The sequence below is a fragment of the Rhipicephalus sanguineus genome, chromosome 5 (genome assembly GCF_013339695.2).
Source record: "Rhipicephalus sanguineus isolate Rsan-2018 chromosome 5, BIME_Rsan_1.4, whole genome shotgun sequence".
NCBI lineage: Eukaryota > Metazoa > Arthropoda > Arachnida > Ixodida > Ixodidae > Rhipicephalus > Rhipicephalus sanguineus.
In genome coordinates, this window is record NC_051180.1 from 169,893,997 (window position 1) to 170,031,790 (window position 137,794).

At 46.5% G+C, this 137,794-nt stretch overlaps 1 protein-coding gene and 1 long non-coding RNA gene across 2 annotated transcripts in view; one reads left to right on the top strand and one right to left on the bottom strand.

Moving 5' to 3' along the window:
* Positions 1-41,869: 41,869 nt before the first annotated feature.
* LOC119394428 (macrophage mannose receptor 1) lies at positions 41,870-116,184 on the bottom strand. The gene is made up of 13 exons (XM_049415780.1): positions 116,043-116,184; positions 96,170-96,292; positions 92,962-93,078; positions 91,877-92,019; positions 83,079-83,178; positions 76,768-77,018; positions 65,966-66,143; positions 61,202-61,348; positions 60,595-60,702; positions 59,789-59,953; positions 57,810-57,833; positions 48,234-48,259; positions 41,870-43,581 (listed from the first exon to the last, which is right to left on the bottom strand). The coding sequence occupies exons 1-13, from the start codon at positions 116,080-116,082 to the stop codon at positions 43,396-43,398; spliced, it is 1,608 nt and encodes a 535-aa protein (XP_049271737.1). The 5' UTR covers positions 116,083-116,184; the 3' UTR covers positions 41,870-43,395.
* A 19,209-nt stretch (positions 116,185-135,393) lies between these two features.
* The window catches only part of LOC125758475 (uncharacterized), a 32,200-nt gene continuing 29,799 nt past the window's right edge, over positions 135,394-137,794 (top strand). Inside the window, exon 1 of the long non-coding RNA XR_007416112.1 lies at positions 135,394-135,440. This is a non-coding gene — a long non-coding RNA (uncharacterized LOC125758475). The remainder of the gene's footprint in view (positions 135,441-137,794) is intronic.

Genomic DNA, 137,794 nt, shown 5'->3' on the forward strand with positions numbered 1-137,794 from the left:
AAGCTGTCCAATGACAGCTTGACAAAGCCCCAGCCACCCATCGGCGGTGAAACGACAGGGTACAGCACTTGATAAAAGTGAAAAGAAAAATGCATAATAATAGTTGCTCACAGTTACACATTGATACCGTAGTGCATTCACTACGGGCGCAGGTACACTAGTTTTACAAGGTTTTACAAGAAGAAAAAAAAAGTGGGAAAAAAATTCAAGGAAATATACTAAGCACTTCAAGTACGTTAAAATGTACAATGCGCAGTTATGTACAGATATGCATGCGCATAATATACACATAGATATATATATATATATATACATACAGCATATGAATAACGAAGGAAAACACAACTTGCGAAATACGTGTATACTCCAATATTGGAAAAGGCAAGTTTGAATTGTTACGTCAACAGACCTCTAATTTCTTTTTTTGTGTGTGAAATAAAACATCTGTTCCTTGCGTTTCGAAGTAGTTTAATGTTCTTGGGACGATGTCTTGAATGCGTTGCGTTCCATAGTGTGTGCGTGAGAACGGAACGTGCCAAGGCGGTTGATATCGAACATGATAGGAAATTACGTTTTCTTTAAGGTTCGCGAGTTTAAGAAATGTGTCCGATTTCCCGAGTGCTGCCTTTTTGTAGCAGCATAGCAATTTGTAAGTATATAGATATGATATTTTCACTATTTGGTGCTGTTTGAAAAGAGGGGCGGTATGTTCTAGAAAGGGAGCATTTGAAATAAGTCGAACCATTTTCTTTTGTAACACGCTCAGTTTTGACATATTAAGAGCTGTAGTTTTACCCCATACCAGGAAGCAGTAACATAGGTGGGAATTAAAAAGCGCGTCGTAAAGCAATCTCTTTATTGTAGCTGGCAGTATGTGTCGATGACGGCTAATTAGTCCTACACACTTAGCCAATTTCAACGTAACCGCGTTTACCTGGTCATTCCATGACAGGTGCTCGTTGAAGATGATGCCAAGTATTTTAACGCATTTTTCAATGCGAACAGTGAACGGACCTAGGACAAGCTCCTTAGGTACTAAAGCCAGCGCTCCGCGAGCATGATATATAACACACTTAGTTTTGGCTTCATTCAATACAAGGCTGTTTGCCTTGCACCAGTCATTCAGCTTCGAGCAAAACGCACTTGCTTCAGCTTGAATGCTACATAATTCATGGCCTTTAAAAAATACGGTGCAATCGTCGGCGTAAATGATGAAGTGACACGTGGTGTTTAATTTTATTATATCATTAATGTAAAAGAGGAAAAGTATTGGCCCTAAAATGCTGCCTTGTGGTACTCCACAAGAGATACGCCGCAGACGTGATCTGTGAGTGCCTATTTCGGTAAATTGAAGTCTTTCATCTAGGTAGGAGCGAAGAAGTTGTGATGCAACTCCCCTAAAACCATAGCATTCCATTTTCTGTAAGAGAATAGCATGATTGACACGATCGAAGGCTTTGCTAAAATCGAGATATAGTCCTACTGTCAATGTCTTGTTTTCTATGTTTTCTAATATGAGCTCTTTTTGAAGCAAGAGTGCATCCTCTGAGGAAAGATTTTTTCTAAATCCGAATTGATAGGTAGTTAAGAGATTAAATCTTCTACTAAAGCTCTGGATGCGGGTGTTAATAACTTTCTCAAGGCCTTTCGAAAAAACTGGCAATATTGAGACTGGACGGTAGTTGGAGAACCTATTTTTGTCGCCTCCTTTATGAATTACTGTGACTCTAGCAACTCGCATGCTACTTGGAAAAACGCCACATGAGATTGCTTTGTTAAATATGTGTGCGATGACAGGGGCAATCAAATCTAGTACGTACTTAACGGGTTTGATTACTAATCCGTCAGCATCAGGGCTACGACTATTCCGAAGGCCGGAAAAAAGGGTAATCACCTCAGAAACAGAAGTACGCTGAAAAAAGAAAGACTGTGATGTACTGAGAACATCTACAGAAGTAACCGGGGAAGTATCAGTGCTTCCTATCTGTACTAAAAAATCATTGAAACTGTTCGCGAGTGTTTCGCCGCTTAGTAACACATTATCAACCACCATACAGTCAACGGCGTCTGAAACTGGCTTTCTATTCAAGAGAATATTTAATTTTTTCCAGACTACGTCACTCTTTCGTAGGCAGTCATTGTCGAAAATTGTTCTAAAATATTCTTCCTTTGCTTTCAAAATAGCTTTGTTCAATTTGTTTCTAAAACATTTAAATTCCCGCAGCGTTTCGCTGTTGCGTGTCTTAAGGAATACCTCAAACATCCTGTTCTTCACGTTGATTAATTTTAGCAACTCTCGAGTGACCCACGGTTTGCGAGCCCTCTTGCACCTGTGGTATGTTTTAACTGGGAAGGAAGCGTAATAACACTGTTTAAATATGTGTAGAAACTTATCGTACGCATTATTCACATTTGTAAGGGCCGTTACCTCACTCCAATTTATGAGCAAAAGTCTTTGCCTAAAATCCTCAAGTGTACGTGTTGATATGTCTCGGTATGTTTTCTTTTCATTTCGTTTTCTAAGCGTTGATTGCTGTTCAAGTATTAGCATGATAGGCAGATGATCGCTCAAATCGGAGATTATGACGCGGGAAATTACGTTTTCAGCAACTCTGTTTGTGATGAACAGGTCAGGCAAAGATGTGGATGTAGTGGTAACACGGGTTGGCGCAGTGATATCATTGCGGAACCCATTACATTGCAGTGTGAGCAGCAAGTCAACAGCAGGCGCTGAATCTTTCAATACATCAATATTCAAATCGCCACCTATAGTTAGGCTATATGCATTGTTGCTCGCAAACGAGAGCAGTTTGTCGAAAAAAACAAGAAACTCGCGTATGCTACCATGCGGTGGTCGATAAATAACCCCAAACATTTGGGAGTCTTTCCTAACGCACAAAATTTCATAGTTTTCGGTGGCAACAGTGTAGTCACGAACCAACTGAAATCCAGAAAAATTAGTTTGCAAGGCCACACCACCTCCTCTACTTTCTTTGCGATTTAAGAAGAAGTGGTTGTACCCGGGCATCACAAGATGCTCAGTGTCATCATCGTACCATGTTTCGGTAAACATAACTACATTGAACGCTGTATTACAAGAATAGATAAATGTCATTATGTCATCACTTTTTGATCTGATCGATCTAGCGTTAATATGCAAACGTTTAACCGATTTACTGGTTTTTATATCTGCTGTAATTTGCGCAACGTGCGGAGGGAGAATTGCATCGTTCGCCATCGTTCGGACGCAGCAGTGATGGTTAGAACGTCACGGGATGTTACGCGGTGATCTTGTCAAGATCGCTTTCGCGCTGAACTAGCAGGACAGGTGATGTTTCAGTTCGACGAGCGTAAACGGATCCGTTTTTCGACCATGCGTATTTACACCCACATTCGCGCCTGCGTGCAGTCTTCTTTCCCAAGAGTTTCTTGAGATGTGGGCAGAGGTGCTCATTAATGTAAATTGGTGGGTCTTCGGGGGCTTCTCCTGATGATGACAGACCAAGATGATTTTTGGTCAATCGCTCCTTTCGCGCTTTTTCTAGCACTTGGTCGCGCTTGCTCCGCCTTTGAAATTGTACGATAATGTTAGTGTTCTTTTTGTCTCTGGTGTTTACTCTGTGGCACACTTCTATATCAGCACTTGTGATAGCTTCGCCAACAGCATCCCCCAACTTCTTCAGGACATCTGGAATGCTTTCATTGGGACTTTGCAACACGCCCTTGATTTCCAAATTTCTGTTTCTGGAATATTGTTCGGCTTTGACCAGGTTTGCTTGGCATTCACCAAGATTCTTTTCAAGCAAGTTTACTCTCTGGTGAAGTTCTTCGTTTTGTTTCATTAAAGCTTTGTTTTCGGCAACCGCGGTTGAAACCAGACGGTTGGATTCCTCGAAGCTTTTACTAAAGAATTCCAGGCTTTTCTTCATTTCCTCCAGCTCCCCGTGAACTTTGCGTTCCTCTGTGCGCATGTTTTTTTCCATAGCTTCTTTAAACGTTCTAATAGCTCTTCCTTGAAATCCTGAAGAAGTCTTACGTATTCTTTTGACATAGTGACTACGTAGTAGCGCTAATGCGGTACACTAGTACACGGAACACTTGTATAATGCACTGGTACAATAGTAGTGGCAGTGGTGGCAGCGGTACAGCATCAAAAAAAAAAAAATCACAGCATATCCACGGAGTGAATGATGATGAGCGGGCGAAGCTGCGGAGGTTCATCGGTAAACCGTGAATCTTCCGTGAATTCTGCCCAGTACATCATCACCGACGTGAGATCGGGCGCGTTTATACTAAAGGTTCGATGAGTTATGACGACTTGCAGCGCACTTTAATTTTACATGTACGCTGTGAATTTTCATTGTTTAGAAAGCCATTGCTTAGAAAACATCTGGCGTCTTTCGTTAAGCAGCTGGCGTCTTTTCGTTTTGCTTTAGAAACATCTGGCGTTCTTTCGTTTTGCTTTTACAAAACATCTGGCGTCTTTCGTTGGTTTATTTCATCAATCAACGGCGTTTTGAACAAAATTTTTATTGTTTAATCACGCACAGGAGAAATCTCACCAGGCACTACCTTGGAGGTAAAGAATGGCTGCTAATGGGAATGAGAGACAGAAGAAGTCGGCTTTTAGCTAACGCTGCGAATTTTTTATTGTTCAACAACGCACAGGAAAAATCTCCCACCGGCACCACCTTGCAGGTCAAAGCGTAAGACTGGTTACATACTACGCTACGAGGGACGAACGGGTGCCGCTATAAGGAGCTTCGCCCCTAAAACAACCGTAGAAGTGAAGACAGTAAAGTTCTAACCTGTAACACGAAGAGGATGCGATCAGGTACTGGCCGTAACGCCGCCACCACCGCCAATTGCCGCCTGAGTGAAGTGCGCCGTGTTATAAACGCAGCTGCAGACACGTGTCCTGTAGTGGCGTCTTGAAGCGCGTAGTTTTTTTTGGCACGTAGATATGGCACAATGGCAGTGAATGTGCGCAGGAGTGGGCAGTTGAAACTTCCAGTGATGACGGAAACGGATCCGTTTTTCGACCATTCGTATTTCCACCCACATTGCGCCTCAGATATGCGTAATGTTTGCTTTTTGATCAACAATGTACACAAGTCCTAGTCAGCCGTTCAAGGTGGCTGGCCCTTGGGCAAGCGGTTCAACTTTGGCCGGGTGGCTGAATCGTGTGACGTGCCGACAAACAGAAAGACAGACAGACCAAAATTTCTGCGTTTAAGTTCCCCAAGAAAGACTATCGTCGTTAAAAAAGAACCTTCTGTGCATCAAGAGACGTAATGAAATGCTGCTTGTTCGTTTCTGTTTGATTCATGGAAAAAAGAACCTCTTTGGCGTTGCCATCGAGAAAGACGCGCGGCGTTCAAATGTTCTGCTTTCGCCGAACTGCGCTTCGCCCGGCGCCCTGCTTCGCTCACGCGGTCGCGTCAAAATGCCGCATGCATGTGATGTTGCCGGATGCCCAAATGGTCAAAATGGCTGACTGGGCTAGTTGGTGATTCATTCGGCTGACGGCGTGGCCAAATGGTGCACGCCGTCACTGCACGCCACTGCGCAGTAAAGGTGGGCAACGTTGGGCACGGCCACAGTGACGTGTGAAAAAGCGCTTTCAGGCGGGTGATTTGAAGTGCGTTAACGCGATGCGGACCACTAAAACGTGATTTTATTTCAAAATAAGCACTTCCTTGGCATAAACGCAGCACTACGAGGTTTCTGGACCACTATTTCAACGATAAACGTCGACTTAATATTGGCCTTTAGTGTCCCTTTAAGGTACTAGAGTCCTAGCAGGTTATTCATACTCATCGTATCTACAACGCCAAACTAAGTCTGAGAAGTTTGCTGATGCAATGCTGAGATGATCAGGTTAAATTTGGGGGTACTCTTTAAACTTCACGGTAATATTTCTAAAATGTGATTCAACACTGCTGTATAGGGCGCGACCCCATCTTTTATTCTAGAACAGAATAATTTGGCAAAGCAGCTGCCTCCTCAGAAGCCGCCCAACCCGCACACCACCGGTTAAGAAACTTTCCGGTCTTACCAGCGAAACAAAGAAGACGGAAATAATTGTCCGGCATCTATTAACAGGCCTCTCGACAAAGGAGCTCGCAGCCGAAGATAATTGAGTGCTGCCTAAGTCCAAAATTTCAGTGTTATGACAGATTCCATATTCCGAAGGTGGTCATCGCACTGGATAACGTCATCAAGTGAGACTTAAGAGAATCGGCATAATCAGCTCTATGCACAACTGCAAAAAAGGAAAGAAACCTGTTTTCAAATGAAATAAGACAAATGAGCAATATCAAAAAAGACACAAGCATTCTAATCTTACCAGCTGACAAGAGCAACTCAAACGTTCTCCTGGAAACATGCGACTACGACGACAAAGCACCAATTATGTTACGCTCTGGTGAATACAAGAAGCTAAATAAGCACACCACCAAAGGAACACAAGTACAGAACAAGACACAAAAAGAAATATTCTTGGACAAACAAAACTTTCAAAACCTTTAGCTCCAATTAACATGCAGGAACAGGCATGGACCAGCATTCTACTGTCTCCTCAACAGAAAAGAGAGAGAGAGCAGAGGAAAGCAGGGAGGTGAACCAGATTGCAGTATCCGGTACGCTACCCTGCACTGGGGTGATAAAAAATGAACAAATCAGAAGTCCCCCTAAGGCCAATAATAGGCATATAACGCTCACCATTGAGTTCACTGACCACGCACCAACACCGCATAATTTTATGCTAACCGGAAAGACATCTCATTTAGACAACGCGGAGGACTTTTTCAGGCTGACATCTAAGCTACGGTTAGTGGGCGCCAAATGGCTGGTATCGTTTGCTGTGGTGTCTGTGAATCAACAGGTTAAAGATACAGCTTGTCGCTGCCGTAACACGAGACGTCCTATAACCTGACAATGCTCTAAAGGGGCCTTTGAACGCAGACGTGATCTACTGCCTCATGGAGCTGTACCTATCAAAACGTATAACGCATTTAATGCGCCATCAACCAGCCCACGGGCTTAGTGAGAAAACACATCCTGCGGTAAAAGGAGACAACTGTTATGAACATCTGAGCCAAATTTTGCAGTAGTATGCGCCTAAAAGAGTGTAGAATCGGAGCGCGAAGTTGCCATTTTCTCAGGCGCCCTATTTTCATATAGAAAGCTGTGCTCAGCCTCTTTGGAGCTGCTGGCGAATGCTGTTTCAGCTCGAACAGACTGCATACTGTTGGCCAATTGCCAACATAAATCAACAGCGGCGTTTGGACCAGACGCGCTTCTTGGCGCACGGTGACGCCACTTGATGGCACCGCGCTCCATATTCTGCTAACATTTCACCGTAGCCACACTCGCGCATAGGAATCGCAACGTAAGAGAGCGATCGTTTCATCACGCGTGCTCAAGATCACACGCGCTAAGATCACTTGCGCTAACATCACTCGCGCTCAAGGTTGCGCCCAAGATGGCGCTGGCACAGCTCCTTTTCCCCGGGCCATCTCTCCCGCGCGCTCGTCAGTACGAGAGAAGTCAGAAAGCGCTTAAAGCCTGCGATAAATCCCTGTAATTTCGGTCGTTCTTTACCGATTAGAGAAATTATCGCGGCAAATGATTCGCCAGGAATTCAACTCCAATACTGAAGTCATTCGACGATAACTGGGAAAAGTGGTGCGGGACCACGTTAAAGGCGAAAACGACAGGAAATCAAGAGAGCACCAATGGAAGCATCAATATCAGTGACCTTAGTGAGCACCACTGTGGAAAACATCAAAGAAAGAGTCCTCAGCACTTTGGCACCGAAACCCAGTCTTCCTCAGGTGAGTGGACGGTTGCTTCTGCGTTATGAAAACGTCGAAACTGACCAGTCTACTCAGCCAACTAAACTCCTAAGAACCGTACATCAAGTTCACTTGTTAACGCGGAAAAGACGGATACCATCCATTCCTTCTTTTCCTAATTGAATATACCCCATCCATGTAGCCATGGGAGGTCCCCCTGTCAGTTTCTCTGAAACTTTGGGACCTCCTGCTGTAAAACGCTAACCATGTAACTCAACTGAACTATTTAATAAACTTGACTTGACTTGACTTAGCCTACCTTTCTTAACCTACCACAAACCAACGCGTACAGACCGCTACCTTCGCTTTAATTCAAATCACCGTGCTAGCAGCAAAGCAGCGGTAGTTAATGCCCTATTAAGAAGAATGAAACGCATTGGGCATTGGAATAGGACATGACAGAAACACCGTTTTCATAGAACTAACTGAACCATCTTATTCGGAAAGTAATCCGCCAGCAAAGAGGAAAAGAACATCGAACAGAGCCTTCAACCTCTCCACTTTTCTAGAAACGAATCGCTCTTCTCTACATCAAAGGTGGTGGTTACGCCATCAGCAGAAACTCAAAGGAAGCCATAACGGTCGTTGGGAAACACATGAACACCATAAATGTCCTTCTGGCTATGACGCACGCACCGTCCACCTAGATAGAATGCACAAGGCGTCGTGTATACAATAAAATTTTCCAACTGTCAAGCCGCATACACAGGCGAAATAAAAGGCTTAACGGAGATAATTAATGTTGAATTCCAATAGCGGAGTCGAAGCAAGCTTTTCTGCTCCTTTTGGAGCAAGTGTGTTCCAATGGCCGAGTGAGGGCGGGAGTCAAGTGTTCCAATGGGTGACGCGGAGTGGATTCAGAGCGGGAGTCACTCCGTGGAGCAGGAAGAGTTGCTCCGCCAAAATCGGTGGAGTCAACCGAAACTCGGCGTTACGTACTTCCTTTAACACGCTTGCCTGCTTGGGGGCGCTGCCGCTGTCGCGTGTTTTGACTGTAATGGCGGACGACATGGGCGTCTAGGCAAATCGTGCCGCATTGCTTCCGCTGACCATAGCGACAGCTCCGAGTCAGAAAACTCTAGTTCTTGCACGAGCGAATCATCGGATAGTGACAGCGACGCTGAAACTGCCACGTACGAGCGGGAATTCCACAGTGCAATAAGCAGAAGGGAATAATTACACGCAAGGTATTCTGGGCAACTCAAGCACTTCCGCTTCCTTCTTGCTCCCATGCTTGCTCCGGCGGCGCGGATTGTTTTCCAATCGCGGATTTGGGGGCGTTGCTCTACGCCAGAGTTGAGTGCTCGCTCGCAGAGTCCATCGGCTGCTCCGACTCTGCCATTGGAATCCAACATAGGAAGCTAAAAAACGATATCAGAACCTGCTCCAGACAGAAAACACCCTTGCAGAACACTCAGATGACGCAAGCCACGGAATTGTCTTTGACAAATGCGAAATCCTAACAATAGAAACTAACCAACAAAAACGACTGTTGCTGGATTCATTGTTCATTCAAACGATGAATAGCAACTTCAGCCATTGCAATAGGTACCTGCCCTGAGTTTACGTTCACGGTCTGAGCACAGCACGAAAAGCAAGGAAAACCGAGCCCGATGTGAACTCAGACGTGTCCGGCTGCCCCCAGCCCATTAATTCCACTCAACTACAGCAAAGTACAGCCCTCTCCACTCTCTCATCACCAAAGAAGACGCACCGTCTGTTATTTTACCCACCAGGTCTGTCAAGAGAATGAGGGAGGCTGCTACCTTTTCTCATAACTTTGAACATTTCAACCGCATATTCACGAAGTTTTGAGACCATTTACTGGAAATGGGTCGTGTCGAGAATGAACATTGTGGCATCGGACTTGGATTGGCGTGCCTTTACATTTGACAGCGGGTGCCTATTTTTATAGAGCAGGTGTATAGGCTAGTAGACCTGTCAGTTTGTCCGTTCTTGTGCAGGTCAATGCCTGCATGTGCCACAGAAATCGGGCACACCGCAATACTCAACACTGGTTCATTAAATATTAAATGTCGGAAGGGAAAAGCGTATGTGCTACATGAATTGGGCAAATCCTAGTGCTCACCAGTGTCCAATAAAGAGAAAGAAGAGAAGACACTGGCTGCGAACGCCAACATTTTCAGTATATGGGGACATCTGTATATGGCGCCATCTCTCGGCGGCAACGATGGCGTCCTGCCATGACTGAATGGAAAATAGGCAAAAAAATCATATCTGAAGAAAAAGGCCAGTTATCAAAAACGACGCCCGATTACATGCAGCAGAGACCCACTGCAACATTTTGGTAAAATTGCGGTATCGCACTACAAAGCGCGTGCTTTCCTAGGACAATTGAACAGCGCCCATTAGAAACACATGTGGCCCAATTGTAAAATATTAAGCACCCTCAGAAGCCGCGCGGTTTGTAGCGCGACACTGTAATTTTACCAGAATGTTCAAATAAGTCTCGGGTGTATAAACCGGGGAGTCATTTTTGGTAACTAGCCTTTTTTGTCAGATATAATGTTTTTCGCCTATTTCTCATTCAGTTACGGCAGGCAACCGCTGTCGCCGACGACAGATGGCGCTACGTGCACATGTCCCCAAATCCTGGTCATGTTAAGATGGTGCACGAAACGCCAAACGCATGCCGCATGCCAGACAAGACGATGCATGTGGCGGCAAATAGGCGTACACTGTTCAAATGAGAAACTTAAACGGGGCACACGCTGAATTCGAAAGGCACTTTGTGGATAGACATTTCGGTCTTAGCTGCAGGGTGTGTGATCGGCTATGGTTCGAATTCATGGGTAACCTCTGCGTCGTGTGCTAAACAGTTTGGCTGGAAGTCTAACTTCACACAGTGGAATGGGTCCTCAAATTTTTAACAGAGAAGCCGTTCTTGATCGAGCCTTTCGTGTCAAGGATGCATGGTAACGCTTGTAGGCACCGTAAACGGGTATGCGCCACAGACATAGGGTAAATGCCACTACAGACAAGCAAGCGTCCGGCACCGGGCAGCAATGAAGCAAAAGCGAGGGCGTGAGGCACAGCAGAGCAAGTGTCCTCATGTGTTTCGTGCCGTCTCCTTTGAAGACCGAGGGATGCGCCGCCTATACCAGCGTCCCCAAGAAAGTGACGCGATAAAGTGCCAAGGAGGCAAAGCCACAGGCTCCCCTGTCACTAAAGGCCAACAAAAGCTTTAAGTGAGCAGAATCGCTACCACGATTACCTTTCCCATCTGTGCAGCGACACTCAACGTACGTGGCCTGATTAATGTAAGGTGTCAAGCATTGACATTTGCTGCAGGGCAAGATTCTAAAATTTCGTCTACTTGTGATGCCAACCTCGCACTAGAAATTTTTCAAGATGATGTGTACATTAGCCAAGAACGTGGTGCTTCTACTGGATGCGTTTCATTAGTTAGACAGCGCTCGAATCATTTTTTAATGCCCTTACATGTTGAAGGGGAAGGCCGTCTTATTTGTTGTGACCTTTGTTTTCATTGCCATAATTGGAGGTTTATTTGCGTCTGCGCTCCCTTAAAAGTACACGACAGGAAGGCTTTTCTTTTCCTCTTTGTAGCTTCGCTGCTGAATAGCAGTGTTGTTTATAATTTTGACCTCGTCCCTCAGTGAATGGAACTTTTGGATGCTTGTATGTGTTTGCCAGACTTTAGAAATGCCTCCTTCTCTATGGAACAATGTGGGCGTTGTGGATATGTTAATTCTAATGATATGATTTATGTTGTGCGCAGTTCACAACAATTACAGGTAATATTTCCATGTATTAAAAAAAGTCTGGATAGCCGAGTGGTTACGGTGTTGTACGCGGGTTCGAATCCGGCCTCGTAAGGAGTTCTTTGATTAACAATTTCTGTGTTTCTCTTTCTTTCTCTCTTTCTCTTTCTCTGTACTCGTTATATCCCCCATGAGAGTTATTCCATCCGTGCCGGAAAAATTGGCGCACGTATTCTGGGGGCGAAGCAGAAGATGAAGAAGATATAGCACGTGCCGATTCATGATGACGATAGTGTTCTGCTCGCGAATTGAACTGACGGCTTGCATAGAAAAATGGCCGCGTATCTGCGTGCTTCGCTGCAAATGTCTTCGAAACACAATAGTCTTCTGCCGGCCGTTTCTGCGCCGTTGCAGCGCAGCCTAAGAAATGCTAGTATTTTCGACACAGCCTAAGAAGCACTAAAGTCTTTAGAATTACGTATCTATGTATTTTCCAGGAAAGGAACGCACCACCTAATACTTACGTATTGATGTTGCGCCTCAGATATGCGTAATATTTGCTTTTTCATGGACAATGTTCACAAGTACAAATGCAGCTACCAGTTCAAGATGGCTGTGCGTTCAGCAAGTGCTCAAACTTTGGCCTGGTGGCTGAATCGTCTGACAGACAGACAGACAGACAGACAGACAGACAGACAGACAGACAGACAGACAGACAGACAGACAGACAGACAGACAGACAGACAGACAGACAGACAGACAGACAGACAGACAGACAGACAGACAGACAGACAGACAGACAGACAGACAGATAGATAGATAGATAGATAGATAGATAGATAGATAGATAGATAGATAGATAGATAGATAGATAGATAGATAGATAGATAGATAGATAGATAGATAGATAGATAGATAGATAGATAGATAGATAGATAGATAGATAGATAGATAGATAGATAGATAGATAGATAGATAGATAGATAGATCAAAATTTCTGTGTTTAAGATCCCCAGAAAGACTATCGTCTTTAAAACCTCCGCTGTTAAAAGCGGGTACTCGTAGATGGGGTAAGACGAGCGAGACCACGAGAAAATAGCCTTTGTGACCCCTAACGGCCTCTATGAACTTCGAGCGCAACTTATGAGCTTGTGTTGCAACTTTCCAGCGAACGATGGACAATGTACTCACTGGACTGAAGTGGCAGGCTTGTCTCGTGTACCTCGATTATGTATTCATCTTCTCTGAAACGTCTGAGCAACATATTCACCGCCAGCGGTGTGTGCTAGGGGTTACACGATCGGCAGGTCTCGCACTCAAAGCAGAAAATTGTCACTTTGATTCATGAAGAACTCAAGTTCCTCGGCCATGCAATGAGCGCCAGAGAGGACTGGCCCGATCGTGACAAGCTTAGCGCTGCAGCCGAATTTCCAGCTCCTACTGACAAGAAAGCTGTCCGGCGCTTCTTGGGCTTGTGCGCCTACCATCGACGATTTATTCAAGGCTTTTCGAAGATAGCGGTACCCTTGAGTGACCTTATAGGACACGACACGCCGTTTGTCTGAGCAAAAATGCTTGAGCCCTTGCATGGCTCTGTAATAGAACACATGACTCCCACCCAGAAGTCCTGGCTTCAAGTTCCGCTCGAGTACAATATTTTTATTATTTATTTATTTGCATCTGTCGCGACTTCTCGCTCATGGACAAGGCCGATTTTCGAGCACAACCAATGCCGCCGTCGCCGGCACCGGAAGTTCTGCGGCACAGGCTCTTTAACGCTATCGCATTTCCTGATCAGGTTCACGAAGCTTTTACTCCTTTAATAAATATGCTTCATTTGAATAAGCAGTATAACGAATCTACCTTATACTCCTCGCAAATAGGAGGACGCGAGCATTACGCATCGCGAGCGAGGAAACACTACTCAATAAGCTCCCTAGATTCGATCTCTCGACCTTCGGGTCAGCATTCCAGCACAATGACCCCTAGGCCACGGGGGCGGATAACTACAACATGATTAAAAATGTCTCGCATGCGAGCACGAGTGTACAGAAGCCTTGTGAGTGTTGAACACGCGGTCACGTGCCTGACTGGAGCACTATGTGTATATATACATATACAGGACGTTTTTTTAGACAATTCAGATTTTTTATAAAAATCTTATCACAGTAAGCTTCTTGCCGTTTTCGCTCAAATGAAACTGTTGCCAATAATTAGCAAAAACTCGTGAATTAACTTTTTAATTATTGACTTGAGGGCAGGTGCTTATATCAGAAGCCTGTAGTGCGGGCCAATTTATGGCACACCCATATTTTAGAAATGAAGAAAGTTGCATGTAGTTCGAGGTATTCATCATCTAATTTCAAGGGCGAAATCAAAACTGATCGCGCCCGGCGCGCACGAAGTGTGGCGGGACACCGAGACGACACGTGACAAGGAAGCGACCAAATTCGAATGAAAGCGCGCAGAAGCAGAATCTGGCCAGACAGAAAAATCGGCAAACATTCTGAAATACACAAGTAGGCAGCTTAATGTTTGTGTGTGATAGGTAGTGCTTATGTGTTTCTTTCTTAAACTATAAAGAGGCGCGAATAACTATTCCGCGCGTCTGCAAGTGGCAGCCCCTGAGTTTTATACTTACTCAAAGAAAATGTTGATATCACGGTTTTCTTGTGCACAGTTCGAAGAAAAAAACGGATAAGCGCCAAGCACTACGCGCGAAAATAAGGCGATGCGTGGGCACAAGTGAGATGACTTGCAAGAAAACATGCGGCTGCGGCGCGTCTTCATTCAAATTTCGTCGCTCCCTTGTGACAGGTAGTTCCGGTCTGACGTAGCAGAACGGATGCGCTTTGCGCGATCAGTTTCGATTTCGCCCTTGACATTCGATGAAGAATATCTCGAAATTTTGTGAATTGAAAAAGCAGGTATGCCATAAATTCGCACGCACTACAACTTTCTACTATAAACACTTGCCCACAAGTAAATAACTAAAAAGTTAATTAACGAGTGTTTGTTAAACTGTGGTAACAGTGTCATTTTAACTGCGGCAAAGTTTTTCTGCCTAGACGTGGAGTGCGTGTACGAAAACGACAAGAGCCTTACTGTCATAGGATTTTTATAAATAAATCTGTATTGTTTGAATAAAAACACCCTGTATATACCACGCCCATCAAATTGACGCTCCCTCCGTCAAATCGAACTAGAAATTTCCTATCTCATCAGCACTCTGAGGGTGTGACCTAAGGCACATGTTTCTATCACCTTTTTTATCTTCGTAGATTTTGCTTTTGACGTTCTGCCCTGGGTGAGGGTAGGTGACATATGCGACATATATATGTGAGCTTTCCTTTCTAAAAAAAACGTAGTTGCGAGTGAGCGCCTGTGCTGTTTCCTTCTTTCTTCTAGTGGCCATGTCTGTGCGTGTGCCATGTTCACTCAAAAATGAAAAATCGACAAGAAATCTATTATTTCTCAGAGCACGTGAACACCCGGAAATTTCTGAAAGCAGCCGTCCCACAAATTTGCCACATATACGTGTGCGCGAAGAGGCCACAAGTAAATACCACTCACCATTGGGGGCACCAAAGATTGTTTTCCAGACCAGCCTAACCGGCATGCTCGCTGTAAGTGCACCTGCGGTAATTAGCGTGAGCTTGTTAGTTATTACAGTAGGAGAACAGCCGCATATTCCCAGAGACACCTTTCTAAAGATACACTGCCCTCTCTGTGCACGAAAACGTAAAAGTAGGACAATTAACGGCGCAATTTAGCGCGACATCAAGCCATTATTCCACAACTCAACCTTGAAGCGATATAGCATTCAATATTAGAAAACGCCGCCCTCATTGATAGCTTAAGCTAGCATTGAAGGTACGCGAGAACTTTATTGTTTATCAGGGACGACGGCGCTTCCTTGCTGCGCGCCACCGTCAAAAATTCTGACGCACTGTGAAGCCGATGAGTCACGCACCTCGCACACAGTTCTTTCGCGCGAAGTGCGGTTAAGAGGGCTGGATTGCGATAGCACATGAGCGCAGTCGCCTTGTTTTACTTCATATTTCGCTATCTTCCTTTAAACGCTGGAAAACATTCGCCACACAGCACGTACTACGTTGCCACAAAAAGTTGGATCGGTCGTTTTGCCATGCTCTCTACAACGCAACGAAACACACTTGGCCCAGAAGTGAACATTAAAAATTTTACGTAATTGATCTTAGTTAGGAAAATAATTAAGAGAAATGTAAAAATCACCAAGAGACTTCCACACTGATCGAACCGTACGTTGCTGGTTTCATTCAATTGCGATTAACCGCTGTTTCTAAATGCTTGGTTCTATTTACGTGAAACACTCAGTATGCTATTTATGTTTTTTAGACACTGTTACCGAGCGATGCGAATTCTGCGACTTTGTTCGAATTTCATTACTCTACAATAGTTCTCAGAGGCCGCTGATAGGCTTTTCACAGGAAGTACTTCAATTCTCCCATTTGACCCGAGCGACTGTATCCACTAATTAAATTGCTCATTAATTTAATTTGTTTCACCACAACAGTAATTGATATTTCGATGGCTCCCTCTACAGAAAAAGTAGTTACGAAGGTAGCGAGCCAATATTCTTTCTCCCGTATTTTTGATGATTTTCGGACACATATCCTGAGACACCCCGTGAAGCGCTACGGTAAGAATGCTCTTCAGACGAATTTACCATGCGCATGGCGTTAATTCGCAGCGCAAAATTGCCCTGCTCGCGTGAAAATATCATGGTACTTCGTTTTGTATTTTGCGCTAGTTCTCTGGCCTTGGTTAGTGTATTAGCCCCTAGGAACAGTCGTTACCGGCTGCACAACCTCTCGCCGTACGGTTATGGCGATTTCTAAAAAGAAGAAAGAAAGAAGCGCCTCGTGTCGGTTCTGTACACGTGCAACCGTGACAGCATTATTAAGGCGAAAGGTTTAGATGCCTCATCACAAGTGAAAAGTGACAAGACCACGTGCCTGACTGGGGGTAGGTGGGTATCAATACAATCGTCTGATAAGAAAAAATAAGATAAGAATAACCTTCGAATAAAGTAAAAATAAGAATAACCTTCGAGTCGTCTTAGGCAAACGTATAAGGGACCATGTGATTTTTCTAAGTGTCACTATAGGAATGCCACTAACTACTAGAAACTTCGACAAAGCTCGTTGAGTAACTACTATTCGACTCTTAAAGGGAAGAAGAGCGCAGCTCTCGCCCCGACTTTGCTCACCCATAGTCCACAATCCATACGCCACGATGCAAAACCCTGCGAACGCTGAAATCCAGACGAATGTTCTGGACATCTTGAGGGACGCATCTTGCAGCGCCATCCTGCCACTCTTGTCACCGCTGAGGCTTGCTTGATTTCTTGCCAGGTTGTCGTTGTTTTGTTCGGCTGGTTGATCGGTTGGTCCTCAGTAATGTGGCGCAACCCACCGCGGGGGATCGGTCATGAAACGAACGCCAAGGCAACTCGAGACCAAAGCCGTGTTCTTCTTCTTCTTCTTGTCCACAGTCACTTATGATGGTGATTATAGGAACAATACTTGGCGCATGTAAATGTTATTTGATAAATCTCAGTTGCTAATGAAAAGTGTTAAATCAAATTGAATGAATAACTTTTTATATAACGTGATGGAGTTGCGGCTCAGCTGCCTTACAGCCAACTGTAGGGCTCTGCGGCCGAGCTACTGCATTGCTGTCAGCGCCACAAGTGGCTAGTCAAAGCGGTAATGTCTTCCGAGATTTTGGACGATCATCGCTATGAAGAAATAGATGAATAGATGAAGAAAAAAAATCACAGCATATCCACGTGGTGATTGATGATGAGTGGGGCGAAGCTCCGGAGGAAATCATCGGTAAACCGTGAATCATCCGTGTAACGCCCCATCAATCATCATATAAAGAATGAGAAACACTTTGTGTATATTACAAACATCAAACTTTTATTTTTCTTAATATGACGCTTGGCTTGCGTTGTCCCTTCATTACTAGGGCTTTATGGTCCGTGAATAGAAGGAATAGCGGTTCCTGTACGGGTTGCAATTGGAAATTTGAAAATACCAGGTCTATGCACGTCCCTCGGTTGGTCATTGGTTTCATATTATGAAAGGACATGCACGTGAGAGCTTATTTGGCTGCCATATGTTGTATTAAGCACTCATTGTTCTTTTCGGTAATATCGACATTCAGGTCACCAACTAACACAAATGGTCTATTCTTGTACTTGTCATAATTACACAATGCCGTGTCAATGAGTGTCTTGATATTCCCACTCGACAAATTGGGTGCAAGGTACATGGTCATGATGATGCATCCATCAAAATCGATGGCAGCATATTCACCGTTGTGGCTCTGTGTCGTTGGTAGTTTCAGATCTTGTGCCTTTTCTGTTTGTTTGACGTATACAGCCACACCACCTGCAGGACGCTCTGCATCATCGATGCACACGACTGGAACGTATCCTTTGATATACGGTCTTTTGGCGTTCCACGTCTCGGTAAGACAGAGAACGTCCACCGCAGTAAGTATGGGGTCCCGTTCCACATTGTCTACAAGCTTGACGTAAAACCAGCAAGCCTTACATGGTAGGCGGGAAACTACAGAAGGCAAAAAGAAGTAAAGAAAATATAAGAGAACGCCAATCTTTTGCCAAGATGTTCGACGACTGCAAAGTTAACGGCTATCTCGTGGGTGGGTCTCTGTAGCCTTGTCTTCCATCCGGCGACTCGGAGCGAAAGAGAAAGCGCGCCAAGAGGGAGCCTTATGGCGCGTTACTTCTGAAATGTTGTCTTCGGGCGTCGTTGAAAACACGAGATGTGAGTGAGTGAACAACTTTATTGAACGATCCGGCAAAACAAGGAGAGGGGAAACGTAGTAAAGAAGAAAGAACGCCACACAGGCGAACACGCACGAGAGTCTCACTCGTCAGCGTCGTCTTTTTCTACTGCATACCAGAAGGCACGCTTCTCACGAATTAGATGTGGCTACTACAAACAAACAAACGGAGGATGGACAGACCCATGGCATAAGGAGCTTCGCCCCTAAAAATTCATTTCCGCTGTTGAGGCCTGAACCCAGGCCTTCATGCTCCGAAGCTGAGTATCTTTGCCACTGGGCTGCTCACCCATCCTTGATGAAATGTGACTGCGTGTACATCTGAACAACAAGAATGCGTTGTACCCGCCGTGCAAAACGAATGCAAAGGCAGAACAGTTTCTACGCACGCTTCACTGATTTTGTGGAATTCTATTAAAAACCCTCTGCAGGACATGACGTAGAACCGACATGGATAATTTTACACATCAATAAAAGTTTTCATTTGTGAAAATTTGTTTCCGGGAGCACTTTCGTTGGACCACTGAGGCGGCTGACCAGTTAGAGACGCTGATTAACGGGTGGATGGATGGAATATGGATGGATGCTACGAGCGTCCCTTTATAGCGGGTACGGCTGCTCGATAAAAACGAAGGTGCGGCCTGTTGCGTTGCGCTGAAACCCATGGGCACAAGTGGGAACGCTGTGTTGGCACTTTCGTCTGCGTTGGCGCTAGTAGACGCACCATACAGTAACATAGTAAACATGAAGAGTGGTCAATGGCAGCCTTCCTCGGCCCAGCCACGTAGGGTTCATGTCGCCTGCTAGATGGCGCAATCAGAAAACGTTAAGCAATTGATCACAATGTATCTAATAAATAACGTATACATTAAAAGTAATACTCTGAAATGCTTAGTGAGCGAATTGGTTCTTTGTACTTGAAAATGGCGGTTGCTGTGGCTAGTTACGTGGAGTAACTAGAGTGTACTAGAACGGGGGAATGCTCGGAACGAGCTTCGAAAAGTGAAGCCCAAACACGGTCAATCTGCTTGTGGCGCTGTGATCGGTAGCCTGCAATGTGTCATCGTTTAAGAGCTGCGCGCGGCTCCGCCAAAGTGGTGCAGGGGTAGCATGCCCGTTTCCCACCCAAAAGGTCCGGGTTCGAATCGCAGCTGTAGGTGGTAGGTTTTTACTTAGTGTCACCTTTTGTAGCTGTATTCGTTTTCCTTTATTTCGCCTGCTTAGGCCATGTGGCCTAAGCAGGAGGCGCAAGGTAGAACATAAGAAATATACGTACAAGGCGCAATTGGAAATCTGAAACGAAACAAGGCAAACAAACAAACAGCTCTAAAATGAAAATCTTGTTTAGGAAATAGTGAGAATGTAATTATGAATGTATTCAGGTGAGTCTAGATGCTGAAAAGTATGAGGTTCCATTTCTCAATAGTTCGGGAAAAAAGAAAATTTGCAAGAAATTAAAGAGAAAAAGAAAATGAATAAAATATCTGTTAGTATCTCAAAATTTTGCCCTTCTTACTCAAAGTACATTAGTTTCCGTCCGAAACAACCTACTGAGGTTTCTTTTATCTTCTTAACAGGACAGCTCTTAATACACTTCGCTGACAGCGCTTCTAGCCTGCAATTTTTGCATTTGATGGGAGTCGCTGCTCAGCTTGCCAACAAGCTAACGGGTTGCCATCCAGTGCTGGGCAGTGTCGAAGATACATGCATCTTAGATACTATCTGAGATGCTATTTGGGTGTCTTGTATCTGTATCGCGACACGTCTCGCAAAACAAGTATCTGTATCCGTATTTCCGATACATTCGATAATGTATCGTGTATCTTAAAGGGGCCCTCCAACACTTTTTATGAAGCGCCTACATCGCTGCCGACCGCATCAACGCGTAGTGGCCCTCGCCAGAACTATTGCGGGCGGAAATGACGAAGATGGGCGCTGGCCAATGATTGGATAAATGTAACGTTAGAAGTAATAACGGCGTTGCATCACAAAAGGGGTTATTATTGGGTTTAGTTTTTCTTTAGCATGCTTTTTTTACTGAACACCTACCAGACGAACGTTCTTAGACTTTTTCAGCTCTAGAATAATTTATTCTAGTACACTATACTCCCGGCAATGAATGCTACGAACGCCACGGCGCTGGAGGAAACGTGCTGGGGACGCTCCCGGCGCCGTTGTTTGAAGAAACTCAAGGGAAAAAATGTAAGAGCGTTGATATAGACGCCGTCGCATCAAAAAAGATGACTCAAACTAAAAAACATGATAGAGGCGTTCGCAATCTGCCCCGTTTCGCACATGCAGTTCACTCTTAATGCACCACATTGTTTGTTACTATCGCAACGGCGTCGTCATTACGTTGGACAGAACGAACAACATTGTACGCAAGCTTCCCGTACGTATGATCTTTCACTTCATTTCATTGGGACGCCATCAGACGTCACAGAGCGAGTGAAACGGGGTCAAGTGACCCCGCGAAAATCGAGTTGAGGTAGGCCTTCATTCTATTGTATTTTAAGCGTTCTAGGATGAATAACCTCGGACTGCGTGCCCCTATCGCTGCCATTCTTGCTGTACTAATCTCATCAGCCTTCAGTCTACGCAACCCGAAAGTAATAAATGTAGAACAATGAGGTCTGGAAAAGTGTTAGAGGGTCCCTTTAAAGGGCCCCTAAACAACCAACAGACGCTCGCGTGCTCCTCTCCGTGCCTTTACTCTATCGTTAACAGCAGTCATGACGTCACCTGTATGATTAGGTGACGTCGCGAGCAAGAGATGCTGTCAGTTGGCGAAAAGAGCCTGTTTTCTGCTAGCAGATGCGCGCAGATACTGGTATCGGAACACAACCATGCGAAACAATGATCGCTGGCCAAACTCCGCTCCTCAAGCTGGTACTGGCGCCACTAAGGCACCTGAATAAACTAGAGGCAGTGATGAAATTTTATCTTTCCGCCAGTGCCTATCAGTGAGGGAAGAAGATGAGGTCTGCGCGTCCGCCAATCCCCCAGAGTGGGTGTGAGCCATGCATCAAGGAAATCATCATCATCATCATCCTCTTGAACCAACTTCCTATTCGCGCGAACGGGGGGTTCAGGCGTTCCTCTTGGCGAAGAAAAATCCCGGTGGCGCCAGTGGAACATTTAGATGCGAAGCATCTTATAGCGGAGTTCAAACCGGTGGTGGTGGTGGTGGTGATGTGCGGCGTGACCACCCTTACTGCGCATGCGCAAACCCTATTCACACACCTCCTCACCACTACCCCTCTCCCATTTCCCCTCTCCACTTCCCCTCCCCCTCTCCACTCCTCTGAAACGCGGGCTAGACATGCCGAAATTCTCTCCTGCGCAACGCCGCGATGAGCGCCAGCGCATGCGCGTCTCCTCCCCTCTCTCTCTCTCCTCTCCTACGATGCCCCTCTCCCGCGCGCCTGTCAACCGCGTTCCCCGCTCGCTCTGTGAGAATTAACGGCCAGGCTAGAGGGAAGACACGACGCGCGTAGGGCTCTTCACGTTCCACGACGCGAGGTCGGTAGCATGCCCAGCGAACGCCAACGGAACGCGGTCGCGCAAGTGCTCCGGCTTCGCATCGCCTCATGTTCCCCTTTAGCGAATAATGGTGTAATTTTAGATGCGAAGCATCTTATGGCGGAGTTCAATCCGGTGGTAGTGGTGTGCGGCGTGACCACCCTTACTGCGCATGCGCAAACCCTCTCCCCACTTCCCCTTTCCTCATCTCCACTCCTCCTCTCCACATTCCCTCTCCACTCCCTCCTCTGTAACGCGGGTTCGACATGCCGAAACGCTGCTTCGCATCGCCTCATGGTCCCCTTTAGCGCGAGATGGTGTAATTTTTTAGTCGCACCGCCCCTTCTGCTGTAGGCGCTTGCGCGCGTTTCTTGTGTGCATTTCTGCGCGTTCTGCGCCGTTGTAGCGGTGCCGTGCATTAATAGACAGTTTCAGTTGAGCGCCCGCTACATATATGTGTACGCAGCCTGTCATTGAGAATGGCTGGCAGGCTGCGTCCTCAGAGCTGCTGCGGATGCACAAATAAAACTCTCTACGTCTTTAACAGAGAACGTGTATGCCGTTCGCTTCGAGTAACTTCCAAGGAATATCGTACTCAGCTGTTTCAGGAGGCTGAAACAATGTACACACGTAATTGTACCCGCAATTGAGAATAATTTCATTCTAATTTTAAGCAAATCGCACGCAGCGAGTGCGTGAGATCGAAAAGTGGACAATACGGTGGGGATGATCGTTTTTGTGTTTAATATTTGCAAGTCAACACATTAGAAGAAAGAAAAATTAAAGCGCTTGTTTCCTCAGCCTTTACAACTCCACGATATCACGGCAGCGGACACATTAACCCATATATGCCCAAACTCAGATAAAATGACAAAACAAATATTTTTTTTCACAAAACGTCTACTTCTACACTCAAAAGAAAGCACAACCTAATTTACTGCGAGGTAAACGCAACACTGTTTTAGATGCGAAGTATGGCGGAGTTCAATCCGGTGGTGGTGGTGGTGGTGGAGTGCGGCGTGACCATCCTTACTGCGCATGCGCATACCCTCTCCACACACCTCCTCTCCACCTCCCTCATCATTCTTCCTCTCCCTTTCCCTCTCCACTCAACCTCTCCCCTCCCCCTCTCCACATGCCATTTCCCCTATCCCCTTACCCCCTCTCCACTTCCCCTCTCCCATTCCCCTGTAACTTCCCTTCTCCCCTTCTCCTTTCCACACTTCCTCTGAAACGCGGGCTAGACATGCCGAAATTCTCTCCTGCGCATGCGCGTCCCCTCCCCCTCTCTCTCCTCTCCTACGCTGCCGCCCTCTCGCGTGCCTGTCGTCCGCGTTCCCCGCTCGCCCTGTGAGAATTCACGGCCAGGCTAGAGGGAAGAGAAGACGCGCGTAGCGTTTCTCTTCGCGTTCCACGACGCGAGGTCGGTAGCATGCCCAACGAACGCCAACGCAACGCGATCGTGCAAGTGCTCCGGCTTCGCATCGCCTCATGGTCCCCTTTAGCGGGAAATGGTGTAATTTTTTTCACGCCGTCCTATACATATAGGACATTGGGCATTAGGGGTGCTATGTGCGGGTGTGGTAAACCTTGAACTGGCATTGCACTTCTTCCTCTCCATGACGTCTTTCACACAAAGCACGCGTTTGCCCAGAGAAATCGGTCAGCATTTCACATGTACCGCTTCCTCTCCATGACGTCTTGCACACAAAGCACGCGTTTGCCCGAAACAATGATCGCAAGCAATGTCTAGGCTTGCACACGTCGATTTCCACGGTACGTGGGATCTGTCGAATTTTTATCATATTTTTCTTTATATTTAACTACAGCTGCTTCGGCGCAGTTACCATATTTCAGACGCCAGTGATACACCAGCTCACGGCCTCTCATCGTTCTTCAACGGCGGCGCCGAGCAGTGCTGTCAGCACTGGACGCTTGTCAACAAATAATAATCAGTCAAATCAAACGTTTATTTAATGTGCCCAGGAACAACCGTAAGGTCTTTGTACTGGCGCACGAAACAAAAAACAAAAAAAAAACAAAAAGAAACAAAGGAAACATTCATAATAAAATATCAGGGATAAAAAACGTTACAAAATTGCACATATACAACTATGCGCAGGCAGAAAAAAAATATCAAAGTGTACAAGGCTATGTAAGTACAGTGCAAAGCTCGGAGCAGAACAACGACTGGGAGCTGTGAAAAACATCGAGCTCCAAAAAGTAAGCATTGTAAAGACGTTGTATCCTGCCAATGGTCGAATGTTCACAGAGGCAGGCGGTTACATGAAAAGGTCTATTCTCTCTGGTCAGCTTACGTGGAATTCGGAAATTAATACAGTTGATCAGTACAGGGCAGGATATGATACCGTGCACAAGCTTGTAAAGAAATAACAGATCAGCGCGATTTCGTCGGCAGCAAAGTGATGGCAATGATAATAATCCAGCAGCGTTAGAACGAGATCCAGAGTCATTTCTAGCGAAACGATGGTTGTAAATGCTTAGGAATTTTTTCTGGACTCGCTCAATGGTGTTGCTGCTGGAATTAGGAATGCCATTCCAGATCACAGATGCATACTCTAGTTGAGGAAGACATAGCGCGGTGTACAATTTTCGGAAGGGCCTAGGGTGCGAAGACCCCGCAAAGCAACACGCTTAACAATAATAATAATGTGAAGAGGTTTATTGGTCGTTGAAAGGCGTAATGGTCGTCAGCGGCAAGCAAGCGAGAAGAAGCGTCCAGAGGCACAGCGGCGATCCGAAACACGAGCCGAGCGAGCCGAGCGTTGGCGATGCTGCTGGATGGAGGCGCATCTTCTTCTTCACAATAATAATAATAATAATAATAATAATAATAATAATAATAATAATAATAATAATAATAATAATAATAATAATAATAATAATAATAATAATAATATAATAATAATCAATCAAACGTTTATTAAATGTGCCCAGGAACAACCGTAAGGTCTTTGTACTGGCGCACGAAAAAAACAAAAAAAAACAAAAAAACAAAGGAAACATTCATAATAAAATATCAGGGATAAAAAACGTTATAAAATTGCACATATACAACTATGCGCAGGCAGAAAAAAAATATCAACAGTGTACAAGGCTATGTAAGTACAGTGCAAAGCTCGGAGCAGAACAACGACTGGGAGCTGTGAAAAACATCGAGCTCCAAAAAGTAAGCATTGTAAAGACGTTGTATCCTGCCAATGGTCGAATGTTCACAGAGGCAGGCGGTTACATGAAAAGGTCTATTCTCTCTGGTCAGCTTACGTGGAATTCGGAAATTAATACAGTTGATCAGTACAGGGCAGGATATGATACCGTGCACAAGCTTGTAAAGAAATAACAGATCAGCGCGATTTCGTCGGCAGCAAAGTGATGGCAATGATAATAATCCAGCAGCGTTAGAACGAGATCCAGAGTCATTTCTAGCGAAACGATGGTTGTAAATGCTTAGGAATTTTTTCTGGACTCGCTCAATGGTGTTGCTGCTGGAATTAGGAATGCCATTCCAGATCACAGATGCATACTCTAGTTGAGGAAGACATAGCGCGGTGTACAATTTTCGGAAGGGCACAGGAGAACGGAATTCTCTAGACATTCTGCAAACACAGCCTAGGGTGCGAAGACCCCGCAAAGCAACACGCTTAGCGTGAGCAGAAAAGTGTAAGGTGCTATATAAAGAACACCTATATCATTGATATCACATACCTTACACAACGACACAGAATTGACAGAATATAAAAATGGCACACTAGATGTTTTTCGACTGAAACTCATTACCTTGGTTTTTGAAATATTTAGGGAGAGGTTATTGCTCCTGCACCATTCAGAAAAAGAACACAAATCAGATTGCAGCAAGCGACAATCGATAACTGAATGAATTTCCTTAAATATCTTTATGTCATCGGCATACAAAAGGAAAGAAGAATTCCGAATGACAGAAGAAACATCATTAACATAAATTAAAAAGAGGAGTGGGCCCAGTACCGACCCTTGAGGAACCCCACTAGTAGCTTTATACAAAGAGGACGTTTGGCCATTAACGGCAACGTAACATAATCTATCAAGAAGATAGCTATGGAGGAGATTCACAATTGAAGAATCAACATCAAAGTGTGCAAGTTTATCCACAAGCAGCGAATGGCTGACAACATCAAAAGCTTTGCTAAGGTCACAGTAAATAGCGTCAACCTGTCCTCTCTGCGAAATAGGCGTGGAGACTTGCATCATGAAACTGGCAAGATTAGTGACAGTTGAGCGGCCAGCGAGAAACCCATGCTGATTCACAGTCAATGAATTTTTAGATGCGAAGTATCTTAAGGCGGAGCTCAATCCGGTGGTGGTGGTGGTGGTGGTGTGCGGCGTGACCACACTTACTGCGCATGCGCATACCCTCTCCACTCACCCTCTCCACTTTCCCTCTCCCCTTCACCTCACCACTTTCCCTCTCCCCTTCACCTCTCCCATACACCTCTCCCCTCTCCTCTCCACTTTCCCTCTCCCCTCCCCTTTCCACTCTTCCTCTGAAACGCGGGCTAGACATGCCAAAATTCTCTCCTGCGCAACGCCGCGATGAGCTCGAGCGCATGCGCGTCCCCTCCCCTTCTCTTTCCTCTCCTACGCTGCCCCTCTCTCGCCCGCCTGTCGACCGCGTTCCCCGCTCGTCCTGTGAGAATTAACGGCCAGGCTAGATGGAAGATACGACGCACGTAGCGTCCCCTTCACGTTCCACGACGCGAGGTCGGTAGCATGCCCAACGAACGCCAACGGAACACGATCGTGCAAGTGCTCCGGCTTCGCATCGCCTCATGGTCCCCTTTAGCGGGAGATGGTGTAATTTTTACATCAAAAGACAATATTTTGTGAAGAGCAAGCTCAAAGATTTTGGATGCGGCACAAAGAAGGGAAATAGGGCGGTAGTTAGAGACGTCACTTTTACAGCCAGACTTAAACACTGGGAAAACACGAGCAGTTTTCCACATGCTAGGAAACGTTGAAGCATGCAGACACTTATTAACCCTTTCAGCCCTGGATTTTTTATTTTGGTCGGGGACATTTTTTGTGATTGTTTTCCTAATAGTTATGACCTCAGAAGACCACAAATGAAAAATTGAGCCAGTGGTGCAAGTAATAATGGATTTACAGACATGACATCAAATTAGGTCATCAGGGCTCAGCGGTCGCGAAATGAGAAAAATGGCATCGTTTTTCATGCTATTCACTAGAGTACACAAAATGTGAACCACGTCTCATTTTTCAGTGTGATACTCATTGAAACAGCCTGGGTACGTCGACCCGAAAATTGCGCTTAGCCGCCTCAGCTGACCCGCCTCGACGTCAGCCATGACCTCGGTCGAGTTTCTTCTTCTTTGTGGGTCCCAGCTCCGCAAGCATGTCACCATTTTGGTGTCATTCGCAGTGGGGATCATTGAAGAAGTATTCCCCCAAGAATGGGCAGTTTTGGTTTCATTTCCGAGGTGCTAGAGGATATGTTGTGTGATGGTGTCAATTGACACCGCCAGGGCCGAAAGGGTTAAATATGGTAGTCAATACTGGGACAAGTATACTGCCATAGGCTTTTAGTATGATAATAAAAATAAAAATAATAATAATAATAATAATAATATAATTATAATAATAACAACTGCGGGGTGGCAACAAAAAGTGCAACGCATAGTGAGTCCACTATAGGACTCAGTATGCGGAATCACTATGCGGACTCACTATAGGACTCACTATACTCTTAGTTATAGTGAACTAGAACATATATCCTAGTGGTGCGAACGAAGGAGCCTGGCAATGCAGCGGCTGAAACCGAACAGTCTACTCGCCGCAAGGATCGCGGGTGCACTTTTTTCTAGCGCTCCGATGCGTTCGCCTAAGTGGACGCACTATACGTTGCTCTTTTTGTTGCAAGCGTCCAGTGCTGACAGCACTACTCCGCGCCGCCGTTAAAGAACGTTGAGAGGCTGTGAGCTGGTGTATCGCTGGCGTCTGAAATATGATAGCTGCGCCCATAGAGTTTCTTACAATACTTACTAGAGGGAACTCAGGCGCTAGTGTCTATGGGAGCTGCAACGCATGACGCTTCAGCCTACTGTGCTTCAGCCAGCATGGGAATGATGGGTAGTACACAAATTTGTCTAAACTTCGTTCTTTTGGCTCCGTTTGGCTGCGCGTCGCATGCATCCGCTATGTCGCAAAACAAAGTTCAGCATACGTCCGCATTTCCACTTTTTTAGGCTCACCAAATCAAAACCTGGTCACGAAGTTTACAACGGTCTATTCTTTTATCCGAAACTAACGCCAAAACACAGCAATAAACGAAGCCACAAGTACGTTTGAAGCCGCAAGCACGAAGACTAGGCAAATTTGTGTACCACCCATCATTCCCATGGTAGCTGTACGATCGCAGTGCCAGAGTTATGCCAGAGTCCCCTCTATAGTCGGTGACAAGCTAATAATAAAAAGTAAACTCTACCGCTGTCCATTTGTGTTATGCGCGCCCAACTACGGCCGCTCTTTACCATGACGTAACGGTTAAGACGAACCAATGAAAAATGCAACATGGCGGCGTTCGCGACGAGAGACGAGGTACCGCTGCACCGATACCGAGATCCATCAATTCGAATTTCCTGAGGTGTTTGTTTCTTCCAGAAGAAGCTGTTTCCTACTGTTATTCGCACGTACCGAGCATCATCCTCGCCGGTCGTCATCCGATGCAGTAGAAGCTTGTGACTGCCGCGTTTGGAGTTCACCGAAGCGGCAGCAGCTCGGAGTCTTTTACAACGCTTTAGCGCGTTCCGTCGTTTCGGCAGCTTCAAGTTGCAACACGGCGTGTGTTCCCTCCATCGCTCGGATACACCAAGCATATCACCAGAGGGTCACCACATCGACGATTGTCGTCGCGTTCATTCGTGTGCAGTGAGGTGAAAGTGAAGTCGGAATGTGCGCGTCTGTGTACGATTTACCGCCCGCAAAAGCCATGGCATTAGCGTTGCCACAAGTGCGCGTGTGTGTGTGTATTACTTGGAGCTCGCAACGTTGGAATCTTGGTGATCTATTGTGATATGCGCCGTGCTGTGCGCCTATATAAGTGACGTATGTGCGGACGAAGCGTGAGAGAAAGAAAGCGACCAACATAGCTCGTTAGCGCACACATTGCGAAAGTAAACAAACCAGGTGTGGAGAATATGCAGTGGTGTGTGCATTATAAGAAGATAATTGTGGTCATGTGGTGCGTGTGTGAATATGTGACGTGTGCCTATTGGCGCAGTTGCGTCGTCTTAACGGAATTCAGTTCTATGTGCTAGGTTGAAGTGCCCGTCGCGTAAGTCTCACGCTCGATGCACGAACGCCTTCACTTCATTTTCATTTATTAGTACCCTCAAGGCCAAAGGCATTACAGAGGGGAGTGAGTAAAAATAAAACAAGTAAAAGCAAACAAAAAATGCAGCAAACAGTAAGGAAAATACAAGTTCTTCGGCTCCTATTTATACAGTGTTAGCTAATGTTGTTTTAAACAGTTGATGGTCTTCAATGGCGGCGATGCTTCCGGGAAGGCGGTTCCAATCCTGTGATGTGCGTGGAATAAAACTATGATAACAGTGATCAGTATGACAGGAAATGATTCCAACTTTGTGGGAGTGATCAATGCGAACGGAGTGGTAGGATGGTTTAGCGATTAGTTCATTACGCAGTTGGCTGTTATGGAAGTAAATTTTGTGGAAAAGGCAAAGTCAAGAACAATAACGGCGTGAAGCAAGTGACGGTAGACTGAGAGTTAGTTTCGTGGAGGAGATACTAGCAATTCGGTTGTAGTTGTGGAGAATGAATCGGGTAGAGTTACTTTGAACAAGTTCAAGTGAATCGATTAGCTTGGCAGTACTCGGGTCCCATACAGCAGAAGCGTACTCAAGTTTGGAGCAGATTAAGGTTTTGTAAAGAAGCAGTTTTAGTGATGCGGGTGCAGAAGAGGAATTACGTCGTAGGTACCCGAGTGTTCGGTTAGCGTTGTTAAGTATGTGGTTAATACGAAGAGACCAAGTTAAATCTGATGTTATGTGTACTCCAAGGTAGCGGTAAGATGTTACTGACTCAAGGATGGTGTTGTTAAGCTGGTATGCTGGTGGATTAGACGCAGTGCGGGATACAGGTAAGACTTTGCATTTATTGTTGCTTAGTGTCCTTAGCCAGTCGTTACACCAGTCAGAAATAGCGTTAAGATCAGTTTACAATGTGGTTACGTCCTGGGCGTTAGTAATTTCACGGACAACAACACAGTCATCAGCAAACAAATAAATGTTAGAAGTTACGCGCTGAGGTAGTCGTTGATGTAGATTAAGAAAAGAAGGGGTCCTAAGACCGACCCTTGAGGCACTCCAGAATCGACTGAGCTACTGGGTGAAGTATGATCGTTATAAGTTACAAACTGGGATCGGTTACAGAGGAAATGTTCTAGCCATGTCAGTATTTTCGAACTAAGGTTAAGTTGCGCTAGTTTTGAGAGAAGCAGTTTGTGGCAAACCTTGTCAAATGCTTTTGAGAAATCCAAGAAGATACAGTCGGCGAGTGAGCGGCAGTCAAGCATTAGATGAAGCTTATGAGTGAATGCAATTAGTTGTGTTTCACAAGAGAGTTTTCCGGAAGCCGTGTTGTGCGTGTGAAAAAAACGAGTTTGAGTCAAGAAAATGAAAAATTTCGGAGTGAAGAATGCGCTCCAAGATTTTGCACGAGATACTGGTTAATGATATCGGGCGGTAGTTGTATGGAGAAGCGCTGTTACCTGATTTATGGATTGGAACCACCTTCCCGATTCTCCAGTCGTCAGGAATTTCACCTGTATCAATGGACTGTTGAAAACTTAGTAGCAAAAACTGAGATGAGTATGCCTTTGTACCTTTGAGAAATTTTGCAATAATAAGGTCCACACCTGGACTTGCGAAAACCTTCAAAGACTGGTATTATTTTTTCGATACCATCACTGTCAATGACAATGTCATCCATGGGTAAATAGTTGTGAAAGGGCGGATTAGGTAAACACGAACCGTTGTAAAGGACAAAGTTGCTGCAAAATACATTGTTAAGGATGGTTGGACATTCGGACTCTGTGATAGAGACTCCACTAGAATCAGTGAGTGTTACTGATGATTTTGACGGAGGATTAATAACGCGCCAGAACTTCTTCGGGTTATCGCGGAGCATCGATGGTAGTGTGGTCTGTATGAAGGAACTTTTAGCCTGTTTTAGCGCCATTGCAAGCGTTTCCGCTTGCAATGGGAAACGCCGTGCGAGGTAATCATTTTCTACAAACCGTGAAATAATGCCCTCGCTGTGACACATGGATCGTGATCGTAACTGAAGTAACGCCGCTAAAACTATATTATTGAGTGAAAAAAAAGCTTTGGTTTTTAATGGCGTTGCATCATACTTCACGATATCATATTTGGAATTCTTGTTTTTGTCTAACGTGCGTTTTTTTTTTTCATTTCGCGTGTATTGTGTGCAAGTATAACGCAGTGATATTTTTGTTTATATTAAACTCGTGAAGCTCATATTGCATAGGCCTTTTTGTTTGAGCGCTTATCCCTTCTTCTGAAGCCTCGCCCCCTCACTATGCTTCACGAACAAATGAAGAGGGGGGAGCCGGAGAGGTGGGGCTTGACAATGTACGAAACGGATGTACTTACTAATTGTGTCCACCGTTGTTATCTATATAGACACCTATATGTTTTCCTTCTTTTTCTTCGAAGATGCGCGTGTTTATCTATGTCCGAGTGTATATGTGTGGTCTTTTGCCTACTGATCTTTTTATTCCTACATTTCTTATTGTCTATTTTTTTCCTCGCTCTACCTGCACGGAGGACGATGCTATAAAAGCGCATCGAAGCCTCGTAAATTTTGCCTTGATAAAGATTGGTCTCCGATCAAAACGTTGACAAATAAACTGTCTTTTGAGAAGCGTATATCCTTTTCCTATTTGTCTTACGGCAACCGATGCAGTCTCACTATATATATATATATATATATATATATATATATATATATATATATATATATATATATATATATACATACATATATATATATATATATATATATATATATATATATATATATATATATATATATATATATATATATATATATATATATATATATATATATATATATATGCCTGCCCGCGGCAAGCTATCTTTCGTCCACTTTTCTTTCTTCACAATTACTTTACATTTACTACTAAAAACGTCCCCTATACTTTCCTTGGCATTATTGTCTGTTAGTTCTCATTAATATTGTGTATAACAAAGAAAACGAGCCCTTGAAATTAACACTTCTTTCCTTCATTCATAGCGAGGGTCTCATTCTGGCAGACTTGATGCTTTCAGGTAGTATGCGAGGGATTATTGGTCAGCTGCCAGCTCGTAATAAGTTCACGTGCTACGTGGCGCCAACAGGCAGAAAAAGAGTGTTCCACACTCGCCGCCATGGCTACTGGCGGCGCTGACTGACGCTCCCACGTTTAAATTCACATATATACCCTATAAAGTGGACGGGGGGATGGCCGCCGCGGTAGCTCAGTTGGTAGAGCATCGGACGCGTTATTCGAAGGTCGCAGGTTCGGTCCCTGCCCGCGGCAAGCTATCTTTTCGTCCACTTTTCTTTCTTCACAATTACTTTACATTCACTACTAAAAACGTCCCCTATACTTTCCTTTGCATTATTGTCTGTTAGTTCTCATTAATATTGTGTATAACAAAGAAAACGAGCCCTTGAAATTAACACTTCTTTCCTTTATATATATATATATATATATATATATATATATATATATTCGCACAGACACACACATATACCTAAGGTAGGGGGGGGGGGGCTCTTCCAGTAAAAGTGGGCCCCCCTGCTGTAATGCCGACTGGGGCGACGCAGGTATGTAATAAATAAATAATAAATTACTTAAAAACTTGAACGTTCAAGGGCTTAAGGGGTAATAGCAGTGCCAGTGCAAGTTGTCGAAGCGAGAAACAATCCCACGTAAAGCTTTTAGTCAACTCCAATTTAGACGCGTACATCTCCTTGGCGTGAAAGTAACGGTAACGCACGCAATGACCCCCACAGTTAAAAGCCATGTTTGCTACACGCTTTTATTTCGTTCAAACAAGGCGTCAAATGAAGCCTTGGCGTTTTCCTCAAACGCGATAACAAGCAGGGCGACTAGAGACGCAAATGCGGTATTTACGGCAACACAAGAGTCGAAATTCACGAAGGCAATCTCAGACCACTTCGCCATACTTCCCTTTGAGTCACAGTTGCCATAGTTACAGCAGACAGTGAAGAAAACTGGCGGCGAAAGTTTCGGAAAAATATTGCAAACGACCTTATTAAATGCGATTAATGTCCGTGTTTTGTTCTGTGAAACCATAAAATAACGATTCCTTTATTTTAACTTTTACGAAAATAGGTACTGCTCAGAAACATCACTTTTGAGATGTACATTACTTCTTCGTATAGACACTAGAGGTGTGCACGGGCTCCGGGTAACCCGAAAGCCCGAGCCCGACCCGGCCCGCGGGCCGGGCTCGAGCGGGCCGACGTATTTTCACCTCGGGCCCGGGTCGGGCTCGGGCCTCTTGGAGTTTTATCGGGCCGGGCTCGGGCCCTGCACAAAGCCCGACTCAAGCCCGAAATATAGAGAATGAGCGGGAATCGCTTTCCAGCACGCATACAGCGCCTTTTCCGCCACCGCCCTTTACCGCTTTTCCTTTCCATTCGCTACTTTAAACAAAAGGGGAGCAGGTAAAGCACTGCCTCTGTTGCACTCCGACAAACAGAGAAGTAACACCACCTGAGCTAGTGACGGCGCCACGCGACTGTTCGCGTTAGATTTAAGGCTAAATCCCATATGAGTGAAAATGCACGCGACAGCGACGAGCGACCCGACGTAGATCGCCTTCGTGCAAGCTAACGCTTGCATGGGCATACCTCATACACGTGGGCGAGCGAACTCCATTGTTGCTGGCATGAGGCCGTCTACTTGTAATTTGTAATCTGTGTAATAGAGACTGTTCGTCGTGTGTCGTTTGATCATATTTGATATGCTCAATAAAATGCCAAATTACCGGAAAACGATGTTTTGTTTTCGCAGCGAACCTTCAAAATGCCGGGCCGGGCCGGGCCGGGCCCGGGATTGTGTTTTCGTACGTCGGGCCGGGCCGGGCGGGCTCGTAGCCCTTTGCCGTCGGGCTCGGGTGGGCCTTCGACAAAGTCAGCGGGCCCGGGCCGGGCTCGGGCTCGGAAATACGGCCCGTGCACAGCTCTAATAGACACCGAGATGACCGTGGCGGGGGGTGTGATTTAAACAACAGCTATATTGTTATGCTAACGCTGAACTCCGTGCCTTCACAATTTATTTTATCTAGCTTTGCTTTCTTTATTTCAGTATCAGTGCAGTATGGCAAAATAAGGTTTATATGCGTGAAAATTATTGCCATTGTTTAGGAACTACTTCGTTTGTAGCGCGGAGGCATGCAAAAAATTGGGGGACCCTTAAGCTTCACCTTTAAGAGTTGAACGCAATAGCGAAATCCGGCCCCTAGTGCGCACTTCAACCACTAAGTGCATACTTATTAATGTGTTTTGTTACACACACACACACACACACACACACACACACACACACACACACACACACACACACACGCGCGCGCGCGCGCGCGAATGGCACAGGTTTTTGATCTAAAGCAAGAGTCGCATGGCCTCTAAAATACGCGCCGCGCGTTCGCCATCTCGGAGGCCATGAAGAGTCTCACAATGCCTCACAGATGGCAGCACATTATCTAGCGTTTGCTGTTTGCTTGTTGATATGTTTTCCGCTAGATGGACATAGTTGTCCATTTTTAGAGCTGTTTGAAAGTTCGTGTGTGTTTTTAGCGGCGATGGCTGCACTATCCCGGCCTTTTTCGACGTAGTGTGATGGTCTCCCAAATGCGCCTACAAATCGCCGAATGGGCTCGTTTTCGTCGTGACACCTGTCGAACAAAATGCGTTAAGGAGACTCCTTCCACTACATGGCATTTATGTAGAGTTTTTTTTTTTCGAAGTAGCTGCAAGTAACCTCGTGGCTTCGTGGTAGGACACCTGCTTGCCACGCGAACGGCCCGAGTTCGATCCTCAATGAAACCGAAATTGTTATTCTTTATGTTATTTGCTGCTTTCTCGATTTTTCGCTCACGGTCGATTTTTCGCTCACAACCAACGGTGCCGACACCGACAACGGAATTTCTGCGACACGAGCTCTCTAACGCTATCGCGTTAAAATATGAGCAATGCGGCCTCGTGGGCGGAGCTTTTTATTCTTAGGCTGTCACCGACTATAGTCACTATGGGTGGGTCATAGCAGGCCTTGAGACGCTCCACGTTGACTATGTCGCGTCCTCGACGGCGCATGTCGGAAGATGATTCGATGGGTCCGATCAGGTAGTTGACCGGGGATGGGTGCTCGACGACCCGGTGGGGGCCTTCGTATTTCGGCTCTAGTTTTGAAGAGAGGCCAGTTGCAGTGGTAGGGGCCGAGAGCCATACGAGCGCTCCAGGGAGGAACGTGCACTCAGAAGTGGTGGTGCCACCGCGAATGCTCTTCTGCCGCTCTTGTTCGTGCGTTGTAAAGGTCTTGGCAAGCTCGCGACACTCTTCAGCAAGCCTGGCTGTGTCAGAAATAGGCGCACATTCAGATGGATCCGGCTTCTGTGGAAGTATCGTGTCGATGGTGTGCGACGGGTGCCTTCCGTACAATAGGAAGAAAGGTGAAAAACCAGTAGTGCCCTGAGGGGCGGTAATATAGGCGTAGGTGACGAAGGGCAGAATGGCATCCCAGATTGTGTGATCGGCGGCGACGTACATTGAGAGCATGTCGCCGAGCGTGCGGTTAAAGCGTTCGGTTGGGCCATTCGTCTGCGGGTGGTAAGCAGTAGTTTTGTGGTGGACAGCATGGCACTCTTTGAGAATGGCTTCGACGACTTCCGACAAGAAGACACGGCCTTGATCGCTAAGAAGCTCCTGGGGTGGACCGTGACGCAGCATGAATCGGTCTAGAGGAAGGAGGCAACATCGCGCGCTGTAGCCGCTGGGAGGGCGGCGGTTTCGGCTTATCGCATTAGATGGCCCACAGCAACGATGACCCAGAGGTTACCAGCCGACGTCAGAGGAAGTGGTCCATACAAATCGATGCCCACGCGCCCAGACGGACGGTAAAGACAAGGTAATGGTTGTAGACTGACTGGAGAAACGTGCGTCGAAAGTTTTCGGCGTTGGCAATCGAGGCAGGAGCGGACTATCTCCTGCAAATGCGCTCACGGTGGTTGCTGAGCTCATCTTCCACCAACTTCACATTTCAGAGACACCCACCTCACGGCGCAAAAGACCTCCGACAGCACTTTCAGAACTGCCATGGGACGATCGTCGGAGGCACCTTCGCTCCGCGCCGAACATTCCCTGGTACCCGCTAGTTGCGCCTTCTCCAGATCACGTTGAGTCGCAGCGTGGCCGAGACCTGCGGCCGCAACGAGGCAGCCAATTTCAGCCACCTGAGTCTTCGGCACATCAGCAAGACATGCCGTGGCGTGCAAAAGATCGACCCCTCAGGCACAGCCAGTACCGCCCAGCAGAGACGTTTTCGCTAACGATGGCGCTTCAGGGTCCAGGAGCTGTGGGCCTGCGGCGACCAACGCGGTCGTCGCAGGCCCGCAATGTCGTCCGCCCGCGAACATTTCGGCAGCTCCCCATGTAATTTGGCAGCGTGGCCGAGTGTAAGCAAGACAGAGCGGCGCTCGGGCATGGGCGCGAGATCTGCTGGCGCGAAGACTCGCAATAATATATATATATATATATATATATATATATATATATATATATATATCATTTTACGGCGCGCGTGACTGGGGATTTGAACCTGCGATCCACCCTAGCTTTCGATTTTTAGGCCTTGGGACAACGCGAGCGCACGCGCCCGAAATTAGATTGGGTCTGCGCATGCGCCTTGGTGGCTCGCCAAATTATTCCGTTCCCTACTCCTTGGGTTCCCAATTCTAAAACTGTCTAGTGTTTCGCCGGAGTTGGGATGCGCGCCTACAACTTGTACTTTGACATACGGGGCGTGGTCGCCCGGGCTCGCAGGCTTATCTCTTGAGGGGGGAGGTCTGTACAGTTTGTACTTTCACACTGAATTTTGTGTTGGTGCCGTAGACCACGCGAAGGATACTTCGCTCGCTGCAGAAGCGGCGTTTGCGAAATGAGTAACCTGCTAGCTAGAAGAGCCAAAGTAGGGGCTCGTTGAAGTAACAACTGTGACAGTTGCGAGTTCGCGCTCGTCCTGTGTATATCTGTGCGTTCTTTTCATGCGTCCTTTTTTGTGTTTGAGCAGCGCGCTGCAAGTGTCGAGCTGTGCCAGCTGTTTGTTCGCGCTCGTCCTGAGTGTGTTCTTTTCGGGGGTCCTTTGTGCTTGAGCAGCGCGCAGCAAGTTTTCAGCTGCTTGCCGTTCGTCGTGTGACATTCCAACTTGCTTCTATCGTTTTCATTGCTTCGCTCTTGCGGCAAAACTGTGACATTTTTTCGATATTCCTCTGCGTGAATCAATAGAATTTCTATCTATTTACCTATCTATGTGGCCGCCTGCGTCTCGGCGCTCTTGCAGTCGTCTCCTTTACTCGGTATATACGAAGATTAGCATAGGGGAACTACTTTATACACTTCCTGTGATAGACCAGAACCAAACGTCGCGAGAGGACGAGAGGGAGCGAACAGCGAACAGGCGAGCTGAGGAATTCATAAATGTTTTCAACGCATGAAGAACCATAGAATTATTATAGCTGAGCATCAATATTCGCTGGCATTGTTTTCAGACCTTGAAATTGAAGAGCGCGACGTCTATAACTTGTGTAATGTCTTCATTGGGCGCTAGGTGGTGTCGCGATTTCACGAGGCGTTCAGTGGTGGCGGGCTGGTTGCGATTTTCGCGAATTATCAGCACGGGATTAGAGTAAGCCAGACACAAAGTAGGCTAATTCGATTCTCCGGCTCAAGCGCTTACGTTTCGACCCAATCCAAGTCGTCAGGAGACCGTTCTGATCTGTTCTGTCGGACAGAACGGTGTCTGCGTCCATTCCAAGGTAAATGTAACTGATAGCGAAGCTTCCATAGAAGCCGATACGCTCAGAAAATGGCGGCACATCAGCTGCTTAAGGGGGGTTAGCGCCATCTGTGTAAGCAGGGAACACTCCCGGCGAAACAAGAAATAAAGCCGATGTGACGCAATATTTGGGTAGAGTGTACTAGGACAGGGGAGTGCTCGGAACGGCCGCAGCACCGATGTACAGAAAGTGAAGCCCAAACAGGGTCACGCCGGCTGTGGCGCTTCGATCGGTAGCCTGCAATATGTCGTCGTTTAAAAATTGCGCTGCTCCGCCAAAGTGGTGCAGGTGTAAAATACACACTTCCCAATCAAAAGGCCCGGGCTCGAGTCGCAGCTGTAGATGGTGGGTTTTTATTCTTAGTGTCACTTGTCAGAGCCGTATAGATTTTCCTTTGTTTCCTAAAACTAGCTTCAGTTGATACGCATTGCGACAAAAAGTAACGTAAAATGTGAAGTCTCGTTTCGAGTCTCGTATTCACAAAAATCTCGGAGCCCATACTTTACGTTTTTGTTGAATGCGTGCGGTGGCGCTGCAAATAATTACGCTCACTCTTAAAATTCTTCTATTTCATTTCACATATTTCACGTTACTTTTTGTAGCGATACGCAGCAAGTGATGCTAGTTTTAAAAAACAAAGGAATGCCAATACAGCTTTACCAATGACACTAAAAGTGAGAACTCACCATCTGCAGCTGCGATTAGAACCCGGGTCTTTTCAGTGAGAAGCGGGTGTTCTACCACTTCACCACTTTGGTGGAGCGGCGCACAACTCTTAACCGACGACACATTGCAGGCTACCGATCGCAGTGCCACAGGCGGATTAACCCTGTTTGGGCTGCACTTTCCGAAGCTCGTTCAGCACTCCCATGTTCTAGTACGCTCTAATTCGATAAAGAAGTGACATCGTTTAGCTGGCACTTGCGCGATATTTGATCTAAAAATAGTTTTCGCAGGCACCTCAGCGCTGACTCGCGCTAGCGAGCCGGGGGAGTCCTTGACGAGTCCGCTTCAAGTCAACGCCACCTAAACTAATATCTACTCATGCCTGGACAGTGATGTTCTTCGTTTTACTATGAAACTTAATCTTGGAACTTTTATTCGGCGTTCTTGGCATCTTCGAAGATGGATTACAGCAAGCGACAGCGTTGTTTATCTGCTTCGCACATACGCATGTTCCTTAAAGTGCACATTGCTTGTGTGCTTCAGTTCTGACGAGAAGAAATGACGCCTAGTCACGCCAATATTATGAGAGTTTGGTTTTATTCAATGGTGGCAATACCGCAATTTCATTACACTGTACACAATGAGCACCAAGCGTGGTAACAAGTACAAAAAGTGCGCGGACACTTCGTGTACTATGTTTCACCTTATGCACCAATAAATTGCTGTTACGTGTAAGGTATGCAGGCATGCAAATTGCAGCGCGATAGGTAACTTAGCGATCTGCTTACATATAAGAGGAATAATAGTAGGCGCTTCGTGTTCACGAAGGAAACTGAGCCGCAGGAATACCGATTCATGAAAATCCACTGTGCATAGTACTCGGAACCGTTGCCCCGGTTTCTTATCTAGAAGACATGGGTCGCGAGGCGTACGTGTGTTGCTATTGCATCCTTGCACAGCACATGATTTTCGCGGACACCGAGGCAAGTGCTCGGCGTTAAGTGTTATCCGCTTCGTCCCGCTGCCCGTTGGACACTGTACTCAACACGGTCACCAATAATAAACACACCTCACAAGCCCGCGCACAGCAAAAATTAAATTCTCACCACAATAATCAGAGATTACATGCAAGTGCGGAACACCAAAACACGTGAAGCTGGGGGCGAAAATGTTCGAGGCCCGTGTACTTAAATTTAGTTGCACGTTAAAGAACCGCAGGTGGTCGAAATTTCCGGAGCCCTCCACTACGGCGTCTCTCATAATCAGATCGTGGTTTTGGGACGTTAAACCACAGATATTATTATAAACACGTGAAGGGGTGTGTCGGCGTAGACAAACTTTATGAGCGCGCATTTCCATGCACCGCGCTGTCTCGAATAGTAATAGCTTGCGCCTCTCTTAAGAGGGAGCCAAAAAAAGATTTTGCGTAATAGGTAAACGCTATTTTAAATTCTTTGTACATTGCACCTACATATTGTCTTTAGGGAAATGAATATGTGATATCTAAAACACAAAGATTGCTTCGCCCTTGAATAAAACTGGGTTTTTCGCTATTAGTGTTAGTCCGCTCCACACCTAGTCATGCTTCAGTCACGGCACCCACAACACCCCTCGTGGATGTTGCTGGCAGTAGGTTCTGAACTATTTTTCGCACGAATCTTCGCGACCTATTTGGATCGACCTTGTCCGTTCTGTTCCCGTTTTCTTGCCAAAATGATTGAAAGAACTGCTTTTTCCGGTTACTATTCGCACGTCTAACCATCAGACGAGCGTCAAACAATCCGGTGCGGCTCGATGTTCGCTCCCTCTCGTCCTCTCGGGACGTTTCGTTTTGTTCTATCACAGAACATCTACAAGATAGCTCCCTAGGAAGGCGTGAGTGTATGACGAACACGATTCGTAGGTCATGACATGAATAACGTGACTTCCCCGTCACGTACGTCATGACATCTTTCCACCAGTCACGTATGGCACATACGCGCATACCATTCGTTGCCTCAGGTGTGCGGGCACGAGCCACAACTGATTCGCAGTTTATATCAACCCAGACTTTCGAAATCTTAACGCAACAGCGTGAAGGAGCTGGCGTCGCAGAAAATTCGGTGCTGGTATCGCGGGTGTTGTGGACGGGTGACATATCCCGGTGGTAGTAAGAAAGAAATATCACGGCTTGAGCTGGAATCGAACTCCGGCATTCGGTGTGGCCGTCATATCCTACCACAGAGCCACACCAGCGCTTAAAACTTTTTCGAAAAAAGGCGCTATACAAGCGTTATGTCAGGAGAACTCCAATGATGTTTGAAGTGATGGCTATCCCCTGTTAGATCAGTACATTGCACTACACAGATGAGTCCACCAGATATATTAAAGCGCTGCGCGAATACGCCTATGACCGCTACTTATGATATGCACATCACACCGTAGCGTGCACTTCGTGGCGACGAAACTGTTGCGTCTGCCATAACGTGAGTCCTGACGTTAGCTGCCCCTTACACGCCAGTGTACTCTGCGTACTTTTTAAGCCCATGATATGCACACAACTGCCCAGTCCACGCAAAGACTTCGATTCACTTCCTAAAGCTCGTGTGAAAGCAAAAACACCGGCACAGGCTGTATCTCTGACTCCTTCGCATGAAATTGTTTCCCACATTGCGCGGGATCTGCTGGATTTTTATTTTTCAAGTTTTCGAGTCACAATGCATCTCCTCTATATGAATATCATGGAGTCTCTCTCGCATCCACAAGACACAATTTTTGAAGAAAATATATAAAATATTTCGGATACGATTATTAGAGACGCCGTAGTGGAGAGCTCCGGGAATTTTGACAACCCAGCCTTCTTCAACGTGCACCTAATCTAAGCACGGGCCTCTTGCATTGAGCCTCCATTGAAATGCGGCTGCCACGGCCGGGTTTCGAACCCGCGACCTTCGGGACAGCATTCAAGCACCATAAGTGCTAAACAACAGCGGAGTTCTTTTTTGTAAGGAGAAGAAGAGGAAGCGAGAAAAGGACACCAAGGTCAGCAATGTTTTATTTTGTTACAATTCTTGTCTACCAGGGATAGGCGTGAATTACAAAAACAATTGCATTGAAGTGATAACAACCTAAACAAATTTGACAATTTAGCTCGAAGGCAGTCCAAGGCAGCTCCTTTCATCATTCCCTATCGAGTACGTTTTTTTCTTAAGTTTTCAATGGTACATAGGATAAAAAAATTCGCAGAGCAATTTTGAAGCGGCGTGGTTGCCCGGTGCCTACTTCTCACTTTAAACCTACCTGACCCACAGAAGGCAATGATGTATAATATTTGCTTTCCATTCTCAACTAAACGTTATAATATTTGAATGACTGCTGTTGCAAACATCAAGCTCAAATTTGACTGACGCCTGCTTCAACTCAGCAATAACCTGGGTAAGGAAGCATTAGAGGATAACCTGCTACATAGTAGGGCCTGACCTCCAGCACAGTTTTCCGGAATACACCCTCGGTTAACTCAAGAACCGACATTCCAATAGTTTATAGAATAAACAGGGGGGGGGGGGTTTAGGGCTGTGCACAGCTGGCAGGTCTAAGCTTCTCTGCTGCTGTAGCATTGTCATGCGTCTGATAAGCGCTAATCAGAGGTAGGGACAATCTTTTCCTGGTAGAATTTCTTATTTGTCTGTGCACTGACGTTATTAATTTACTGCGTAGAGTGAAACTCTTCGACGTTCGGAAAATCAATGCACTTCCAAAACCAAAGGGCGAACGAAAGTTTTGTGAACTATGAACGATCTTAAGGTCAGAACGTGTATCAGTCTCCAAAAAGCACTGAAGCTTAGTTTTTGAAGTACTCTCCTTGTCCCGAATAATTATAAGCACAACGGAAAACACCCATTTCTGAAAAACTTATACATTAACCAGTTGAGGCTATCCCTCTGGCATACAAACTAATTGCAGGCCCTATAAGGTGTTTCTCTGATGAGGCGCCAACGTTCGCACAAAAAATGAAAAAGACTGTGGGTTAGCAGTAACGCTACGCAATACCCCCTTCTCATTTATGTTTCGAAGCAGTAATGACAGTTCACCTGGTCTAGAATCAAACCACTTCTTCACCTCAGGTTCTGCAAAAATAAAAGCAAACTTACCCAGCGCCTACCGATCATTCTTTCTTCAAGCAAATTCATACTATTTCCAATGAGCTGACACGCTCATTTACTCCCTCTCGTTGAAGCTCGGTGCTTTTCTCCAAAGGTCGGCCGATTAAGCCATAATATAATACACCACATGCATTCCCATTGCCCAAGTAAGTGAGAAACGACTACCCCATTATCTAGGCATTGAGTGCTCTGGAAGCCTCGCCATGTGCGAACGGGGCTGACATTTTCTTAGCGGTAAAATTTCGAAGCATTCTGTCCATACTGAGATGGCTGCATCAACGATGAAGTCCAGAGGCTGGACGCCGAGATCCATGGGGTTTGTATGCCGTGCATAGCGCTGGTTCTTGAACGCGCTGTCCTGAGATGGAGTGGACACGCGGCACACGAGTGGTGAAGGTGAAGCTCATCGAAGCGAAGCGTTTGTGTCATAAACGGGCGGATCAATGTACACGTTGTTTTCGAACGAAAACAGTCCTCCATTCCGCCGCCTGAATTGGGAGTAACGCACCACCTGCTGAATGGCAAATGCCGCCGCGACGAGCACGAGCAGTGAACCCAGGGCCACGGCCACGTAGACTCCCGCGCTGGTCTTCGTGCCTTTGTGGAAGAGAAACGCAGAAACAGATACGGCCAAATGATGTGAAAATCTTTATGAAAGGACTGGCACGTTAAATCAAGGATCAGCAGGCATATTTATGACTCGGCGAATTCTGCAATTGAGAAAACGAGAGCCGTGAATCGTAGCTTAAGATGACTTTTCGCAGAACAAGGTTACTCCAGGACGAAAGATGGGCTTGAAATGTTCGTTCTTTTTCCTCGCAAGGTGATTTACTGATAAATACGTCAACAGTTAAGAATGAAGGAGTGGAGTCGGATAATGACGGGTGCAGAGTAAAATGTTAGTACAGCAGCGCAGAGTAAACGGGCTCTTTCTCGTTCATGGGGGTATCACGCTACTGTGATTACTGCGGGGAATCATTTCTGTGATTATTGTTGTGATTTACCCAGATGATCTACAGTATGAGAAACAGTTCATGGAGCATGATAAACAGAAAGGCGCGATAAAACAGTACACAAGGAAGAAGATGGACACGGGACGACGCGCTTCTAGCCGATTCCCGTGTCCCATGTCGTCCCGTGTCCATCTTCTTCCTTGTGTACTGCTTTATCGCGCCCTTCTGTTTATCATGAACCAACACCAACTCGCCCAAGTTTTTATCTTACTGAGTTGATGGTGATCTCAGCACCCTGAGATCAGCATCTCATTGTACACGCACGCACTAAGGTTCCCTGCACTGTGGAACTTCACTTCTTTCTATATCTGACTACCAAGATTGGTGAGCACATATTCGCGCATGCCTTGATGTCGCGTGCGACACTGAGATATTAGCGAGTTCCAGTGCTGCGCGCATAACGGCCTTGCGGGCGTGTGCTTGTGCAGACCGCTACAGGAATGCTACGTGATGCGTATGTGGGCGTCACGTAGTCCATACGCATTCGAATTTTGCGTGAGTGCGTGGTGGGAGGTGGGCTGCGTCGCTCAAACCACGGCCCGTCGAGAGAGACTCGCGACGCGCGTCTCCTCTCCTTCTCGTCCCACATCGTCTTAAAGCACCTACTCTGCCATCCGTACAGCACCTGATTGATTGATTGATTGATTGATTGATTGATTGATTGATTGATTGATTGATTGATTGATTGATTGATTGATTGATTGATTGATTGATTGATTGGCTGTAGAATGCAACGATTTTTTTTATCTTGCTAGTCGCGCCTTAGCCAGGTGCCATCACTAAGGTCACGAGAAAAAACAAGACCTTGAGGCTGGCGCTATCCTATGCATCAAACCTAGTAATGCAATACGTCAATAATACGTCGAGCACGTTCTGCAGATTCATATAGCCATGAAAAGAAACGATTGAGAAAAAATAACAAAGTGTTACCTTGCTTTAGAACAGAAATTAGAACCAGCATCTGTGCTAGGCAAAAAGTGACAATAGTATTGCAGGTGTTCAAGACTAAATGGACGACTCTGAAACTCTTTCTAGGTGATGTAATGCTCTGTTTTACAGCATAACGGATTTGAAGAAGTCAAACTCGTGATCGATTTCCCTGCAGAAAACTGGGATTAACTTGACACCTATTTCGAGAGCACATCGTGTAGGCCGTTTTTCTTCAATAAAATTCTTCAATGAAAAGGAAGGCGAAATCGTTCTCATCTCCTTCTTTAAGATGAAAATCAATCTAAGCATCTCGCGAGAATACACGGAAGTCCTATATGAACGGTGAGGGAAGTTTCTTCAGATCCCGCAAACTGGTGAGGAAATACGGGGATCGAGTGCGTCATGTTTTCAATAAACTCTTTTTGAATAATTCTCTAAGTGAATTCTTGATTTTTTCTCTGAGCTTAGCCTAATCGTACGGCTCTCTCATAGAAGCGCATTGTAGCACCAATAAACAAAGGCAGTTTTATACATTAGGGCTTGAAGTACAGTGGCTAATAGTTTTGCACTCTCATAACTATTCGATTCATGTCAATAGTATTTGTTGCTTGCTGCTTACCGAGCCATGGCTCAACGACACTAATGCCACGCCCACTTCTTGTCTTGTTTTGATGTATTCGGGTTTGACCGGCAGGGACGGTTATCAACGCTCGACGCTGTCCGCGAAGTAGTGCTCTAGAAGCGTCGCGATTGTTGTAGATCGGTTTGTTAAGATTGCGCGCCGCACGCGAATGTTCCAGCTTTGTCTAGAGATAACGCCGCCACCAGCGATATTGCTGGAAAGTTCGATAGCGCCTGTATAAAAGCCGACGCGCTTGATCGCTTGTCAGTTGATCGACGGACGACGCCCTTTTCGCCGCTATCATTGTACAGCGAGTATTGCTGTAGTTCTAGTTCTCATTTTCCCGGCCACAAGTTCGGCCAAATAAACAGTTTCATTCTGCAAACGCCGACTGCTGTCTTCGTCGACGTCGCGACCACGTGACATCTGGTGGAGGTGCTGCTTCATGATCCGGACGCCACCGCGGAGCGCTGACCCAAGCCCAAGCCGCGAAGAAGACGACTCTAAGGACAACCCGGATCCTCGAACCAGCCGCCGGCAGAAGGGACTGCAACCAGAGTACGGGCTCCTTCCCGAAAACGCCAGGCAGCCAAAGATCGTCACATCGACCGCCGAGACGATGACTGACGCAGTGCCCCCTACGGCGATCGTGATGCAGCCACCCAGGGAGCCGCCGACGTGGTTCGCCATGTGAAGACCCCGAGACTTGGCTCGAGACCTTCGAAAGGGTCTCAACATTTAATAACTGGAACTGCGAGGACAAGCTGCGCCACGTATACTTCTACCTAGAAGACGCCGCGAGGACGTGGTTCGAGAACCGAGAATCCGCCCTACAAACATGGGATCTCTTTCGGACGACGTTCCTAAGCACGTTCACGAGCGTGGTCCGCAAGGAACGGGCCGCGGCTATGCTGGAGACCCGTGTGCAGCTGCCCAATGAAAATATTGCCATCTACACGGAAGAGATGAATCGTCTGTTTCGACACGCCGACCAAAGTATGCCCGAAGAGAAGAAAGTGAGGTTCCTCATGCGGGGTGTCAAACAGGAACTCTTCGCTGGATTGATAAGGAACCCGCCGAAGACGGTCGCTGAATTCGCATCGGAGGCTTCCACGATCGAGAAAACGCTTGAGATGCGAACGCGGCAATACAACCGCAGCTTCTCGGCTACAAGCTACGCCGACGTTCAAGCCCTAGGACCCGCCGACCTGCGTGAGACGATTCGAGCAATCGTGCAAGAGGAGTTGCGAAAAATTCTACCTCCGTCGCAACCTCAAGTAGAGTCCATCGCCGACGTCGTGCGCCAGGAGATCCAGCATTCACTCGGCGCGCTTCAGCTAGCAGAGCCGCAGCTGCAAGCTATTAGCTATGCTGCTGCAGCCCGCCGTCATACTCCTCCTCCACGCCCCCGCCAAGACGCCACACCGCCGCAGTACCGTCGCCAGACGCCGCCGCCTCCACCGACGCCCTACCGACCACCTGTCGGCCAGCGCAGCACCCCGAGGAAGACCGATGTCTGGCGTGCCCCCGACAACCGCCCGCTCTGCTACCACTGCGGAGAGGCCGGCCACACGTACCGCTGCTGCCAGTACCGACAGATGGGACTACGGGGATTCGCTATCAACGCGCCGCGCCCGCAGCCAGGCGAACGGCCGAGCGACATCGACGACTACCTCACCGGAACACAGTGGCAAGAACGACGACCTTCCCGCTCGCCGTCGCCCGGCCGGTACATGTCACCGCACCGCCGGCCGTACACTGGCCCAAACCGGGGCCGGTTGCCTAGCCCGTATCCGGAAAACTAAGGGCAGCAACCGATGGAGGTGCGGTTGCTGTACGACGAACTACTGAAGATCCTCCGCCGCCGACGACGACGCCGCGACGAAACCTTCAGAACACGACGCGAACCAGACAGACCCCTGACGACGAAATCTCGCAGACTGAAGAAGACCCGACGACGCAAAATGGAAGCAGCGGAACACACCGACGCAGCCGTGACCCCACGCCACGACCTAACTGCAACGCGAGACGATGAACTAGCGACCTCGACGTTCTTATCGACGGCCACAGCGTCACAGCCCTCGTCGACACCGGAGCCGACTATTCTGTCTTTAGTGGACCGTTCGCCACCAAGCTGAAGAAAGTAAAGACCGCTTGGAGTGGACCCGAAATCCGGACAGCTGGAGGCCACCTGATAACGCCGATTGGTGTCTGCACGGCGAGAGTCACCATCAATAACCGGACTTATCCTGCGAGCTTTGTAATCCTACAAAACTGCTCCAGGGACGTGATACTTGGAATGGACTTCCTAATTGACCACGGCGCCGTCATCGACCTGAGGTCTGAGTCGATAACACTGAACTCGGACAAAGCGCTCCCGCCCCACGCGATGCCAGGCAACCATGCATTGAATCTGATAGAAGAGCAGGTGACCATTCCGCCGCGCTCCAGCTTCATTATTTCCGTCGGCACCGAAAAACCTGCTAACCTTGAAGGCGTCATCGAGGGTGATCAGCACCTACTCCTGAACCGTCAAATATGCGTCGCACGAGGTATAGCTGAGCTGCGTGACGGTAAAGCAAAAGTAGTGCTGACAAACTTCAGCCACGAATATAGGCACCTCAACTTTGGTACGACGGTTGCCTACATCGACGAATGTGTAGCCGCCAGCGATGCTTTCGCCCTCTTCGATGCTGCCGAACCTGCTTCGACGAATAGAGGTCCCGAACCGGATTTTGACGTCAACCCGATCCTTTCGAAGGCCAAGCAAGACCAGCTCAAAACCCTGCTCTTGCAATACAAGGACTGTTTCTCGTCGTCGTCGCGGGTCCGACAAACGCCCCTCGCGAAGCACCGCATTATAACAGAAGAAAATTCTCGACCACTCCGTCAGAGCCCCTACAGAGTTTCTACTCGAGAGCGCGACGCGATAAAGAAACAAGTCGACGAGATGCTACGCGACAACATCATCCAACCGTCCAAGGGTCCGTGGGCGTCACCCGTGGTGTTAGTGAAGAAGAAGGACGGGACACTGCGCTTCTGCGTTGATTATCGGCGCCTGAACAAAATCACGAAGAAGGACGTGTACCCCCTCCCACGAATAGACGACACCCTGGATCGACTTCACAACGCGACGTACTTTTCGTCGATGGACCTCAAGACCGGCTACTGGCAAATCGAAGTCGACGAGAGAGACCGAGAAAAGACTGCCTTTATAACACCCGACGGCCTCTTTGAGTTCAAGGTCATGCCTTTCGGTCTTTGCTCGGCACCTGCGACGTTCCAGCGTGTCATGGACACCGTACTGGCCGGATTGAAGTGGCAGACGTGCCTTGTGTATTTGGACGACGTCGTCGTGTTTTCCTCGACCTTCGACGAGCATCTCCGGCGGCTTGAGGCAGTACTTCAAGCAATCAAGACCTCTGGACTGACCCTGAAGCCAGAAAAGTGCAGATTCGCGTATGACGAGCTCTTGTTTCTGGGTCATGTGATCAGCAAGTCTGGAGTGCGCCCAGACCCGCGGAAAACAGCTGCCATCACCGAATTTGCGCCACCCACCGACAAGAAGGCCGTGCGCCGATTTCTCGGTTTATGTGCCTATTACCGACGCTTCGTCAAAAACTTTTCACGGATCGCCGAACCACTGACGCTTCTCACGAAGAATAACGTGGAATTCAGGTGGGAAACGGCGCAAGTGCAAGCCTTTCAAGAACTTAAACGACGCCTGCAGACACCACCCATACTTGCGCATTTCGACGATTGCGCCGATACAGAAATACACATCGACGCAAGCAGCGTAGGACTCGGTGCCGTCCTTGTGCAAAAGACTAACGGGCTTGAAAGGGTTATCAGTTATGCTAGCCGGTCACTATCCAAGGCAGAAGCAAACTATTCCACAACAGAAAAGGAATGCCTTGCCATTCTCTGGGCTACCTCAAAGTTTCGCCCCTACCTCTATGGCAGGCCCTTCAAAGTTGTCAGTGACCATCACGCCTTATGTTGGCTAGCTAACTTGAAGGACCCTTCAGGTCGTCTCGCACGATGGAGTCTCAGGCTTCAAGAATTCGATATTACCGTCGTGTACAAGTCCGGACGAAAACACTCTGACGCCGACTGCCTGTCTCGTGCCCCCGTCGACGCGCCACCGCAAGACGACGACGACGACTGCTTCCTCGGAACTATAAGTGCCGACGACTTCGCCGAAAGGCAACGGGCCGACGCGGAACTGGGGGGCCTTATTGAGTACCTCGAGTGCACGACCGCCGTTGTCCCGAAGGTATTCAAGCGAGGACTGCCGTCGTTTTTCTTACGGAACGGCGTTCTCCTGAAGAAGAACTTCTCGCCACTTCGAACCGACTACCTTCTCGTCGTGCCCTCATCATTGCGACCAGAAGTCCTCCAGGCCCTACACGACGACCCGACGGCTGGACACCTCGGTGTTTCCCGCACGCTCGCCAGAATACAGGAAAAATACTACTGGCCACGCCTTGCTGCCGACGTCGCCCACTACGTCAAGACTTGCCGAGATTGCCAGCGACGGAAGACACCGCCAACTAGGCCAGCGGGACTTCTGCAGCCAATCGAACCACCTCACCGGCCGTTCCAGCAAATCGGGATGGACCTACTGGGGCCGTTCCCGACGTCGACTTCCGGCAACAAGTGGATCGTCGTAGCGACTGACTACCTCACCCGCTACGCCGAGACAAAGGCCTTGCCCAAAGGCAGCGCCGCCGAGGTAGCCAAGTTCTTCGTGGAGAACATCGTCTTGCGACACGGCGCCCCAGAGGTTCTCATCACCGACAGAGGTACTGCGTTCACGGCTGACCTAACTCAGGCGATCTTGGAATACAGCCACACAAGCCACCGCCGCACCACCGCGTACCACCCACAGACCAACGGCCTCACCGAGCGTCTAAACAAGACTATCGCCGACATGCTGGCCATGTACGTCGACGTCGAACACAAAACGTGGGACGCCATCCTTCCGTACGTGACCTTCGCGTACAACACGGCCGTACAGGAAACGACGCAGATGACGCCATACAAGTTGGTCTACGGACGGAGCCCGGCAACGACGCTCGACGCCATGCTACCAAACGTGACCGACGAGGAAAACATCGACGTGACCACCTACCTACAGCGCGCCGAAGAAGCACGACAGCTCGCCCGCCTACGGATCAAGAACCAGCAGACGAATGACAGTCGCTGCTACAACCTTCGACGACGCCACATGGAATACCAGCCCGGTGACCGTGTATGGGTATGGACGCCAATACGCCGACGAGGACTTAGTGAGAAGCTTCTTCGACGATACTTCGGACCGTACAGGGTACTTCGACGCCTCGGCGCACTCGACTATGAGGTTGTCCCTGACGGCATTACGAACTCTCAGCGGCGCCGTGCGCGACCTGAAATCGTCCATGTCGTGCGCCTTAAGCCGTTTTTTGCGCGTTAGGGAGCCTGGGGACTCTATTTTTTCCTTTGTTATTGTAATTTAGTTGTGTATGCACTTGTTTTTTCCTCTTCTATGTTCTTTCACAAGCATCGGGACGATGCTTTTTCAGAGGGGGGCAATGCCACGCCCACTTCTTGTCTTGTTTTGATGTATTCGGGTTTGACCGGCAGGGACGGTTATCAACGCTCGACGCTGTCCGCGAAGTAGTGTTCTAGAAGTGTCGCGATTGTTGTAGATCGGTTTGTTAAGATTGCGCGCCGCACGCGAATGTTCCAGCTTTGTCTAGAGATAACGCCGCCACCAGCGATATTGCTGGAAAGTTCGATAGCGCCTGTATAAAAGCCGACGCGCTTGATCGCTTGTCAGTTGATCGACGGACGACGCCCTTTTCGCCGCTATCATTGCACAGCGTGTATTGCTGTAGTTCTAGTTCTCATTTTCCCGGCCACAAGTTCGGCCAAATAAACAGTTTCATTCTGCAAACGCCGACTGCTGTCTTCGTCGACGTCGCGACCACGTGACACTATTTACGATGGCATTTTTTGACTGCATCCTTTTTTATGTTTTTCCGGTGGGATAGACAACAGAAAAGGGAAATAATTTTTGATGAAGGAAGAATTCAATGTCACAAACATTATTATTGGTTCTTCTATAATGTTCTTGGATTAATTCGAAGAATGCATGCTGCATTTGGTGTGATCATAATAGACGCGTGTTACCGTCCAACACACATGTCCGATGCATCTTCCGATGAGTATCATCGAGTGCTGAGCGAGGTGTGAGCTGTTCTTTCCAATTCAGTAATTATCGTATATGGGGATTTCAATTTTTAAATTAATGATTGGTCGACGCTCTCCGTACCTGCCACGGATGCAGACTCACATTCTTTCATCAGCACTCGTCTTGACTTTTTATTAAGTCAGGTCATAATTTAACCACCACAATCCATCGAAATTATCGCCGATAATTTAAACGTATTCCTTACACACAATCTTGATATTTTTTTTCCAACGTAACTCACGAAGAAGTCATCCCTGACCATAATGTTATCACTAGATACATCAGCTTTTGTGCTAACAGAAGGACAATTACAAACAGAAAATAAGCTATTACGGCAAATTGAAACTTGACCTAATAATCACTGAGTAGACAAGGCGTGTAACCCTTTCAAATCACTTTTTGCATTACCTTTATACGCACTTCATAGAACAGAACTGCACCATCCACCTTCAGTCACCTCATCGACAAGGTTATTGTCATGTTACCCATTACCTCCAAAAGCAGCTCTATTGGCTAACCAAGCGGCTACGCCACCTTAATAACAGAAATAAGATACTGTTCAGCCAGGCTAAACTGACTGGTCTCGCGAATGCACCTGATAAATACAAAATGTGTGGAGCAAAACACAAGGTCTTGCTAAAATCTATCCCCCACAAGTTTTTTCGTCATGAATTGTCATCCGTGTTAATAAATAATCCTATTCACATCAGATGTGTGCTGAACCCGAGAATTCGCGCTGACGTCTGTCTAAGCGACTGTAGTTGTGATCCCATCCGCGATCCAGATGGTGCTTAACTTATCTTTTCTTAACGACATGATTGCAACAATTTTCCTTTACGAAAACATTAACTCACTGACTTTAAACATTAAAACATTGACTCAACATTAAGGGAATTAATGGGTACAACCATGCACGGGGTTAGTCACCAGAAAACCTGGTGTTTTATCTTGTCTAACAAATTTTAAAACGTCGTTGAGAGCCAATCATCCAAGATTCAATAAAAAAGTTTTAAAAAAATATACCGCATAGTTGTTCCATGTTAACCGCCCTATTTCCCCAGTCACTGTCAAATGGTCGCATTCCAGATGGCTGGTGCATAGCCTGAATAACACCCAGTTTCATATCAGGTTATCGTGTTTACCGCTTATTTATCGTCCCATCTTCTTAACCAGCACTCTTTCTAACTCACTTTAACACAACATACGCACTCAAGTCATTAACTATCTTAAATTGAAGACCATAAAATTATTTTCTAACATCAGCGTTGCTACTTATGCGCCACCCTACATGCCCGATTTATTAACACCTAGAGGCACTTATAGGCGCTGATAACAGATTGGAACAGCTTACTATCACACAATGGCACAGAAGCCGACCTAGCCATGTGTCGAGATCTCATTCACATAATACTGCACACTTAATCTAAATATCAATATTTTTTTAGACTTTCTAGTTTTTATAATGGTCTTTGACGCTGTTTTGCTGTTATGGCGTGTACCCCTAGTATATTTTGTTTGTTCTACAACCTTCATTTGTAAACTCATTTGGTACATTGCCTATGTTTCTCTATATATTATTATATCGATTTTCTTTGTATGTATGACGTGTAATCAGTAGGAAATGCTGATGTGCCCCTCCCCCATGCAATAACGTCATAATGAGGCAGTTTGGGGCCATGTTGAACAATAATAATAACGTAAGGTTATGGGTGGCGAAATATATCCTCAATCTAAAAAGACAGGGCGTGCAAACAAGGACACAAGAAAGAAGTCAGGACACCACAAACGCCGACTAACAACTGAAGAGACGCACAACGGCTGAAAAGAAAGAAGGCACGAAAACTTATCTGCGCATGTCCATGCAACAGGCGAACCTATCAATAGGTTCGCCAACAGAAAACTTATCTGCGCATGCCCATGCAACAGGCGAACCTATCAATAGGTTCGCCTGTTGGCGAACCTATTGATAGGTTCGCCTGTTGCATGGGCATGCGCAGATAAGTTTTCGTGCCTTCTTTCTTTTCAGCCGTTGTGCGTCTCTTCAGTTGTTAGTCGGCGTTTGTGGTGTCCTGACTTCTTTCTTGTGTCCTTGTTTGCACGCCCTGTCTTTTTAGAATGAATATTTACCAACTAGCTCAGCTCTCTGTTATTCTATATCCTCAAGCTAGATTTGGCAAAGTATAATACTAGATAGTTAGATAGGAAGACTTACCGTAGCGACTTGCCGCTGCACCTAGAAGTGAAGTTAGATGAAACACAAATTAGTATTGACACAAAGTTCAATGTACAGAAGAGGTCATTCTCCCATCTACGCGAGATGTCAACTGAAGCCATACGCATTAAAGACGAGCCTTAGCTTGAATATTTCACTCAGTAGCTATTATAATGTACTGGAATGTCACTACGCAGAGTTAAAATGGTAAAAGCTCAAGTTAACAAATCAAAAACAAAAAAAGTGATTCATCCTTCCAGAACTAAATTGTGAAGGATCTGCTGCGCACAGTAACTCTACTATATTAGAGATGAAGCGCCTTAGGTCTATGCTTGTCCGTATTTCGTGTCCATGCTCACGGCACAGCACCGCGTAAAATCCCCTAAAAAAAGGTCTAAGAATAGTCTAATATTAATCATAATTGTGACAGAACAATATAAAACACCTAGAAGCACAAACCCTTTATACTAGTCGGCGACTTCAACGTAGATAGTATAGACCACAGGACCTAGCTTTGTCGTCGACGATCACTGTCCGCTGTCATGGTGGTTAGAAAGCCGTTGCTAAAGTCGAAACATATGTGTGTATCCGAATCAAAAAAAGGTTCACAATAGACGAACAACAATCATAATTGCGACAATACAATATAAAACATCTACAAGCAAAAACCCTTTATAGTAGTCGGCGACCTCAAAGTACACATTAGGACCTTAGGACCGAGCTTCGTCGTCGACTGTTTATGTCAGTTTGTCACTAAATTTACATTATATAGGGCAACGCTCGGGTGACGTATGTGAGATACATAAAAAGGCTGAACAGTGCACTAATATCAGCCATAATTGGGACAGAACAACATAAAACTCGTACAAGCACAAACCCTTTGTACTAGTCGGCGGCTACAACAGAGACATTGTGGACCTTAGGACCTAGCTTCACCCAGTCGTCATTATTCACTTAGAGGAGATGCGTTCCATTTTTTTAATAAAACCGGTCCGATTATTGTTTACCTGAATGCATTTCGGCGTTTCATATGTATTTGGGAAAGAATGCGAAAGTAATACTTCTTCTTAAAGGGTCACTAAACCACCAACAGACGCTCGCCTGCTCCTCCCTGTGCCTTTGCTTTGTCGACAACAGCCGTCGTGACGTCACCTGTATGATTAGGTGACGTCGTGAGCAAGAGACGCTGTCAGTGGGCGAACGAGAGCATATTTTCTGCTAGCATATGCGCGCGCTTCTTGCGTTTCCATCTCGGACGCTGAGGAAGGGCACTCGGAGAGGTGGATAGACGAGCCGACGAACGCAGACTAGCGAAGGAAAGAGCGAAACGAGGAAGCGCGTGCAACTCCGGCAGCGTTCGCTGTAGACTCGTGCACAACTGCAACGCCACAAATACATTTCGACCTCTGGGTGGTTTAGGGGCCGTTTAGGTAATTGCGTTACGAAAATCGCACAGGTTACGTACATAAACATCGATATAGCTCTTTTTAGGTTTGTGAAAGCGCTTTAAAATTTTCGTCGCTTTAGGAACGTAAGAAACACTATAAGTCTCAAGAATTGAGCGTGCGGAGTCGATATGATCGAGCGCTATGGGCACTTACACCGTGCGTCTGCTATGCTGAAACCTTATCGTTGACAAATGAATTTTGCGATGTTTTAGATGCGAAACATCTTATGGCGGTGTTTCTGGTGGTGTGCAGCGTGACCACCCTTACTGCGCATGCGCAATCGCTCTCCCCCTCTCCACTCCCTTTCCACCTCGCCACTACTCCTCTCCCCTCGCCTTTCCACTACCATTCCTCCTCTCCAATACCCCTTTCCCCCTCTCCCCTCCCCCTCTGAAACCTGGGCTCGACATGCCGAAACGCTGCTTCGCATCGCCTCATGGTCTCCTTTAGCGGGAGATGGTGTGATTTTTCTTGGCTGGATTTTCTATAGCATATATAAATTCCTTCAATTTGTACTGTGTTTGTAACAGTGGCAGAAGTCGGCGCCGAACGTGAAACGTGCGATTTGCGGTAAGATTAAACAATGAACCATATTCTGATGCTACACACGACCTTCATTGCCCTTCCCACAGGTCCAGATGTGAGATTTTATTGGCTCATAAAGTTATAAAGGAAAGCGCATGGCAATTGTGGCAGCCCTATTTGTAGAGTGTGGTACACCTCACAACTCTCATGCTCGCTCATTCGATGACGCCAGATCGATGGTGAAGGCACTGATGTCCGTTGGATGAAGGCTCTGCAGTTCTTCCTCCTTTAATCTGTTCTAAGTGCTGGTGAATTCATTTTATGATTCACAATACAGTCACCCAGCGAATAAGTTGTGAATTTATATACAGTGATAGCACGCTGACGTACAGTGCCTACAGAATAAAAGGCGTCAATTTAGTGCTAATGAGTTCCCGTACTTTCGTGCTCAAGGTGTACGATTGATGCCGTATCAGCATAGTATTCGCTGCTTCAAGTAGATCAGAAAGAGCATTGCCTTTACTGGTCCGACTCATAGCGACATGACTCATTATTTTTCAGCAAGTGAGCATCACATTTGTTATATAAAGATTTCATATCAGTTATCCTATCACGTATCGTTAGCACTGTACATCGTGTTAAAGCTTGCAGCCAAGAAACGAGTGCAACTTTGACTAGATGATTGCCCAAACACCGGGCACAGCACTTGGCAAGCCGTAAATGTCGCCCAGAGGGTACAAACGGCGTAGCTACGGCGGCCTACCGCTACCTGAGGCAAGTAGCAATGTCGTATGAAGGGGTTTGGCCAAGCGCTGGCTTCTTCAGTCTGGTTTAGGGTGGTCACACGGCGCCAGCGTTTTGCGCTGCAGTTCCTGGAGTTTTCTCGTTTTTCTTGATCCCAAACCTGACTACTTGAACGCTTGCTTGGATTTTGCAGTGACGGTGGAACCGGCAAACATATATTAGAAAATGTATTATTCAGAGACCAATTACCACCGTCACCATACGGTAGCTACCATATCGCGGTGTCTGCAGCGACACCGCCATTTTATAAAACTACTATTTGTTGTAAATATTCCCTAAGGCTTTCGCAAAGACACCCTGTATACTGATAGGCGTACGTACATACTTTATAGCTTTTCAGGAATGTTTCTTGTGATCGCTTGGCACAAGACGCGCCAATAGATATGCAGAAACACTCCCTAGCACTCTCGTCAATTGTCTGACAGAGCAGTCGTGTTTGATGATATACTACGTATCCGCGCGGATGAATCATCCACGAATCTCGCCGATCTAAATCTAAGAATACATCCGGTATCGAGTACCAGCAATTGCGCTAGCCGCTGTTCTATGAGGTCTACACTGCTTGCCGAGTTCAACCACTAAGGCTTGCGGCTCTCAGTTTTCGCGCTTTATTACAATCAGAACGTTGAATTAGCTAAATATATTACTGCGTCTAGGAAAGTGCAAAAGGAGAAAAAGAACGGCTGCCTCTGATGCGTTAAATTACGCCCGAAACGCTACAAGATTGGGAATCACATGACGGCGCACGCACACGGAAGTAAACCATGCATACTTCCCGTCATTTTTTCGCTTCGTTCTCCTTCTCCAGTAGTGTGCGCTGCTGTTGTATTAAATAGGTAAGAAATATGCGAACCACAGCTACATAATTATTCACTCTTTTATAATGGTTTACCAAGAAAGTACCAAGAAAGAGCGAACGAGTGTTATCTACAAGTTTATGAAAAAAACGGAATTGGAAACTTCCTCTCATTCACCAATGTTAGCCAGATATGCTCAAACGTCACCCAAGTAAAAATTTTGGTGCTTACCTTCGTTTTCATCGCTTTGAGGGTCTGGAATAAAAAAGAGCAATATCGTGGTCAGAATTGCCACGCTGATCATGTTCTTGGTTACGGTTCATTTACCCATCGCGTCGAGGTGTAGGTTTTTAGCACCACATTTGTCTTAAAGCACTGTTATTATTGGTATAGTCTGTTCAGTTATTACGGTGCAACAAGCATGAAAACGTTCAAAGTAAAGACTTTCCAAAAAAGAGTATTTCTCCCAGCAAACTTTGTTTGCATGACAGTCACACTCTTTAGTAAAAGTGCTAGGGTGCACGGACAAATTTTCTAACTCAGAACAAGTCACATAAAAATGCACTTCCAATTCTTGGAAATAGATACTAACTAGAAAAAAACACGGGAAAAATTATTGTTCTTTATGGAAGGCCACAGACGTGCAATCGATACGAGCACGTTTTTTTTGTGACACAAACATGCTCTGTCTATTCATGTGCTAAGGTTTATTTCCTTTGCCAGATCGAGTACGCAGAGAGCAGAGAGGCTCGCTTCGCACGTACAGAAACCATAGCCACGGAATGCTGACAAGGCATATTTTCTGCTAATTCTGATTTTGTGCTTCCTGTTTATTAAGCGTACGAGGTTTTCGAACACACTTTCTTTCGCGAGAGAGTTTACAGTGTTAGGAGAGGCCTTGAAAGTTGCATTGATGAAAACTGCAGAGCTTATGCACTGAGAGCTAGTAGCTGGGAAACAGCGAAGTATGCAGCGCAGTTACAACGGTACGGCAGGAATCACATAAAAAATTATTAAGGGCACGCCAGCAATACGAAACACAGCAAGCCACTCAGTTATTTTTAATCATTCGTCATTCATTGTATTGCTTACGCGTAATTTCTCTCCATAGACAAAGTGCTTTTTTTTTATTTCCTGTGGAGAAAGTAAATTCTGCCAGTTATTCTTTTTAGGTATAGGTCGTGCAGTATACGATGCGTCTGCGAAAAACAATATTCAAAAAGAAAGATGCGCAACGCTTCCCCTCAGCTCTTGAATATACGTTAAGCTTATCTTTCTTGAAATATGTTGACTCAATTGCTATATGAAAGGACACACAAGATGCTTGCAAATGCGTACTATATCCAGCTGATGTACACTTACGTCAGAATTACGAAAAAAAAAGCAGTGACCATACGATAGCTTCTTGAATGCATAGAGCGCTAACGTGGCGTCATCGTAAGTGACTGTATGCACTGATTAGTTGCAGGCAACCGTGAAGTGTTAGGAAGTTGTGAATCTCTCTAAACACATTTCATATAAGCGCTTAACTCACAGAGGTGCGTTTAGCGGCTCCGGACTTCTCATGAATACTTGATTAATCAAAGCTACCCATAAAGAAATCAAATCTTGTAAAAAAAAGAAAAAAAGACCGCCAGGTGGCCTGTTCCGCACTAGCCTTAAATCGGCCCAAGAAGTTAGCGGTGTTCGTCGCCAGTTTCCAGCACCGATGTCATTCGAAGGATATCGTCTTCAGTACCGGCCAGCTAAACATCAGTGTTTCTTGAATGCACCATGATTAAGAGTCCCGATATTCTAGGTTGGCTTATTGTGCACGCTAACGGTCTTTTTAGACAAGCACGCTGACATACGAAATAACGTGGGAAAGATAATAGTGAAGGATCTGAAGAAGGCTGTTTAAAATTGGGTAAGTTGTTTAAAATCAAAGCCTTTATCGCATAATTTCTTTGTTAGCCAGGGACGGGCACGCATCAATTTATTTTGGCTAATGTTCTTAGCATATTGACTAAAACGAAAAGCTTCAATTCCCCAGGTCAAGATAATGCGCTAGGTACTTTAATGTAGTGATCAAACAATAATTGTTCCTGAGCCGTAATAGTGACCATTTTATATTGGAATTGCTCAGAAAGAAAAACCCTAGAAAGCGCGCCTAATTTATTTGTTCCACGAAAAACATTCTTACTTCCTATCTTCCTAAACACCCTTCTCACCTTTCTCCACGGCGCATATAAAGCCGTTTTTCACGTCACAGCGAATGTCATTCCACAGTGTGTCAAACTGCCGCATTTCAACGCAGTTCTCGTCGATGCTGCTCGGTTCACCATTTTTCCAGTGCTCGTAATTCAGAGGAGAGCCATCCAGCCATTCGTAGCTGTCTGCAATTAAAAAAAAAAGGTTTATTAGAATACAACTAACACACTCTCCGTTTCCCCAATAAATTGCTTATAGCATTTGACAGGTTAGTTTTGGCAGTACAACGTTTTCAGGTATATGTTTCTGTTTATCTTTCTCAGGGGTCTCCTGTTCGCTCTGTCGGATTTCAAGTGTTGTTATACTCCACCAAATTATGCAGCGGAAATTAAATAAAACATTCTGAGCTAGGTAATTGTGGAAGCGTGTTTATCTGTGAACTACTGATCTATTCTCACCCACTGCATTAACAAAATCATTATATTTTCTGTTATACTGTCACGCGCGACAAGAAACTCGTGTAAACGCCAGATCGCATGCCCCAAGAACAACAAACAACTCAAGATACAAGGTTTTGTAACATACACCAGATATTCCATCATTATGATTTTCATTGACTGTTTAAACGCATTGCTTTGTTATGAAATTGGAAACTTCTCATACCCAGGATTCGTAACGACTAAGATCGAATGATCACTTCCGTAGTTCCTTAGAGAACACCCGGGAAAGTTATCAAAAATGGGTTGCTAGGATACACAACTTCATTGTAGATGTTTGTGCGTCCACCTGACAATCAACGGGGTTTCGATGAGATTTGTGCACGTACCATTGTAAGCACTGACGAGGCCGATCCACAAATGGTGCTGCGACTTACGAAGGTACGGACTGAGCCTTCCGATTTCCTCCTTGGAATGAAAGCTGGCCAACGTCGAGTCTGAAATGAAAATAATAAATACAACACCGTGATGTGGCTGTGACGGCGAAGGACGCATAACTCAAGCCGGTAATGATGAAACTTTTCTGTAGGGCGCATTTGTGCCCAGAAAACGAAAGACTCAAAGTAAAAGCAACGCTTGTGGTACAATCAGTGCAATGTTCACGGCGAGCACAGACGTCGGTCGTCGATAATTTCATCATCGGTGGAACTCGCGTTAGCTCTACGATAAACTCGACTACTGACGTAATTGGCGCATTCGTACCAGAATAGTCTAATAGAATCGAGAAGATTTTCAAGCATTGTGCGCGACGTGCGCCGAACGCTAGTAACAGTTTTTTTTTTGTGTGGGTGAAGCCCGATCACAAAAATGTAAAGAGACAAGCGTATGTAGCAAAACATTCTGCATGCGAAATCAAGAAACCTAAGGAGAACAGCCGGCCATCGAGGGACTTAGTTCATCAGAAAAGCATTTCTGTAAGCGCCAACGTTTGCTTACTTTTGCTGTCGCATATGGCGAAGGACTCGTTGAAAGTCAGGAGGCGTTCCGTTTCGAGCCAATAGCAGTAAGGGTTGCCCACGTCAATCCAGTTACTGGCATGTTCGGGACATGCGCCGTCGTGGTGCTTTACTTCTGGCGGTTTTTCTGGAATGAACACAGAAAGTTTGCTGTCATTGCTATTTTAGTCATCAATGATGATGACGTACGCATCCATTTCATTACTGTAAAAAGCAAAAAAAAAGTAATTCTGTGGAGAATTCTTATTGACGTTCTTGTAATTAGATGGCAACCCACTAGTAGAGCGGCGACACCCATCAATTACAAAAGCGGCAAGCAAGCAGCGCTGACAGCACATGGTATAAATAGCTGCCAGGTTAAGCAGTCAAAGCAGCCCCGATAGGTTGTTTCGGAATGAAACTAATGTACTTTGAGCCCAAGCGTCGCAACATCGCTTTCCTGACTTGTATTGGTCGGCCCATATTTAGGGGAGTCAGGGTACAGGTCAGTTGGGGATTAATGATTAGGAAAGGTAACTGCAGGAACGCACGGGGCGCAGAAAGAGAAAACACGAGATATGTTTTACTACAGACTTGTACATTCTTATGCGCATGTCAAGTTCGTCGACACAGCCACCGCTAGTATTCAGTTGCATTGATTCAACCGGGGACATAATCTAGAATACCAAAGTATACTTCAACCATTCGCTTAGCAGTGGTTTTAGCAGAGGTAAGATGCTTACTTCTGCAATCCATAAAGGGGTACGGCGCGTTGTTATTGGGGGATGGGGAAGGGGAGTGAAACAAGAAAGGAGAAACGAAGAGGCTACCTTCTCGAGAAATTGCCCACAACACCGGGTTACCGGCCGGGTTGTAGATACTGTCCATTAGGAAAGCCGGTGGGCGCTCGGCGGCACTGGGAATCAAACCCAGTACCTCCCTCATTAGAGACGGACGCTCTAACCTCTTGACCACCGCTGCGTATCACCATTTTCTTGTAATTCAGACTTTCCACACGTTCGTGAGTGAGCGCTTGCTTGATTGTATTTTTCCTGTCTTGTTCATATTCCTATACGAAAATTCTATAAAGTTCGCTCGGCTTGTAATCACCTTTTTTAAGCCTCGTTACACAACTGTTCTCACCTGTCTGTTTAAGGCGTAGGTCAGATAATAGGCCGGGGTTGGGTAGAGTGAAGCAGTCCGTACCAAGGAGTTAGAAGTGCAGCTGGGGATGGTATAAGTAAGTTTGGGCGATGAAATTTGAAAATTTGCAGGCATAAAATGGAACCATCTCGTGCAAAACACGGCAAGGTGGAGACCATTGGGAAAGGTCTCATCCTGCAGTGCACGTAATAATAGGCCAGTAATGAAGACGTCATTATAATGGTTGCACCCGATGCTACTGCAAGCACGCTACATGAACGCTAGTGCCGCGCTTCACTTCTAATGCAGTTTAAAAATTATCATTTCGCGATAATTGGTTGGTTGACTGCTAACAACTTTATTGAGTTGCGTGATGATCCACCCAAAATTTAATTCTAGCATTGAAATACACGACCACGAAATGCGATTATTAGGAATGCTGTAATTACGGACTCCGCATACATTTTTAGGACATGATTCCTTAACGTGCCCCTAAATATAACTGTGCGGGTGTTTTGCATTTCGCCCCGTCGAAACGCGCCCGCCGCGGCCCGGAATCGAACCCGTGTCCTGGAGCTCAGTACTCCAACACAACAGCCGTGCAACTACCGTGTTGCTCCTTCGGTAATGTTGATGAAAAGGCTTGTGCCCCGCCACGGTGATCTAGCGGTTATGGTACTCGACTGCTGACCCGAAGGTCATGGGATCGAATCCCAGCCGCGGCGGCTGCATTTTTGATAGAGGCGAAAATGTTTGAGGCCCGTGTACTTAGATTTAGGAGCACGTTAAAGAGCCCCAGGTGGTCGAAATTTTCGGGCCCTTCATTAGGGTGTCCCTCATAATCATATCGTGGTTTTGGGACGTTAATCCCCAGATGTCATTATTATATGAAAAGGCAGGTAGATCCCACGCACTGTTGGACTCGATGTTATGCGCAGCAGTCATCGAGGAGCAGCATACGAGGAAAGCTTAAGGGAACCTAGCTGTGAGGTTTTTATTCTTATTCCTCAACGTGGACACTTGTAAGTGTAACATGAAATGTTCACACCCCTGTGAACGAAAGAAAGGAAACCTTTTCGGTCGGCTCGTTTCTTTGTAAGACACAACCAAACGAATCCAACAGGTAATTAGGCGAAAAAATCATAGAGGGCATTAACTGTTATCTTTCAACTTTTGTGTGGTAATTATTACTTAAATTGAAATGAATTGCAGAGGATGAAAAAATGTCCTATTGTTCAATGGGATTCAAATCCACTACCTTTGAATTATGCATGCCACACACGCCTGCGCTACATGCACCTCCGCTACACACCACCGCTATACCACACCTAAATTGTGTTTTGCTATGCACCTAATTTGTGTTTTGCTGTTAACGTTCCAAGATCCACAATTACGTTCTTGGATACCTATAAAACATTACGATTGGCTGATCGGACGCTTAGAAGTGCAAACGTCGAAGAAATGAAAATGTAAACAACGAGAGAAGCAGGCTCAGGATTAACGTCAGACGCAGATCACCACAAGCACCCCGTTTAATTGTAGAGAATAAAGGTGAGAATAGAGCAAGCTTGAACACTTCCATATTCCACACAGTCGCACATCGACTTCCAAAGATGGACCAACATTCAAGTCGCATAAATGGACTTCATTGAGAGAGAGTGAGGGAGGTAGAAAAGACAGAGAGGAATTACGAAGCTATCGTTCCAGGAAACAAAAATTGACTGCAGCCGATGATAACTTACTGCAGACAAAAAAAATATATCTAAAGCAGAACAATAGACTACTGGGCTAGTTGTTGCGGCATATAATTACTAACGAACTAAGCACGAAAAATTAAGGAAAGGAAGCAAGAAGAAACGGCAAACGAGGGCCAGCATTGCTACCATCTGTTTGTTTCCTTTGACCGGGGTTGGGCAAAACACTTTGAAATTCTATCGCGATGCAAGATACTCGGGCAAGAAGTATTTGAAATACAGATTATTGTATCCGATACTACACTTTCCAATTCTATCTTAAGATTGTTCGATACAGTCGCAAATTTGTTATACGTCTGTATAAGGTATCAGTCTTTGCACAAAAATGTTCGCTTGAACATTTCTTAACTGCAACCCACTTAGTTTCATTTGAATTCTTTCTTGCTCAAAGTATTAGATTCAGTCCGAAACAATTATTGGGTTTGCTTTTAGGTGCGTAACATCAGATGTCCTTATGCACTGCCCTGTCAGCGGTTTTGCTTGTCGCTTTTCAGTCGTGAGAGCGGCTACTTTGGTTTCTGGCGAGCAAGCGGGTTGCCATCTATTTATAAGAACTTCACTAAAGAGCCTCAGCCGGATATCGCAAATCCCGGAGTAGGGATTAACGGTGTCCGTAAACTCATTACCCTGTCCGTGAACGTTTTACAGTTTGCGCAATACCGGATAACTGGACAGGTGTACAGCAGCAACAACGTGTTACTGACATTTTTGGCGATGCATCTTGTATACGTAGACGGCATAAAACTGTTGTTACTTTGCAAGTTCTACTTTTCTGCAGGCGTGAAGCGTTCTTTAGCTACATACTCACTAACGTTCAATTTCTTTACAATTTTCTTCTACGAGAGAACATATGCAGCCAAGAAACTCCTCAGACGTATTGTATGGTTGCAAAAAGCGTCGCAGAACACTACCGCTATTCACATTATTGCCATTTATGGCTCTGGTGATTAGTAACAGTAAAAGATTTAGGCAGGCCTAAGAAAGGAAAACAAATATATCTAAATAACATGGACAGGCGGATCCGTATTAAACAATCACCGTGAATGAGTATAGAAATACGATAGAGTCGGCGACCCTAGTAAATGAAGTGTCGTCCACTTAGCTGTTAAGGTTATACAACAGAAAATTCAGCGACCATGGAAAATAGCATAAAATGGCTCTTTGGTACGCTGATGAGGAAAACGGGGCATTTAATATAGTAATGTTTCTCCAATACCTTTTCTAACAGCTTTGTAATGGTTCCCTATAATTTCAATTATTCCATTATTTTAATTCAAACTCAATTTCGCTCGTTTACTAAATCCTTTAATTAATATCTGGAGTTTAACGTCCCAAAACACGATATCATTATAAGGGACGCCGTAGTGGAGGGCTCCGGAAATTTCGACCATCTGGGGTTCTTTAACGTGCACCTAAATCCTAAGTACACGGGCCTCAAACATGTTCACCTCCCTCGAAAATGCTCTTTTACTAAATCCTAAGCAGAATTTTTGTTGCTGTAAGCCCGGAGCACTTCCATATTATTATATATTCTGGCTTGAAACTGTCGCTTGACTTGAATGGTAGTGCATGGAAGCTTGGGTGCGGCGCTGAGGCAGGACAAATTATGGTTTATAAACTTTCTTAGCACTGATGGGCCCAATATTAGCGGTCAAAAAATAAAAGCAAGAGTGTTAAGCTCAGGCTTCCAAGACTGTCTACCAAAGCCACTTTAAAAATACGGTCAAGTGCTAACTCGACCTGATACGAAGAAACTGGTCGTCCACGGCAAAACCACTCATATAAGGGTAACATGAGTGGTTGGACTTCGTCGTGTTGTTCAAGAGCACGCTAAATGTGTTAAGTGGGTTAAAGCGACAGCTACTGACCATTGTCGAATTGACACAGAAAAGGCAATTGCGTGTCGCAGGCTTCCACACGCCACATCCCCGTGGCTAGGTCAGCAGCGACACAACGACGGTCACCTGTCGAAGCATCCGGCTGCAAGGGAGCCCAGTTGGTGTACTGTACCGGCCAGCCGCTCAACCAGGTGAAAAGACCTGTGGCCTGCCGGAATATTGAAGGAGAGATAGAAGCGAACAGAAGAAAGTAATTAGAGAAAATTTTCGATATCTCGTTAATTCTTACAAACTTTTGCGCAGAAAACAATGATATTATAGTGCATCATAAAAGTGGCGTTAAAATTTACAGAGGTTGACGTCACTACTATGAAGCTAAACCAAAGTTTCTTTTCGAAAATAACAGGCCGACCAAATGAACAGACCTCAGTTCCAGATAGTCAGTACTGTAATTAACATAATTCAAATAACAATGACCTTTGAGTAATCGGAGGCGCGATGAGCAAGACGAAGCAAATGAATAATAATACGTGCAGCATCACAACGCTGAGATTGTCAAAACAGTACTAAAGGACGCCGTAATTTTGGCAGTGACATCAGTTGTTGAGCGCCTTCTGCATTTTTCTTAATATTTAATCGATTCAATCAATCGACAAAGCCTAATAAAGATGGTCCTAAAATAGATGCAACGAAAGAGCCGTCAGGAAATCAGTGATGACGACCCACTTTCTTGGTGTTTGACAATTTAGCGAAGATGAGTTCTAGTAGAATGGCTACAAGCTCCGATGTTAATGAATACGACAGATGACCAAGCCGTCACGCATATTCTTCATGCAGCACAGGAATGACAAATTGTGATGTCGAAGTCTCTTATCACCGAGCCATCAGTGTACACGTGAACGTATACCTTTGGTCAAACGATAGCTGCTACTTGAAGTTTACTGCGAAGGCACTCTATTAATGTTCCAGCATTTGGTAAATACAGGAGCGATGGCGGGTAGCTTAAATCCGGCTGCCCATGTGTCGATATCAGACGCTGTAGAAGGTTATACGTGCGTTCGCGGACGGTGAAATGATTGGGTGTGATGGGTGCGCATGAGTAGGTGCAACAGGTGCCGACCGGTCTCTATACTACGAATTGCATTAAAGGTTGGTTATTGTGCTTCTGCTAGCTTCAGAAATTTATGTTGCCTGTGTAACTTCAACGACGTGGGTGCAGGCTTCATGTTTCCAGCAACGGAAGTCGGTGTAGAGATGTATGGCATATGCGGCGCAGTACTGGTGCAGAGTAGGCAATCTTCTGTCGGATGAGAGCGCAATGGACTGGAGCAGTGGCGCCGATGTTCCACCCCTATTTGTTCCGGCGATGCGATGGAGGTAATTTATAATGCGGTTGATTTTGTTTCCGAAAAGAGATACGTATCGAGTTCATCTGGGCTGGAGAGGTTAACACCAATGAAGCGATATATGCTTTTGCGTGATGCCTATTGTCTGACCGTCCACAAAAATACAAACCTCTCCCCGTAAAGGGAGCCCTGAGTAGCAAGCGAAGCAGCTCATGGGTCGACTTAAAGTTCCGTACGGTTAAATTGTTACGAACCACAACCGGTAGCAAACCTTGCGGCTGTGCCCGAAGCTCCGGTCCAGGAACTCGCGCTTAAACCTCGCGTCCGCGCCATCCGTGCCGGGTTGCAGCAGTTGCTTCAAGCGTTTCGCTGCCTTCGCCGCCGACTAGCGTTGCCGCGCCGCTTTGGGATCCGCTGATCGGCGTTTACGCTTCGCTTCGGCTTCGCGTTGTGCGTCGCTTACATGTTTCCTTGACGGCGTTGACGTTGCGCTTCGGCTACGCGAGCCCTCGTTGCTTCCGTGGATTATTGCAGGCGGCCTTTACGGCGTGCTTCCGCTTCTCTCGCTCGAAGTTCGTGGTCGGCTTGCCGCCTCTGCCATTTCGCGGCAGCGGCTCGAGCCGTCTTTTCCGCAGCAGTAGCAGCAGCATTGCTGCCGGTGGCGCTCACTGTGGCGTTGACGGTGGCATTGCCGGGAGGAAAATGAGCGGAGCGCGCGACGGTCATTTTCATCTAGCGGAGTTGCCGTCGCGCCTCTAGCGGTCTCCTCCGGAAGCTTGGGCCAACTGTTGCGGTGTGGACGGCGCAGGGAGGGAACAGGCTCGACCATAAGCTGCTTCGCATCTAAAGGTTTAATGCTCTTTCGTTCTCGTGAAGGGCAGAACCACAGACCTGGCGTGAGAAATATGCTTGCCTCGCTTCTTGGGGTAATCACCTACTGCATTTATTCTTTGCCGAACACGATGTTTGAAGAATTGTAGAAATTTGTGAGACGTACATATGCATATGTTTTCTGCATACATAGATACGTTTAAGCCATCAGGCAGCACCTCTGAAAGCCTTGCCATTGCAGCGTTCAACTGACGCGGACTTATAGCCTCCACATGGGGTACAACTCTGTATACTTTGTAGAACTCCCTTTCGCCATTACTGGCAGAAACGTAGATTTGTCTATCCCGCAGGAAGTTGGCGATCCATTTTATTTTATTGCCAGGTATCCCAAGGAAGGCAAGTTCGCATAGCACAGATTGGTATATCTATGAACACTGCAACAGCGATGTTAGCACTGTTCATCGCATGTTCAACAAGCGTGACCAGCTCAGGGATGCAGTCCGTAATGCTACCGTCGTCACCGTCGAAAACTAGCAATCTGTTCCGGAAGATTCTTGTTAGACCATTTAATCACTTTTCTAATGTCACTCATTTTTTCCATGACTTCAGAAATGCAGCTAGTGTGGCTTGCTGAGCAAAATCAACTTATTTCCTGACTTCTCTGACGTGGAAGCATGTGTAAAGGTAATGTGCAACAGTTGCGTACGGCAGGAGAAAATCGACCACCAGTTGTATTGAGGCTTATATCAGGGACAGCCTGCGCTTATGATGGATAATAACCGCACCGATGCAAGAGCGCTGCCGTACCGGTCAGCCGAAAGTAATGCTTTTTAAGTAGGGCTGTGGGAATATGAACATGTCAACCTCGAAGCGAATTTGAGTAATCAAAATGATGCGCAAATCAAATCGAATATTTTTCTGATATTTTCCAACATCAATGGCTGAACTAGTGATTTCGCAAAAAAAAAATATCACCGAACAGACCTGAAAAGGTAAGTTCATTCTACAGAAAATAATATAAAGGAAATTCATGCATTGTACACCACTATTGCTTGACAGCGCCACATACGCTGCTGCTTAATGTTTTCCTCAAGGATGGGTATCTGCTGTGAATGTTTGGGAAGCAGCGACACCGCTGTGTCTGTCATCATTCCTCCGTACAACAAAAACAGCCCTTCACTACACACTAATGCGGATGTGTTGATATCTTGTAGTCGTAATATCTCTGAGCACGCTTTCTTAATCGGGAGGAGCAATAACAACTGATCCGCACGATGCTCATAACATTGTCGATATCAGGCTAACCACACGTGATGGAAACCTCATTCCTAGAGTCGAGTCCATACGCATGTTGGGCATGGTTATCGAATCCAATGGATCCAATAGGCTTACGATTACCAGGAAAACGAAAATGGTCATCAGACATATACTAGGGTGCCTAATAGAAGAGGAGGCCTGAAAGAAGACAATTTACTCCGGATTTTTCATGCCTTACTCATGAGCCACATCATGTACGTAGCGGCCATGCACACCTGGCGCAACTTCGAGAAAAAGAAGCTTAACATCCTCATTCGGAAAAGCATCAAAAGGGTGTTAGGCATTCAGATGACGGCTAGCAGAGAACGCCTCTGTCAATTAGGCGTGCACAATACGCTGGATGAAATCATCGAAGCACAAGAATCAGCCCAGCTTGCTCGACTATCCTTCTCTTTGGCAGGGAGACGAATCAGCTATTCTGGGCCTCAATCCAGTGTTGGCAGAGGAGAGAAGCCATCGAATCACCGAGAAGCAAAGAGAAAATATTCTTGTCGCACCGATCCCTCGCAATATGCATCCGCAGCAGAATGAGGGAAGGCATAGAGCAAGAGCAATTGCGATCCTGAATAAGATCAAGGATGATCCTCAATCGGTCCACTTCGGAGATGCGGCAAATATGGCCGCTCATCTCACTATGCCGTGGTCGCAATAGATAATAGAGGTGAAATTATCTCGTCGGCCTCCCTGACTGGCACCACCTTTTCTAAAGAGGAGCAGGTCGCTATTGCTTTGGCACTCTTGGATGACAAGAGGACGCAAATCTACTCAGATTCGAGATCGGAAGTCAGGGCGTTTGCCTCGGGCTCCATAGCGAAAGAGGCACATGACGTTCTTAAGAGCAGGACCATAACCATGCACACGATCATTTAGTTCCCGGCACACCTAGGTCAAAATTTAGATTCGCTCACCAACCTCAACGACATCACCCACTCCCAAGGGCGCGTACTAACTTGCCGCACGAGAGCAGGAGCCTTGTCACAGAGCAGGGTTCAAGAGGTCCGAGACACTTTATTCACATTTAATGAATTCGCGAAGCATTTCGATCTAGAAAGAAGAGTATTTCCTCCACCACACTAAAAGCTCACAAGTCCACAGGCGATGACCCTTAAAATGGTACAAACTAATTCTTATCCGAATCTCGCTTTCATGCACTGTCTATTCCCAAGTAACTTCAGCTCGAAATGCCCTGGCTGCGGGGGAACGTGCGACTTAGAGCACCTGCTTTGGCGATGCCCCTCGTTACGTGGGGATAAGGACCTCACAGAGCAGAACTGGAGCTCGGCCCTCAAGAGCTCGGAATATCAGCATGAACTTTGGGCTGTGCAGAGAGCCTGCGATGCGGCGGTTAGGCTAGGTCTAACTGTCCCCACGTGGGAGCAGCCCGCGGTGTCACCCTAAGGGGTGGCACTTCTACGGATCTTTAAATAAAGTTATTCTTACCGTACCGTACACTCTTGTTTGGTGGTTTTGTTAGTATAATTTCAGCATTCAATTGCAATAACATATCCTGCCTCATACGCATCACACTGGGGTGATATTCAGCACATGTAATTCTTTTTGCTGTTTTCAATACTTGTTATGAAGCTTTGTGGCCTTCGAATATTTCGAATAGCAAAAGTGCCTTAAGGATCGAATCGAATAATTCTGGTATAGAATATCCGCACACCTATTTAAGCTATTCTATTTTCAAAACACCTGCGAGCGTAAAGTGACTTCAAATACTTTATTCAAATTATGTCTACAAGAATCGTCCGTAAGCGCAGGTTAATGAACCAATAACTACGTCCTTTGTAGAGTACAAGGTCTAGCGTTCTAGGAACTGTGAAGGCGGCTGCTCTCCGACAGCGATAATACGAAACAAAATTTATCTATCAACCTTGGGGGTTCAAATAAACAGCAAATGGTAAAAAATATTCTAAGGCCCTCAGCTATATGGCTGTCCTCAAAGCCCTTGTGTTCCTCTTGATGTTCGACCGTCAATCAAGCGGACTAAATGTTTCTCCGCCATTTATTTGCTTGCTTTTCGTACAACAGCGCTATTACCACATCAACTGTGGCATATTACTGTGGCATCAACCGCGGCAGGCTACTTACTGATGGGTGGGTATATTAGATGAAGGGAATGGCTTGTTTCATCGTTATGAAAACAGTTTAGCCGCAATAACCGATTACGGGACAACAAAAAACTTACATAACTCATACACAACGCAAAAATCGCGTCACGCGCACAAACGTCAGTCGAAGAGAACAGCTGAGAAAGGAAGAAGACAGGGCGGGCCCTGAATGCCAACTGAGAGTTTACTGTGCGTGCAGACGTATATAGCTTGAAAAAATATAGGGGAGGAGTGAGGAAGTGCTGCAAGAGAACCAGGTTGCACATGCGCATTTCTCTGAAAATGAAAACAAAGTAGGGGGTCACGATCAGTCCTGGAGAAATCCGTGCTCCTTCTCAGTGAGGAGGAGCGAACTGGCGTGCATCGTAAAAGCCTCGCAGGTTTCGCATGAGCGACTCTCCCTATATCTGAGCAGGACCTTTGCGTCTTCAGGCTACGGTGCGAACCTGCATTTCGCGCCGTGAAGTCTCAGATTGCTCTCATGCTTAATCTTCAAGTTTGTCACACGCTCCCGCAGGGGGGTTCATGTTCACTTATTTGGCATAACAACTGCCTGCAACTCAGGCTACAACTCGAATAAATCAACTACTTCTTGTGTTCCACTAATAAACAATTCACACTTAACAAAAATTTTCTCGCTGCTTTCTTGTTTTAGTTTATATTTGTGATCTGCATCACTTTCAAGTGAATACAGTCGTGCTCGTGTCTGTTCACTCTAAGGCAATCATTTTATTGCGATAGCAATTATATGGACACTCTCGGCGGATTTTGCCGTTGTCGTCGCCTTCATGTCCCGGATATTTATATGTATGTATATATAAATAAAAGCCACAAATAAAAGTAATTCAGAAGAAAGAAATTGCGAAGCCCTCGACCGGGGTGTCGAACCTGCGACCCCTCGCTCCGCAGATCACTGGCTTAGTCAATTACACGCCTCGTTCGTCCTCCAGGATACTAACGGCAGAATACAAACGCACGCGGCGTTGGGTGAAACGCATGGGACGCCACATGTGACGAAATTAAAATTATGCGAGACGCGGGCCATCCTGAATCGCTCCCCGCGCTGCGTTTTCGTCGTATCACTGGCGACCCACGCTAGTTTTCCATTTTGGGGTTGTAGCGCCACGCCACTCGCGGCTTTTTCCCTGGCCAGTCGGCCAGGGGAAAAGAAAAGCGTCCCGTGGCTCGTGGTGGCGCTAGCTAGTGGGAACGCTTTGGCTCTTGAAGACTTATGCCACAAGATGGAAGAAACGAGATGGCTGAACCAGAATTACAGTATATATGTTGCAAGGCGACCAGAATCCTGAGGCTAAAATTACAGCGCAAACCCACAAGACATCCACGAAGAAAAGAAACGTACAGAACTGCTTTACTCTATTATACGCCAATGCATATATAAGCCAAGGCAAACTTACCGCACATGCGCACACAACAATAGCTCTAAACCAAAACGTACAACAAGGATGATAGTGTATTATATACGTGAAGGCATGAAATTATATTCAGATGGCTGCAGGGACAACGAAGTAAAGAATAACTAAGAAGGACAAATAAGTGCGTTTGCGCTGTAATTTTAGCCTCAGGAATATGTACCAACTAAAGACAAATGAAATTTTATCTCAGTGACCAGAATCGACGCCCGCAGGGAACGTGAGCCGTGGCTTCACGTGCCACGGCGAAGAGCCTTCTTCATTTTCTTCTCTTGAGGTCGCGCGCTCTGCGGTTTTGTTTGCCGCCCAAAGGAAGGCGCTACAGGGCCTTGAGACAACGCGAGCGCAAGAGTCCGAGAGTGGCTTGCGTTCTGAGCATGCGTCTTGGCGGTTCGCAAATTTCTTGGGTTCCCAATTTTTAATATGTTTAGTGTTTCACCGGAGTTACGATGTGCGCCTTCGACTTGTACGTTGACATACAGGGTGTGGTCGACCATGCTCACACAATTTACTCTTAAGGGGGAGTTCTGTACTTCTTGTGCTTTCACCGCAAAGTTTGCGTTGAAGCTATAGACCACACGAAGGTCACTTTGCTCGCTGCAGCAGCCGCATTTACGAAAGGAGTGATCTGCTAGCTAGAAGAGCCAAAGTAGGGGTTATTTGAAGTAACAAATGTGACAGTTAGCGCTCGTCCTACCTATATCTGCGCGTTCTTCTCTTGCCTCATTCTTTGTGTTTGAGTAGCGCGCTGCAAGTCTCGAGCTGTGACAGTTGTTAGTTCGCACTCGCCTTGCGTGTTTTCTTTTCCTGCGTCCTTCTTGCTTGAGCAGCACGCAGCAAGTTTGTTGCTGCTTGCCGTTCTTCTTATCACAATCCAATTTCTTCCTATCGCATTCATTGCTTCGCCCTTGAGGCGAAACTGTGACTTTTTAGGAGCGAAGCTCCTTAAGGCGGCACCCGTTCGTCCCTCGTAGTCGTCGTGGTCGTAGTAGTGAGTAACAAGTCTTACGCTTTGACCTCCAAGGTGGTGCCGGTGGGAGATTTCTCCTGTGCGTTGTTGAACAATAAAAAATTCGCAGCGTGCGCGTTAACTAAAAGCCGAATTCTTCTGTCTCTCATTCCCCATTAGCAGCCATTGGCATGTTCCAGTAGGAAACGTTAGTAGAAGTAGAAGTGTAAGTGTTAGCTAAAAGCCGACTTCTTCTGTCTCTCATTGCCATTAGCAGCCATTGTTTACCTCCAAGGTAGTGCCTGGTGAGATTTCTCCTGTGCGTGATTAAACAATAAAAATTTTGTTCAAAACGCCGTTGATTGATGAAATAAACCAACGAAAGACGCCAGATGTTTTGTAAAAGCAGAACGAAAGAACGCCAGATGTTTTTCTTAAAGTGTAGTAGTAGTAGTTGCATGTAGCCACCTCGCCCGATCGTCAACGGGCGAGGTGGACCGGCAACGGCGCGAGAACCCTGCCGTACGAGAGTTAAATCACACTAAAAGACATACTTTGCGGGCGATACACTCTAGTGAGCTTTCAACTTTTCGTCTTAATGTACATGATAAGGAAATTATTTCTACGAAAAACGCAAGGCACACCTTGAGCAATATATTTGGTTTTGGGACGCTAAATGGAACCATGAGGCGATGCGAAGCCGGAGCACTTGCACGATCGCGTTCCGTTGGCTTTCGTTGGGCATGCTACCGACCTCGCGTCGTGGAACGCGCGTCCTGTCTTCCCTCTAGCCTTGCCTTTAATTCGCACAGGGCGAGCGGGGAATGCGGTCGCTCTTGGCGCTCTTTCGCTCGGGAGCGGACTTCTTCCTTGCATTTCACCGATCACAAGTGATAATGAAGGGACCACGTAAACCAACAGTACAATAAAAGTTTGATGTTTAATATATACACGATGTTTCGCACTCTTTATATTATGTACTGGGCGCATTTCACGGAAGAGTTTCACGGTTTACAGATGATTCCCTCCGTAGCTTCGCCCCACTCATCATCATTCACCCCGTGGATATGCTGTTTTTATCAGTCGCGGTTTGCCCGGTGAGCCCCTCTTTCACAAGTGAATTCCTTCCATGCACAAAAAAATGAGGAATAGACCGAGGTTGTCCTTTTCTCAGACACGCCCAAACGAGGCCCACAAACAAGCCAGGGAAAGTATAGCGAGCGTTATCTGTAGTTTTAGGACCGGAAATGTTTAGGCCGGCCGTAAAAACTTGGGTGTCCGCAGAAGACCTCAGGTGGGTGTGTGCCACAGGAATTGCGCAAGCCCAACTACCGAGTGAGTGCCACCCCTGCCTGAAGCCTCCTAAGCACGACTTCCTCCGCCCTAATAAGGTCAAGGGGGAGAGAGCAGTCACACGTTGGGGTAAGAGCGTGCGTATCCTGCCGGACAACATTTTTACGGGCACGGAGTGTATTTAGGGGTTGAGGTGGAAAGGGAATAGATGGCTGTCATCTAAACATGGAACTGACCGCATTTACCAGTGGGTGCTACATGCCCGTACTGCTCTGCTGCGGTGATGCAAGCAGGTGCATACCATTTTATATGGACATGCCAAGAGTTACAGTCGGAACGCTCCCGTCATCTCCTGCAAGCTGGCCTTCGCTACAGTGACACAACCAGTTATGACCGATGGATACATGACAACACATTCCACAAGACACTTCTTCACTTCATACGCAACACCGGCTTCGCGGCGCACATTTAATGCAAATATACACAACAAATATTATGCTTTAAGGGCAAGTCTATATCACAAATAAAAAGAAAGAAAAAGAAATTACCAAGTACAGCAGGTGTGGTCGTTAAACGAAAACTCTGATCGGCGAAGTGGAGAACGGGAAATACGTAAAAGAGAGAAAGAGGTAAAGAAAGAGTTCTCAAGAAAGAGAAAATAGAAACAGAAAAATAAAACACCGAAAGAGAGAGAGAGAAAAAAAGAAAAAGGGAGAGACAGAAAGAAAGCGATAGAAAGAGAGAGAAATAGAGAGAGAAATAGACAAATAAAGGAAATAAAGGCATAAAAAGATAGGCAGAGAAAGACGCAGCAAGAGAGAAAGAGATAGAATGGAACAGACATGAAAACAAGATGGAAAGAACAGAGAGCCAGACCAAAAGAGAAAGACAGGGAAAAGTAAAGAGAGAGAAAGAAAGAGATAGGAAGACCGAAAATGGCATAGAAAGAGAAAGAGACAGACACAAAAAGAGATACAAAAAACAGAGAGCCAGACAGAAAGGGAGAAATAAAGAGATACAAGGAAAGAGGGAGAGAAGCAGACAGACAGAAAAAAAGAGAACAAAGAGAAATAAAGATAGAAAGACCAACAAAGAGAAAGAATAGAGAATGAAAGATAGAAATAGAAAGCAACAGCTGCAAAAACAGATACAAGAAACAGAAAGAGAACGAAAGAGGAGAAATGAAGAAGAAAAGAGAAACAAAGAAGGCCACCCACCTGCGCCCTTTCTTCGCTCTTTGCTCCACCAGCGCGAAGCTGCCATAATTTTTTTTTAACGTGCTGTAACAATTACGAGATGACTCAAAATTAAGGTGGACGAATTGACGACATACGGCCGGTAGGGCTCGAGCCCACAATCTTCGCATCATGTGTGCTATGCTTGACCGAATGAACAACGACAGCGGCCGTTCCGCTGACCACTTTCTCGGGTATTTGTACAGGTGTAATTCTTGGTTTGTTAGCCAACGCCGCTCTAGCCATGGCGGCTAATTTTGGAACATACGGCGCAAGATCACTTACACTTCCGTTACGTATCAGGCTTTGTAGCTCACCTTCGCGTCTTGGAGACCGATCCAGAACAGGCCACCACGAAAATTGAACTTGACTGAGAGGAAGGCGTCCTCAAAGACATCTCTCACGTCGGCCAGCTGCCCTCCCTGTGCTAGACAGATCTCTGCAGCACGGTCCCAGTCCTGGTACAAACCCATGCGGTAGCACGACTGCCGGTACTCGAATGATCCCGGCAATGCCAGCTCGCATCGAGAACTGTTCTTTGCCGAAGGCTGGGGAGGAAGCGACCTGTCTGCAAACATCAACACGTAATTAATTGTTTGATATGTGCTGTAGGACGCAACAAGAATGCGCAGCTGTTTTTAATTTTTTTTATTTAAGAAGTACCTTAGAGGCCCTGTCGGGCATTCGGTAAGGGGGGCATTGCAACAATCAGCAAAGTTGAATAATGCAAACAGCAAAAAAAGAAATTTAACACAACTCGACCTTGGCTGAAGAAAAATAAGGCACAGAATTCACACGCATAACAGCAAACAAAAGACAGTCAATAACGAAAAAAGTGCGCATGGAGGCTCACGAAACATTTTACGATCGGTTATGGAGAAGAATTCATCGGGAAGACCATTCTAGTATGAGATGGCACGTGGTTCAGTGGATAAATTAAAAGCAGTAGTCTTATCAAAAATGCGCTTGAAGCTGGAGTGATTATGCAGTCTTGAGGGCGCATGGGTGGGTCTTTCGAGGGCTGCTATGTATGGTTTTATCGGAATGAACAAATTTGTGAAGTAGACTGAGCCAAGCAGCGTTGGGACTCATGTCTAGGGGCTGTAAGGAAAAATCGATCTTAATGTGCGTGATACTGGAGGTCATAATTTCGAGTTTTGTACCCGGTAGCTCTGTTCTTTACGCGTTCAAGCATGCATACTTAACCCTTTACTGCCGGCTGTCGCAAATTCGCGACATACCGAAAGACGCCGACCAAGTAACACAAAACGCGTTGCTGCCTTCAACGGCTGCTGTCGCGTATTTGCGGTGAACGTAGCTTTCAGCACGAGACATCTAGCGCCATCGCATGTAAGGTATGGCACGCTGGAACCCAGTGTTGTGTATCAGTTGCCGGAGAGCGGGAGGCACGTGCAACAGCTCTCACTTCTTCGTTGTCTTCTACCCGAGGGACATAACTTCCATCTCCTATAAAATTTTTTCGGTGTGAACGCATACAAGAGGTTGCACACGACATGTCGCGTTGTTTTGAAGTACGCTATTTCCTGCGCGATGCTCGCTTCTGCGGTGTGTCGCGAATTCGCGACATCCGGCTTTTGAGTCAGTCAGTTATGAACGCCGGTAAGACATGTTCGTGATGGACGTCCGCTCATTCACGGGGAAAAAAGGCTTCGCACGCGTTTGCCACCTGAAAACAAAAGTAACGACAGCTGTCTGAGTGACAGCGAAGATGACGATGTCGATCCCGATCCTCATGCTCAATCACGAGTGTCTTCATCGAGCAGTGAGGTTGAAGACGAAGATGTGGTAGACGAACCAAGCTAGTGCCTCTCTGAAACATGCAGTGCGGTGGAAAAAAGAATACTGTCAAGAACAGCGGGAAATCCTACACTGAAAACCGATCTTCCTCAATGTGACACTGTCCGAGCTCCTACTGAATATTTCAAGGAATTTTCTCTGACACCTTCATTGATCTCATCGTTCAGCAGAGCAATCTGTTTGCGACGTAGTAAAATCCGAACAAAGGACTGGCTCTGTCTCGTAGCGGGCTAGATCTATTTCTCGGTGCCGTCACCTTCATGTCATTCTGTTGACAACCAAGATGTCGGCTACTCTGGGCGGCGCGCAGTCTAGGGTCCACACAGTGGCCGACACAATGTCTTGTGATTTCTAGGAGGCAATGAAGTCAAACTTACAGAAGCGTAGCCAGAAATTTTTTTCGGGGAGGGGAGTTAAATCATCCTTTTTTTATGTTTGTGCGTGCGTTTGTATGTGTACGTGTATATATGCGCATGCAAAATCGAAAAATTTCGGGGGGGGGGGGGGGGATTCAACCCCCCCCCCCCTGGCTACGCCTCTGCAAACTTGCATTTAACAACACTGACGACGCCAAGTTACGTCGCCCTCAACAGACCCGCTTCATTGATGCGGCGATGCCATACTTGAGTTGCACTGAACATATTCCTATATTCAGCTACCATTGGCTTAAGTGCCGGTTGTCGCGAATTCGCGACATACCTAAAAGTATGCATTAAAGTAGCATTTGGGATAATACAACTGCTGATTTAAGTTAAGGTTGCTATTTAAAGCTGAAAGATGAAAAACACATTTTTTTTCTTCGGCGCTTTCATAATTCAGGCATTAAAGGGTTAAAGAAACTGGCGCAGCTACGCACTACTGGCGTGAAGACTGGAAGCAGCGAAGCTAGTGGCCGTCCGCTCTTCCTTTCCATCCTCCTCACCTCCACACCACACCTCCTGACCCTCAGTTCCATTTCCCCCCTTCTTGCTGTACTGTAGTATACATGGCTATGCTATGCTTTACCCTCTCCCCTCCTGCTTTCTCTTCTCAACAGACTGACTTCCTATTCCCACCCCTTTACTATACTATACTTTGAACATGGCTATGCTATGATTTCTTTCTCTCGCTTTGTTTCTTTCTTTCTCTCTCTCTCTCTCTCTTTCTGTGTGTGGTTCTTTTTTCTTTATTTATTTGTTTCTCTCTTTCTCTATCTTTATCTCCTTCTCTAGCCCATAGCAACGCAATCACGTTCCCATGAATGCTTGTTCTGTCACCGTGTCTGGAAAGCCGAGTGGTTACGACGCTCGCCTTTGGACCACGTGTGTACCCGGGCTGGAATCCCACCTTGCTAAGGTACTTTATTTCGTTATACTTATTTCTTCTCCTCCTCCTCTCCAGATCTATTCTCCTCTCCTCCTCCTTTCCTTCCTCCAAGGCATCGCTAGGCTACGCGTTGTGACGTACGTCATCGCTAAGAAAGGTTTTTCTGCGCACACCGAACGGCCTAACCTCCAGCTTAAACAGCTTTGATGATATTCTCGGCAAGTTGACCATACAGCGGATGCAAATCCTAACTGCGGGCATACAAGCAGCAGGTATGTGAATCTGCACACGCCAGCAGATGAAGTACGCAAGTTGCGCCGCAGAACACCAATCGTTCTGGTGCAGTAGCGAAGATTGTGGTAATATGCGAAGACCAAGATAGGTTATGATCCTAAGGTCGCGGATTGGATCCGAGCCGCGGCTGTCGCATTTAGACGCAGGCGAAATGCTAGAGGCCCGTGTACTGTGCGATGTCAGTGCGCGTTAAAGAACACCAGGTTGGTCGAAATTTGCGGAGCCCTCCAAAACGGCGTGCCTCATAATCATATTGTTGTTTGGGCACGTTAAACCTCAGATATCATTATAATTACCGTGATAGGTTAGGGGTGAGTTTCATACCAAAGTGCTTGTAGGCAGTGGAACGTGACAAAATAGTATTACTTAAGCTCTTTGTAAATAAAGAATTTGTGCGCTTGCGTGAGAACGATACAATTTTACATTTGGAAGGGATAAGAGGCTTTTCCATATGTTTGAAGGTCATGCTGCAGGTTGTAGTGATCATTAATGGAATTAATAGATCTTAGCAATATTGCTGCCATATGTCGGAGGTTTGACAAAGCTACCGATTCGGCGCCATGTTGGAGGCTTGTGTCCGAATCGTATTGCTGTCGCTGCTATAAGTTCTTGCTTGCGTCTGCTTTGATAGTAGGCAATCGGGGCGTAAGGGCCTGAACACGTTACCAGCATTCCCTAGTTATCACAGTGACAGTTATTACGTGTAAAGAACAGCGTCACAACGAGAAGATGTTACAAGTTTGTCACCCAGTCGCATGTAAGCTTGTCGTCGATAAGAATGAAGCTCTGCGCGAGGTTATAAATTTTGTGCTTGTTTTCAGTGTAGCGAATAAAGCGTTGTTAGCTGTCTGAATACAACGCGTGTAGTGTAGGATTGTTGGGAGCAGGCGCACTGCTAGGCACTGCTTAGCGCACTGCTAGGCACAGCGATGACGTTAAGAAAGTGCTGTTGACCCATTTCAAAGCGTATTTCATAAGGTATAGCCTATGTCGACCTGATGAATTGTGCATCTAATTTTAAATAAAGCGTTGTCCTCTTTTAATTTTGACATAAAGCATATTTTGCTGCAGTAGTCACTGACGTATGTTATGTATAGAATTGCCGCACGATTAAAATGTAAGAAAATTCCGCATATGCGCCTGAAAAGTGAACATGAAAAGTGTTAGTTGCTCCAAGAAGTAGGTGGCGATTAGCTAGCATTTTATTGAATGTCCTTCCGACATGTGCTCGTAAATAACAGAATACGCCAAGAATAGTCGTGTTCACATGGCCGCTTTCGGGGCCTCCTGGCTCCTGAGTTACAAGCCGTTGCAGCAAGGCAGTTTTGTGTAGCCGACTGAACGCTTGCGAAACCATCTTAGCGCGTAACGAGTGGTAGCACACCCACGGTCGAATGTAACACGTTTGCCGGAACAGCATTTTTTTCAGTTTCATACGAAAAGTGTCACACACTTGAAGCATTTGTTAACATTTAATAGCACAGAGGAGTGGATACAGGATTTTTTCCGAAGGGGGCATTTGTTCAGGACATTTGGGCCACCCATCTGAATTTGGCAGTGATAGCACATGAAATTCTTGAAAAATGCGCGTGTAGTGAAGCAAAACGCGCGCAAAGCATCCCGCCAAACTCTACCTTGTAAAACTCCACAATCGAAAACAAACTACAAAGAACACGCTCCAGCACAATCGGTCCGTTCACTGAGAATCGATGACGCGCACGTGCTACCTGTCTAACATGTATTTGTCATCGTAATCAAATAAAAAATACCGTTGTCAAAAGCAGTTATCAGTTATCATGCGCGATGCAGCTTTGAAGCCGGTTTATCTGTGCCTGCAAACACAAGGCGAAAGCTGTCTCGTTCAGCCATGACACGAAAAAGTGCTCTCTGATGAGTGCTGATGCTGTCACATACCGCATCTATTAAGAACGGCGAACGTAAGCACGGCGTTAGTCGTAAGCAGTAGCCGGAGCAACGAAACGATCTGGCGCTTTTCGTCGGCCGCGAGGAAATCTGGAGGAAAACGTGGAGGTTGCTGGATTGAAGGTCTTGGTATATTCAGACTCTTATATTGGGTGCACACAATCGCAACAGTGCCGCAAGATTGACGCACACTGTTCGTCATCTTCATAAGAGGGCACCCCCTCATTACACTGGCCAAGTGGTAACTTGTGTCCAGTATGTGCTGCGATATTCGACATACAGAGACGTCTCATAATATGCCGACTCGTTCTCGTTCTTTAAGTTTTCTTAAAGCATTTCTTGGATGTTTTCTAATGATAGGATATCAAGCTTATGTGGAATATGCGAACCAATTATTTGCGATAGTGTATTTGTGCTGCCTCTTTCTTTAAACCGACGGCGCCCTATTCTTTGCGGATACGATATTGCGATCATTAAGAGAGAAAGCCTTCTGTCACTATGGAAAGCGTCTCTTAGAGAGAAGTTGAAGAAGAAAAAACATATGGCAGCTCCACTAATGTGAAACCCGAGGAAGTGCGTAGCACTGGCACCCAGCGATTCCCGTTCGTAGAGCCCCACTGCTCCGTTCACCTAGGCGTGGATGGCGCCAACATTTGAGGTAAGCATGTAGGGTTTCCCCGGCACAAGTAGAATCTTTTTAGGGAGATTCGCAAACTCGGTGTGCGACATGTGAGCTACCTGTTGTTGAGCTTTATCGACTTCCTGCTTGTTACGGCAGTTGCGATACCCGTCGTCTGCAGCGAGTTCCATCAGATTGTTTCCCCCTTCAGATGTAGCAACGCAGCGCCCGCGAAACGCATGGGGAGGGTCATTCGCTCATGATTCGCTAGCTCGGTGAGGCGGTGGCGTCCTCTCTTGCGCGTCGCCGGAGTCAGTCGCATGTTTCCGAAATGCTTTTAGCAATTTTAACCTAATTATTAGAATTACTTCTGGGTTATTTCTGTTAATTATATTATTTTAGACCTTGATCGTTTATTTTAACCCATTTTGAGCATTGCCAGCCTTGTTATGGCCTGTATTGAGCGCTTTACAGTGAGCGTGTGCACGCCACATGATATGTATATATGAACGATAAGCCGGGCCCCTAAAGTGCTCCTCACTCAAAACTAGAAGAAGAGGCATAAATGTGGCGTTTCATTCTATATTTTCTGATTTTTTCGCCATTTAGGGTAGTGGAATACTCAAATTATTAGGCCCAGGCAGCGATAAGTATCCGATAGTGTCCCACCTTGTTTCTTTTCGCAGACGTGCATTCTCTTGGCGTTGCATCGAACCTGGTTCCACTTTCCCGGGTGTAGCGTGCCTGTCAGTATCTCGGTGCACTCTTCCTGCGAAATATTTGGTGACAAGCCTTTTAATTGAGACAGAATGCTCTTGAAACAAAAATAATACTAAGGCTATTAGAAAACATCACGTCACAGCAGTCATACATTAAACTACCCTTTATATCGGGCCAGTTTATCGGTGCCACTCAAGGATTTCTAGGGCTTCATTCATTCATTCGTTCGTTCGTTCTTTTTTAAAGACGATAGTCTTTCTTCGGGAACTTAAACGCAGAAATTTTGGTCTGTCTGTCTGTCGGCCTTTCTGTTTGTCCGTCTGTCACACGATTCAGCCATGCGGCCAACGTTTAACCACTTGCTCAACGCCCAACCATCTTTAACTGGTAGCTGCGTTCATACTTGTGAACATTGTCGATCAAAAAAGCAAATATTATGCATATCTGAGGCGCTATATCAATACATAATAATTAGATGGTGTGTTCCTTTACAAGAAAATACATAGATACATAATTCTAAAGCCCTAGTGTTTCTTAGGCTGCGCGGAAAATGCGGTTGCGCTGAAAATGTGACGCTAGGCACGGAAAAGCCCTCTGCCGACGATATGGTGCTGCCACCGGTTTCCTGACGTATTGCCAGATGGCGTCCATATCTCACGCAGCGCCTCCTCTATCGTCCTTCGACGACATTTGCGGCGAAGCACACGGATACGCGGCCAATTTTTGGGACAGTTATCAATTTCCCAAGGGCACTTGGGTTATTGGCATCCAGTTACTCACTTTTACAAACAAAATTGCAAGGTCACTGCAGGGAGTTACCCTCAATTTTTTTTCTCCATCAAGAATATCTTGGCCTGTACTTGTTACACCAACTCTTTTTCCAGGCATTTGTGTAGTGCCATAGAGAACTTCATGTGTGAACCCGTGTTCTTGTATTACCCGAAAGAAATACGGAGCAAGTGTTCCCGCTCACATCAGATTTCTCACGCTATCTACCAGCTCTTGAGAACATCTCGCTAATGCTGAGGCAGGAGCTTTTAATGTAGTTACAGTTTTATAGGAAAATATAACGAGTCCGTCTTGCAGATTTGCTATTGAAGAGAAGCAAGGCTGCTTATATAGCATGTCTTTTTATCAAACAAGTTATCGAATCGGATTTGTTATCGATATGCTATAAAAGGAGATGTTGGCGCACAAATAAGGCGCCGGCTACTGCTTAGCTCTTGAGTGGATCGAGCATACAACACAAGAAATAAACATGCAAGCAGTAGTAGTACATGAAAGATAAACACACGGGCACGGACATGTAAAAAACGCACACACCGGTATCAAACAACGCCATCATAACGTCAAAGAAAGTGTCCAAAAGGCAGTTAATAGTGTTTCTGATAGTGTCTCTATCTGGCCCTCATGGAGATGAATTGCACATATGGGCCACATAACACTCCACACATCTGGTCATCAAGGAGATGAATCCGCACATAATGGCAGCATAAGTCAACACGTCGTAGATATCAGTATATGAATATAGTAAGTATGATATAATAATTCATTTAAAAAGTAGGACGCACGATAAATGACTTAATGTGATATGAACATAAATTCATTAATAATTATCAGCAGTGCCGCTGTCTTCCAGAAAGCGTTTCAACATTTTTAGAGCGTACGTCGGTAAGGTTCTGGTTGGCCACGGGCCCAGAAGTTTCTTCATACTGAACGGTCAGCGGTCTAATGAAATTAGTTCCGATTTAAGACGGCGTCTGGGTGTGCGATGATGTGAACAGTCCAGAAGGAGGTGACATGCATCTCAGTATGCCAATGCACGTTCACTTTGGAAGTTTCAGTTGTGCCAATTCTGTGTAAAAGACGTTTTGTGTAGGCAGTGCTTAGCCTTAACCTGTGAATAAGTGTTTCTTTTAGTTCTATCTAGAGTTAGCATAATTTCGATTTCAACGAGCGGATCACTGTGGTGTAAATCACAGCTCTTTGAACTTTGGTCAAACGAAGTATTTTTACTCATTTGGAAAGATGTTGTCTTCATAAAGCCGCACAATTGATTTTAAGAGATTAGTAGAGAAACCGTAACATTTTTATGATGTGCATCTCGTGCCGCTTCATCGGCAACTGTGTCACCAGGAATGTTTCAATGTCCAGCTATCGACTGGAATTTTGTTTCATGTTTCGCCTGCCTTGCTTTAGTGGGCTCTTTAAGTGTTTCGTATATTGCACTATTCCTGATTACCGTCGTGTTTGTGCTGGAAAGTGATGTTAATGCGACCTGTGAACCGCTGAAAACCACCCAGTTTCTCGCATCCGCTGTAGAGTTTATAAATTTTATAGCACACAGAATAGCGAATTGCTGAGCGGTTTTAGACCACGTCGTCCGAGATGACTTAAATGATTCTAGCATATTCGCATGTGGTATAATAAATGCTGAAGTCGAAGAGGTTTTAATATTGGAGACATGTATGTACTAGAGCACTGCACGGGCCGTAATTATCGGCCCGGACCCGGCCCGGGCCCGGAACTCTTTCAAATTTACCCGCCCGAACCCGGCCCGGTTACTCAAAATGAGATCCGGGCCCGGCCCGAACCCGAGAAAAAATTTCGCCTACCCGGCCCGGCCCGGCCCGACCACAGATCAGGCCCGACTGAGGCCCGACCCAGTAATCTAGGTGGTGTTACCCGAACATGGAATTGACAGCAAGGTGTTTTAAGTGGCAAATATCTACGCTTTGCTGGCGTATGTTTCGCTAACAATTATACTTCAACATACGGTAATTTATTGTAAAAAGGGGCTCACTGTGTAAACAGTTGAGCGGACATATTGGATACAATGACTGATTGTTCGGCAGAGGTATTCTGTGCCCATTTTTTCTGCAAATGCACTGGGGATCATGAAGGGCGTTTTGTAGCAGACATTGTAGCAACGAAAGTGATTTGCAGCACGAATTCAGTTTCGATAGGGAGCGCAATAACAACAAAGGATGGATTGATGGATGGATAAACTTTATCATGGTCCATCGAAACGCGCTCTAGCACGTTGCGCGCCGCTCCGACATCGGAACAGAAAGACCAAGTCTCTTTGCTGCTTCGCGGGCCCGTTGGACTGCCCATATAACTGTTCTAGCGCGGAGCTGGTAATAGCAGCCTCCCATTTGGACGGCGTGATGACTCCGCCGCCGCGTAACACGGAGCATGTGTTCTAGATTGGCTTGGCAGACAACAAAACGCTCACTTCACTTTGTTTTTATTGCACTCTATAGCCTATTGAAATTTAGAGCATGCTCTAACCACAAAGCCAATCGTGCACCCTTCTCGATATGTAGCACTTGTCTTCACCATTGTAGCACCTTGCCACAACTAGAGAAGCAGAAGGGAAAAACCAAATTTGTGACCGTTGTTGTAAATACACTAATCTATTGGTAAAGGTATGAAACCACGTGCACCACGTGTATGCGTATAAGCCACCGAAAGAAAGAAAAAAAAACTATTTGTCATACAATTGTTTTCATATACCACACGACTGCTAGTACATACAGTCTTTAAGTTTCTTATGGCATAGTCTATAGTTTACTTCTTCACATGTTATTGTGCGAAAAATAAAAGTATCAAGAGATTCCTTTTTTAAGCACGCCATGCGCTGTTGCATCACATATCCTGCAGCGCTAAAGCTTTTTGCACTGCTCGCGCTGGCCGCACGGGCGCCCCACATCTGCCTTGCCAATTGCGAATAATAATAATATGTGGGGTTTAACGTCCCAAACCCACGATATGATTATGAGAGACGCCGTAGTGGAGGGCTCCGGAAATGTCGACCACCTGGGGTTCTTTAGCGTGCACCTGAATCTAAGTACACGGTCCTCAAACATTTTCGCCTCCATCGAAAATGCAGCCGCCGCTGCCGGAATTCCATCCCGCGACCTTCGGGTCAGCAGTCGACCGCCATAACCACTAGACCACCGTGGCGGGGCGCCAATTGCGAAGGCGTCGGCAGTCGTTGTTCTTGACTTCCACCACTGGAGCAAATCTAGGATGTCTTTGTGGACCTCTGCAGAATGACCATAGCTGTTCAGCTCATCCCTTCACTTCTTTTGTTCCCTAACGTCGTGCCTCTCTTCAATGTCATCTATAAACCTCCTCTTTGAGGGCCTCTCCTTGATTTTCAGCAGTCTATACGTTATGCACGGTTTGCACCGTGCTCATTTTTTTCCGTATTATAATGGCTTATGCCTTCCCAGCGATGTTGTACCGGTAGAATGTGGCCATTGGGCTACGCGGTTAGGACTGGTAGGAGGTGGACGAAGCGATTTCGATATATTTTCGGAGTTCGTTCGGGTTTGGTAATAAAGGCGCGACTAAGCTTCTCGAAGCTTATCCATTCGATGCATATGGTTCGAGGTAAGGGGACAACACCCAGCACGGAATCTGTCATTGTCCTTTTTCAAGCCAGATATTTCGTCAAGCGAATATACTTCACCTCACGTCTTGTTTAATGGACCTATTCTATTCCTGCACATTCCAACGCTGTTGCGGCAGTATCATGTAGCTCTCGCACTATATAGCGTACTATATAGGGCGTCAAACACGCGGCTCGCGGACCTCTCGCTAGCGGCCCTCCGCCCGCACATGAATGCCTTCATCCCATTTTTTTTTCTTTATAAGTATGCTCTTGAGCTATACAGGCATCACAGATCGAAAGCATACTTTTCGTGAGGCACCCCCTGCGGTCACCGTGTGTTGATACATAATCGTTAAACAAAAGCTATATTGCAGAACCGGCGTCCAGACTTTAGTCATTATGGGTGATACGAAATGACGTGTTCCCCATACGTGAAAGAGAGACATCCGTTTAATGGTAATACTAAAGGCGAACTGCTGCGCCGGCCACGTGCACGTGCCCTCGATGCCCCTGGGTTTCCTCTTCTACGATAGAGTCTGGCGCGCTCCAAGTTGCTGCGTTCCGCACTATTTTGCAACAATGGGTATCGATATATTGTTGGACTCCTGCCGCCAAATCCCCTTCAGAAATGATCCCGTATATGAGATATGGGAAAGGTCTGCTGTGAAATGACGGTAGTTTTAAAACCTGTTCCCCCCTCCCACGCTCCTATCTTCGTCATTGCCCTAGCCCTTGTGGGAGTAAATTTTTGTGAATGCGGCCCGTTAGCTTAGGTGAGTTTGAGACTCCTGACATGGCGGAACAAGATGAAAGCTCAGACGTTAACAATGTGGGCACACAAAGCAGGCTGTGCATGTCCATCTCGCGCCACATGACCACTGGGAGCCATCACAGAGTCACAGAAAAGGAATGTGCCTTTATAGGGATTCTATGTATCAAGACTCCGTGCAGTCCTTTCGTTTTAGAGGGGGGCTCTAACTTTCAACAACGTTTCCCCGCTTTGGAGCTCTGTGATTGCTCTTGCGATGCATAATTTTATTATACTACATTTATTACTGCGATTACAGAGTAACATTCGGGATATAAAATAATAACGAAAGCAATTAAAGAACGGAATGGCGAGATGTTACATATAAGCGCCTGGCCTATTTACTTTTAGCTCGCCCGTTTCAGATAATTCAAGAAGCTCATATGCAAGAAGCAAAAGCAGTTAAGTAGTTATCCCTCATAATCTTCTCCAAACAGCTTACCCACATAAAAAAAGCGTTTTTTCGAGATAAAATGTGGGACTTATATATATACACAGCGTATGCGGAACAAGGCACATTAAACAGAAAAACGAATTTTCTATTACCAGTAAATTACTCTTTTACCATTCCAAAAGCACCACGGTCGCCACAACAAGACTCTTGGTAAGGGAGAAAACTCGCAGGAAAATACAGGTAACGACGCCAACTAGAAATTCACGCATCAAACGCCGTGACGTCATAGATTCTGACGGCATCTACTGGGCCCTACGTAGTTTATAGTGGATAAAAATGAAGTACAGTACTCACGGATTGAAATAGGACAATTTAGGGCTAATTAATGCATATAATATCGTTCCCACCGTCCTCACTACGGGTCATATTGTAGTAATTTTGACTCGAACGCGTAGATCATAGCGTACATTAACTTAGGAGACCATGTTTGTAGCGACATGACGTGGTTATCCTGAGCAATTGCACATACCCATCGTTATACAAAATATTTTGATGTCTCGTTTGAATCCGTGAGTACTGTACATGGACCTCTGAGGGGTCTCAACAGACTTAACATACCAAGTTTCTGGAAATTTCGTTGAGCCAAGGTCCCCAAAATACGACGAATACAGTTTGAAATCCGTGACGTCACGTGCGGAGATTTCAGCGCGAAATTTCAAAATGGAACTTTGACCTTGATTTTCTCCTTTATTAGTAAACTCATTGATGGTGGAATAGATGACGTTTGGGTTCTAAGAGTACACTTTTTCGGTCTAAACCAATTCAGTGTTTCACTTTTGGGACCCTTTAAGAATAGAGCAAAGTTCAAGCCCGGCCCGACCCGAGCCCGCCACCTCAAACCCGGGCCCGGCCCTAAGCCCGGAGCTTCAGGCCCGAGCCCGGCCCGGGCCCGCCGTGAAAACTACTTTACCCGGCCCGGCCCGGCCCACGGGCCGGGCCGGGCCCGGGTTTTCGGGTAGGCCCGAGCCCGTGCAGTGCTCTAGTATGTACCCTGGATACCGCATGTATATGTGGTAAAGCGCTAGTTGTTGTGCAGCTCGAATGAACATGTCTCTTTTTCTGATTATGCCACCTACTGACCATTCGGTGTTTGGTATATTAAGCAGCCTCGGAGGATAGCCAACTTCATAATTCCAAAATTCATTTCTTTGCAATATGTGGAGATTATTCTGTATTTCTTTATTAGCAGTATTTTTGTCCCTTTGTAATATCTCCAGAGCCAATGGGTGGTGTTTTTGTTGCGTCTGCAGGCGAAAAAAATGGCAGCATGTTTTATTATTCTGACGAGTGAAAAGGGTGATTGGCGAGTCTCTGCTATTACATGGCAGCTGGAAGTCGCTCGTAGAACACGAAGGCAGACGCGAAGTCCTTCGATAAATGATGTGCTTTCAATAACCATCACTTCACCTGTTTCTGCGTTTGTCATGAAACAGGGCACAAGCCATTTGTCCGGAGTAAACTCATGCCTAGCACTTCAAAGAGACACTAAAGAGAAGAACGATCTTTCTTGGATTAATAAATGACCCCTTCACAATACCAAAAGTGCCGCTCTTCCCGCGAGAACATGCTTGCTGATCGAGAAAGCGCACAAAAAGAAAATGCTGGTGGCGGACGCTACCATGATGTTATCGCACGAACTCGCTGTGACGTAATATATATTTACGCCTCTTGCTATGGCCTACATAACTCTCATTCGGTGAAAATGAAGTTCATCGTCCTCAGGGGGCGCCATAGACCGAACGTACCAAGTTTCAGGGAATTATGTTGGCCCAGTGTCGTGACAACGCGCAGAAAATATTGGAAGCCAGGATGCCACGTGCCATGACTTCGGCGCGAGATTCAACAGTGAGACGTGGGTCTTCATTTTCTCCTCTATTATTAAGCTTGCGATTCTGCTATTAACGACAGTCACATTTTAGGAGCTGGCTCGCCAGCTTCTTAAGCTGGGGCAAAGTCCCGCGCCGTAAGCGTAGCCTTAGTTCCAGAGGCGACTGCTACAGGCACAGCTAGCGCGAAAGAGAAGTCTTCTTCCTCTTGTTCTTCGAGCGCCTTGATGATGATATTAACGCAGGCAAAACCACATATAGCATAGCCAACTGTAGCATGCGGCGCTCGCTCCACTCCGGCAGTGCGCTTCGATACTAATAACGTGAACGAAGAAGACAAGGCGGTAGAGCGAAGGGCTCGCAAGGCAGCAGCAGTACGGGCTCGCCGCCAAGACTCTGCGGTGAGAGCTCGCGAGGCCGCAGAGAGACGCCAGCGTTGTGCGGAGCCCGAGATACAAGCCCGTGAAGCCGAAGCAGCGCGGAAGCGGCGGCAAGAAAACCTCGAAGAGGTACGGGCGTGGGATGCAGCGGCCAAGCGCCGAAAGCGGTCGCTACCTGAAGTTGGTGGCGCCGATTCGCGCGTCCAGCGCGATTTTCTCGACCACACGCTCGGCCACAGCTGCAAGGTCTGCGACCGCTTGTGGTTCGACAACAACCTGACCACAATCGCTAATATAAGAACGTGTGACGTCTTTATATGGCAGTAGAGAAATTGTACGGGGCATTCACGGTTTACCCGATTAACTCCGAGCCAGCTCCTCAACCATCATTCACTTCGTGGATATGGCTTGATTTTTTAAAGAACAATGTGTCCGTTCCTATTAGTTTATTGCTTTTATTCAATATCCATTTAACCGCAAAAATTAAAGCTGTGAAATTATTGTTTTTTAGAAAAAAATCACGTATACAAGGCACGACGCCAAATTATAAATTGAACCTGGTGACTCACATGTTATCCCCCGTGAAAGAGGGCACGCGCATACTATTAATTCAAAATCGTGGTGACGTCAGTTTTACCTTGGGATTTGGATTGAAAAGGCCTTCCAATATTTGTATTTTGTTTCATTTTCGTTTTATTTTACATAATTCTCTTTGTTATGTCGACCCCACATGTATCCACCTATATGTATGGTGTTGCACAACGGTTCCTAGCACAAGGTTAACACCTTTGCCTTTACTTTTCGTCTCTTTCTCTCTATCTCTGTCTCTGATTTGCATAACATGCAGTAAATAGGTAGAAGTGATAAACAGTCTTACGCCTTTGGGGCGAGGCTGGCCAATAATCCAGTTGGTGTAAGTGACAGGGTTACCATCCGTCCACGCCCACGTTTTGTTTGGAAGACGGTCGAGGCCAATCCATAGGTTGGTTGTTGCATCACTAAGACGGCTCAACAAGAACTCTGTTGGGAGAGAAAAAAACCCTGTGAGAACCCACAATCAGCGTTATTAAACGTTACACAGAGGAATAAATATCAAATTTCTACGCTTGGTGGCTAGTTTTCTAAACTACCGCTTTATTAAACGAACGTCACGTGGTTGTTCGTTCCCTTGATTTCATTTCGAAACTAGACTGAGATGCCCACAACAATAACATACGAAGTGCGCACATAACTTTTAATACTTATGCACTCATGTGACTACTGTGAAAAAATTATTCTCGAGTCAGCGTTGTAATTCCCATGACGCAAGGATCAACTGAAATCATTTGATGTTAACCCCCGTCGTAGCGCTGAAGGACCCTTTCACAATACCATTTTGCCTCTGAGATCTGTTACGGCATTGTTACACATCTATAGTAGCCGCGTAGTAAGATTGCTTCCTTAACAATCCATTGAAGTCGTTAAAAAAATGATGCATCTTTTTAAACTGCGTCACTACAATGTATGAGGTTATTTTGAAAGCCTCAAAAATATGAATCAAATCCCTTTGAGATTACAGAAATATTGGGCTATTAAAGGGCCATGTAAGTCATTGCGCGCTTTCGTTGAAAAAATTGTAGGCGACCATAATGCTTGACTGAGGTGTCTGCTAGTGGCACTTGCACGTCGCAGTTCGCGGGCCCTGTTGTATTTCTTGAATTAACATTGCGGTTCGTTGCACTGCCGAGGCGGATCTCTGAGGCCACGTAGAAAGAAGCGCGTCGTTCTGATTTGCTCCGCCAGGTGCCACAACAATACCATCCTCTCAAAAAAAACCGGCTGCATAATCAATGAAATCAATAAATCATTTTTCATTGAATATCCTGACAGTTAATTGAATGTTATAAGTCAACTCGTGCCAATGTAGGATACCGTGTGTCCTCTCCGATGACTCTATGATCCAGAAAAATGACGGAGCCTCACTTTGTTCTTTTTCCGTGAGCACAGTGACGAGATTCGCGTTTAGCGACTTGCAGTGTCGAAGGGCTTGGAAGTACATCATCCGGCTTTCGTTGCTTGCAAACCAGTAGCAGCTTTCACCTGCAAGAAAGATGCCGGCAATAAGAAGGCACACAGCAAGTTGAGTCATCAGGCAACTTAGACGATTCAGTCTTCATAAGGATGGAAGGCTGTTCATCATACAGATGTTTGTGTAATGTTAAAATTGGTGATCTGTGAGGCACCGCTCAGTATGTTGAAATACTATAGGAATCTTTTTTCGTGCACACCATGTAAAGAAAAGAAGAACCATAGCCAAACTTCTAACATCGACCCGTGTTTTAACCACTCCTAGTCGCTTGGAATTTTACAGCGAAAGCTGTTATGAGATCATTTCACCGGCCGTTTTTGGCGCCGTAGTTGTCCGCCGCCGCCGCCGCCGCCGGTGTCCGTAACCAGTATCGCTCGAAATAAGAAAAAAAACGAAATAAGAAAAAAATCCAGGATGGAACGAGGTTCGTACCTGGGCCCTCTGCGTGGGAGCCCAGTATTCAACCTCTCAGCCATGCCGGTGCTTGAAACTGCTTTGCAAAAAGGTCCTATACAGGCTTCATGTCGGGAAGGAACCACATTAGTATATGTAATATAGCGTGGTAGAAGAGTAAAATAAGCACCAAGCGTCGCACAACGCGAATTCTGTAACGAGGCGTCACACAATGCGAATTGCGCAATGAGTAGGTTGTTCAATGCTTCGAACCCATTAGAAAGGGCTCTGCCATAATTCTTCATCTTCATCAGGCACAGCATCAAAAAAGTGCGCATAATGCCTTACATGCGTTTAGCAGGTACCAACGCTCTCCGCAGAATGACGAAAAATGGCACAGTGCCTGCTGCCCTACTTCTCAAAAATTACAATGATTTATAGCGTAGTGGGTTCCTCGCAAGTGCACTTGTATTGGTTGCCAAGGAAGCCCATAAGCGCATGATCCACTTCCTCGGGGTCTCAGTGAAATTACAATGATTTATAGCGCAGTGGTTCCTCGCAAGTGCACTTGTATTGGTTGCCAAGGAAGCCCATAAGCGCATGATCCACTTCCTCGGGGTCTCAGTGAAATTACAATGATTTATAGCGTAGTGGTTCCTCGCAAGTGCACTTGTATTGGTTGCCAAGGAAGCCCATAAGCGCATGATCCACTTCCTCGGGGTCTCAGTGAAATTACAATGATTTATAGCGTAGTGGTTCCTCGCAAGTGCACTTGTATTGGTTGCCAAGGAAGCCCATAACATATCTCGCGAAACATAAATTGAGCATTTGTACAGGCATCAACACGCTTGTCTAGAACGCCGGAATGTCGGGATCTGGACTGCAGGTGTGACATCTCTAAATAACACGTGGTTTGAGATAGCCCTCATCTGAGCATGCACGGCTTCGATGACGCGTCCGCCTTGCATTTTCTCTCCTTGTTTATCGTCGCGGCTCAACTCTTTTGGGTGTCAGAAGCGCTGTAGTTCGTGTAGCGCCGCTAAAAGAGAGAGAGAGAGAGAGAGATAGAGAGAAGAAAAAGAAAATGCGGGAAATCACCTCCCCCCCCCCTCCTTAGCGCCGGATGCATGCTATGGGGCAAGATTATCCTCGGTTAGCGGATTCAACATTCGCGCAGCCCATTGCAGATATATCGCCCGTAATCTTTCTTTTCGTGTAGGTGCTACATCACCAACAGCCCCAGCGACAAGCAAGGCGAGAAAATGCAAGGCAAGCGCGTCATTGGGGCCACGCATGCTCAGATGTGGGCTATCCGAAACCACGTGTTATTTATAGATGTCACACCTGCAGTCGAGAGCCCGATGCTTCGGAGTTCTAGACAAGCGTGTTGACCTCTGTACAAATACGCAATTTATGTTTCGCAAGATATGTCCGTAAGTTATTCGCGAATATTCGTAGTTATTCGATAATGTAACTGTGACCTTCTGTCTTTCTGTGTTTTCATTCTTCATATTGTAGTCTTATTTGCAAGTAAAACTGAGGGCAGAAACTACGTGTAAGAAGTAGTGTTGTCCGCTCACCCCAGCGTCCGCCTTCCGCTCTGCAGTGCCTCTTGACTTTTTTTCACACCATCTGCCGCTCGCTTTTTTTTTATTTTCTGTCTTTATTTATTTTGAACTTTTTTGCATAAAAAGGGACGCGAACACACGGTATTCACATTCCTGATGAAGGCTGGACATTGGCCGAAACGTCGAAAATAAAACCTTCTGTTGTTGCTGTTTTCCAAGAGGGTCTCTTTCAGTTCTCTATCTCTCTCTCTCTTTATATATATATATATATATATATATATATATATATATATATATATATATATATATATATATATATATATATATATATATATATATGTGTGTGTGTGTGTGTGAAGTATGTGTGTAGACATATATAAGATTGAATTGCAGTGGCATGCTTTACGAAAGCAGGGAATTGTCCGAGGGGCTCGCTTATTCTGTATTCTGTAATATGCACAACTAATGAAACCGAGAGGCAATTAAGCCAAGGAAAGCATAGGCGACATTATATGTCGTTTATTAACTGTACTGCTGTACTGTAATTATTATCACTTCAACTGAAAGAAGTAAAAGTGGACGAAAAATCACCCTTTCCGTCGGTGAAATCCGAACCCGCAACCTTCGAATTACGCGTCCGATGTTCTGCCATTTGACCTACAACGGAGGGTGCCCCCCGTCCACATTTTTGCAGGGTGTTTATGCGTACTTACTACCTGGGAGCATACATTGTCAGGCAACGCTCCGCAAAATGCACCTCTAAAAAGTCACTTCTCCGCAAACTTCTCAAAAACCTGAAAACCTCGTTCGCACTTACCTGTGGGGAAAACAAGCCGTTTGGTCGGCTTTTTGTTGATGTTTCTGTATCTTTGTGGCTATCGCTGAGTAAATCTGTGGCGCTTACACAATGTTTGCGCGCGCGCAGTTATTCCAAAGAATATTTGCCAACGTTGGGCGTTAAAGTAGATTTCCTCGTGTGGTAAGCTGATGAGGGCACTTTGCTTGCGGGAATGGGAAAGTGCTCTGTGAACACATAAAAGGGTGCAATAATACTCGTTTGTAACTCAGCATTCGTCCCGTGTACTGTTTCTTCGCCATTGTGCACCGCCAAAGCCCTCTCGTGAAGGCCCAATTCACTCACCGAAAGCAACCCAATCCTCGGGGCAATATCCGTCCTGCGCAAAATTGACTTGGGGTGCCGATTTTCCCCATGCGTCGTGCGTATGGAAGGGTCGACTTGCCTTGAAACTCAAACAAGGCGCTCCTGAAAAGATAAGAGTCCGAAACGTCAGGAAAGTGACTAGTCATGCGTTTAGCTTTGCTGCTCTGGGGATTGTACACTTAGCTTGCAAGACACAGAAGAAACAAACATATATGTGTCTAAACACAGCGGAGACGGCCTATGTCACCAGCGTGTGTATATATATATATATATATATATATATATATATATATATATATATATATATATATATATATATATATATATATATATATATATATATATATATATATATATGTAATTATGTTTAAGTTTTTAGTAAGAAAGCCCACTTGTTTTATAGCGTGAATATCGATATTTTTGTGACGCGACATTCCCCCTTCTAAATCTTACGGTATGCGTCAAAGGGCATTACACAAGTGTCATTATCACTCCCCAGTACTGCATAAGCACTCTATGCGGGCCATCAGTGGACAGTTGCATGTGGTTCAATGCATTCTAAAGTAAGGTTCGCATTTCTTGTTCTCTACAACTAATACTCGCTTGTAAATTACCTCATTAAGCACGGACAAAGCTGACTATGTTGTCTAGATGTTCTACGGTTAATCTCACGTCCACGCTGTTAGCACTTACCTCTAGAAGGCGTTCCTACGAAGGCTAAGAATAAGAGAGAGCTGAGCTAGTTGGCACTTATTCATTTTAAAAGACAGGGCGTGCAAACACAGACAAAGAGAGAAATCAAGACACCACAAACGCCGACTATCAACTGAAAAGCTTTTTCAGTTGAGAGTCGGCGTTTCTGGTGTCTTGACTTCTCTCTTGTACCCGTGTTTGCACGCCTTGTCCTTTAGAATGACTACGAAGGCTAAATGCGCGCAAACACAGAGACTGACAAGACACAAGTTCAAATATATTTTTCTCGCTTAAAACAAGAAATATTTCGACAGAACTTTCTCGGGTCAGTAGATAATGAAGGTTTGTGGCAAATGCGCTACTTAGCATATTTTTCATATGATCACCTCAATGTTTAATTTACGGCCAGACATGTCCGAATATTAACTTTTTTGCAGCTTTGTCGCCAGCTGTGCACATCATTTTGCATTATATACGTCTCAAACTATTTTTTGCATACAGAAAGACCCACTCAATATAAACTAATACATTGCACTGAATGTCACCTTTCTATTAAAAATTTCCAATATGGACCATATTGTCCATATTTAAGGCTGCATAACAACCTCACGAAAACGTAAGAGTTCGTAAAACTTCTTTTAAGTGAAAAGCCAACTATCGTTCTAAAAGAAAAACTTAATCCTAACCTAATTTAGGAAGAGCAGATTTTCTGATAATTCATTTAACGAGCTATAGTATCAAGCTTTCCAAAAGATGTCGCATGCGCCTTGTGGTACTCAAAAATGTTTTCTCAAAAAAATTACACCGTCTCCCGCTAAAGGGGACCATGAGGCTATGCGAAGCCGGAGCACTTGCACGATCGCGTTCCGTTGGCGTTCGTTGGGCATGCTACCGACCTCATGTCGTGGAACGCGAAGAGGAACGCTACGCGCGCCTTGTCTTCCCTTTAGCCTGGCCGTTAACTGTCACAGGGAAAGCGGGGAATGCGGTCGACAGGATCGCGAGAGGGGGGCAGCGTAGGAGAGAAGAGAGAGGGGAAGGGGAAGCGCATGCGCTGGCGCTTATCGCGGCGTTGCGCAGGAGAGAATTTCGGCATGTCCAGCCCGCATCACACTTCATCGGACCATCATACTTCACCGGAAGCATCAACGGATTCAAGCGGAGTGAACCGAAGCAAGCGCTGAACTGAACGCGCGCAGCGCTCTACCCGCTTTATATTCGCACTTGAAGGAGAGGAGACTAGAGGAGGAGAGTAGCGCATGCGCCGCGAGATCAGAAGCGAGAACGCAGGAGAAGCGCAAGCAGGTGGTAGGACAGAAGTGGAGAGAGTAATGCGCAGCTGCTGGATAGAGGGAAGGAGGAGAGTTACGCATGCGTAGTGTGAGTGCGGACGCCGACGCCGCGAGACATAGACCCAAGCAAGAGATGCTTCGCATCTAAAAAAATATTTTGGTGGAAGACCTCTCGCTTTTGATAGTTAGTCTTCAATTTCTTTCAATCAAATCTTAAATGATCAGCGCCGAGGTTGAGACACCTGGCGTGGTATGACCCAATTTGTTATTCTGGGGTTATTCCAAGCAGGCTGCAGCTGAAGATATGTATATAAAGCTATACTTATAAACGTTGGCTAATAAAGGCCGAATAACTAATTAATGCTTAGTGACTAAAATACTGGTTGTAAGTACACACGACTACCGATAATATTCAGCTGGGACAAATTGTTCGTTTCCTTTCTTCGTTTTTTTTTGTAAATGTCGGGCAGTTAGATCATTCGTCCTCTCCCCTCTCTCTCTCGTTATATATATATATATATATATATATATATATATATATATATATATATATATATATATATATATATATATATATATAAATATATATATATATATTGCCATGCCCACTTCTTGTATTCGGGTTTCACCAGCAAGGACGGTTATCAACGCTCGACGCTGTCCGCGAAGCAGTGTTCGAGAAGCTTCGCGATTGTAGTAGGTCGTTTTGTTAAGATTGCGCGCCGCTCGCGAATGTTCCAGCTTTGTCGAGATATAACGCCGCCACCAGCGATATTGCTGGAAAATTCGATAGCGCCTGTACAAAAGCGACGCGCTTGACCGCTTGTCAGTTGATCGACGGTCGACGCTCTGTTCGCCGCTATCAGTGTATTGCTGTAGTTTGACTTTCTGTTTCCCGGCCACAAGTTCGGCCATATAAAGAGTTTCATCTCGGACATGCTGACTGCTGCCGTCGTCGACGTCACGACCAACGTTACTAGAACAAACTCAGTTTTAAAGCTCCGTATCTCCGCCAGCGGAGGAGGGTGGTCCGAACGGCGGTCGCGAGAAGTAGCGGCGCTGCAGTTCCGTCTTGCGCCACTATCGGCGCGTCGCCTGCTGCCACGGCATAACGCTGCGGTCTGCCGCGCAGTTGCTCGCGGCAACTGTGCGGCAACTTTCTTATTGTACTAGTTAGGTGGATACTTAGGTGGATATGCATAAGGTCGTCTGTACGCATTGGCCTGCGTGCGTTGTTCATTGATTGGCTAAGAATCGATGTTCGGTCTATATTGCCACGCCCACCTCTTGTTTTATTTTGATGTATTCGGGTTTGACCAGCAAGGACGGTTATCAACGCTCGACGCTGTCCGCGAAGCAGAGTTCGAGAAGCTTCGCGATTGTAGTAGATCGTTTTGGTAAGATTGCGCGCCGCACGCAAATATTCCAGCTCTGTCGAGAGATAACGCCGCCACTAGCGATATCGCTGGAAAGTTCGATAGCGCCTGTATAAAAGCCGACGCGCTTGACCGCTTGTCAGTTGATCGGCGGTCGACGCTCCGTTCGCCGCTATCAGTGTATTGCTGTAGTTTGACTTTCAGTTTCCCAGCCACAAGTTCAACCAAATAAAGAGTTTCATCTCGGACCTGCTGACTGCTGCCTTCGTCGACGTCACGACCCTTTGACAATATTTGAGCTGTCTACATTGCGCTTAACTTCCAAGCATAGGAGTTTCTACGCGAATGAGGGTTTTCAGCGTAATTTTTATAACTACCACCACAATTTTAGCCGCTGCCGTCTTATCTAGACCAAGAACAACCCAACACATTTGTAAAAGCCTTTACAGTGTACAAAGAAGCGTACTTACTCGAGATACAAAAACGAGATACAAAAACAGTACTCATGTTGTCTACAATTTATTGAAAAAAGCTTTCTCGAAAAACATCACCAATGCTTTGCAATACGCTCTTTGTGCGCAAAACGTTTCAGAAAAGAAGAGAGATAGGACAGAGCGCACAGATAGGACAGAGCGCAGAAGAGAGATAGGAGTGCGCTCTGTCCTCCTGTCTGTCTTCTTTTCTGAAACGTTTTGCGCATAAAGAGCGTATTTTCCTTTTAGAATGCAGTACCAACCAGCCCAAGTAGCCACCTTGTTGCTTTGCAATGTTTACAAGACACGTTTTCCCGACGGTTAAAGGGATACTGACCCAAAATCGGCAAATTTTACGAGAACTCGGTAAATGAAATCTCAGTGTGCGATTACATCGAATAGATGTCGTCTCTGAGCAATTTCTTCAGCGGATAGTTGTATTTTCGGTGTCTCATCTTTCTACGTCGCATCCTTCTACGGTGCCTTAAACAATTCGAACAGATCGGCCGTGATGTGAGCACGGAGCAGTTATTCGCGCGTACTCTGTCGCTAGAAGAGTCGTCAGTATTCAACTTCAGCTTTTCAACTTCACCGAGCAGATGTTCCATGCCCGCAGCCAGGGGCGTAGCCAGGGGGGGGGGGGTTGGGGGGGTTCAAACTCCCCCCGAAATTTTTCAATTTTGCTTGCGTATATATACACGCACACATACAAACGCACGCACGAACATACATAAAGCATGGTTGAACCCCCCCCCCCTGAAAAATATTTCTGGCTACGCCCCTGCCCGCAGCACTTCTTACACTGTACGACAGCCGTTTGCGTTTCGTGCTGTAGCCGTTCACTACGCAGTTAAACTGCTCGTCAACTACAATTATCTTTTGCGCAAGTAAGTCTCCATTCCCGAAGCAAAGTGTGGGATTGGACTAGTTGGTATTCCATTATTAAACTGCTCAGCGCAAAAAAAAATGACACGGTACACATAGAAAAGACGAGGACCAGCGCTGGTCCCCGTCTTTTCTCTGTGTACCGTGTCAAAATTTTGCGCTGAGCAGCCCGTTACCGAGCCGGCTAGTGTAAAATATTCCACACATCTTGTTCGATACCTCGTCGTAAAATTTCTCGAAAATCCACTGCTTTGAAGGCATAGCGACAGCTGACAACTGATCGAATGTCAGTGTGATGCAACTCTCAGTCTCGGTAGCGCATATAGGTAATCGCCTGCCTTTCGTTTTGCTGTTCTATTTCTGGCCGCTCCTCCAAAGTGGGCACTGGGCTTTCGCAGGACGCCGTGCGTTTTGGGGAGGATTTGCGCCTAAACCCTGAACATTTTGGCTTTGAAATGTGGGGTGGAAGTGCTGGGAACAAGCGCGGCACGGCACCGGGCGCGAGTTCCCACTTTCCGCGTGGGATCAAAACTGCTTGTCCCGCAACGACACGACGATAGTGCTTTACAACGTCGTCACTCTCAAAATGAACGTCACAGACCTTGCATTTCGCAGTAAGCTTTCTATCTTTGCGATGCAAAGCTTGAATGGCGTAGGGTCTTTTGGAGGTCCGAAGAAGTGTCGTGAGGCGGAGTCGTCGTTGCGGTAGCCGCTCTTGCAGCCCGGCGCAAAGCAAGTCGGCATACCGCACTGTGAATCTGTTCGCCCTCGTTACGCTTCGTACATCATGCACGTGTCTTCGTACAAGACGCTAAGCCTGGTCAAGAACAGTCGCAAAAATGACGAGCGAAGAAAGCGCAGACGACGCTGTAACCCACGTGCGCTCGTACATCGGCGGCGCCGATCACAAGCGCCAGCCGCGGGAGCTAGACGTGACTGCAGCGCCACTAGTTCTCACGACCGCCACGCGGACCGCCTCTCCGGCGGAGCTTTTAAACTGAGTTTGCTCTAGTAACGTTGGTCACGACCACGTGACATCGCCCACTTCTTGTAGTCGGGTTTGACCAGCAAGGACGGTTATCAACGCTCGACGCTGTCCGCGAAGCAGTGTTCGAGAAGCTTCCTTGCTGGTCAAACCCGAATACAAGAAGTGGGTGTGGCAATATATATATATATATATATATATATATATATATATATATATATATATATATATATATATATATATATATATATACAATGTATAAGTCCTTTCGAGTAATGGGTATAACACAACGGAGCCGTTGTCAACAATGATAGAAATATTCATTTCCAACAGTTTCGGGAAAGGTCCTCTTTCGTCAGGGGATGAATTAAACTAACGTCGAAGTTCGAACTTGTTTCTGGCCGCGTCCCTCTCGCCGTCAAAGCCATTTCAGAGAGAGTGGGAGAACAATAGAATAACAAAAATAGAATAACAAAAAAACGACGAAGTTAGAAAAAAACGAGGGAAAAACGAGGTAAAAAAGAAGAAAGAAAAGGAAAAGATGAGCCCGTTCCTTGTGAATAGCCTTCAAGTGGTAGTGTAGCGTAAACATTTCCCATTGTACAAGCGGAGAAAATAAAATAATAAAAAAGAAAATAAAAGAGAAAACGACACTACACACGTACGAGCCAATGAAGAAACAAGCATGGTCCCAATTATCATTCTATGCTGCCAAATTCATTTTGGCTGATCTCTCTGAGACAGGAGAGTTCCAGGGTCCTCGTTGATGCCGGCTGTTAATGTTCTAAGTTTGAAAATAAAACACGCCTCCTGCTGTTCGCGCTCGCGCATGTTTTGGAAACCGCACTGTAAAAGAGCTACGCTGATGTTTTCGAAGCTGTGGTTTGGCAGGCATAGATCTCTGGATAAAGCTAGCTTCGGCAGTGAAGTGACGTGGTACCGGTGATTATTGAACCGCAGCCGAAATGGCGTGTCCGTTCGGCCAATGTATTCTTGCCCCCAGAGTTGCAATGTAGCATGTATATCAAATTACTGGAGTCACAGTTAAGGTTTTGAGTTATGCTGAATTTGAAATCCCAGAAGCTTGCTTTTGATTCACGCGTTGTGACCATGTGTGGGCATACCTTGCAACGAGCTTTTCCGCAGGGGCCGCATCGTGACTCAATTTTGGCGGGGTTTTTTTTTTGCTCTGATAAGAATATCCTTCACGTTTTTATTATTGCGGTACACCGCGCAAGGTGGCTTCGCGAAGATGGAAGTCAATCGTTTGCTTTGCCTGATTATGTTGAAATGGGGAGAAAGTGTGTTGTCAAGTCGTGGCACTGATGAGGAGTAAGTTAGTCGCAGATTTGTCTGGGAAGTTGTTTTGGATACACGTGTTTGGCTCCTTAAGGAGCCAAAAACAGTATCCATTTAAATCACACAGAGTCACAGACACGACATGGATGTCCCAACTCCAGAGAGACAAACGCGCGCTGAAACCAAGCGTTCGCACCTCTCATATATCTACGGGCCCGTCGTCGTTGGCGTAGGCCTTCCATCGCTTCGGGGTCTTCTCGCAGCCGCCGTTGCCTTTCTCGTTCCGCAGTATACTGTCCTTGTACGCACTCGGGGTATTCGGCTCGCCGCCGTCGCTTCTCCGCAATTTGTTGGGCTAACTGTTGCCTTCTTTCTTATTGCGTCTAGTGGGATTTACCCAATTTCTGAGGCACATACCCGTTTGTGATGATGATAGTTTTCTGATAGGCCGCACAGTGGCACATACCCGTAGGATGACGACAGTTTTATTCTTCATTTTTAGTGGACTAGCGGCGGGTAGTGGGGTTTACCAAATTTCTGTGGCGCATACGTTTATGATGATGATAGTATTTTGGTACGGGGGGACCGAGGAACGATTGCCTGAACAGCTTCGCTGCTCATATAATTTCGCCACTGTTGCAACAAAGTGCTCAGCGTCATACAAAATGCCGAGCCCTGGCCGTGCCACTTGAATACTGGCACAACATTTGCGAAAACGCATTTACGTGGGGAGTTGGGTAATGTTGCTAATGAAAATACTTTAGCTACCTGGGCATCAAATTTGTCGAATTTCAGCACAGGTGTGTAATTCTTTGTGCTGATTTCAATAGGTGTTATGAAGTCTCGTGGTGTTCGAATATTTCGAAGACTAAACGCGCCTCGCAAACTCAACCGAATACCGCCCTATTCGAATCGAATATTCTAAGTTTCGAATATTCGTACTCCCCTTGTAAAAAGCTGGAAGTGCATTGCTTCGGCTGGGACCTAACAGGTATTTCATATATCTGCGAACGTAAAGCGGTATTAAGCGATTTTTGATGCAAAATAAAGAAATGTTGGAATCTGCTTTGTGAGAATTTAATCCAATTAAATCATTAAGATCCGATGCTTCCTTGTCCCGTAATGTAATCTTTCCGATTGTTTGTGGGCCATCCACGTCTGTGATAGTTCTTTGTTTCACGGAACTAAAGCCTCAGCTTGCGTATGTTGTCCTTCGGTGGTAAACTGGCATTTCCATTGTCTTCGAGCAAATGTTTGCACGCTATCATGGTATTCACTTGGCTTCCTACGACGCTTCAGCCGCTCTGACGAACAAACGTTCAGAGCCTCGTCAAGAGCCAGCGACTGTGATTTCGGCGCAGTTGTCGGGGCACGAAGCGGCCTATGAGAAGCAACACCCTGGCCATCCGAAGTCTAAAGAGTGCGCAACCTTCGTTCAAGCAGCTATTGCAATAGCATATTGTCAAGTGTGCAGCCTCGCAACGTACGGGAAGAAATAATAACTTAACTAAAGGATAATGCAGTAACACAAGAAACAATTAAATTTTTTTGGAAATCATGGGCGACAAAGGATGAAAAAAAAAATGAAGTCAGCGTCTGCTACCTGCAATTCGCCGCGAAACAGCGCTTCGTTAATATATTCAAGAGCCAGTGCAATACTTGTGGGCTCACAATGTCCTTCTTGTCTTGCCGAAAACATTTTTTTAAGAAATTGAATTGCTCTTTGTAAAAATTGACTGAACAAGAATAGTTACGCTTCGTACTCGTTAATTCGTTGTAAACAATCCACGGGAAATAGAAGACATCTCCAAGGTAATTCTCAGTGGAAGAACAAGGGGAGCATCTTTCTGCGATTCCATTACTCACTCTTTCTTATCTCCTGGTGTCACTTGCACGTATGATAAAGACGAGCAGCGAAGCAAGCAAGCGCGGAATCCGAAGGTCGTTCACAGTTAAGGTAAGAGATAGGCGGCCGATAACCCGCCTGCTACGCCCACTGTGTTTTCTACTCTTGAGACTCTGACGGGGAGGACGAACACAATGTGCTCTCGGTACGCACGTCACTGATTGCGTTGCTACTTAAGCGGAAACAATAGGGCAGCCCAAACGTGAAAGTCTCATAGTTTCCAACAGAAAGCGCGAAAGGGAAATGACACTATACGATGGTTTCTTACAGCGTGAATAACGGGCAGCGGATACATTTTTCAAATCGTAGTTCCTGGCGCTCTAAAAGCAACATCATAATTTTCTGAACACAACGGAGCGACAAGTCAGAGCGTCTCCGTAGCTGTAGCAAGATATAGCATTGACAGACTTAATATGTCATTGAAAAGGAATACCTCGCAAGTTCGCATTGACGTTTAAAGCCACACGGATGAAAATGAGGCAAGTTCATACTCACAACTACCATGCAGACCCTAGCGCCAGGGTCTGTGCCACTGTAATTCGTGCAAAGAACACCCTGCTTAAAGGAAGTAGTGCCAGTGCCGTGGTTGTGGTCAATGGGCGCTAGCGGACCTGCATGCTTACCTACGCGTCTAAAACGAATTTTTTTAACCTAAATAACGGAAGAAGACGCAAAAGTGAAATGACGTAGCAATAATTTTTAAAAAGAAGAAAATTCGCAAAAAACAGGATTCGAACTTGGGCCCTCGTCGTCACGATGCGTGACGAAATGGGAACAGAGGAAGCGTCGGTCACGGTGCGTTCTTTATCGCCCATAATTGACAGACGCGAAATCCCGGTATCCGACTCTGCTTCCCAAAAAGAAAGCATCAACACGCTGATCGGCTGGTTCCGAGTTATAAAGCCTTGACCAGGATTTGGGGACATGTGAACGGAGCGCCATCTCTCGTCGGTAACAGCGGTGGCTTGCCGTAACTGAATAGGAAGTAGGCGAAAAAAATCATATCTGACGAAAAAAGCTAGTTATCAAAAACGACTCCCGGTTCTATACTAAAGATACTTATCTGAACATTCTGCTAATATCACAGCGTCGCACTACAAACCGCGTGACTACCCAGGGTGTTTAAAATTTTACAATGGTGCCACATGTGTTTCTAATGGGCGGTGTTCAATTGTCCTGGGAAGCCCCACGCATTGTAGTGCGATACTGCAATTTTACCAAAATGTTTCAGTAGGTATCTGCTGTATAGAATCCGGAGTCGTTTTTGATTACTAGCTTTTTTCGAGAGATATGATTTTTTTCGCCTATTTCCCATTCAGTTGTGGCAGAAGGCCGTTGCTGCCGCCGAGAGACGGCGCCACTTACAAATGTCCCGAAATCCTGGGATTGGGCCTCCTCTCGCTGCAAAAGCAACCGCACCTTCTTCGGACACGACAGAGGGTGAAGCATTCGCCGACACGAAAGCCAAATCACAGTGAGGGTGATTCCACGTTGTCACGTGACATAGATGCAGTCATCTGATCCGACTGCTGTTCCACCTATTCTTCCTCGATGTGAAGCGTTCGGTTGTCGTCCCACTGCAGCAGCCACATGCTTCTGGGTGTTTTCAAATATGACCCAAAACGCCGAGCACCACTCAGTAACTGACGCAAACATCTCTCGCCGTTACAGAACGCATATGCACAGATTTTGGTGCAAGCGAACTAACACTCTCTTCTGAAAATTATGCTAAAGTATGAAGCTATGTTGCTCTAATTATCATTTTACTTCTTTTAAGACGAAAGCCTCATGTGCCCCATGAGTCAATGGTCTTGCGAGATTTTTCAAGAGTGACGGTTCTTTGTGACTCCTGTTGATAAATTGCGAGGTTTAGTGAGACTTAGCAATAGTTCGCGAGATTTCAGTAATGGTGATAAAAGAACTAAGTAATAACGATAAAATGTCACATAAAACTCAAGTTATTGTGTGCTGTCGGCGCACCAAAGTCACATCACCTTAATGCAGCATGACGTAATGAATGACGTCATCATAACGTCTACAACTGCCAAAGCTTGAACACCATCATGACATAATATCACGTGAACACGTCGCATGATAAAGTCATCAAATCGCATCTTCGCTTGGTCTAAGGTAGGCCGATCCCGGAGGCAGGAAAACACCTCGTGGAATGTAGGAAGCGTCAAAGACGACAGGGGAGAGGGGGAATACGATTAATAGAATCGACTGAAAAAAATGGTATGCAGTGGCACTCAACGTGAAAGATGTAGGAACTGCGCAGCAGTGATTCGCCTGCCATTCGGCGACGCTGGCGTTCCGATCTTGCAGCCTGCTCGGCGTCCATTGCGCGAAAGGAAACGTTCATCTCTCCCCTCCTACTTTCCCTCATCCTCGTCATCATCCTCAGTTCCCTTTCCCACCACCCTCCCAGTAGTATGCCTTTCTGGTAAGCGACTAATGCATGAAATCGACTAAGCGCATGAAGTCGTCGTATACGACTATTTCATGCGCTTCCTTGCTGCTGCGAAAGCTTTACGGAGGGTTTGTCTGTCTCACACTTGAAGTAACGCTGTCCGACATCAATTCGTATTCTTGTACGACCTATGAACTATCATATTGAAGTCATATTGTTATTGACCTACCGGACTTCCTTCTTTATTTTAATCCAGCCTATGTCATCTTTCTATTCCCCTTCCCTAATCGCTCATTTAGGGTAGCCAATCGAAATCTTTTCTAGTTAGCATCCCTGCCTTCTGCCTTTTTGTTTCCTTCCTTCATTCCTTATCCCTGTCATGTCAAGAGATATTGAAGTCACTGCTTTATCCTGTCCCCATTCAACAATGTTGAATGGGTATGGGGGTATATTTTTGCTACCAATGAAACGAGATGACACTGTTGAAATTTTTCACGTGCACTTTTTTTACAAGAATATTATTTGTTGGGGTTTTGCGTCCCAAACCCACGGTATGGTTATGAGAGACGCCTTAGTGAAGGGCTCCGGAAATTTCGACCACCTGGTGTTCGTTAACGTGCACTTAAATCTAAGCACACGGGCCTCCAGCACATCGTCTCCATCCAAACGGGGCCACCGCGGCCGGCATTCAATCCCGCAACCTTCGGGTCGGCAGTCCAGCACCATAACCACGAGACCACCACGGCGGGTGCGCTTGCGCTTTTTTTTTTATAGAAACAAAAACATTTCACAAGGCTCGGAGCTAGCGATATTAAGAAGCTTTTGTAGGGATAGAAAATAATATTATGTTGTGGAGTTCTTGTTTTCAGTGGACATATTATAAAAAGAATGATTTACTTCGTTTATGATGGAACTTTCAATACCCATCATAAAAACATCCAAAGCGATTACTTCCAGTGTGCAATTCGAGATATATTCAATTACTGAGAGAAGCTGCGCGAGAGTCTTCAAAATAGCTCGTCTTCAAAACAACGATATTGCATAGAGAGCAATAATAAATTGCAATTGCGCAGCTAGACTAGCGTGGCCACCGATATTTGCGCAAATCTTGGCATCCACCATTACGACCACACGTGCAATTGATTTGTAGTCCACTGACGATCCTCTGCGGTAGCTCAGCCCTTATGTTGTCGCACTGCTAAGCTCGAGGACGTGGGTTCGATGCCCGGCCACGGCGGCTGCATTTCGATGCAGACGAAGTGCGAAGAAACCCCTTTTGCTTCTATTCAAGCGCCCGTTAAACAACCCCTGGCGCTCTAAATCAATCCAGAGTCGCCCGCATTTGCCTGACTCATATACATGCCATGGTTTTTCACGAAGACTTACGTTATTAGTTGAGCGAGGCTGAGTATTGGGCTGTTTGAAGTAACATTTTTGATATTTTCCCAACCTAAAAGAAAAGGGCGCCACTTGTGTGACTTCCTTATTCTTTTGCGCTTGGAAGCGTAAAACATTTCTGCTTTGAAAGTGTGAACAAAAGGGCTGCGCTTGAACACAGCGTGCACAATTACCTATTCCCTAATGCCGCTTTTTGCGCCATTGAAGGGATGTACCGACGAGGCTTGCTCTTTGATCTTTAATTACAGCTAGCGAACGGCGCTTTTCAAGCGCCACATGACGTCGGATCAGCGATAACAAGTGCGATTGCCAACGGATGTAGCAAGATACGCGTCGATGAATGGAATCCATGACCCTGAGCAACAAAACAACGCTACTGAAATGATGCCTGGGCTGATATTTTTATTACCGCGCTTGCGCAGATATTTGTAAGAACAAATAGCTGACTTCATGTGTGACTTTGTGACATCTCAGCTAGGGTCAGAATTATCAATACTAGGTTTCCAACCATCGTTCTTTCCTTTAGTTTTGTTGCGCAGAAAAAAATAATAACGCATCTCGATGAACTTGTCTGTACTGAAGCACTTGCTTCTTGCGGCCATATTAGATATAAAGAGTTTTAGGCCCTCAATGCCTACGAAGGCAGGTGGGAACTTACTAAAGCAGAAGGCGGTATGATAAAAAGCATGTACTGAATTCTGGAAAAAGCACGTGAGTTGCTTGATTTGAGAGAAAGAATTCAGGTGCTGCGACGAACAAAGTATAACTATGCAAAGAGCAATTGTTTATGAGGACCTAAATATCAAGAGAAAATGCAGTAACTTTCAGTGCCGCCAATGCCACTCGTTAGGCCTCATTTCGTCATAACAGCTTTTAGAAAGCGCTGATTTAACCTATCTCAGGACGGGGTAGCCTGTAATTTTCACCAGGAACACATCAAATGAAACTTATTTCACCAAAAGTTGTCATGCGAATTTATTTATAAACTGGACAAAATTACAGGCTTTATAGTTACCACCTGCCTATGGATTTCCATAAAAAGGGCTTGAAGGGTTAACTTATTAGGTGAGTTAAAACGCTATAGAGTACGACTAAATGTTCACCACCGCAGAATAAATAAACAAAAAAGGGAGAAACAAATGTCACCTCCTCTCGTCAGTTCCTAATTGACTTAGTTGATCATGTCGCCGATCGGGCATCAATGCAACAATAATTGCCAGGTCTTCACGTGTATATAACACGATATAATTATCAGGCAGGTCATAGTCGGGGCCGCCGGATTGGTTTCGACACCTCGGAATCCTTAGCGTACATCTACCTCCAAGTACACGATTTTACTCTGTAAATATACACAGAGTAGTTTTGACAGCATGCGCGCATAGAACGGCAAAGGAGCTTATATATATATATATATATATATATATATATATATATATATATATATATATATATATATATATATATATATATATATATATATATATATATATATATATATATTTATATATTTATATATATATATATATATATATATATATATTGTGGCGAAGCAATTGGTACTGTTTAACGGTTGCGCTCTCCAGCGGCTCCTAGTGGGTCGTCCTCTTCTAAACGCCGCTCGCGCTCGGAGCCCGTGCCTTTGCCTTGACTGTCGCCATAGCTCATTGTCGCCGAGTGCTGTCCAATAAACAGCTTAACAAATTGGTGGAGAGTGCTGTGCTCCCATTCGATGCCCCTGGAGCTTCGTTCCCGTACTCTGCCGTCTACCATGCCTCAAGACGCCGCTCAGCAAACGCCGCCTCCCACACCAACCACATGTCCCGGTGTCCCACGCATCCGCGATCCACCTATCTTCACTGGTGCCGATGGCACCGACGTGGAGGACTGGCTCGCAATTTACGAGCGCGTGAGCGTTCCCAACAAATGGGACGAAGCAGGCAAGTTGAGCAACTTGGTCTTCTACCTCGCGGGAGTAGCAAGCTTGTGGTACAACAAACACGCGTCTGATTTTGCGACTTCGTCGGATTTCAAGACCGCCGTCATCAACGTTTTTGGCCGCCCTGCAGTTCGTAAGCTGCAAGCAGAACAGCGCTTACGCGAACGAGCTCAGCAGGCCGGTGAATCTTTCACCAGTTATATCGAAGACGTCCTGGACTTGTGTAAGAAAGCCAACGGCACCATGTCCGAGTCTGACAAGATCCGGAACATTATCAAGGGCATTGACGACGATGCCTTCACCATGTTGCTTGCCAAAAACCCTTCCACCGTGACTGAGGTCATAACACTGTGCCAGAGCTACGAGGAGCTCCGCCGGCAACGTTCGATGACCCTCGCTCTCCATCACGCGACGACGAGCTTGCTGGCTTGGCGGCCATACCTGACCAGGCCACGCTGCTGGCAGAAGCGAAGGCATTCGTGCGCGAGGAACTCGCACGCCAGTTATCTCTCCTGGCCTTCGCCCACCCACCGCACGTTCAACAGTCGTCGACGACCCTTCTTCCTCCACTCCGACGAGCAATTGAGCAGGAAATTGCCGAGGTGATGCCTGAGTACCACCAGCAACCTCCGACTCCTGCGCCACAGAGTTACGCTCAAGTTGTCGCTAGGACGCACCAGGCAATCCCTGCGGCTGCTCCATTGAGCTACGCCGAAGCCGCCGCTAGACCTCCGTCCTTCGAAGCGGGCGTGCCGGCTCCGTATGCTGCCGTCATCCCTAGGCTCCGACTGCAACCCACCATGCAGTCCTTTCAGCAGCCGCCCCGTCAATCGCATCCTGCGACATGGGCGGGACCTGCCCCGGCGAACCGATGGCGCACACCCGACAATCGGCCCATCTGCTTTGCATGCGGTTATGCCGGGCACGTGGCACGTTACTGCCATCGCGTGCAGCCGCCTCGAGTCGCGTCACGCACCACCAGCCAGTCCAGCTGTGCATTCTACGACCCGCCTATGTCGCCGACGTCACGCCCAGCTCCATCCACTCGCCGCTCCCCGTCTCCACGACGTCGCTCACTGTCACCAATGCGGCCGCGTTCTGTCGCACGAGAGCAGGAAAACTAGTCGTCGCAGTCCACGAGGCAAGGGCTGCGACGCTATCGAACTGTAAAAGCCCTCAGCGAAGTCCATCGAATGTCATAGACGTGTTTGTGGACGGTGTTCGCGCATCTGCCCTTATCGACACTGGAGCCGCCGTATCTGTTATGGACGCAAAACTTAGCCGCTTACTCCGAAAAGTGACGACGCCACTTTCTGGAATGTCCCTCCGTACCGCCAGATCCCAGAGTATTAGGCCTACAGCAGTATGCACTTCTCGCGTCGTCATTCAGGACGTTCTGTACGATGTTGAGTTCATCATAATTGCTGCATGCTCCCACGACGTCATCCTGGGATGGGATTTTCTCTCCCGCCACGACGCCATAATTCACAGCGCACCAGCCGCCCTCGAACTCTCACCGTTCTCACATTTGACGCCGGCATACAGTCCATCAGCATGCACCAAGATCCTCGTCAAAGACGATACCAAAGTTCCCCCAAGCTCGTCGACGGCCGTGCCAGTTTACTGCGCCGGTCTCTGCGACACCATTGCACTCCTTTCGCCATCTGACCGCGTTTGCACTAGGAAAGGGTTGCTGGTACCTTTCGCGACTGTGCAAGTCACTCAGGGTAGCACCGCTATTTTTGTTACCAACCCATCCCCGCACATTGTTACGTTGGTGCGAGGGGAATGTCTCGGCAGAGTGGAGCCCCTCGAAGACGCACAAGTTCTGGACGCACCCGATGACTCGCACTGCACCAGTTCCCGTACCATCAGTGCCGTTTCCACGTCTGATTCATCACCCGCGGATGTATTTGGTCCCGCCATTGCTGACAACCTTATGTCGGTGCAGCGTTCCCAGCTTCTGTGCCTGTTGGAAGAATTTCGTTCTTCTTTCGATGTCGGGCAAACTTCTCTCGGCCGCACGTCCGCTGTTACGCATCGCATCGACACTGGCGCCCAACCAACACTGCGGCAACGTCTATATCGCGTGTCTCCCACAGAACGACGGGTAATTAATGAGCAAGTCGACGATATGCTTGGACGCGACGTTATTCGACCCTCGGACAGCCCATGGGCGTCTCCTGTTGTTCTCGTTGCCAAGAAGGACGGTTCTGTGCGGTTCTGTGTGGACTACCGAAGGCTCAACAAGATCACTCGGAAGGATGTTTATCCGCTGCCGCGCATCGACGACGCGATTGACAGCCTCCAAGGAGCAGAATACTTTTCATCTCTCGATTTGCGCTCGGGGTACTGGCAAGTACCCATGGCTGATGATGCTCGACCGAAGACTGCCTTTGTCACGCCCGACGGCTTGTGCGAGTTCAACGTCATGCCGTTTGGTCTGTGCAATGCGCCTGCGACCTTCGAGCGCATGATGGACACAGTTCTGCGCAACTTGAAATGGCACACGTGCTTGTGTTACCTGGACGACGTCGTCGTTTTTGCTCCGGACTTCTCCACGCATCTTCAACGTCTGTGGCATGTTCTGACACGTTTGAGGAACGCCGGCCTCCAACTGAATCTGAAGAAGTGCCGATTTGCAGCACGGCAGCTGACAATCCTAGGCTACGTAGTGTCCAAGGACGGAATCCTTCCCGATCCGGCCAAGCTTCGGGCCGTGGCCGAATTTCCCAAACCCACGTCCGTCAAAGAACTGCGCAGTTTCATCGGACTGTGCTCATATTTTCGACGTTTCATACGCAACTTTGCCACCATCATATCGCCGCTGACGAAGCTCCTTGGGAGTAACGGGCCCCTACATTCGTGGTCGTCCGAATGCGACGACGCGTTCGCCAAGCTCCGTCGTTTGTTGACGTCTCCTCCCATAGTACGTCACTACGACCCTACGGCCCCAACGGAGGTACACACGGACGCGAGCGGTGTAGGCCTCGGCGCTGTTCTTGCACAGCGCAAACCAGGGTTCCCCGAATATGTCGTAGCATACGCAAGTCGTACGCTTACTAGAGCCGAGACCAATTACACCGTTACGGAAAAAGAGTGCCTGGCGATCATCTGGGCTCTTACAAAATTCGACCTTATTTGTACGGTCGCCCATTTGATGTGGTCACCGATCATCATGCACTATGCTGGCTGTCGTCATTGAAGGATCCCTCGGGCCGTCTCGCCCGCTGGGCACTTCGCCTGCAAGACTACGACATCCGCGTGCTGTACCGCAACGGACGCCAGCATGCTGACGCCGACGCCCTCTCGCGCTCCCCCTTGCCTGACGACAATGCCTCCTGCTCAGTATCTCACAGTATTGCTGTTTCTTCTATCGATGTTCACACCATCGCTACCGAGCAGCGCAAGGATAAGTGGATCGCCTCGCTGATAGACTTGCTCACTGATCCATCGGCAACACCAACGACTCGCGCGTTGCGTTGTCAAGCCCACCATTTCGCCATTCGTGACGACCTACTGCACCGACGCAATTACAACGCCGACGGCCGCCAATGGCTACTTGTGATACCCCGAAGTCTGCGTGCTGAAATATGCGAGTCCTTCCACTCTGATCCGCAATGCGCGCACTCTGGGGTATCCAAAACTTATCAGCGCATTCGACAACGATACTTCTGGCGAGGGATGTACCGCTACGTGCAGAAATTCGTCCGCTCCTGCCTCGATTGCTAACGCCGAAAACCTTCAACGCACGTGTCACCAGTCGGTCTACAACCATTACCTTGCCCTAACCGTCCGTTTGGGCGCGTGGGCATCGATTTATGTGGACCACTTCCTCTGACGTCGGCTGGTAACCGTTGGGCCATCGTCGCCGTCGACCATCTAACGCGATACGCCGAAACCGCTGCCCTCCCAGCGGCTACAGCGCGCGATGTTGCCTCCTTCCTGCTACACCGATTCATGCTGCGTCACGGTCCACCCCAGGAGCTCCTCAGTGATCGAGGCCGTGTCTTCTTGTCGGAGGTCGTCGAAGCCATTCTCGAAGAGTGCCATGCTGTTCACCGCAAAACTACTGCTTACCACCCGCAGACGAATGGCCTAACCGAACGCTTTAACCGCACGCTCGGCGACATGCTCTCAATGTACGTCGCCGCCGATCACACAAATTGGGATGCCATTCTGCCCTTCGTCACCTACGCCTATAATACCGCCCCTCAAAGCACTACTGGTTTTTCACCCTTTTTCCTGTTGTACGGAAGGCACCCGTCGCACACAATTGACACGCTACTACCCTGCAAGCCGGATCCATCTGATTGTGCGCCTATTTCTGACACAGCCAGGCTTGCTGAAGAGTGTCGCGAGCTTGCAAAGTCATTTACAACGCACGAACAAGAGCGGCAGAAGAGCCTTCGCGGTGGCACCACCACTTCTGATTCCATGTTCCTCCCCGGAGCGCTCGTATGGCTCTCGGTCCCTACCACTGCAAGTGGTCTCTCGTCAAAACTACTGCCGAAATACGAAGGCCCCTACCGGGTCGTCGAGCGAACATCCCCGGTCAACTACCTGATCGAACCCATCGAACCAGCTTCGGACATGCGCCGTCGAGGGCGCGACATAGTCAACGTGGAGCGCCTCAAGGCCTACTATGACCCACTCATAGTGACGAGCTGTTAGGTCGCCGGACGGCTCCCTTTTCGTACCCGGGGTAATTGTGGCGAAGCAATTGGTACTGTTTAACGGTTGCGCTCTCCAGCGGCTCCTAGTGGGTCGTCCTCTTCTAAACGCCGCTCGCGCTCGGAGTCCGTGCCTTTGCCTTGACTGTCGCCATAGCTCATTGTCGCCGAGTGCTGTCCAATAAACAGCTTAACAATATATATATATATATATATATATATATATATATATATATATATATATATATATATATATATATATATATATATATATATTCAGCTATTTGAATAGAGATGCAGCAGAACATTATGCCTTAGAGCTACTGAGGCGAGTAGCCTGTGCTTTGCTAACTCATTCAAGCATTTCCTCTGTCAGTCATGCATTGAAAAAAACGACAAAAAAATCCGACCTGACGTATTGCAGACAATTATTTTAAAGACATTATTCTCCGGTATGTGGAATATTAGTACGGTGTGCCGTCCGGTACAAGAACAAAGCAAGCAAGAAGCACATAGCATCACTCACCTAAAAAGCCCAGCGTGATCACAATAAATACTGCGTTCATATTGGATTCTATGGCGACTAAGTGCGACAAAAACACATTTGAACTCGCGTATTACTGGTCCCTGCTATGTGCGCTCTTAGTGCCGGCTGATCGAACGGTGGATGTTAGCCTGGGAGCTGCAGCGTACGGGGCCAGTCGCCCCTGAAGGAACGCAATATCTCTGAGAACAAAGTGATAACGTAGAACAATGGTAGGCGGACGATACGGGAAGCAGCGCGTCCGTATTCACTCGGTTTTGATAAGTAAGCGTGCAAGCAATAAGGGTGGCAGGACGTTTTCGCGAATGAAGGCGGGATGCGTGTGCCTTTCTACGAAGAGCGACATGTGACTTGCAGGACTGCGTCAGTGTGAATGAGTCGGTGGAAGAATCACGCGGTTTGTAGCAGCCACTATCGAAGTTAAAAGTGATTTATCTGGGCGAAAGAAATACGCGATTCGCCCACAAGTACGCGATTTTCCCATTGTAATGCAAAAGGAGGGCGTAATCCTCATGTATAAGGCATTGATCTCGTTGGAGCAGCAGAGGCAGCAATTTTTCACTGTCTCTACCCACACAACCGGATGTGTCATATTCAAGGCTACAACTGTGTTCAGGGGAAGATGGAAGCTTCACGAGTAGAAAAATTCGCGAAGAACAAGAAAGAAATAGTAAGAACAACAATATTCGAAAATGTAAAAGTTATGCTGGCACCAGAATGTTTTTTTACAGTTCTGTATTATTTAGTTACACTTTTCTAAACAATGAAAAGGTTACTGTGTGTTTAAAATACCTGTGCAGTCAGTAGCTTTGCTACTAACTGCACAGGTATTTGGACGCACATGCAACAAAGTAGCTTTGCTACTTTGTTGCATGTGCGTCCGAAATAGGCAGAAGTTCAGGAAAGCCACGAGAAAATCCGTATAGATTTCCTCGTGGCGTTGTGCTACAAACGGGTGGTTGTCAATTTCTCTCTCAGAAATAAAACTGTTAAAGTGACTGTAAATCTCTCCACCCACTGTAAGGGTTTTCGCGCTGTGGGTATCGAATAAATAACCATAATAGCATTGATAAGATCATTGTTGACATGGAACTATTTAAGATTGATGCTTCTCAATTGACCACCTGCAGGGATAGCTTTGGCGACGGTTAGCGCATGGAGCGACAACTTTTTGTAATGGTGAGCCTTCCGGCTGGATAGTCCAAGCCAGCATCCGCAAGGAGTGTTATTTTCGAAAATGTAGTTTATTTCATTTTCCCTGGCGATGTAGCAGCCATTTGTAATTAGCTCCAAATGCAGTTAATAGCTCCAAAACAACACTCTAAAGTAATAGCTCCAAAACAACACTCTAAAGCAACCACGCAGAGGAGTCGAGAGCGTATTGTTCTTTAGGGGTGTTGTGAATCGGAAAACCGTACTATCAACCTATTTTCGCTGGTACAGCCCCGAAATGGCATTTCTAGAGAAAGAATAAGAGCGCACCTTTCTAAATCTTCAGTGCGAGAGTAATTTTGCGGGCGTGAGAATTTCTATGCCGACTCAACGACAAAACTTTATCGGTCCATTCCTCTTTCACCTCAGACAAACAGCTGCAAAGAAATAATCTATCAGAGCTTCTGTTGCACGTGACGTCACCAAATCGGACATGTGACGTCACGACAGCCGCTGGGGATAGCGGAAAGGCACGGACAGGAGCAAAGTAAGCGTCTGTTGGTCGTTTACGTTCCCCTAGTCACGTGGTACTGCTGGGGCGAGGCTCCAAGCGAGCGCAGCTGCGACGCCTGTTCTCAGCGGATCACCTTCGCTCCGGTGACTGGCGCTCGGGCGGCTCAAGACGATTGCGACGCGATGAATGACCTTGAGAGACATGGCGTATGTGATCCAAGGGAATGCATTATACCCGGCTTCAAAAGAAATTGTAGAAATGGAATAAAAGTCCTCTGCAGCACATGATGGAAAACCGACATGGAGGACTGTACACGTCAAGGAAGTTCAAATTTTGCAATATTTTGATGCCAAGGACGAGTTTCGGGGGTCGCTGGATGCGCGCGCCAAGGGGCCGCTGGAGACGCCGACGAGTCTTATGGAAAGGATGAAAGACGCCACGCCGATGCCGCCAGAAAACCGAATTCGAGAGACAACGCTACCTACAATAAAACTCAACGCTTACGCATCAACTCGCACAAGAAATAGTGCCTGGATTTCTTTTTATTCATTGCGACCATCGCTAGAAAAGTGTTTTCGGGCGGAATAGACATTTCGTCTTTCGCTTTTCTTTCCGACGTTCGCCAGCGTCTGGAAGGCCCCTCTCGGGGCGCGCATGCCGAGATCACAGAAAAGCGAGTTGGGCATTAAATTTTCGTAAAGTGTAAACATTACTTATGTGTACAATAGTTCGTGTCGGTTTTACGTGTTGTCCTAGAGAGTGCCTTTCTTAATGCCAAAGCAAGTGGCTGTATTGGTGATCCCGTCCGCGATGATTGCGCGAGCATTTGCGAGACCGCAATGTTTCGGATCTCGCAAGGCTTCGCCCCTAAACCCACGTGACCTTTCCCGAGCGATGACGCTCTATTATGAATTCATCACGTTCCGTCATCATGACGTAACACACTGCCAATATTTGTGATAGACGGTAATACGGTCATAGAGTTTCATGCCATGAAAACTACAGTCAAATCTGGCGGTATCCTCTGTGCGAGGCTCCTTCAGTGGCGCCTTAACCATCATGGGAAAGGTGGGAAGTGCAGCCTTCGGATCTGCTTCGGATGGATTTCGGTCTTCAGATTCGCAGCTCTTGTTTATCGAGCTTTAAACAAAGCGATATCAGGTTATTTCCTATTAAAATTTGCGTCATTCTTCCCTATGTGAAACCTTGCAGAAGTTTGCGTGACCGTGAGATGAAATTGAAGCCTGGACAATTTCAACCACCAGGTTGCTTTTCAATTGCTCTGCCATGTGTTGCAGATTTGTCATGCCCGAATAATGAATGAATGAACTTTAATCGATGCCAGTCCGGCAGTTTAATAATGAATTATTTTTTTTACAACAGTGAAAAGAAACATGCCTGTTTTCCCCTCGAAAGTAGGCATAATCTGTTTAGGGAAATAAAAATGTATCGAAATCACGGAGCAAGAAATCTTTCTTGCTCCTTGCTCGACAGAAACACTAAACGTATCGCCTCTTGTGACTCCATGTGCTGCCCGAGCGCACAACGATCGTAAAAGCAGCAACGCAAAACGCATCTATCGCGCCGCTGTGAAGCCGGTTCAGCCGAGCGTGACGGTGTGTCCACTATCGCTTCCCCGTGGTTTTGCAGGTAAGCTGACCGCGTCTTGGCAAAACGAGTTTACCAAAAAATATTCAGGAGCCCTTCCCCAGTCGGGGAACTGGAGGCAAGCAAAGCCTGTCGTGGGTGTGCCTGACCTGCTCGTTTTCGTTCTTTGTTTCTTTCTTTCTCATTTGTGCAATGCTCCCTCCTCTACGTAAGCGTTCAAGTTTATTATAGGTAGCGGCCGTCCCCGGAACGCCGTTTTCGGGCTGAATCAGCATGGAGTCTTTTATGTTGTTTGCAGCGTACCTCACCATCCAGAACGGCTCAACGAAAGGACCATCGCAGGATCATGGAAACGCTAGTTAGGAATTAAATTTCTCGAGGCCGGAATTTTCCTTAAATGTGCCATTCCTGATGATGACGATCATAACAACTTTATTTTTCCGTCAAATAAGGAGGCCCCCTACTCCCCGTCACTGGCACACATGCCCAGCTGACGGGGGCCGGCACCTCCGCTATTACAAGCAAGCAAATAATTATTGACTCTCGGCTGACTTCTTTCGCCAGGCGGGTGGCTTTTTGGTGTGAAGCAGGGTCCTCGCTCTGTAGCAGGGCTTCCCAGGCCTATTGTCGTGCGTATGCTGTTGCCTGGTTCGCTCGTCGGGCTGTGCGAATTGAATCACAGAGGCCCATGGTATCAAACAAAAACTCCCACTTCACTCCCAGAAAAAATCACATGACAAAACAACAAGAAAAACACGCACACTCGGAGAAAGAAAGAAAAGGAAATGTCTTAATGTCTCGCGTTTCGACGTCCGCTACCGTTTGCGTTTCACTAGTTCTCGCGCTTACGCTTCCGGCGTGGCCTCCGGTCCGCTGGGAGTCCCTCTCAAGCGGTATGCCGACACGCCGTATCCATGCTGAACGGTGGCGTAAGGTTGAAGCAGCCACTGCGGTGGTGGCTCCGTGAACTGCTCGCTGAGCCAGGTCCTCGGGCAGTATACACGGCAGCCCAAGGTCGGCGGTAGTTCCGTGAGCTGCTCGCCGAGCCAGGTGCTTGGGCGAGATAAACTGCAGCCCAGGGTCAGCGGTTGTTCCGTGAGCTGCTCGCCGAGGCAGGTGCTCGGGCGGTTACACTGCAGCCCAGGGTCGGCCGTAGTTCCGTGAGCTGCTCGCCGAGGCAGGTGCTCGGGCGGGATACACTGCTGCCCAGGGTCAGCGGTAGTTCCGTGAGCTGCTCGCATGGCAGGTGCTTGGGCGGTATACACTGCAGCCCAGGGTCGGCGGTAGTTCCGTGAGCTGCTCGCCGAGGCCGGTGCTCGGGCGGGATACACTGCAGCCCAGGGTCTGGGGTAGTTCCGCGAGCTGCTCGCCGAGGCAGGTGCTTGTGCGAGATACACTGCAGCCCAGGGTCAGCGGTAGTTCCGTGAGCTGCTCGCATGGCAGGTGCTCGGGCGGGATACACTGCAGCCCAGGGTCGGCGGTAGTTCCGTGAGCTGCTCGCCGAGGCAGGTGCTCGGGCGGGATACACTACAGCCCAGGGTCAGCGGTAGTTCCCTGAGCTGCTCGCATGGCAGGTGCTCGGGCGGTATACACTGCAGCCCAGGGTCGGCTGTAGTTCCGTGAGCTGCTCTCATGGCAGGTGCTTGGGCGGTATACACTGCAGCCCAGGGTCGGCGTAGTTCCGTGAGCTGCTCCCCGAGGCAGGTGCTCGGGCGTGATACACTGCAGCCCAGGGTCTGCGGTAGTTCCGTGAGTTGCTCGCCGAGGCAGGTGCTTGTACGAGATACACTACAGCCCAGGGTCAGCGGTAGTTCCGTGAGCTGCTCGCATGGCAGGTGCTCGGGCGGGATACACTGCAGCCCGGGGTCGGCGGTGGTTCCGGGAGCTGCGTGCCGAGACAGGTGTTCGGGCGGGATACACACTGCAGGCCAGGGTCGGCGGTAGTTCCGTGTGCTGCTCGCCGAGGCAGGTGCTCGGGCGGAAAACTTCAGCCCAGGGTCGGCGGTAGTTCCGTGAGCTGCTCGCCGAGGCAGGTGCTCGGGCGGGAAACTGCAGCCCAGGGTCGGCGGTAGTTCCGGGAGCTGCTCGCCGAGGCAGGTGCTCGGGCGGGATACACTGCAGGCCAGGGTCGGTGGTAGTTCCGTGAGCTGCTCGCCGAGGCAGGTGCTCGGGCGGGAAACTGCAGCCCAGGGTCGGCGGTGGTTCCGGGAGCTGCTTTCCGAGACAGGTGTTCGGGCGGGATACACTGCAGGCCAGGGTCGGCGGTAGTTCCGTGTGCTGCTCGCCGAGGCAGGTGCTCGGGCGGGATACACTGCAGCCCAGGGTCGGCGGTAGTTCCGTGTGCAGCTCGCCGAGGCAGGTGCTCGGGCGGGATACACTGCAGCCCAGGGTCGGTGGTGGTTCCGGGAGCTGCTTGCCGAGACAGGTGTTCGGGCGGGATACACTGCAGGCCAGGGTCGGCAGTAGTTCCGTGTGCTGCTCGCCGAGGCAGGTGCTCGGGCGGGATACACTGCAGCCCAGGGTCGGCGGTAGTTCCGGGAGCTGCTCGCCGAGGCAGGTGCTCGGGCGGGATACACTCAGGCCAGGGTCGGTGGTAGTTCCGTGAGCTGCTCGCCGAGGCAGTTGCTCGGGTGGGAAACTGCAGCCCAGGGTCGGCGGTGGTTCCGGGAGCTGCTTGCCGAGACAGGTGTTCGGGCGGGATACACTGCAGGCCAGGGTCGGCAGTAGTTCCGTGTGCTGCTCGCCGAGGCAGGTGCTCTGGCGGGATACACTGCAGCCCAGGGTCGGCGGTAGTTCCGGGAGCTGCTCGCCGAGGCAGGTGCTCGGGCGGGATACACTCAGGCCAGGGTCGGTGGTAGTTCCGTGAGCTGCTCGCCGAGGCAGTTGCTCGGGTGGGAAACTGCAGCCCAGGGTCTGCGGTGGTTCCGGGAGCTGCTTGCCGAGACAGGTGTTCGGGCGGGATACACTGCAGGCCAGGGTCGGCAGTAGTTCCGTGTGCTGCTCGCCGAGGCAGGTGCTCGGGCGGGATACACTGCAGCCCAGGGTCGGCGGTAGTTCCGGGAGCTGCTCGCCGAGGCAGGTGCTCGGGCGGGAAACTGCAGCCCAGGGTCGGCGGTAGTTCCGGGAGCTGCTCGCCGAGGCAGGTGCTCGGGCGGGATACACGGCAGCCCAGGGTCGGCGGTAGTTCCGTGAGCTGCTCGCTGAGGCAGATGCTCGGGCGGGAAACTGCAGCCCAGGGTCAGCGGTAGTTGCGTGAGCTGCTCGCCGAGGCAGGTGCTCGGGCGGGATACACTGCAGCCCGGGGCGCATGCTAATGAACAAGAGATCAGCAACAATCCGTAGCCGCCCTCTGACGACATGGCCGAGGCCGCAAAAAGGCTTTGGGATATAATTTTGTCATTACATTAGGAGAGGTCACTTTGAAGCTGCATGACTTAAAATCTAGTCTAAACCTCCAGTTTTAAGCAAGGAGTCGATATCTCGCCTCGCTGCCGCTGTTATTCTGGGAGCTATTTTCCTTTTCATCGTCTGCAAGATAAGAACAGTAGCTTGCACTTGAGTGTACACAGTTGTAGATGAGCGTGAATCCGCAGTGCGACCGGTTCAACAACCTTTTATAATACATGCAGGAGGAGTTGCCGGCGATCAGGGCACGCAGGAGTTTCACTAATCGCATATTCCTGGTCTATCGCGACTCTGAAAAAAAGAATGCAGCCAGTCGCTTCCTTTCTCTCGCGTCTCTTTCACCTAATCGGCCTTTCCGTTTGTGAAGTAAACTTTTCAGATGTCGCCATGCGCATTGTATTCTCGAACACTCGGTCGTAAATGAACGCAGATATTTCCTTCTGCTGCATATTTTGCGCTATTTCTTCGTCGTGCAGTATTCTTCGTGCGCGTACGTTGCTCTATAGAATAATCAGCTTATAACAGGTAACAAGGGCTTTGTCACGGAACGCAGAAGAAGAGGAGAGCGAAGTGGGGCGTGCCAGGAAATCATCATCATTGGTCTGCCATGGACACCAACTATCTGCTCGGTGCGTATTCCATCTTATCGTTATTATTAATTGTCGCTAGCTATTTTGATATATATCGCAGCTGATAAGCAGCGGGTTTCAACTAACCTCTTTTCGATATCTGTATGTGGTGAACGTTAATTACGAGATTGTTGACGTGTACCGTTTGTAAGGTTGGGCCACGTACCCTTGAGCATGCTCCTAAGGAATATTTCGTTCTTGTGGTGCGATAGCTTGGAAAAGACTGCTAACCAATGAGGAAATCCAACGTGAACATGTGTGTTGCGAAACCGTTGTCGCGACTTGAGATTTTGAGCTTTACTTTGCAGTTTACGTGATTTGATTTTTACTGCTCGTACTTACTATCAATCGCTGACTCTGCTTTTTCTTCATTGTTAAAGAAGCTGATAATTACGCAGCTATACGGCACAGTGTACTGCGTACCCTGCGTAACTGTGTAACACTACGTACATTGCGTACACTGCGTACTCTGTGCAACATGCGTACACTGAGTAATTTTTGTGTAGCATAAGAAGAGGGAAGCAGAGTGAGCAGGTGAACTACTGCTGCGTGAAAAAATATTGCTTCTATGTTTGCAAATGCGAACAATGCGAGATTTCATTCGAGGAAAGATTATTAAAAACTGCACGCCCCTTATTGACACTATCTTAAAGCTTCACCTGTCCTTCAGTTCTGTTTTCTTCTATTTTCTTTTATCTCCTTTCTTATGAAACAAATATTGGGAACGTTAACGTCCAACAGCCCCACTGGGAAATTCCGTAACGACGTCGTAGAGCAACCCGTATTTTTCACTACCTGCGGTGTCTTGAGGTAAACATCAATCACTGAACACAAGCGTTGTTCCATTCGACCTCTATTGGGTGCCGGTAGTGATTTCGGGCAGTGCTTAGCAATGCGGCGCCATGGCCAGTCACGTGGATTATCTCTCGATTCTTTTTTATGAAGTATACACGTTATAGAATTGTGCAGCTAACCGCCAATTTCATGGGGCATTAAAGATTAACTTTTAAGCTACTTGCCAATCAGCAGTGCGGTCGATTGGGCTAGCTGGTGATTCATGATCTTAGATTTACAGCGCAGACAAAAAACAGGCACGACAGTAAAGACGGGCAGCAACCACTTGATGACTAGGACGACCAGCGATCTCGAAATCACGCATAGTTTTCCCACATATCCTCTGAATTATAGTGTACTTCACCGATCAAGTTAACCGTATTTTCTTTCGGTTAGCTTGTTGCACTTCTGCTTGTGAATAATGTACTTGACACACACGCCGCTCTTACTACTGCAGGGATTCTGAAGGCCAATGGAACTCGCAATATCACCAGGCTACTCGCGCGCGATAGCCCCTTCATAGTGCCAAGTGAGTATCGTGGCCTCCATCACGATTGCGTTCTGCGAAGTGTAAGTGTTACAGCTTCAAGCGCGCTGGGCACGGGAGGCATTTACGCAGCAACGTTTCTCATCCTCGTACCAGCGTTTAGTGTATCAAACAAGGCAATGTCGGGTTAATATTCTGTTCCTTATTCTCTATACAGCAACACCACAACGTGAGATGAATAAATTAATTTCTGACATACTATGCGAGCGAGCTTCAGAACTGTAATTACAATCATTCCAATTTACTTCAAACACAGCACTGGTTAGATAGAGCCAAGTCTAGCAGGCAGTCTTGATTAAAATATGAAATTAAAAAACTAATTTGGGTTTTCGTAGGTTGACCAATAATTCTCCTTGTAGATTGTAGATACTCGAGCAGAAGCCAATGGTGAATAATTATAAAAATCTATTCTCGAGTCCAATAAAAATGAAATAGCGAACACTATTTTATTCGTAATTGAGTATAAAGCCGAGTTTGTTGATATCCATTATGAAAGCAGCGTAGTATGGAGGGGTACACATGGCGGAGAACTTACTACACCCGCTGATATAACAATTTCCAGGTGAGCGCCAGTGCTGTGGGGAATATATCTCTCGCAGTCATGTTCGTGAAGGGCCGCTTTTAAATTAATTGTTAATTTGCCCACGAATTTGTCAGCGTCGTTACATTGGTAGAGGACCAAAAAAGCCAGCCTGGATGAAGAGACATCAGATACCTGAAGCAAGTCTGAAATGACTGAGAGAATTACATTGAGCGTGCGGCAGAGCAAGCTGTCCCTCACATTTTCGGCTGCGCAGCAAACAACTGAACCCTCGTGGCTGAGTGAATGTGCAGCAGCTAAGAAACTACAAGAAACAGTCTCGGATCTCTTTCGAAGATGCCCAACATGACATAAGGTTATCAAGTTTTACAGCAGAGCTGCTACGGTCGAGGCTTGTCTTGTGTCGTAGATAGAAAATTATCATCATCATGAACCTGCAAGCGCTCTCCGACTTCTACTTCATCGCCTTCTTCCTCTTCTGCCTCGCTCCAAGAAGACGTGCGCCCATTTGTTCGGCGACGGGGGCAATAACTGTGATGGGCGAGAAAACGAGTGCAGAGAGAGAGAGAGAAAAATAAATAGAGAGAGATTCCTGGCGAAAAAAAATTTCTTGCCGAGGCGAGATTCGGACCCGCGTACCCACGATCCGAAAGCGCGCGTCCCAATCAGAAGGATATCCAGGCACGCTGGCAGAGAACAGCGTAGCAAAGCGGTGGGAAAAAGTGAGGGCGAGGGCTAGAGATGCGAGGGTTAGGAGGAGGGAATGGAAGATGGGAGAAGGAGTGCAGAGAGAGAGACAGAGAGAGAAAAAAGAGAGGAATATACAGAAATCGAGTGAAGAAACACAGAAAAAGATTGTAAGTGAGAGACCGAATACATTAAGAGAGAGAGATAAACAAACACAGGAAGAAAGAGAAAGATAAAAAAGGAGAGAGAGAAAGGAAAGAAAGAGAGAAAAAGACAGGAAGACAGAGAAAGAAATAGACAGAGAGATAGAGATAGAAAGCAACAGAGAAACGGGGAAGAAGATATAAGCCCATCTCTGCTGTGACCCAGCCTAGCTCGACCTTCCGGAAGCTGCGCTACTTTTTTTTTAAGTGAAAGCAAGGTATGTACGCAGGTAACTGAAGAAAAATGCGAGGAAAAAATACGTTTTTTCACTTAATAGTCCGCTCACATCAAAAAGATTGTTACACCAGGTTATCAAACTTAAAGGCGATTACGGTCATACACTGCCCCGTACTCTCCACTCCGGCCATCCAAAGAGTTCTACATGAACAGGCGGATATACTGGTGCAGCGCTACTGCAGCATATCCACCTCAGCAAGCTATTCCGCAAACATTTTCAAACATACATAGTCCGCAGAAAAAAGAAAGCTTCTCACAACGAGTTCAAGAGATCGTAGGTTGCCGCTTCAACTCTCCATGAAATCAACAGAGTACTTACTGTGGGTAAAAAGACAGCACCAGGTCTCCGCATACCCGGAGCTTCTCCGCAGAAATTCTGGTAATAAATGTTTTCAGCACCACCCCACCTACCGAACAAAAGAAAGATAATCCCGCTTCTGAAAACGACGGCCTGTATTCACAAAAGCGTCTTACGCTCAGAATGTTCGTGAGAGAATATTTGAGCTAATCCTGATTCCGCACATATCATTAGCAAAGCCCGCAGTCTCATGGCAAACCACAGTTACAAAAAAAAATATTTTTTACTTATATGGCCCCAGAACGACCCCCATATGTGACTTCTAATCAAACAGCACCGTTCAGGTCCGCTTGGACTCGAGGAAACGAGGTACCGTATAGTTGCATAACTAACAACCCTTTTATGGTCCACGTTAGCTCAGTAAGTTCAATAATACCAGCATTTATTATGTACTGAGGATACGATGAGGACTTACAGGTCGCATGCCGTGCTTCGGGTATGTCTACGCGTGGAAAGCATATACAGCTTAAATTGAAGAAACTGACATAATGGGCAGATAAAAATGGTATCGCATTGCTGCACAAAAAAAAACTTTTAAAAAGTAGTGCCGCTTCCACGATGTCGCGCAAGGCTGGGTCACGGCAGGGCTGGTGGGCTTATATATCTTTCGCTGTTTCTCTGTTGATTTCTATCTCTTTCTCTCTCTATTTCTTTTTGCCCCTTCGATTTCATTTTCTTTTTTTTTTCTTTCTATGTCATTGCTTCTCTATCGCTTTTTCTGTGTAGTCGGTCTCTCACCTTCTTTTTCTGTCTTCTTCTTTCTACTTATTTCTCTCTATATCCTTCTATCGTTTTCTTTTTCTCTCTCGCTCTTTCAGTCGCTCTCTCTCTGTACTCGTTCTCCTCCCCTCCTTCGACCTCCTAACCCTCACAACTCTCCTCCTCAATCTCACTTCCCTTTCCTACCACCTTGCGGAACTATACGATACAAGGATATTCTGTGATCTGCCAGATTGCCTAGCTAGCCCTGGTTAGGACGATCGCCTTGAAATCGTGAGTACGCGGGTTCGAACCTTGCCTCGGCAAGAAATTTTTCTTGCTAAGAATTTCTCTTTCTCTTTCTCTCTCTCTCTCTCTCTGTACTCGTTCTTTCACCTATCAGTTATTCCACCCCTCGTCGGACAAATCGGCGCACGTCTTTTGGAAACGAAGTAGAAAAGAAAGGAGAGGACGAAGAGAGCGCGTACCGGTTCATTATAATTTTTTTGTCGACGACGCTCGGCCAGCCTCGACCATAACCGCTCTGCTGTAAAACAGATGTTGTTCCTTTCTCGCAGAAGTGTGCTTTGTCGTCTCCTATTGCGAGGCAGAATTCCCAAAGGACGTCGCGCTGTAATGAAACACTGCCTCCATAACGCCCACACGATCTTCTGGTGCCCGGCACATCAGGGCAGCTGATCAGGAGTTGGAGGGAAAAGAGAGGCCGGGCCGCGGCTCGCGCAATAACTTTCAGTGCAGCGGCACTGGTCACTTAGCAGACTTCCAAGTTCCAACACCTTATGAAAATTATAAGGACCTACTTGCCCAGCAGCGTTTTACCCGATAAGTATGCGCCCCTCCCCGCAAATACCTAACAAAGGAGGAGGCCATCAATTGGAGAAAAATTCAAAGTGGGGTTTATCCCCACTTAGATTACACGCCATGTTCCCGACGTGCTATTGAGGTTCCTGCCCCCGGTGCGAAGGAAGTCCTGTACTATACCACATTACCTGGGGCTGCTTAGAGCATCCTCCACACCTTACACACACACAGCTTCCGAGCAGTGGGAGGCGTGACTGTCCAGTTCTGACCTGGCCGACCAGTAAGCGCCGATCGACCAGGTTGAATGGGCAGCTAAGGATAGTGGGGACCTTGGCTAAGGCTCTCCACCTTAGAATAACTTACGTTTCATCCAAGTTTTTCTGTGCTGTTCTGTTTTGTTCTGTTACGACGAACCGTTGCTCAAGGTCGATCGAAGTCTAATACCAATAAAATGACGACAAAAATTTTTGGGACTTCTTTTCACAGCAGTGTAAGCTTCATCTATCACAGCAAGACAGTAATCATGAAGGCAAACAGGGTACTGAATATTGTGAATGTGCTGTCTTGGAACCGTTGCGGCGTCGATCGAGCCGGCTTTTTACAATATACATCTACGTCACCCGAAGAGTAATCGAATAAAGGTGCGTACCTTATGGTATGCACCTGTAAGGAAGCAAGGAAGTCTTAGCTCAAATTATTGGAGCCCACCCATAATCGTGGATTGCGTTTAGGCACTAATGGGTACAGGTACTCACCTGTGGAGAGCGTATAGCCTGAACCCAATGAACCTTCCTTAAAACACTAAAGATATTTCGTGAAATTCTGCTATGTCCTAATAACGGAAGCTCTTCCAACTCACAAATGTCATGACGCTATGACTGAAACCGTTAATAGAGCACACTACGCAAATAAACCTGGCACCATAAGGTCACAAGTTCTTGCGAATCGGTTCTGCGGGATCCCGCAAGGTGGCGGAAGGGTTAAGAAAAGGCAACTGACAACCGCCCCTCTGTAGCACGAAGCCACAAGGAAATCCACACGGATTTCTCAGAAAGAAAGGTTCTTAGTTGCCAAAACAATTGTCCTGGTCTGGAGATCGAAACCGCGACCAACGCCATTCCGGGGCGGTCACTCAATCGACTGAGCCAATGAGGAAGCTAGAAATTAACGGCGTAGCAAGCGGCAACTCGAAGCACGAAGAATTCGTCAGAAATTCTTTCGTACAACGAAAAATACCAGGAATACAGAATGATTTTTCCTTAATGTACGAAACATGAAAACTTCTCCACCGACATTTATTTTAAGCAGAACATCCACCGGTTTCCCTGGCATACATTTTAGGTTCTTAGAGAACACGAGTATTTCGAAAAAACTGTAACCGAAGGCTTCTATCGTTTTACTCCTGCATTTGACCTTTTCATTCGCTCGTGGCTGGCGTGTCGGAGCCTCGATGGCTCTTGTGTAAAAAAAACTGAATAAATGATAAATAATACAGGTGATCAAGATAAGCGCATTCTGGTGCTATGGAAATTCAGAAGAAACAGCGTGCAGCCAAGCACTTGTTCGTCTTACACGGCGCCAATTAAAAAATCACAGCATATCCACGGAGTGAATGATGATGAGTGGGCGAAGCTGCGGAGGTTCATCGGTAAACCGTGAATCTTCCGTGAATTCTGCCCAGTACATCATCACCGACGTGAGATCGGGCGCGTTTATACTAAAGGTTCGATGAGAGTTATGACGACTTGCAGCTCACTTTAATTTTACATGTACGCTGTGAATTTTCATTGTTTAGAAAACCATTGCTTGAGAAAACATCTGGCGTCTTTCGTTAAGCAGCTGGCGTCTTTTCGTTGTCTATAGAAACATCTGGCGTCTTTTCGTTTTGCTTTTAGAAAACATCTGGCGTCTTTCGTTGGTTTATTTCATCAATCAACGGCGTTTTGAACAAAATTTTTGTTGTTTAATCACGCACAGGAGAAATCTCACCAGGCACTACCTTGGAGGTAAACAATGGCTGCTAATGAGAATGGGAGACACAAGAAGTCGGCTTTTAGCTAACACTTACACTTCTACTTCTACTAACGTTTCCTACTGGAACATGCCAATGGCTGCTAATGGGGAATGAGAGACAGAAGAATTCGGCTTTTAGTTAACGCGCACGCTGTGAATTTTTTATTGTTCAACAACGCACAGGAGAAATCTCCCACCGGCACCACCTTGGAGGTCAAGATCTCGTACTAGCGTTAAGACCGGTTACGCACTACGACGGGGACGAACGGGTGCCGCTTTAAGGAGCTTCACCCCTAAAAAAGAGAGCATGCGTCTTTCCTATAGCGTCGATTTCGCGTGAATTTTTCTATTTTGTGGAAGCCCACATCCGGGTGTAATTTCCCATCGCCGAAGAGCGATCATCACGGTGGTCGCTACGAGTTGTTCAGTGGAGTTCACGGAGAGGGATGCAACTCCTGTGGTAAAACGCACCATTGACATACACAAAATATTCGTTCACATACAGGAACACGAAGAACAAAAAGCGCGCCATGGCGTGCCGATCTCGGAAGCAACAACCGTCATTTTGGAGGTATTTGTGCTAGATGGCGCGACAATACCTAACCACAGCAGAGCGTCTCGAACAGGGGTCTCAAACTCATATCAGCTACCGGGCCGCAGTCACGAAATTTAGCCCCGCAAAAGGCTGGCAAAGCGGTGAAGTTGGTAGCAGGTGAGGGTGAAAAAAATGTTAGCTAACATTCCCATTTGAAAGAAGGAGTTTCCCATTTCTCGTGATTGGTGTTTTTTTTTTTTTTGAATGGGATTTGGCGTCAGGATTCGAGAAACATGCATCTATACCGACCTCCACAAGGACTAGATTCTGGACGCTGATCCTTAAGCATAGAGTTTTTCTTCGGTTAAGTTTCAACACAAGGTGACCGCATGGAACGCCCAACGAAAAAAAAAAGAAATGCTTAAGAGCAGTCACGTCTGTGTATATTACCTGAAAAATGAGTTATTAATCACGATAGGCAAGAAAATAATGCGAGCACCATTTAACAATGTCCCAAACAGTCCCAAAGACATAAAAGAAGTATGGGAAGAAGACTTTCATGTGTGGACCGCGGGCCGCGTGTTTGAGACCCCTCGTCTAGAAAGTGCCAGGCTTTCTCGAACTTCCTGATCTACTCCGACGAATGTGAGGCGCCGATTAAGGAGCACGAACGCTTACCTGAGCTGTGTTGTGCACGGCAGAAAAATTGTGCACGACAGAGACAAAGAACTTGCGTTGAACTTGCAAGATTTTTATTCTTTATTCATTTTTTTCAAATATGCTCTCATTGTTCTGCGCACGTAACCTGGTAGCGGTAACGTTTTCAGCCACAATGAGAACATTTAAATCGTTCCAAAACTTTCAAGATCTGTTTATAGCGGTTATCGAGTTATCCCTGTCCACTGACTCGCGCAAATTGCTTCGCAGCGAAGCGAGGCTGCGCTGAGGAGAAGCCTAGTAATAAGCGCGTTTCCCCGGCATTTCCGCCTCTGTCGCTCTCTCCCTCGCGATATATATATATATATATATATATATATATATATATATATATATATATATATATATATATATTTAATATTGTGTGTGTGCGTGTTTCAAAAACGTGTCCGAGAGTTTCCATAAATTACTCTTTCATAATTACTCTTTTGTAGCGAAAGATACCTCAAGATGAGTAGAGAAGGGTTCTCCATCCCTGGGGTAGGAAGTGAACTGTTCTTTCAATTCACCATCGAGGGTCGCCGTTATTGTTAAAAAGCATGCGTCGCCATAACCCTGCGCATTACGAAGTGGCCTGAAAGGTCCGACTGAGCAACCACACGGGGCACACTTGCTCCCTTCAGATGATTATGGGCGGTAAGGCCGCCCACCCCTGCTCCCCCCGTGCGCACGCCTGTGGATATCAGTTATGGCACTAACTATGAAAAATTAACTTTTTATTAGTGCAGGCAAGGGGTCGGGTCAAATGAGGGAATCGGTGCCTTTAGGGGGAGGATCCTGTTGCCGCTTCGAGATTTTCATGAGGCGGGCGGTTTATGAAAATCTGTTGGCGGCATGGGACCGCCAGGCCTAAAAATTATCACCATCATAAGCCTGGCTATGCCCACTGCAGGGGAAAACGCCTAGCTCTCCCATGTTCCGCCAATCAACCCGGTCCTGTGCTTGCTGCGGCCATGTTATACCGGGAAACTTGTCAATCTCATCTGCCCACCTAACTTTCTGTCTCCCCCTCGGGCGTTTGTCTTCTCTTGGAATCCAGCCTGCTAAATGACCGGCGGCTGCCTTGATCTTGCGCTACATGCCCGGCCCATGCCCACTTAATAAATGCGAAGCATTTCTTAGCGAACTTCTGCGAGTTTGAGCGTATCTATCTATCTATCTATCTATCTATCTATCTATCTATCTATCTATCTATCTATCTATCTATCTATCTATCTATCTATCTATCTATCTATCTATCTATCTATCTATCTATCTATCTATCTATCTATCTATCTATCTCTATCTAGCCGCCTACGACTTTGGGCTCTCCTGGCCGTTTCGTTAATAAGGATATACACCAAAATAGGTATGGCGTAACGTGACTTTATGACGAACATAAATAACAGGTCATAACATGAAAATCATGATATCCATGTCATGAACGACATGATTTACATGCCACTGTTTTGGTGCTCTTGCGGCCGTTTCGTTAGTTTGATATATACCAAAATTGGTATGGCGTGACAAGAGTGTATGACGAACGTGAGTGACAGGTCCTAACGTGCAAATCATGACACGCATATCGTGTACAGCATGATTTACGTGCCACGCTCATGGTGCGCTCGCGGACGTTTCGCTAGCTTGACATACACCAAAATTGGTATCGCGCGGCGTGATTGTGTGACGAACACAAATAACAGGTAGTAACATGAAAATCATGAAACACATGTCATACACAGCATGAACTACGTGCCACGCTCATGGTGCGCTAGCGGCCGTTTCGCTAGCTTCATATACACCAAAACTGGTGTCGCGCGACGTGACTCTGTGGCGAACACAAATAACAGGTGGTAACATGAAAATCATGACACGCATGTCATGCACAGTATGACTTACGTGCCACGCTCATGGCGCGCTGGCGGCCGTTTCGCTAGCTTGATATACACCAAAACTGGTGCGCGCGACGTGACTGTGCGGCGAACACAAATAACAGGTGGTAACATGAAAATCATGACACGCATGTCATCCACAGTATGACTTACGTGCCACGCTGATGGCGCGCTGGCGGCCATTTTGCTAGCTTGATATACACCAAAATTGGTATCGCGTGACGTGACTGTGTGACGAACAGAAATAACAGGAGTTAATATGAAAATCGTGACAGACATGCCATGTACACCATGACTTACGTGCCACGCTCTTGGTGCGCTGGCGGCCATTTCGCTAGCTTGATATACACCAAAATTGGTATCTCGTGACGTGACTGAGTGACGAACATAAATAACGGGTGATAAAACGAAAATCATGACGTGCATGTCATGTAGGGTATGATTTAGATGCAACGCTCATGGTGCACTCCCGGCCACTTTGTTTACTGGATATATACCTAAATTGGTATGGCATGACAAGAGTGCGTGACGAACACGAATAGCAGGTCACGCATCATATATATGTAGCTGAATATATGTTTCATTAGCATGGCATATACCATATTATACACGGATGCATGTATAAAAATCTCGCGATTTATAGCGAACTAGATGTCACGACATGAATGCCTTCATAAGCCTCAATGACAAACAAGACGATGTATGTACCTCTTTGCTGGCTGCTTCGCATTACCTTGATTCCCATACTGCGTGGGATCTGCCCACTGGTTCGTCTTGATTTCGAGTAATTTGTCCGTAACACCAGTTTTGTTCCTGTCCCACTCTGCTCTCCTCCGAGAGGATATATATACTAGGGAATAGGACGACCGGAAAATAAAATCATCCTGTTTTTCTTTTTTTTTTGGTAGATAGATAGATAGATAGATAGATAGATAGATAGATAGATAGATAGATAGATAGATAGATAGATAGATAGATAGATAGATAGATAGATAGATAGATAGATAGATAGATAGATAGATAGATAGATAGATAGATAGATAGATAGATAGATAGATAGATAGATAGATAGATAGATAGATAGATAGATAGATAGATAGATAGATAGATCCAGATCGCCATAATAGCAACCGAATTGATGAAGTTGCATCTGAACACACCCGCAATATCTCACCACTGAAGCCTATGAAAGCTAATAATAATAATAATAATAATAATAATAATAATAATAATAATAATAATAATAATAATAATAATAATAATAATGTTGCGTGGTTTTATCTACGCTAAGAGGGCATAGTGGGCTATACCCTGAAAAGGGAACTGAAAAAGAGGTGAAGTCGACGTTGTGTTGCGAGCTGTGCTGTAGCTTGATACTGACTCAGTATTGTATTTTCCCCGTAACATTTTTGGTGGAGGTGCGGGGTAAATACAATACTGAGTCAGTATCAAGCTACAGCACAGCTATAATAATAATAATAATAATAATAATAATAATAATAATAATAATAATAATAATAATAATAATAATAATAATAATAATAATAATAATGTCTAGGGTTTAGCGTCCCAAAAGCACGATATGATTATGAGGGACGCCGTAGTGAAGGGCTCCGGGAATTTCGGCCACCTGGGGTTCTTTAACGTGCACCTAAATCTAAGTACACGGGCCTCAAACATTTTCGCCTCCATCGAAAATGCAGCCGCCGCGGCCGGGAGCCTATGAAAGCTGTTTAACTCTTTCTTCTGGTATCTTTGCAGATGTGTCCTTCCAGAGTCCCGTCACAGACAATCAACAGCTCATCAAAGGTGATAACATTTGTCGCCGTTAATCGTCTACGTCGATTATGATTCCAACTACTTACCTAAGTCATGCTAACTGATGTTAACACTAGTGAGTTATTGATTGTTACATCCAGCAGGCTTTTAGTGTACTAATTTTTTGTCCTCTGCTACACTCAGCATTTCCGGACGAGCCCGTTGGTCACCATCCTAACAACATCGCAGGTAAGGCAGCTGTTGAGCTCGTGCTACGTCATCGTCTCATGGTCTGTTGTTCTTTTCTTCGAGTTGCGTATACTGTATTCTCAAGAGCTCATGCGCTGCTATATGTACTAAGAATCCGACAACGCTTCGAAAATTCGCTATATTATTGTTTGTGGTTAAATACGGACGAAAGACTCTCTTTACGAGCATGACAACCAATCGTTTTATAACGATAGCAATTATATGGACCCTCCCGAAGGTGTTATTACGTCGCCATTGGTTCCGCCTTGCCGTTCCATACTGCCATACACGCTTCTTTCTTTCTATGCTTTATGTTACTGGCCCATTGCACATGTAGCTGCTGCCTTGCGCAAAGCGCGCCAGAATGTCTGGAAAGATTTCAGATTTTAGTCGATCATTTTGTTAAGGTTGCGCGCATGAAGCGAATAGTCAAAATTATTCCAGAGCTTGCGCGACCACCAGTGATAAGGCTGGTAAGTCCTATACGTGATGTATAAAACACGGCCAGCAATGTTCAGTTTATCGACGGTCGACGCTCTGTTCGCCGCTATCAGTGTACAGTGGGAATTGCAGTAGTTTGACTTTACGTTTCCCGGCCACAAGTTAGGCGAACTAAGAAGTTCCACCTTGGACACGCCGACTGCTGCCTTCGTCGACGTGACGACCCCGTGACAATATATATATATATCCCAGTCGCGTGTTAATCCACTCGGCGACACACGCGTACATCCTGCAGCATGCTAACTGCGAGCTATTTATATACATCAGTACCATTGGTTGTACGCACATCTCGGAAGTGCATCAGCGTGACAGACGCTTGTTCACTTTCACCCGCGAGATGGCGCAGAGGGCCGATGGGCTTTAAAGAGAGTCGCCCCGCCCGTGTTTCAAGTATTAATACATCGACTGAAATGATGGCTCACAGTTAATCGCAAGTCTACGAACACGGTCACTGCGAGCGCCACTCTCAGACACTTAATTAAGCATTAAATTAATGCCGTCCTTTTGCCAAAGAACGTAACACATGTGCTAATAATGGCCGAGAGCAGGCTTGCATAGAGTTAATATACTGACTCTAGAGGAAAGGCTAGGCCGAGAGGCCGCTAATCCCAAGAACGCTGACATCTTGGAACGTTGTCATTGTTGCCATCACATTACTTTAAAGATACACCGAAATTAGCGTTATAGAACGCTCACAATACTCGCCATGTCAATTCTAAAGATGCATTTGCACAATTAAAAACTTACAGATAGCGTTTTGTGTTTATTTTTAATACGTTTACGAAAGAATACAATGGCTATTTATGCAATTTACTGTGCGCGGAAAGGAGGGCTTGCAGGCTGGTTTACTAGATGGTGCCACCATATCAACATCACCCCTCGACAGTGCGCGAGTGTGTGCTTGCGGCCGATTGCGCCGGTTTGCGCGTCGTGTTAAAGCCCCTGAAACTTCGTTCACGTCGTGTATATCGTAGTTGTCAAAGTGTCCCGTCGAGTGCGTTTTCTGTCGCCACGCACGAACAACTCGACTTCATGTGACAGCCTTTTTATCATTCAAGCTGAAAACTTCAGTGCAAACCAGGACGGACGGCAAGGAAGAAATGATAAAAGCACTGAAACTTATGTAATATAATAATATCTGGGGTTTAACGTCCCAAAACCACGATATGATTATGAGAGACGCCGTAGTGGAGGGCTCCGGAAATTTCGACCACCTGCGGTTCTTTAACGTGCACCTAAATCTAAGTACACGGGCCTCAAACATTTTCGCCTCCATCGAAAATGCAGCCGCCGCGGCCGGGATTCGATCCCGCGACCTTCGGGTCAGCAGTCGAGCGCCATAACCACTAGACCACCGTGGCGGGGCTGAAACTTATGTACCAACGAGGCGCAAGCGACGTTTTTTTTTAGTCTTTTTAACGGCGATAAAACATTGTACGCCGTGTAACTTTAATTTTTATTGACTTTCACGTGACGTCTCACTCGCATTCGCTGCTGCATGCTGCAATAGACATATTCTTGCGTTATGACTCTCTGCGCTGAATTCAGTACGGCAGCAATCAGCTCAAAAAGAATGCCGATACAGGTGTCTCGTCATTGCAAGTCGAAGCCCGGCGCGACCGCGGCCTACGCTCTTTGCTTCGAGCTGCGAATCCGTCGAGTGACCCTTGTGCCAGCGAACGGAGAAGCTCTATTCGCTTTGCATTATTGTTAGGGCTTGCCTAGTAAAAACTATGCACAGACAAGTGGAAATTTTAACTGTTATCAATCAAGCCAGCTGCACAGACAACGCTACACTAACACACGGCTTCACGCATCAAAACACAGCAGATGTTCCTTGACATAGCGACAGC

Coding starts and splice junctions, on each gene's coding strand:
- LOC119394428 (XM_049415780.1), bottom strand. CDS start 116,082: ATGAACGCAGTATTTATTGTGATCACGCTGGGCTTTTTAG. Junction 61,349..65,965: donor TCTGTGTCAATTCGACAATG/GTCAGTAGCTGT, acceptor TGTTCATTCCAG/AAAAACCGCCAGAAGTAAAG. Junction 60,703..61,201: donor CGCCATATGCGACAGCAAAA/GTAAGCAAACGT, acceptor TTTTCATTTCAG/ACTCGACGTTGGCCAGCTTT.